A 142293-nucleotide genomic window follows, 5' to 3' on the forward strand; every position below is an offset into this window, starting at 1 on the left:
AAAGCAAGCTCTGCCTTCTCCCTTCCTGCCCAAGGGAGGAGCCTCAGCCAATGGAGAAAATAGAGGTTTTGCTCTGTAGCTCTTGTGTGATTGAGCAAGCCTGGCAAAGCAATCTGTGATGCAGAAGGGAGCAAGAGAGAAGGAAAACGAAGCAGACAACAGCCAGTTGCTCAGGGGCCTGATAGGAGCCCTCTGGGGGCCTGATTTGGCCCCCAGGCCACATGTTTGACACCTTTGCTTCCCTAAATGAATTAACTAACTAAATAATACTTTGTTGTTTTTACTTGTAATCTGTTTTGAGTTGAGGATAAAAGTGGACCATAAATTAAACAAGTAACGAAGTAAACACATACAATTCCCTTCCCCTCTCCAATAATGTGTTGGGAATTCAAACCTGTCAAAACAGTCCGGCTGCTGGGGCTGCTGCTTGAAATGAAGCTTAATTTAACACATACAATAAATACACAACAGGTGCATGGGTTTAACAAGAGGATTGTGCAGTTAATCAGATCCATCTAATGTAGGATAGCGAGAGAGCATTCCTCCCCCCACCAGCCAGCATTCAAGAGCTTGGCTGCCTTCTTGTCTTCTTTCACATGTTCAGAATGATTTGCCATCTCTGCAATTTCCTGGCAGCCATTAAGCGATCTCGATGTTGTGAGTGTTGAAGTCCTGCATCATTTACTTGCTGTTTTGGTAGCTGTTAAATCCCGAGCCAATCCAAATTGGGCCTTATCCAAGACATTGCTTAGGTGGCCCTTGTGATGTATGATGGAAGTTAAAAAGAGATGCATTTTCAAAGCAGCTGCAGGATTTCAGAGAGGCTTTTTCTCTAAAGGGACTTTCAAGCAGATCCCCACCAATCTGTCTGTCTGTCTGTGTCAAGCACAGGTAGTTCAATAATAGACTCCTTTGTTTTCAATCAAGGTTAGGTCTTTATTAAAACTTCATGTTGCTGATGGGACTTTATCTTTGAGAAGACTACAGAAGATACGATTGCATTCAACTATCTTTGAGAAGACTACAGAAGATACGATTGCATTCAACTATGTAGATACAAACAGACACGTTTGGAATTCAAAGGGCAAAGCAGTAATTTCCCTCTACCTAGCCAAAGCCTTCTAATGTCAGCTTGTAACCAAGATAAGGCCAAAAGAAGCCTGGGATTCTTAGGGGGAGTGTTAGTACTAAAACAAAGGGAGACACATCAAGAAAACATCCCTTGCCAGATGGCTCCAAGAACGTGAGAAGAGGGGGGGTTGTAAATGAAAGATACTTAGGGCCATTACTTGACCAAACGGCAACCATTTCCCCCTAATTAAATCAGAGTGCTTGACAAACTGCCCCCCTTAGGCCCTCCCTTGGGGTTTTTTGGGAAACAGCATAGAATTGCTTGATTAAGGCTGGGGCCTATACATTATAGTGAGAAACCATTCATTATGGGACTTTGGGAAATGTTTCCAGCGGATCAGAAAATGCAACACCCACCTCGTGATGATTCTGGTTCCCTACTAGGATCAGATCCGCGGCTGGTTGTTGAGGGTGCCAACATGTCGACCCAGGGTCTTTCTTGAGTAAACTGCAATGGAAAATAGGGTGAACGTTACTAAACATTTTAGGTAATTCCAACTCTACAGACACTTTATTTATAATCCATTTGATCTTGAAGGGGCCAATGAATTTATATGCCAGTTTCTTTGAAGTTTGGGTGATCGGTAAGTTTTTTGTTGATAAGTTTTTTGCTGATAAAAACACAATGTCCCCCAATTTGAAGTCCCAGGCAGGGGAATGGGATTTGTTGTAATGTTTTTTGTAAGTCTCTTTAGCTGCATCCAGGTTTTCCTGTATGCTTCCTCACGCTTTCCCCAAGTCCCCCCCACCATTGTTCAAATGAAGAGGGGCTGCTCATTACTTTCCCTCCTGGCAGGGTAGGGAAAGGTTTCCCCTCATATCCGTTTACCACCAAGAAGGGGGTGGTTTTGGTGGAGCTGTGCACACTGTTATTGTATCCATACTCCGCAAAAGGGAGTAACTCTACCCAGTCGGACTGCTGGTGATTAATGAAACATCTCAAGAACTGTTCTAGCATCACGTTGGTACATTCCGTCTGTCCATCCGTCTGCGGGTGATAAGCGGAGCTTAGTCCCTGTTCAGTCCCCGCTAGTTTGCAAAACTCCCACCAGAAGTTGGCAATGAAGTACACCCCCATATCACTAATTACCTTCTCTGGGAACGAGTGCAGTCGAACCATGTGTTGAAAGAACAAATGCGCTAGCGGTAGGGAGTTTGGAGCACGGAATGAAATGCGCTTGTTTCGAGAAAATGTCCACTACCACAAAGAATTATGGTTTTCCCCTGTGAGGGAGGTAATTCTACTATAAAGTCCAATGACACCATCGACCAAGGCCTTGCGGGGGATTCTAAAGGTTGGAGCAGTCCCGGTGGTCCCCCCCTCCTTTTGGCCATCAAACAGACCAGGCACGAGGCCACATACTTTGAAATGTCTTGTTTCATGAAGGGCCACCAGAACTGTCTGTTGACTAGATGTAATGTCTTCACGTAACCAAAGTGCCCTGCTGTCTTGCTATCATGGCAGGCCTGTAATACTTATTTATTTATTATTTATTTATTTATATTAAGATTTATACCCCGCCCTTCTCACCTAGGTGTCTCAGGGCGGCTTACAACACAATAATTAAAACAATTTCAGTTTAAACAATTAAAATACCATTAAACCATAATTTAGTAAAAACAAGATAGAGTAAAAACCGGCGGCCTATAGATACATCTTGGCACATGCTCTCTGGGATGTACAGTTCGTCATCTTTATACCATAGACCCCCTTCCCCTTGTTCAAGCCCCGAGGGCTTATTTTCTCCTTCTCGGCCTGCTTCCATTTGATTCCCCATTGACTCTCCATCTCTTGCTGGAGCTTTTGTGATTGGGTAGTGACTGCCCCCCCCCCAAGTATGAGGGGGAGATTAGAGAATCTACGACCGCTTCCTTCTGACTGTTATGTTGGGGTAGACGGGACAGCATGTCCGCCAAAAAGTTTTTAGTTCTCGGAATATGTTTTAACATGAAGTCAAATTTAGAAAAGAAGCCCGGATCTGTTTTTCAGTTAATTTTCTTCGACCCGTCAGGGCTTCTAGATTTTTATGATCTGTCCAAATCTTGAAAGAGACCCTTACCCCTTCTAACCATGACCTCCACGACTCTAAGGCGAATTTCACCGCAAATGCTTCTTTGTCCCACACTGACCAGTTCCTTTGGTCCAGGGAGAATTTCCGAGATATATAAGCACAAGGTCTCAGAGCCCCTTCGTAGTCCAATTGCATGAGAATTCCCCCCACAGCGACATCGCTGGTGTTGCATTGCACCACGAAACCCTTTTGTTTATCGGGGTGAATTAGTATCGGTTCAGTGGTGAACAGTCTTTTTAAGCGATTGAATGCATCCTGGCATTTGCTTGTCCATGAGAGCTTTGCTCCGGGACGTTTTGCCTCTGGGCCCCTCCCCTTCGTTTTCAGGAGATCAGTTAGCAGCAGCATGATATTGGCGGACCCCTGGATGAACCCCCTATAAAAGTTCACAAATCTGATGAAGGATTGGAGTTGCCTACGTGCTTTGTGGGGCTCCCAATCCAGCACTGTCTGTATTTTCGCAGGTCCATTGCTAAACCTTTCTTGGAGACTCTGTATCCCAAGTAATTGAGTTCCATATTGTGGAACTCACACTTAGATAGCTTGGCAAACAGTTTGTGTTCATATAGTGTTTCCAGGTGTGTCATCACACATGGGATCTTTAAAGTCAATTATTTGATCCCCCCTCTGGATGTCGGGTTCATGCTTTGCCAGCCAACCCACTCCAAATACTATATCAAAGGAAGAAGAGGGAGTGATTATGAAAATCTCAGTACCCCAATGGTCCACTATCCCCACTGGCAGCCCTTGGGTTTGGTGAGTGCACGGTTCTCCTTTCATGATGGTCCCATCCATCTCCTCGAATTGGATGGGATGCTGCAACGGGCTGCTTTGAAGGCCTAATGCCTTTATAGGCTTTAGGGTGATAATGTCTCTCGTGCACCCGGAATCAAGTAACGCTCAGGCGTGTATAAATCTTTTAAACCCAGGGTTCATTAAAGTCAATGGTATAAAGAATAAAGTTCCCATTATTCTCACCCTTAGTGGCGCCGTTAAATCCAGGACCTGCAGCTCGGCACCGCTCAGTGCAGGTAGCCCCCGTTTCCCGCCGGCTCTTCCTCCCAACTTTCCTCTCCTGACTCGGTGATGAGAATTATCCCTTCATCACCCAGGCTTGGGAGGGCGATGTTCCCTTTGGCTGGTTCCCATGAGTGTCCCTCCGGCTTCTTCGCTTTGGGAGTGCTGGGCTTTGGAGTAAGGGCGGGGGGGCCTCAAGGTCTCTCTGGGCAATTTATGGCCAGGTGATTTGGATCCCTGCACCAAAAGCACTTCCGGGGCCCAGGGGTTTGCAGTCCTCCTGTCCCCGCGGCGGGTTTCCTTGTTTCCGGTTTAGCCCCAGACCGAGACTCACGTCCCCCCTTTCTCCCCTTCTGCTGCTGTCGCTGGAGAGCCACTCTCTTCATTATGGTTTCTACCTCACCGGCCAGTTGTATCCACCCCAGTAGGGTGGTTGGTTGGGCCTGTTGGAGAGCTCGATCCAGTATGCTTGCGTTTAGGCCCCTCTGGAACTGTTCAATCTTCATCTGCTCGTGTCATCCTCTCACTTTTGCAGTGTTGGCGCAAAAATCGGCGGTGTACTCCCTCACTGACCGGGACCCTTGCTCCATGTCCCGTAGGGCAGTGAGCGCTCGGGTTTCTTGGAGTGGGTCTTCATACTGTATCAGTATGGCCCTCAGGAATGCCGCCACTGTATCAAGCTCGGGGCTGCGGGTCTCGTAGAGATTTACGTACCATCTCTTGGCCGCCCCTTCAGGTTTCAACCCCAGGTAATCCACTCTGCTAAACTCATCTGGGAAGGTGTGACCCCAATAATGCATGAAGCTATTAGCTTGTATGGAAAAGTATTCCAGTTCTTCGGGGTCCCCATCGAAGATGGCTGCCAACTCCTGACCCCTCCCGAAGTCCACTGGTCTGGCCAAGGGTTGTTGCAGCGGCGGCAATTGCGGCAGCTGAACAGGGGGGCAGCGGCTGTTGAGGCAGCTGAGGTGGCAGCTGCGGTTGTTGCGGCACTGGTTGCCCGCCGGGAGGGGCTGGGCTGTGTAGTGCCTGATTGATCCTGGTCCTCATTTCCCGGATCATGAAATCATTGTTCGCCCGCATCTTATCTCTCATCTTGGGCGATTTCCATCATCTGGAACCTTATGAGTTGGAAAAAGTCCCTCGAGTCGGGCTCTTGATCTTCTCCTCAGGGATTGGGTCCGTGCCTCAATCCTCTTGGCCATCACCTCCACCCTCCTTTGGTCGTACTCTTAGGGGGGGGGAGTTCCAGAATCGCTTCCTGGCACTCCGGCCTCTTGTCCATAAGTGTGGTGGACCAGTATGGACCCCAATCTTTTGGCGTGATAAATAGCCGTTGCACATGTAGCGGGGAACCTCTCCTGACTTGCCTCCGGGTGTCTAGGATGTGTCACAGAGGGGGCCTGGGCCTTGCTCCTGGATCTGGATCTCCGCCCACCGGAGTGCCAGGGTCTGTGGGCTCTTCTCCATTGTCTGGACCTCCGTCAGCCATGGCATACAGAGTTTCCAAATTCGGTTGCAATCCCACAAAAAGGGAGTCTTCTCAAAATGTCAAGCACAGGTAATTCAATAATAGACTCCTTTGTTTTCAATCAAAGTTAGTTCTTTATTAAAACTTCATGTTGCTGATAGGACTTTGTCTTTGAGAGGACTACAGAAGATACGATTGCATTCAACTATGTAGATATAAACAGACACGTTTGGAATTCAGAGTTCAAAGGGCAAAGCAGTAATTTTCCTCTACCTAGCCATAGCCTTCTAATGCCAACCTGTAACCAAGGTAAGGCCAAAAGAAGTCTGGGATTTTTAGGGGGAGTGTTAGTACTAAAATAAAGCGAGACACATCAAGTAAACATCCTTCGCCAGATGGCTCCAAGAACGTGAGAAGAGGGGGGGTTGTAAATGAAAGATACCCAGGGCCATTACTTGACCAAACGGCAACTATTTCCCCCTAATTAAATCAGAGTGCTTGACAGTCTGTCTGTCTATCTATCCATCGTTAAAACATCGTGCTTCCCAACAAGTTCTATAAATGTCTCTGATCTTCTGTGACTTCAGATACTGACAACTAGGCCTCAGTTTGGGCAGGAGCTCAGAGAAGCAGAGCTCCAGAACCTCTAAATTTTGTTGTTTTCTTTCTTACCTTCCAACATCCCCCCCCCCCCCCCAATACTTGATTTTGGGCTCCATTGTTCAAACACCCTGTGAGAAGTTTCCCGAATTCTAAGATTTGACAAACTTTCTAAAAAATGGGAAAATAACCAAAATGTATAAAGTAGACAGATGGAAATCTTCCTCACGCCACTGTGGCTGCATAGGAGAAAGTAATTTAAAAAGTACAATGGGAGCAAAGTTTTATGATGACAATTATAATTCAAGAACATTTTAAGGTAGATGCTGAGCTGATACAATTTAGTACACTTTCCATTGATTTCAGCAGTGTATGGCATATGCATACGAGTTGTACTAATGAGCTCTAGCACCTCTTTTTTCTACAAAATGACCCTGGCTGACAACATAATACCATGCCATGCTTTCTGGCTAGAGGGAAAGGCAGAGAATACAAACTCACTGGAAGGAAGGTTACCTGTCAGTTGGACTGAGCTAGAGTCCCTTGAGAGGATCCACAAAATAGAACCCCCGGGGGCTGAACAGAGACTTCAGCTTCCTTAGTCATGACAAGAGTTAATGATTTAAATAAAAGTTGGTCTCTGCGGAATCGTAGATATTCCTGGCCTACCATAAGGAAGGCTGAGCGCAGAAGAATAGATGCTTTTGAGATGTGGTGCTGGAGAAGACTCTTGAGAGTCCCTTGGAATGCAAGAAGATCAAATCAGTCAGTCCTAAGGGAAATCAACCCAGACTGTTCCCTGGAAGGTCAGAAGCTGAAGCTCAAATACTTTGGCCACCAAATGAGAAGGGAGCACTCCCTGGAGAAGATCCTGATGATAGGAAAGACAGAAGGCAAAAGAAGAAGGGGACGGCAAAAGATGAAGGGGACGGCAAAAGATGAAATGGCTGGACAGTGTTATTGATGTAACAAACACGAATTTGAGCAGACTTCGGAGGATGGTGGAAGACAGGAGGGCCTGGCATGACTTTGTCCATGGGGTCGCAAAGAGTCAGAATTGACTGCCTGACTGAACAACAAAAGATATTCCTGGTGCTACCAGCTTAGCACAACTAGAGGAACAGCCATGGACTGCAATCAGGAATGGTGTCTCTGCGCTTTTCTTGATTATACTTCAGTTCTATATTATGAGCTCTTGCCCCATGTAGATGCACCAGATGGTCTTCGGACCCCTGCTTCCCTCCCCGCAATAACTGCATATATAAATGACCACCTGCTGAAGATCCACAACATGCATGTGCCTGACAAAGTGGGGGCTCAGCCAGGAAAGCCCACGCTGGAAGCAAATATGAAGTCCTTAGGGTGTGATTAGACTCCCGTTCATGACTGCCAGCTAAAGAATCCTAGCAATTTTACTCCAGGCAAACTTAAAGCAATTTTGAGACATGTTTCATTTTAGCATGAAGAAATATATTTTGGAGCCTTTCTGTATTTGCCATGTTTACCATTAATAGCAGGAAAGCGGTTAACGTACATTGTTCTTTAACTCTTGTTGTGGAAATAAACCTTCCTTAGAGATGAATGTAGATAGCCCTGATGTAGATAGCACAGACTGGCCTGATCTCATTGGTTCTAGGAGGCTAAGCAGGATTGGCCCTGGTTAGTATTTGGATAGGAGACCACCAGTGTTCCCTCCAAGCTGAGTTAGTGTGAGCCAGCTAATGTTTTTTTAGCCTCCAGCTCACCCATTTTTGTCTTAGCTCAGGAAAAATGGCCCCAGAGCAAACTAATTCATGCAGTTGCTCACAGATTTAATGCCAGTAGCTCACAAAGGAGAATTTTGCTCACAAGACTCCACAGCTTAGAGGGAACATTGGAGACCACCAAGGAAGTCCAGGGTTGGTACAATGAGGAAGTCAATGAATGGCAAACCACCCTCTGCGCATTTCTTGCTTTGAAAAGCCGATGGCAACTCTGTAAGTCAGCTGCGACTTGGTGGCAAAAAAGAGAAGTTGATATATGTTTCATCTAAATGACTATTATATGAATCTGTGCGTGGGTGCGGGTGTGTTGTTCCTTGTTTTCACTTCCTTTTGATTCCATGACACGTACCCTTCTGCTCCTCCCACTATATCACAACATTCCGACTGTCACATTTGAATCTAAATTTATGTTCCACTATCAAGAGAAAGATTGTCATTTATATACAGCAAGAAGTTTGTAATGAAATAGGCCTTAGGTTGCCTTTTAATAAACCACTGAAGTTGTAGACGTATCTGGGTTCTGCAAAGTTTCATTAAGTTTGTCTCCGTTTTCAAGTCAGAGCAGGGTTTTTTTGTTGTTGTTTTTAGCAGGAACGCACAAGAACGCAGTTCCGACTGGCATGGCATCTGGGGTGTGGCCTGATATGCAAATGAGTCCCTGCTGGGCCTTTCCTTCAAAAAGCCGTGTGAAACAATGGTGATGTTAGGGGTGCGTGGCCTAATATGCAAATAGTTTTCTGATAGGCTTTTTCCACAAAAAACCCTGTGTGAAACAATGGTGATGTCGGGGTGTGTGTGTGGCCTAATATGCAAATGAGTTCCTGATGGATGTTTTCTACAAAAAAAAAAAAACCCTGTGCGAAGCAGCAAATGAGTTCCTGCTAGGGTTTTTCTACAAGAAAAAAAAGCCCTGTGTCAGTATTCTGGAGTTTTCAAGTCAGAGTATTCTGCAATATGTGATGGAAAGTGGCACCAGTCTGCAGCCAGCTTGACCCTGAGGAATTTCAAGGCAAGAGACATTCAGAGGTGGTTTGCTGTTGCCTGCCTCTGCGTAACAACCCTGGACTTCCTTGGTGGTCTCCCATCCAAGTACTAACCTTGGCTGACCCTGCTTAACTTCTGATGAGATCGGCTCTTCCAGATCAGGGTATCTGGCAATATACCTTTGTTTTTATCATTTACAAAAAAAACATTAGCCTCAAGACATCTGGCTGGCTAATAGTTCAAATTTACATTTGCAAAAGCTAAACCTTCCCCTTTCACTTATGATTTCTGTACAGTCACTCTGCCATCCCTGGGTTTTTCCTTCTGCTATGAATTTTCCTAACGTTTTCCTTCAATTCCCCATTAAGAATCTTGGGAGTATCCGCTCCTACTACAGAATCCATGCCCAAAAAACAGTCTTGACAAAATGCTAATTTGTCCCCCCTGCAGTTATTCTTCATCCAAGATCTCAATAATTAACATTTTTAAGGTCATCCTTCATTTGTTATTTATGGAAGCTAGGTGTCAGGATTTAAGTTTGCAGAGAAATAAATATTTGATCGGGTTCTGGAGTAGATGCCGGAATGGCTGCTCACGTTTCCTCTGTTACTTACAAACCAGATCGCTTGGTCACTGAGGTCCAGATTTTTATAGGCAGAGATTATATTTTGCAGCGCGTATCGACAAAGCTAGCAAATGGATGTGTCAACTGCACTGTGTTTAATGACAGAAGGGTCTGGCCCCAAGGGAACTTGTATGTGGGATTTGGTGAGTGCTTTCTTATTGCTTTTATTCTGCAAAATGCCGGAGTGAGGCTGTGGCTCGGTGGCAGAGCGTCAGCTTGGCTTGCAGAAGACCCCAGCTTCGACCCCTGGCATCTCCAATGAAAAAGATCTGGTAGGAGGTGATACAAAAGACTGTCGCTTGCCTGAGAGGACTGCCGATTGCCATCAGAGGAGACAATTCCAGTAGTCTGACTCTGGCTACAGCATCTGATCTGTGGTTCAGTGGGAAAGCATCCTGCTTGGCGTGCAGAAGGTCCCAGGTTCAGTTCCCGGCACCTCCAGTTTAACAAGGATAAGATAGTCGGGGTGATGTGAAAGACCTCTCAGCTTGAGACCCTGGAGAGCCGCTGCCTGTCACAGGAGACAAGATTGACCTCGATAGACAAATAATAAGGCAGTCATGTGCAATGGCTCCGTCTGGTGAGTGAAAATTCTCCTTTGTGAGCTACTGGCATTAAAGTTGTGAGCTACTGCATCCATTAGTTTGCTCTGGGGCCATTTCCCCTGAGCTAAGACAAAAATGTGTGAGCCAGAGCTAAAAAACTGTGAGCTAGCTTACACTCACTCAGCTTAGAGGAGGCAGTGGTCTGTGCCTGCCCCCTTGGGCAATCCTCAGTGCAGGGGGAGGGAATGATCTGCCAGACAAAAGTGAGCAAATGCCACTCCGGGATTATCTTGTGTTGTCCACCGCCTGATCCTCGGCACAAACAAATCCTTCAGCGCCTCCCTCCCCATCTCTGCTGGGCAAGCCATTCCCTGTCTGCGAGAGCGCCTGAACTCTTTTCACGTTGGGGTTCATCTCCTTTAAAAGATCCTTCAAAGTCCTCCCCTGGAGCGGACGTCCCGGTGGTGGCGTTTACTTCGAAGTAAGCACGCAGGTCTCTCACCTTCCGGAAGCTCCGCTCTTGCGCATCCTTTCCAGAGTAGTTTGCGGAAATTCGCAAGTCTGGGAGAGGATACAGACGTGAAGGAAGCCCCCACTGAACACGATCCGGCTTCCCTTCGAGTAAGCACGCCTTAGGGCTGCGATCACACACACAATAATGCACTTTCAGGCCACTTTCAATGCACTTTCCAACTGTGAAGTGCATTGTAAACAGCTGTACAGTGCATTGAAAAGGGATTGAAAGTGCATTATTTTAGTGGGCGCGTTTGCAACTCTTCGCCCGGCTGCAATCCTATGCACACACAATAATGCACTTCCAAACCACTTTCAATGCACTTTCCAGCTGGATTTTGCCAGTTCACACGGTAAAATCCAGTTGTAAAGTGCATTGAAAATGGATTGAAAGTGCATTATTTTACGAGGTGCGATCGCAGCCTAGGAGTCGGCATTTGCAAGGCTGCAATCCTAGGCACACAGACACCTCGCCCCCCACCATTGCGCTTGGTGGTGGAGTAAGCTTGCCTCGACCCCGGCTGCAGGGACTTCCCGGCAACACAAGGGGGCGCCTCCGGGAGCAAGCGAGGGCCAGTGCAAGAAGGCGACGGCAGTGGCAGGGCGGCTCACGGGGGCGAGGCGCGCTCGGCCTCGGCTGCTGCTGCCCACGGAGACTTCCCTGCAAGCGGCCGCGCGCGCCTCCGGTCCCGGGGCGGGGAGGCCGGGCAGGCGCCCCCGCCCCCTTCGCTGCAACGTGCGCGGCGCTCCAGACAAGAGCCGGGCGCCACCGCTGCGCCACGGGCTGCCCGCCGGAGAGGAGCCCACGACCCCGGGGAAGATGGAGAACCGCGCCGGCCGGCCACGGTGAGGGGCTTTGCCGGGGGAGGGGCTGCGGACACGCGTGATCGCGGGGAGGGGGGAGTCGGAGAGTCGAAGCAGCCCACCCTCGACTTGCACAGCAGACGTCGAGTCTCCCTGGAGCCCCGGAGGACCCGATCTCCGGCCCTGGCTCCCGAGGAAGCGTGTCTCTCGCGTGTCTCGTGTAAACGGACGCCTTGCGGGCGGGGAGCGCTTCTTCTCCGGGCTGGGGCTTGCAGGGGTGGAGACGAAGCCGAGGGGAGCCCGGAGGTGAACCTTGGCTACACCGCCTCACCTGCCTGGCTCCCGATCCCTTCGCCGGTTTCTGGACTTGAAATCTGGGGAGTTCAGAGGACGAAGGCGGCAGCCCGGAGAGCTTGTGCGTTCTCACGGAGCGGGGGATCCGGAGTTGCAGAGCGTGAGGCGGAGGGAGACCCGAGGCTGGCCCCAGGCTAGAGTGCGATGGACAGCTGCCTTAGGATGCAGCTCCCTCGCCTCTGAGTGCCACCATTCCGTTTCCTTTCAGTGCCATCCGATGCAATATTATTCCAGAGTAATGCTATTACAATGGGTCGCTGTGGACTGGAGTAGCATTGCATGAGATTGCACGCTTTGAGAAACAACTGAAAAACGGCTCCTTGCTTTCAGGCATCTGAAGAGTTGGGAGCAAGCTGCTGTGCTTGAGATCCCAACGGTGTCTGTGGGACATGATCCCCATAGTAAAGTTGGCTTTCTGTAGACCAGTGGTCCATGTAGGATCGCTCTCTCTGACTGGCCGTGGCTGTCATTTTCCAGCCCCTGAGGTTCTGTTCGTTGGAGATGCCCTGGATTCAACCTGGAACATTCTGCTTGCGAAATAGGTGCCTTACCATGGCCTCTGCCCTCCCAGATCACCTGAGCATGCTCTCCTTGCATGTAACTACAATAAAAAAGCCTTGCATGAAACACCTCTTGCAGGCTTCCAAAAGGGATCTCCACAGTCTCAGGACCGACTGTTGGGGGCCCAGATTCAGAAGGTCCCGTTCTGTAGGTGAGGGAATAGTATTTTAAGTTTCCTAAGAGTTATGCTTGTGAAAACACGAAGTATGGGATGTAGGTCTCCAGCCGCTGGGAAACATTACAGTGTTCTTCTCTCCAGGTTCTGACTGGACATTGTTGGAAACGGGATGCTGGGGCTGATGCTCCAGCTGGTCTTAATTCTGTGTTAAGTCCCCTCTGAAACCAGAGAAACCGTCTCTCTCTGAAATACTTTGTACCTGTTAGAGAATGCAGATGAAAGGGGTTGGAACCTGCAAAACTAGGCTGTGTAACTGCTTTGCTCTTCCCCTCTGGGTAAAATTAAACCTGACTCCGGTCAAATATGCAGTCCCCCCAGTAATTGGATTCCAGTTTAAAATACGTAACCTGAATATGGAGGGGCTGCTGTCTGTTCCATTACATCTCATTTAGTTTGACCTTTCCTGATTTTTAGATGGATTCTGAGGCTGCCTTCCTAAGGAAAGCCTTTTGAGGTGTGCTGGAGTCTGAGGAACAGGTTTGCAGTCTGAGTAATACAGCTGGAGTGTGTGTGTGTGTGTGCGCTGGTTTGTCTTTCTACCTGCAGTCTTTGTCTCCACACGGACTGAATTAGGAAACCGGGAGCAGAAATCTGTGCTGTAGTTGTGTGTGCGTGTGTGCATGCAAGAGAAGAAATATGGATTTTTGTTTGCTGCTTTGTGTGTGTGTGTGTGTGCATGCCAAGAAGAAATGTGGATTTTCTTCCGCTGCACTTGAAGGTGTTAGGATGATGGATGCCAAGTGCAAACCTTGTGGGAATGCTGTGGTGAGGAATGGCAAGGCAAGCTCATTGGGGGACGCTGCCCTACTGATTAGCTGTCCGAAGCCATCAGAAAGCAGAAGGGTGTGAAGTCATTCCCACACTTGCCTTCTGCCCTGCGTTGGGTGCAAAGCCACCCGAAGAGGAAGGGAGAAGGATGTTTTACAGCCTTCCATCCTCATGGTGGAAAGCAGGATCAGGTTACAGCCAATGTTCCCTCTAAGCTGTGGAGTCTTGTGAGCAACAATTCTGCTTTGTGAGCTACTGGCATGAAAGTTGTGAGCAAGCGATTCGGCTACTGCATAAATTAGTTTGCTGGGGGGCCATTTTTCCTGAGCGAAGACAAAAAATGTTTGAGCTGGAGGCTAAAGAAACCCTGTGAGCTAGCTCACACTGACTCAGAGGGAACACTGGTCACAGCTGACTTATGGAAGCCCAGTAAGGGTTTTATGGTCACTTGCCATTGCCTGTCTCTGTGTCATCCAGGGCTTCCTTTGTGGTCTCCCATCCAAATACTAATCAGGGCTGACTGACCCTGCTTAGTTTCTGAGATCTGACAAGATCAGGCCAGCCTGGGCCATCTGGGTCACCCCAGCGTACACATCTGAATAGATACATCCTTGGTTTGGTGCTCTGAGCTCTGCCTTAAACATGGCAAGGGTCTTATTTCCTGTAAGAGATCTGGCCTTTCTATCCAAAGCCCCCATTTGGGGCCTGCTGGGGGTGCATGGGTGCATTCCCCCCTCCCCCCCCTTCCGTGCCATTTTGACAAGCCCAAAGTCTGGGTCTGTCTGCTTTCACAGATGACTGTTCAATACATTACACTGTGGTCCAGTGAACATGGTATGAGGGGAGGATAGAGAAGAGGCAGATCTCTTGGGTTCTGTTTGTGAATCATCCTCTGTTAGTCTTTTTCTGCAAAAATCAAGAGGAGTATCTCTGTTTTGATGGCCCTCCATTCCAGAAGAGGCTGTCTGCAGTGAAAACAGCCCAAAAATGTCTTCTGGATCTTAAAAAGGAACAGATTTATTGTAATAGAAAACTGGAGTGGAGCCGGATTTGTCAGATGAATATAGTGCATCCTCCGTAAATAACACACACAAGTACACAAATGCAAGCTCCACCAGAGTATAAACAGTCAGGTCAAAGCGGCCTTGACATGCTGGAATTGCTGGCAGTGGGAGATTTTTTTAGAACGTTCTACCTTATGCATTGTGTTCTTTTGACCCTGCTATTTATTATGTTATTTACTGTTTTTGACCCTGCTGTTATTTTTTTTATGTCTGGGTATGTATCAGTAAATGGTGCCTGCCAATGGAGGACACACCGTTTGTTAGATGAAGTGAGCTCTAGTCCCTGAAAACATCTGCCCCGATACCTCTGTTCATCCTTCAGACTTGGGCAGCAGATGGCAACAGACGTAGGCAGTACCTGCTGTTGACATTGCAGCAGGCCGAGTCCAAGCTGAATGGTTCCATGGCACTGCCAGCCCTACCTGTGGCTCTTGACTATGTTTGCCCCAGGGCTGTTTTGATGTCTGACTGCAGCCCTGTCGGTGGCACAAGATTCTTTCTTTCTTTCTTTCTTTCTTTCTTTCTTTCTTTCTTTCTTTCTTTCTTTCTTTCTTTCTTTCTTTCTTTCTTTCTTTCTTTCTTTCTTTCTTTCTTTCTTTCTTTCTTTCTTTCTTTCTTTCTTTCTTCCCTCCCTCCCTCCCTCCCTCCCTCCCTCCCTCCCTTCCTTCCTTCCTTCCTTCCTTCCTTCCTTCCTTCCTTCCTTCCTTCCTTCCTTCCTTCCTTCCTTCCTTCCTTCCTTCCTTCCTTCCTTCCTTCCATTTTCTGATTTCAACTGTGTCTTTGTTGAATGTCATGACTGATGGGTTCCTGATTGGTTAGATTTCACTGCTCCTGCTTTACATCTGCAGAAACTCTTGACTGTTAGGTACCCTGCAGCTCCTGCCCCCCTTGGTTTTTGGATCCTCTCAAAAGAGGGTACAGCGTCTGCAGTTTGGATCGCAGATTTAAAAGTCAAAGGATGTGTCTTCTTTGGGTACAGCGTGCTGGTATTGGCTGGGGTAGGTTCAGATCTCTCCTCATCTGCAACGCTTTCTGGGTGGATTGTTTGGGGGAGATTGCTCTCCTCTTCCCAAGGGCGAAATGGCAAAGCACTCCGCTACAAACAGGCCCCCAAAGGCCCGTGAAAGAAAACTGGTACTAAAGAACCATGGGAGATCTGTTTGCTGAAATTGCTTGCCACACGCGGATGGAGTTCAGTAAATTGGAGCAGACACATGTGTCTCTTTCTCTCTTTCTCTTCCCTCGCAAATTTCCATTTTAAGAAACCGTCATGTTGGACACCTCATATAATCGATTGTGGTTGTTTATGTATGTAGTTATTTATTCCCCCAAAATTCTTCTTTACTAGATCTCGTGGCAGACGGGAACAAATGTTCCCTCTGTGAACCTGAACTGTCTGCGCTTTCTGAGCACTTTGTGGCTCTCATCCAGGTTGTACCACTTTACTTGCTCAGCTTTCTCCCTTCTGATTTTGCTGCCTGCCGACCCAACGGCATTTTGATTTATTTCTGGAACATGGTTGCCTTGATCTGATATCCTCTCCAAATTATATTTGGGTCCATCTCGTTTGGGCTGCTTATCCCTCTCCCCGAGTTGTTTTGGCAGCTTTTCATTTTGCTGGCCTGCCTTTCGAAAGGAGCAAACTCTGGTTCCCTATGAGGCCAGTTAAACCTGATAATCTCTGCTGTGAGGTCCACGGTTGGTAACCTGGGAGCTTTTTTGTGGCTTGACAGAATGTCGCCGTCATGCAGCCGATGCCTGGGAACCTCTTGCAGTGCTCGGTGGAGTTCTGTGGAATAGAAATGGATCTAGTGAAAGAAACCCCTGTGCTCTGAACCCTGTGCCACTTTGGTCCCATCAAGTCCCTTTCTGGGTTAGTTCTGTGGTCTTTGCATATAGAGTACCGTCAGCATTCTGGCTCTGTGTTGCTAATCAGCAGTGTCTTTTGGAAAATCTGCTCTGAACTTGGCTAACACATCATGCGCTCCTCGGCCCTGCTCCGTTGCTCAGCTGCGTTGACAGCTTGCTCTCTGGGACTCTCCTGAGTCACGAGTTTAATTTGTAAGCTACTTATGCAGAGAGACAAGCCTGCCTGTATGAACTTGTGCCCAATGTTTAACAGACTCGAAAACTGGGCCTGCTGGGATTGGCGTGACGTCTGGCCTTTTCATCTCTCATTTGTATCCCTTGGAGCCTGGCTGGCTCGCTTCTGCCTCACAGAAAGATCCTCAGATCTGGAGAAATGAGGTGCTGATGGTAGGGTTGCCACCTTACAGGTGCCACCTGGAGATCTTCCAAGATTACAATTGATGTCCAGACAACCAAGATGTTCCTCTGGAGAAAATGGCTGCTTTGGAAGGTGGATTCTATGATTGAAGTCCCTTACCTGCCTGAACCCTGTCCTCCCCAGCCTCCAACCCATAAATTTCTAGGTGTTTCCCAACCCAGAACTGCTAAGTCTACATCTCTAGTTTGAAGTGTCAGACGGCTTGGACCTACTTCACAATAAGAGCCTACAGTAGCTGTGAATGGCTGAAGACACTGAGAGGCTTTCGGCCTAGTCCTTGGCGTCCTTTGCAAGGTCTTGTCTCTGTGGCTTATTTTTTGTCTCTGGGGTGCATTTTGTGAGTATGTTTCTTGCCCTCTGGATTGGACTTGTTTTTCCAGCTCTGTTTGGGAAATTCCTGAATATTTGGAGGTGGAGCTTAGGGAGAGCAAGGTTTGGGGAGGGAAGAAGGGCCCTAAGCAGGGTATTGCTGATTGGGGAACTGTCGTCTGGAGATTAGTTGTAATTCTGGGAGGTCTCCAGGCCCCAACAGGAGGTTGACAACTCAGTTTCCATCCCATCTCTGCTTTAAGCTATTTCCCATCATTCTCTGGGGTTGTGCTGGGAGAGTTGGCAAGACTTGGGCCTTAGGGACAAATTGGCTAAGGGCAGCACCTGGTGTTGAGAGATGCCAGGACTGTGTCTCCAAACATGCTGTCTCAAATACACATGTGCTCATCTGATTGAGGGAAAGGGTTCGGAATGGGGAAGAACTGGGGTTCAAATTCAAATCCAGTTTAGGGACTTTCTAAGTAAACTTGGCCTGCAAGAGCTCCTTCATTCCTGGCTGGCCTCAACTATCTCGCTAATAAAATGGGAATTCAAGTGACTGGTTTCCACAGATCTTCTGTGAGGGGTTATGAGATAAGAACTGTGGATTAATCATAGTTTGATGCTTTTTAGTTTGGAAACAAAAAAATGGAATCAGGAGGCTGGTTTTATAAAACATTGGTGAATAGAGACCTGTCTTCTACCACAGAAGCTGAGAAACTGATGCGTATAGGAAAGGAAGATTGTCCTGGGGACATTGGACTAAGGGAAAGGGGAACAGAGCTGGTCATGTGCTGAGAAATGAGGGTCTGAGAAGGAAGATGTGGAGAAGACAGACACTGAAATGGAGGAACAGCCTGGTTGGATCACCGCACCCAGTTGAGAGCATTCACCATGGCTAACTAGCTATTCCTGGGACGTTTACAAGTGGGGCATGATGATAGTTGTCTCAGTAGGAATTGGAGGCAGACTGCCCCAAACATGGAGGCGCCATTTAGAACTCATGGCCCTGTTAAAGGGTCCCTTTCCTATATTACCTTTTACTGCCACAAGAGATGGTGGCAGGTACAAGCACAGATGGCTTCAATGGGGGATTGGATAAACTTATGGAGCAGAGGCCCATCAGCAGCTATTAGCCACAGGGTATTGTTGGAGCTCTCTGTTTAGGGCAAGTGATGTTCTGTATTCTTGGTGCTTGGAGGAGGGCAACAGTGGGAGGGCTTCTAGTGTCCTGGCCCCACTGGTGGACTTCCTAATGGCATCTGGTTTTTTTGGCCACTGTGTGACCGAGTGTTGGACTGGATGGGTCATTGGCCTGCTTCAGCATGGCTTCTCATGTTCTTATGGTCTTATGATGCTAAATTAAAGGAAGGGGGGGCCCTGTTGTGTCAGAAAAAAGAAACAAATGCAAAACATGTGGACCTCTTGACCCAGGGCTGCCAACTCTGGGTTGGGAAATACCTGGAGATTTTGGGGGTGGAGCCTGAGGAGGGCAGGGTTTGGAGAGGGGAGGAACTTCAGTGGGTATAAAGCCATAAAGTCCGCCATCCAAAGCAGCCATTTTCTCCAGGTGAATTGATCTCTGTTGCCTGGTGATCAGTTGTAATCCCAGGAGATCTCCACCCACAAGGCAATTCTGTCATGGGAAAATCCTCACAGCTCTTTGGAGGAGCGCCCTTACTTGGCATGGTCTGTTGTCTGCTTGCAAGGATAGCTTTTGGCCTTCACGGGAACAAAGCTCTCAACAGGCTTGATGTGATAGGTGGGTAAGAGGTGGCTGGGACTGACTTGTTCCATCATACCATGAGTCCATCGTGTTTGGCTCAGCCAAGGCTGGCTGGTACCTCTCGAGAGCGAGTTTGGTGTAGTGGCTAACTGTGTGGACTTTTATCTGGGAGAACCGGGTTTGATTTCCCATTCCTCCGCTTGCAGCTGCTGCGATGGCCTTGGGTCAGCCATAGCTCTTGTAGGAGTTGTCCTTGAAAGGGCAGCTGCTGTAAGAGCTCCCTCAGCCCCACCTACCACACAGGGCATCTGTTGTGGGGGGAGGAAGGTAAAGGAGACTGACTGCTCGTAGATTCAGAGTATAGGGCGGGATATAAATCCAGTATCATCATCATCATCTTTTTCTTCTTATTATTCCTGATGTGGGTGGAGATGCTGATAGTTATCTGCTGTAGCTTATTCACCACAACTTGCAGCAGGAGGTGCACTGCTTCCGGATGTGGAGGCTCCACTGAATGGGATGTGGAGTTTCCTCTGCGATGAGCACAAGAGTCATAGTAGATAGGTCCAGGTGAGCAGCCATGCTGGTCTGAAGCAATAGAACAAAGCAGGAGTCCAGTAGCACTTTTAAGACCAACAAAGTTTTATTCAGAATGTAAGCTTTCATATGCATGCACACTGCATCAGACAATGGGATGGGGCACAGTGAGCAGAGCTTCATATAGCTGGTGGGCAGTGGTTAAAAATGTAAAGCGGTATAAAGTTAGAATTCAGTGGCAAAATAGTGAAATTAACAAACTGAAAGAACATTTGGTCTGGATAGCATTTGCATGGGGAACCAAAAAATAGTAACATGTCAGAATGGGAGAATGATGGTGAGAGTGTCATGAGACTGATGGTGAGAGTGTCATAAAGCAATAAATGGAGTCTGTTCATGGCTCTGTTGCTTGCAAGTCCGGGTTAAACTGAGAACATGTCTGTCCCAGAGTTGTTCCTGTCCACCTAATTTACTTTTGAACATGTAACATACATTATAAACATCATTCTGGTTTGCCATTAGAATAAAAGAATACTGTACATTAAAATATAGCAGAAGATTAAAATATAGTGGAAGAATCATAGTGTTGGAAGGGGCTTCGAGGGTCACCTAGTTCAGCCCCCTGTACAATGCAGGAAATTCACAAATTCTTCACACACACACACATATACATTCCCAGTGACCCCGGCTGCATGACCAGAAAATGGCAAAAAACTCCAGGATCCTTGGCCTAACTGGCTTGGAGAAAAATTGCTGCCTGACCTCAAAGTGACAATCCACATTTCCCTGGGTGTGTAAGAAAGGGTCACAAGAACGAAGCACTGATGCAATCCCTTCCTGCCCTCCTTCTCATGATCTTTCTAAATTCACAGGATCAGCATTGCTGTCAGATGGCCATCTTGCCCCTGCTTAAAAACCTCCAAAGGAGGAGAGCCCGCTCACCACCTCCTGAGGAAGCCTATTCCACTGAGGAACCGTTCTTAACTGTATCAGCGAAACCTGTCTTGCACGAATTGGCCTAACGTTTTCTAATACCGTCTCCGCTTTAAGCCTAATACCGTAAATGTATCTTGTAATGAATTTTAATTAACTTCATTATGCATTGAGGAAAGAGCCCAGGGGAAGAGACTCGCAAGGAGGTCAGTGTCATTTGTGGGAAAGGAGAAGTTTTGGAGGCGGTGGGATGCTGCAAAGCCAAGTCGGCTGAAATTCGTATTGATCCGAGGTAACCAGCCACATCTTTGCGTATCTCAATTTAGACCTGCAGCCAAGAAAGCCAACGTGAGGTGCCAAAAGCATCCAGGGATGGATGGGTTTGCTAAGAACATCCATTTGACTTCTGGGCATGACTGTCGGAGCTTTTAGGAGAAGGGTGTTTGTTTTTGTATCCGCACTTTATCTCTTTTGGCAAAACAAATGCTTCTCTGAGGCAAATTTTGGCAGGCTTCACAGGAAGGGAAAGGGTACAGGACACTATCCTCTCTCCCCTCTCCCAATATGTTGGAGAACTGGTGCGGTTGAGTGGTTGGAGAGCACTGTTTGAATTCTAAGAAGAGTAGGTGGGGCTGTGAGAGAAAGGTTTGAATTCTAAGAGTAAGTGGGGCTGTGAGAGAAAGGCAGCTTCGCCACCTTCGCCTCCTTCCAAATTTTGTCCCTTTGGACCAGTGGGCCTGAAGAAACCAGGTGTGTGTGTGTATTGGTGGGGGAAGTTTTCAGTGGGAGGGGGAAATCAGTAAAACTGGCTCTCCACTCCTCCATTTGCAGGAAAGCTGTTTTGCTGGAGGGGCTTGTGGCTCTGCTGGTGGAACAGAATGCCACCATAAAGCCCAAGCTGGGGACATTCTCTTTCTGCCTCAGTTTATGACATGAGCATCTTTTGGCCTACTTCGCTGGGTTGTTGTGAAGGCCCAGAGCAAATCTCACAAGCTTCCTGCAGCTTTCTCCAGCAAACACACATGAAGCTGCTTTATACTGAATTGAGACCCTTGGTCCATCAAAGTCAGTTCTGTCTATTCAGACTGGCAGTGGCTTTCCTGGGTCTCAGGGAGAGGTCTTTCACATTACCCACTACCTGGTCCTTATTAACTGGAGATGCCAGGAATTGAACCTGAAACCTGCATGCAAAGCAGAGGCTCTTCCACAGATTTACAGCCACAGCCTTTCAGCGACTTTGCAAAATATTTGTTTTTTAAAATGCTAGGGGAGTGCATGAGAGAATCATTGCTAAAAGCTCCTCTCCCCACAATGCAAGGTGGCACTGCCTTTTAAAAAATAAACCAGTGAAGTTTTCTGATGGGGGAAAAAAAATAAGACTGGAATTTTTTTTTTGCTGAATACTCTGTGTTTTGTGCCAAGATTCAAGCCTGATTAAGTTTCTGAAAGTCCCAGGCATAGATCACCCAAGGCAGGGCTTCTGGAACACTGAGGTTGTTTCCAGCTCTCAGCAGTGCAGGAGTTGACCTCCAGAATGACCTTCTGGGTTGGTTGGCAGCCTAGGCGCCTGCAAGGTTAAAGAATCTGGGGAGATTTAGTTTAAAGAGGAAAAAGAAGGAAGAAGTGATAGTGGGGGGAGTGCTGTCAAGTCGCAGCTGACTTGCAGTGACCCTGTAGGGCAGGGGTGTGAAACATGCGGTTCAAGGGCTGAATCAGGCCCCCAGAGGGCTGCTATCAGGCCCCTGAGCAACTGGCTGTCATCTGCTTCTTTCTCCCTCTCTCTTGCTTCCTTCTGCATAACAGTTTGCTTTGTGAGGCTTGCTCAATTGCACCGGAGCTACAGAGCAAAACCTCTATTTTCTCCATTGGCTGAAGCTCCTCCATTGGCTAAGGCAGTGCTTGTTTTCCAGGCTCTCTCAAGCATACAGCAGAGCTACTGATCCAAGCCTCTCTTCCTTCTATTGGCTAAGGCTTCTCCCCCCACCAGTCCCTAGAGAAAGCAGGAAAGAACCACAGCTTCCTTTGCCAAGTTCCCTAGATCCCATGGGAGAAATACAAAGAAAGCACCTTTAAGATCAAGGGCGAATGTTTTAATTGTGTTTGTGTCCTTTATAAAGTTTATATCTCTGCTACCTAATCTTAAATAGGTACACACATGGCCCGGTCCGACCCAACCCAACATGACACAGCCCAACAAGGTCTCATTTATTTCAGATCCGGCCCTTATAACAAATGAGTTCGACACCCCTGGTAGGGTTTTCAAGGCAAGAGATGTTCAGAGCTGGTTTGCCATTGCCTGCCTCTGCTTAGAGCCCCTGGTATTCCTTGGTGTCTTCCCATCCAAATACTAGCCAGGGCTGACCCTGCTTAGCTTCCAGGATCTGATAAGATTGGGTAAGCTTGGGCCATGCAGGTCATGGTAGGGACACGTCAGAAGCTTATAAAATGATGCATGGAGTGGAGAACATGGACAGAGGGGACATTTCCCTCTCCCACGACTCTGTGACCCAACAAGGTTAGGGAAAATGCTTCTTAACTCAGTGGGTAACTGAAAGGTGGAATGCGCTGCACTGTGATTGTCCTGTAAGCATGGATGGCTTTTGGGTTAGACAGATTCAGGGAGGACAGGTCCATCAATGTCTACTAATCCTGGCGAGTTAAGAGAACTTCCTCGTACAGAGGCAGTCGGCCTCTGACTACCAGTGCTAGGAGGTAACATCAGGGGAAAGGAGGCTGAATACTCTGTGTTTTGTGCCAAGATTTGTGTCCTATTTTGGGGCACAACTAGTCAACCACTGTGGGAAACGGGATGCTGGAGTGGATGGACCACTTGGCTAAAACAGCAGGATTCTTCTTAAATTTTGGAGCAGAGGTGTCCAAACTGCGGCTCGGGAGCCACATGTGGCTCTTTCACACATATTGTGAGGCTCTCGAAGCCCCTGCCGCCCCATTAGCTGGCTTGGAGAAGGCATTTCTCTTTTCAAATCCCTTCTCCAAACCAAGCCAGCCAGTGGCTTGGAGAAGGCATTTAAAGTTAAAGTTGCTTTCTTTCCACCTCTCCTGCCCCTCCCCATTTTCCTTCCTTCCTTCCTTCCTTCCTTCCTTCCTTCCTTCCTTCCTTCCTTCCTTCCTTCCTTCCTTCCTTCCTTCCTTCCTTCCTTCCTTCCTTCCTTCCTTCCTTCCTTCCTTCCTTCCTTCCTCTGATGTTCATGTCATGCAGCTGTCAAACATCTGACATTTATTCTATGCGGCTCTTGTATTATGCAAGTGTGGCCACCCCTGTTCTGGAGGAGCGCCAGGGATTAGCCCCAGCTGGGATCTTCAGTGTGCTCTTGGCTTGCCTGCTCCTGCTTGGACCTCAGAGGGCCTGGAGGCCTTCCCTCTCTCCCTGTGCCCATCAGCCAGTCTTCTGCACCGCAAAACTGTTGCCCTGTTTCTCTTGGCCCTTTCCTTTCTGATAACACCCGTGTCTTTTGAGAGTGGCTTCTGCTGGGGCCAAGGGAGAGCTCCCAGCTGTGCCGTGCCAGACCCAAGAAGTGCAGGGATCCCGGACCGGATTGCTTGTCAAGTCGTATTTTTTTCAGGTCCTAAGAGGCCGAACGGGGAAGCAACGCCTGCTGTTCTTCATAAGCCCTCCGGCACTCAGCTGCTCAGGCATCCGTTCGCGTAGGCTGCCCGTTACGAAAGAGCTCCTCTCCTCTCCGGAGGCCAGAGCGCTTTTTTCCAAAGAACTGTAATCCTTAAAAATCAAATTTGCAGAGGTAGGAAGGGGAGAGAGACTGAGGAGCCAGCCACAGTAAGCCCACCCGCACTCCATCTTCTGCGGCGCTCCTCGTCCGACTGACAGCCGCTTGGATGCTGGCACGGAAATGGGAAGCTGGTCTCAAGATTCTCATCCAGTTAAATGAGGGGTAAGAACGATAACACAGTTCAGATTTCTCCTTTGCTGTCCAGATTGTTCTCATGGGTCAGAATTCAGGTCAGGCCTGAGCAGTGGAATGGCCTGTCCTCCAAGAACGCTGCTGGGAGGAACTGGGCGGCCGGCCCGTGGCAAGCGGCCAGTGCTTGTAATTGGCTGGTTGGCTTTTGCCAGAAGTGGAGGCAACGAGCTGCCTTTGCCAAGCCAGGCCAACGATCTGTTCTTGCAACCTGAAATGCTTGGGAGTATTTATTCATTCATTTGTTTAATTTAGACTGAGGATTGCCAGTGCTCTGAGTTGGGAATAAACTGGAGATCTTGGGGGTGGAGCCTGGGGAGACCTGGCTTTGGCGAGGGGAGGGGCCTCAGCCAGATACAATGCCATAGACTCCACCCTCCAAACCAGCCATTATTTTCCAGGGGAACTCACCTTGGTCATCTGGAGATCAATTGGAATAGCAGTGCCACCTGGAAGTTGGCCACCTTATTTATATCACGCCTTTCTCCCCAACAAGGACCAACCTCTACCTTATCTCCTCTAGTTTGTCCCCACAACAACCCTGCAGGGTAGTTTATGCTGGGAGGGTGTGACTAGTCCCAGGTCCCTCAGTCAGTGTCCGTGGGAGAGTAGGGATTCGAATCTGAGTCTCCAAGATCCCGGTTTGACACTCTAACCAATACAGCACACGCTGCCTCTCTAAAGAAAATGAGAGGCTTCCTGTGCTAAGGCAAAAATGTGTCAGCCAGAGGTGGAAAAACTGTGAGCTAGCTCACACTATCTCAGCTTAGAGAGAACAGTGGTTGTGAGGCCCTTTCAGATTTTTCAGTTCATCTTAATTCTGTGTTTGGATTGTCCTTGCAGAGGTGTGTTGTGCGTGTGCACACAGGTGTGCATGCCTGGAAATCATGGTGACTTCTGGTGATCCCTACTGAGTTACGGAGGATGTCCAGAGAGGTGGCTTTTTATTGCCTGCCTCTGCCTCCCGACTGCTGGTATTCCAAGGAGGTCTCCCATCCAACTACTTGCCAAGGCAGCCCTGCTTAACCTCCAGGATCTGAGGAGATCTGAGAAGCTTGCCTCGGCTATCCAGGTTAGGGCTAGGATTGTTAACAGCAACTGGTTCCAGGTTTGGCAGTTTTGTGGAGGATCTTAAATCCTTAAAATGCATGCAAGATATTGGTCTTTTGTTCTGTTGTCTCAGACTTTGCTGTGTGACAGTGTAGCCAAACTGGAAGCTGGTGGTTCAAATCTCACCTTTGCTGCAAATTTACCAGCTGGTCTCATTCACAAAAACACACACACTGGCCTCCAAATATAGGGATAGTCGTACTCATCTACTTTGTTAGGGTTGTTGTACAGACTGCAACATGATGATGATGTGTGTAGCATCCGAGTGCTTCTGTGCAAATGCTGATGCTGCAGACTTGGGGCAGGTTGTCACAGGATGGAATCATACTAGTTCAGAACCAAACCAAGACCACAGTTAACAACAGGTCTCTTCTCAGCTAGGCAATAGACGGCTTCTGACCAGCCAGCAGCTTCTCAAGCTTTTGGTTAGTGCGGAATGTCAGAAGGGAAGCTCCCTGTGCTAAAACATCTTCCGTTGGTTCCCCAGCCTTGGAGCCACAGCAAAAAAGGCCCTGCTTGTCTTCCCCATTTCAGCAGTGGGTTTTCTGAACAGCTTTTCCTACCAGCTTGAAGGAAGGGGCACATGCCAAGATCCAATCATGGGTTGTAAAGGTACTCAAGTGTGGCCCCTGGAATAGATCCTGGGCCAGTGCAGATGATGTAAACCGCATTTTACCACTGTCATCCAGCCAGTAGGTGACAGCAGTGTTCTACACCAGCCACCCTTTCAGGGCTGTTTTCAAGGGCACCCCTGGATTTTATAGTGTCTTGTGGTAGTAGTCAAGCCTAGAATTGAAGAGCGCACGACTAAATCTGAGCCATGTGTACATGCTCTGTTTGGCATCTCAGATGTAAAATTGTTAGGACTGTGGCTTAATTTAAGCGCTCTCACTGGATTAATCATAGGGATTTTAAAAGTTAATGAAAGAAATTTGCATGTGTTTGCGCATGAATACATAATAGTCCTGAAGAGGGAAAACACATTCTTTTTAAAACCGTGCAAATGATTTGCAAACACCAGGCTGTGGGGAAGAGGCATTTCTCTGCTGTATGAAAGGAAGGGGAGAACGCCTGTATGAAAAATCAAGATTTTTACTCAAGCAATTCAATCAAATTATTTCACAAAACCTTGCAACCCTAAATCAATTTCTTTCTTTCTTTCTTTCTTTCTTTCTTTCTTTCTTTCTTTCTTTCTTTCTTTCTTTCTTTCTTTCTTTCTTTCTTTCTTTCTTTCTTTCTTTCTTTCTTTCTTTCTTTCTTTCTTTCTTTCTTTCTTTCTTTCTTTCTTTCTTTCTTTCTTTCTTTCTTTCTTTCTTTCTTTCTTTCTTTCTTTCTCACCTATGAAGCTTTCTGGAATCCCCAGAACAAAATGCCGGTCCCTGTCTCAAAGAACATACTATACAAATTCAGAGCAAAGATGGAGGGAGATGCCGGGGGTGGGGGGGACGGAGTCACGGAATTCAGCTGGGGATTGGGACCCAGGGATTAAAGGGATGCCTGGAAATCAGTGATTTTCGCTCCGAGCACCGACTTGGTTGTGGAAAGAGAACCACAAGACCGTGAGCGGCAGATGTTCTGTTTTTTGTTTTCCTTTGGATGTAGGCTGGAAGGAAAAGCCACAATCTCGACTCCTTCCCAACCCCCTCGTTAAATTTAGCGCAGGAAAAGCCAGAAGCCTTTGAGATGCTGGTGACTTTGAAAATCGGCAATCCGAGCTGCTGCTGTGCCTTGACTGATAGCACAAATTACTCAGTCTGTCTATCGAAGTACCTGAAGGCTGCCTTTCCCTCTGGCTCTGGGTGCTCCAAGCACAGGGGTACTGTTGCCAACCTCCAGGTGGGGCCCTGGAGAGAACCGTGTAATAAATAATTGTACAAGCAAATGCTTAAGCACCTTGGATTCCGTATAAGTATAGAGCTTGTCTCTTTAAATGTGGACTCTCTGCATCGTTACTTAGCACGGAGTGTATACTGCTTATTTGTCATAGTGAATATTAAATTGCATTACTACATATTGGGATACGATATACATGTATAAAAATTGAATTGAGCTTAAGCATTTGCTTGTATAATTATTTATTGTACAATTTTCTCCAGGACTCAACCTTACCATGTTTTCCCATTGGTTGCCAAACCTCCAGGTGGGACCTGATCCCCAGACTACAGTGGCCAGTTTCCCCGGAGGAACAGGCTCTCCTTCTTTGGAAGTTTTTAAGTAGAGGCTAGATTGCGCAGAGTGGTAAAGCTGCAGTACTGCAGTCGGAGCCCTCTGCTCACAACCTGAGTTCGATCCCGGTGGAAGCTGGGTTCAGGTAGCCAGCTCTAAATTGACTCAGCCTTCCATCCTTCCGAGGTCAGTAAAATGAGTACCCAGTTTCCGGGGGGGGGGGGGAGAGTGTAAAAGACTGGGGAAGGCAATGGCAAACCACCCCGTAAAAAGTCTGCTGTGAAAGCAACGTCACCCCAGAGTCGAAAATGACTGGTGCTTGCACAGGGGACTACCTTTACCTTTTTAGATGGCCATCTGACAGCAATGCTGATTCTGTGAACTTAGGCAGGTCATAGGAAGGGGGGAAGGAAGCGCTTGCATCAGTGCTTCGTTCTCGTGGCCCTTTCTTACATACCCAGAGAAATATTAGTCAGGGAGATTGGGGTTAGGCAGCATTTTTCCTCCAGGCCTGTTTTTCAATGGATCCTGGAGGTGGTTTTTAAAAGTTCCCCCCCCCCCTCCCATCTTCTGGGCACAAAGCAGGGGTCACTAAGGGTGTGGGGGGGACAGGTATTTGTGAATTTCCTGCATTGTGCAGGGGGTTGGACTAGATGATCCAGAAGATCCCTTCCAACTCTGTGCTTCTAGGCTGCATTGGAGGGCGGACTAGATTGTATTATATCCCACTGAGGTCCCTCTCCAAAACCTGCCCTCCCTAGGAAGCCCCCATCTTCCTAACCCAGAGTTGGCACTCCTGCTATTGGAAAAACATCTCACCTGTGGCCCTGCTCCCTGTTCCCAGGGCTGTTCCTCCTCCTAAGTCCGGCCGGCTCCTGCTCTCCATCTGTTTGCTAGACCTTTGCTCTGCCAGTGCACCTGTCCCATCTTGGCTCACTGCAGAACTTGGCTACCATTCCCAGCCGGAGGGTTCTGTAGCATGCACTGTTGTTGCCCCCCCCCACTCCGCCAAGCTCCCTCTCCTCAATCCGGAGGGATTGTCTAAATCACAAGGGGGCTTGCAGAAAAGCTTTGATATATCTGTTCCTTTTCCCAAGGCTCCCCTCCCTTCCAGCTTCCTCTGTATTTTTATGCCCATTCATGCATATGGATTTCAGGTACCTCCAGCTGCAAAAGGATCCCATGTGCCTCTCTTCCTCCTCCTCCCCCCCCTCCCGCCAGCATCTGCCAACACTTTTGCTTTGAACAGGAGACACCTGATTCAAAGATTGCTCCCCCCCCCCTTTGAAATCTGCTCTCTGGAGGGCTTTGGCCTAAAAAAATAAATCTGCAGTTGGCAATTAAAGGCAACTTTCTGCAAACCAAATAAGCTCCCTGAGTAGAAAGTAGGCAGCTCAGCCGATTGAGGGCCAGTGCAAACTTTTGGGATGAAAATAGGGTTGTCATCCTCTAGGTGGGGCCTGGAGATCTCTCACTATTATGTGGTCTGCAGACAACAGAGATCAGGTCCCCTGGAGAAACTGGCTGCTTTGGAGGGTGAACCTCTATGTCTGTTCACTTTCCCCATACCCTCCCCAAGCATTTCTCAGCTCAGAACTATTAACCCTAAAAGTATGGGGGGGGGCACTGACAGGGCTTTTTTTGTAGCAGGAACTCCTTTGCATATTAGGCCACACACCCCTGATGTAGCTGATCCTCCAAGAGCTTACAGGGCTCTTAGCACAGGGCCTACTGTAAGCTCCAGGATGATTGGCTACCTCAGGGATGTTTGGCCTGATATGCAAAGTTCCTGCAACAAAAAAAGCCCTGTCTGAAATATCAGAACAGCTAGATTCAAATCCAGTAGCAGCGTAGAGACCAACAAGATTTTTTTGGGGGGGAGGGTTTCCCCTAGAGTCCCTGCATCTTGCTGGTCCGTCAGGCGCTACTGGATTCAAATCTGGCAGGCCGACACAGCTACCCTCTGAAACGAATTTGAAGCGAGGTTTGGAGCAGTCCGGATTAGCCTGAGCTCATCAGAGCATGGGAGCGAAGCAGGGTTAGTTATGGTCAGTGGTTGGAAGGGAGATCACCGAGGAAGTCCAGGGTTGGTATGCAGAGGAAGGCAATGGCAAACCACCCCTGCTCGCAGTGTTCCCTCTAGCTGAGTTAATGTGAACTAGCTCACAGCTTTTTAGCATCCTGCTCACACATTTTTGTCTTAGCTCAGGAAAAACGGCCCCAAAGCAAACTGATTTATGCAGTCGCTCACGACTTCAACGCCAGTAGCTCATGAAGGAGAATTTTTGCACACAAGACTCCACAGCTTAGAGCAGGGGGGGGGGGCGGAAACGTCCATCCCGAGGGTGTGGCCCTTAGGGATTGCTGGGCCTGGAAAAATCACTGTCACAGTTCAGATAAGTTTGCCCCTCATTTCTTTATTTCCCTTTCTTTCCATTTCTTCCCCCCATTTCTTTATTTCTCTTTATTCCTCTTTCTTCCCCCATTTCTTTATTTGTTTATTTCCCTTTCTTCCCTCATTTCTTTATTTTCCATTATTAGCCTTTCTTCCCTCCATTTCATTTCCCTTTCTTCCCCTCTTTTCTTTTCTTTTCTTTCCTTCCTCTTTCTCTCTCATTGTGAAGGACTGCTGCTGGGGTATGTGGGTGACTTTAAAGGTCTGCTGGGAGTAGCTGCAGTTTCTGCATGAAGGGAGGGAGGGGTGGCAGCCAGCTACCAGCAGTTCAGTTTGCACTTGATTATCCCAGATGGTGTGGCCTAATGTGCTAATGAGTGTGTGACCTAATATGCTAATATTATGAGATGTGGTCTGATATGCTAATGAGTTCCTGTTGGACTTTTTCTTTTAAAAAAGCCCTGGACCTAGGCATTTGCCTAGGGTGGTGGTCGAGGTTGGGCCAAATTAGGCTCTCCTCACATGACTTCAAATAGAAAAACAATTATTTGCATTAATTTTGCCGGCCTGAATCGTTCTCCCTCGGCGAGCACTGTTTTTTAAGTTGATTGTTTTGTATGGCTGCAAATGATGTTATAAATATCCAAATAGGCCTTGGCAGAAAAAAAGGTTCCCAACCCCTGGCTTAGAGGGAGTGAAGTGGCTGCTCATCTCTTGCTTTGAATGCCCTGTAGCTGGCGTTGCCACGAGTTGGTTGAGGCTCGATGGCCCATTCTTCTTCTTTGAGATCTGAAGCAAGAAACATCTGGCCGCGTCAGCCTTGGAGGTCCAGCTCTCGCAAACCAGCCTGTAAATTAATTGGTAGCTTCACAGTAGTTTGATTGTGCTCTCCTGTGCAGAGCAATTCTGATCTAAACAGGGCTGAAATTAGCATACCCTGATGTGAGGCAGCTGTCAAGACCTGGCGTTTGGGGCAGGGGCCCTCAACACTGACTACACCTCCCCTGCTGCCTACCCACCCTTCCTGCACCCTTTTTCTTGCAAGCACTCTGGCAGCAACGCGTACTGCTCAGCAACATCAGGGAACAGGCATTGGGCTGCTGTGGGCAACTGTGAGTGTGGGTGGGGAGAGGGTTTGTGGGACAGTGGCAGAAGGATGTGCAGGCATTTGGCTCAGCGTGTGGGAAGGAAGGCATGGGGGGCTGGTGGTAGGCAGAGGAGAAGAGGAGGGCCTGGTCTGTCTATTCCCAGGGCCCCCCAAAATCTGGAACTGGCCGTAGACTGTCTGAAACCTTAGGGAATCTGCTTAGGATCTCTCTGTTTATCTTTCTGCTTCAGTTGCCTCTCATAGACAGCTTTCCGAAATTATCTTCCCCTACCCCCAAATGAGAGAGCCCTATGGCGCAGAGTGGTAAAGCTGCAGTTCTGCAGTCTGAGCTCTCTGCTCATGACCTGAGTTCGAGACCAGCAGAAGTTGGGTTCAGGCAGCTGGCTTGAGGTTGACTCAGCCTTCCATCCTTCTGAGGTCGGTAAAATGAGTATCCAGCTTGCTGGGGGGAAAGTGCAATGGGAAGACTGGGGAAGGCAATGGCAAACCACCCCATTAAAAAGTCTGCTGTGAAAACGTCATGATGCGGCGTCACCCCAGAGTTGTAAACGACTGGTGCTTGCACAGGGGACTACCTTTACCTTTTTACCCCCAAATGACGGGACAATGTTCAAATGTTGCGTTTCCCCTCCCCCTCAGCCGAGTCACAGAGGAGGAGCGAGTCTCTGATTCTTGTTGTACAGAGAAAGTTGCAGCCATTGTAGCAAAGGCACAGCCAGGTCCTTTGGGAGACGAAACAGTTCCCTAAGGGGTTAACTCTTAACATCAGGGGTTGCAAACCTGTTCTTTAATCCTTCTGCTGAATGTCCCAAACTACTTCTCCCCCCCCCCCCACACACACACACACACATGCAAGTGACCAAGAGCACTGGAGGTGAAGCTGTCAGCGAAACAGCACAGAGAAAAATCCCATTAAATGAAAGCTTAAATATATATATCCTTAAGTGAATATTTCCGTGATCTTTTCCTGGGCCTCCTACATCTATAATCTCCTCTGCAGCAGCTGGCAAGCCACCGGTAGTTCAGGATCGGCTTGTTGGAGACCCTGGTCTTAAAGGTTGCTTTCCCCGCCCCCCCATGTTTATCTCTACTCAGCTTCCAAACTGTAGCACTGTTTTGGGAAGCATTTATGTGTTGTCATCCTCAGTGTGTTCACTTTCCAAGTTTTGTCCTAGGGCTGCCAGTTGCTGGGAGCTTTTGGGGGGCAGTGCCAGGTGTCCTATTATGCGGGAATGTCATTTTCAGGCATGTAACCATAAGTGTCATCACAGCATGGGGATTGCTAGAGGGTTGAGGCGATGTGTGATGTCACTTCCGCTTATGCGGCTGGAAGTAACACTGTGACAACATCGTGACATCACTTCTCCGCCGTTTCTCCTGTTGTTGCACTGGGAGCAGAAGGGATTGGAAGTAGGAGACCTGGTCCCTCTAGGTTTTTCTCCCATCCTCGGCACACTCTTTCTCAAACCTGGTTTACTCCAGTCTTTTGGGGCAGGAACGCAGTTCCGGCTACCTTGGCATCAGGGGGTGTGGCCTAATATGCAATTGAGTTCCTGCCGAGTTTTTTTCTACACAAAAAGCCCTGAGTGCAGTATTCCATTTTTAAAAAAAAAATTAACAACTTGAGATTGTTACAGCAGTATCACTGGAAAGAAAATATACATAGTAAAGTGAAGCCTGTATGTTAAACTATTAGTTACCAAACACAGATATGGGAGTAAATGTCGTTATCGAAGCATTCTCACATAATAGAAGAAGATTGTAGATTTACACCCTGCCCTTCTCTCTGAATCGGAGTCTCAGAGCGGCTCACAATCTCCTTTATCGTCTTCCCCCACAAAAGACACCCTATGAGGTGGGTGGGGCTGAGAGAGCTCTCACAGAAACTGCCTTTTCAAGGACAGAGTCTCAAAGCAGCCTACAATCTCTTTTACCTTCCTCCCCCACAACAGACACCCTGTGAGGTAAGTGGGGCTGAGAGAGTTCTCCCGGAAGCTTCCCTTTCAAGGACAGCTGTGGTTAACCCAAGGCCATTCCAGCAGGTGCAAGTGGAGGAGTGGGGAATCAAACCCAGTTCTCCCAGGTAAGAGTCCACACACTTAAACACTACACCAAACGGGCAACAAATAAATATCTTTAGGTGAAGAACCATGGGTAGTCTTAGAGATGCAGTATACAACCCAAAAATATGGAAGAGGGAAGAGGACAGGAGGGAGAAGAAAGTTGAAAGAGAGGGATAGAATCAGATAAGAAGGATAGTTTTTGCAATGGTAGACAGCCATGGAGTGCCAGATAAGTGCAGTATTCCCTTTTCTACAGTGGCTGGTCAGATGTTCTGAGAGACCAGCAAGCATCCTACAGCTGTCCCTAGTATGAATCCCAACCAAGTGGCATTCTGACATGCACAGCCTTTGACCACCCTGCTGAACCATCTAATCCCCACCTAACGTTCCAAGAAACTCCCTCTAGTAACCATCAAAACCTTGAATCTAACCCAGTACTCAACCAGCAGCCAGTGTAGTTGGCGCAGCACAGGTAGAATATGTGCCGTCTGTGGTTTTCTTGTCAGGACTCACGCTGCTGCATTCTGGACCCATTGGAGCTTCTGGATCAGACTCAAGGGTAGGCCAGCATAGAGGGAGTTACAGTAGTCTAGTCGAGATGACCGTCGCATGGATTACAGTGGCTAGGTCTGAGTGAAATAGGAGGGGAGCTAGCTGCCAGGTTTGACGAAGATGAAAAAATTCCACCTTAGCAATATGCGTTACCTGGGCCTCCATTGAAAGCAAGGTATCCAGTGTCACTCCTAAGCTCTTAATGGTAAGCGCTGGTGTTAGTAGCGCCCCATCAAGAGTCGGCAGTCTACGCTCCAACCCCGCTCCTCCCAACCATAGAACCTCTGTCTTTGATGAGTTCAACTTCAACCTGCTCTTCCTTAGCCAGCCCACCACGGCCTCCAAACCCTCAGCCAGAGTTGGTGGAACTGTAGCCAACCGGTTGCCCAACAGCAAATATAGCTGGGTGTCATCTGCGTATTGATGACATCCCAGGCCAAAGCTCTGTACCAGCTGGGCAAGGGGGCACATATAGACATTGAATAACATTGGGGAAAGAGCCACATGTGGCTCCCAAGCTGCAGTTTGGCCAACGGTGCTTCAGACCAACACAGTTATGCACCTGACTCTATCAAAATGCAAAAGAGAGCAATGGAAAGGGCAGCAGGTAGGGAGAGCTGGCCTGCTGCGACCCACTTTCAGAGGCTTGGCAACACACTTCTGGGGTCCCAACCCACAGGTTGGGAAACACTGCCTTAGTACGTCTGGATGGAAAGGTGTATGTTTTCAAAGGTCCCAACTGGGGCTGTTTTCCTTCAGTCAGACTCCCATGGCTGTCTTTTCCTCCTCTCACCACTAGAGGGCCTCTGCAAACACAAGTCAGTCATTGCTGTAGCGCTATAGCAATTATTGATTTTTATTTAAGCCTCCAGTAAGCCCTCTGGCGATGCAGTGGGAGGAAAGTACAGAGAGATGCTCTCTGGCCAATGTGGATGCCTCTGTGTTTGCAGCAGCAATGAATGCAAAATGAAGACTCCTCATTGTGCCAAAGTGGGTACAGTCAACATAATTGCATATGCTTTTCAGAAACCAGGGCAGTGAATGCGGTGTGTAGGAGGAGGGGAGGGGCAGGCAGTTCCTTTTGGTATGAAAACAGGGATGGGAGCAGAACCCCAAAGGCAAACTCCGTTCCCACCCATGACCTGTCTCCTGGTCTCTTGTTTGTACATTAACCCTTTGTCCAAAGTCATTTTGAGGGGGCAGCAGGGTTTTTTTGGTAGCAGGTTCCACCCTGAAGATCTCCAGGTGTTTCCCAATCCCAACCCAGAGCTGGCAACCCTGATTATTCTATTCGGCGGCGGCATGAATAGCTCAGCTTCATCAGAGCTCAAGGTAGGAGCTAAGCAGGGTCAACAACAATTAGCGCTTGGATGGGAGACCACCAAGGAAGACCGAGGCCACTCTGCGGAGGAAGGGTATGGTCAAACCACCTCTATTCTCTTTACAAATTTTTATTGCAGTATGGTACAGGAACAGCAGAAGTTAAGGCATGCATGGTGAAAAGGTCACAAAATTTAGGGAAGGAGACCCCATTTCAGCAATGGGAAAACCTATGGAAGAAAGACATAAAATTCATAGTAAGCCAAACACTTAAAAAGAAAATTGGTACAAAATATTTTTATCTCTGGTTGTTGTTGTTAACCATTCAGTCGTGTCTGACTCTTGGCGATTCTATCGGCCAGCTCTTTCCACGTTTTCTGATCTTGTACTGTTTCTTTGAGTTGTTCCATTCGCAGGTTGGTGTTGGCTTTTATGGTGTCCAGCCACCGTTTTCTTTGGCGGCCTGGTTTTCTTTTACTGCTGACCCATCCAAGCATCACGGCTTTCTCTAGTGAATTCTTCCGCATGACATGGCCAAAATAAGTCAGTAGCAGCTTTGTGGTTTTTCCTTCCGGTGGCATGTCTGGTTTTATGCATTCCAATACTTGCTTGTTTGTCATCTTTGCTGTCCAAGGATGAAGACTATAAAGAAGAAGAGAGAAGAGATTAGATTTATACCCTGCCCTTCACTCGGAGTCTCAGAGTGGCTTACAATCTCTTTTCCCTTCCTCTCCCTGCAACCTTGTGAGGTAGGTGGGGCTGAAAGAGCTCTGGCTGAAACTGCTCTTGAGAGACTATTGGAAAGGATTGTGTTGGAAATGTAGAAGAAGAATTGCAGATTTATACCCCACCCTTCTCTCTGAATCAGACTCAGAGCGGCTCACAATCTCCTTTATCTTCCTCCTCCACAACAGACACCATGTAAGGTGGGTTGGGCTGAGAGGGCTCTCACAGCAGCTGCCCTTTCAAGAACAACCTCTGCCAGAGCTATGGCTGACCCAAGGCCATTCCAGCAGGTGCAAGTGGAGGAGTGGGGAATCAAACCTGGTTCTCCCAGAGAAGAGTTCACGCACTTAACCACTACACCAAACTGGCTGTAAAGAGATGGATGGTACCTTTTACCACATGTAGTGGTCTTGTAACAAAACAAAACAAAACCCTAACAAATATTGAAAAGAGATACATTCTTAAAGTCAGAAAAATTTGAATATAATTTTTTTGTTACCAGAGACTGTTATTAGGAATTGTACCAGCAAACCACTTCTGCTCTTTCTTTAAGTTCCTTGAACACTTCGTGGCAGGGGTCGTAATTAGTCAGCTGTGTTGTGACATGACTTCTTCTCCTCTCTTTCTGTGTTAGGATCTTAAAAGACTGTGTCTAAAACTTGGAGGGACCAAAAAAAGGTAGCTGGAAAGATTTAGGGGGCAGTGCCTGCTGTTCCTTGAGACTCATCCCTGACTGAAAAGAGCTTTTAATGCAGGGGCAGGTGTGAATTCAGCCCAAATTTTCAACCAGGTACAAAAGGGAAGGAAGCATGTGTGTGTGTGTGTGGGGGGGGGAATACATCATTCCAGGGGTGGGGAAAATACTGTATTTAGACATATCTTTTTAGACAATGTGGTCAAAGGCTTAAAGCGGGGGTGTAGAACATGTGGCCTGGGGGTCCAATCAGGCCCCCAGAGGGCTCCTATCAGGCCCCTGAGCAACTGGCTGTCATCTGCTTCCTTCTCCCTCTCTCTTGCTTTCTTCCGCATCACAGCTTGCTTTGCCAGGCTTGCTCAATTGCACAGAAGCTACAGAGCAAAACCTCTATTTTCTTCATTGGCTGAGGCTCCTCCATTGGCTAAGGCAGTGCTTGTTTTCCAGGCTCTCTCAATCGCATAGCAGAGCTACTGAGCCAAGCCTCTCCCCTCTTCTTGTACCCTGAGGAAGGAAGAAAGGAAACAGCCAGTGCTTCCTTTGCCCGGTTCCCTGGATCGCACAGGAAAGATACAAAGATAGCACCTTTCATGCCAACAAGTGTTATCATTTTAAGCATCTTTTAAGGGTTTTTTTTTTAAAAAAAAATTAATTGTGCTTGTCTGTATCCTTTATAAAGTTTATATCTCTGCTACCTAATCTTAAATATATACACATTGCCTGATCCGACATGGCCCAGCCCAACCCAACATGGCCTGGCCAAACAAGGTCTCATTTGTATCAAATCTGTCCCTCATAACTTAAAGTGTGGAAATTTGACTCTATTGGTGCCAGGCATCCTGCAGACAACTCATTTGTCTTAGGTTTTGTGCAGCAGTCGCAGAGAGGCTGGGGCGAGCAGGAGAGAAAGGCAGAGAAGCTTGAAGCGGAAGTCACGACTCAGGGCTCACATTGTGCCACTATCTAATCGGGCTCCGATCAGAGGCTGAGTATTAAGTGCCACCTCCAGACGATTGTTCCCTTCAGAAAGCCGCGGAGTGAGGCTTGAGAGACAGTTTTCAGGTGGGAGCGGAGATGTGAAAGGCAGGCAGGGAGCCTGGTGCTTTGAAGTGTTGAACTCAGAGACTGGAAAATGCCGCCTAGCGGGGCAGCCTGATCCTGGGGCCTGTGGGGGCGGCCTCTAATTGCATGCTCCATGCACCCTCCCATCAGCTCTGGTTCTTTTATGGCTTCTTTAGACTGCAACATGTTTGAGATCCCTGGAGGGATGTGCGGAATTCATGTCGATTCTTAAGGGTGGGGAGGGAACCCCACGAGCGATGTATATTGTTCAGTTTTTCTTTTCTTTTAACTTTTCAACATTTTACATTATAATTAACTATATCTACAAAAGAGAAAACAGGTCTTATGTGAGCATGAAAGGCTGGGTGCCACCTGGAATAACCCTTGTAAAAAATTAACTATTTTGTCACTTTGGATTATGAAAAGTGCTGTCAAGTCACAGCTGACTTATGGCAACTGTGTCAGGGGTGTCGAGCTCATTCGTTATGGGGGCTGGATCTGACATAAATGAGACCTTGTCAGGCCGGGTCATGTGTGTCATAAAACATAATGCCAGGTAGCAGAGATAGAAACTTTATAAAGGACACACAAAAACACAAAGATTTTTTTTAAAAGCATAAAATAAAACATGCTTAAAAGATTAGCACTCTTGCAATATTTTGTTTATTTAACAGTTTCTGATAACTGGCACCTTTTGCTCTGAATTATTGCATCAAAATCTGGAGACTTATGTCTGTGCTGTAGCAATCTTGAGTAGGCTGTTCAGGTGTTGTTCAGATGCGTGTCTGTGCAAACCTACTTTTGATTTATTGACATTCATTACAGAAATCTCATGGTCAGTGCTTTGAGCCTAAGACCCAGGGGAAAACATGAAATGGCTGGACATTGTGAGCTTTTGTACAAAAGTTGCTTCATATGCTGGTCAGCCAATGGAGAAAATAGAGGCTTTGCACTGTAGCTCCTGTGCACTTGAGCAAGCCTGGCAAAGCAAGCTGTGATGCAGAAGGAAGCGAGAGAGAGAGGGAAGCTGATGACAGTTTGATGCTTGGGGGCTTGATAGGAGCCCTCTGGGGGCCTGATCTGGGCCTCGGGTCTCATGTTTGACACCCTTTGTGTAGGGTTTTCAAGACAAGAGATGTCTAGAGGTGGTTTGCCGTTGCTTGCCTCTGCATATCAAACCTGTTATTCCTTAAAGGTCTCCCATCCAAGCACTAACCGAGACTGACGCTGCTTAGCTTCCACAAGATCTGATGAGATCAGGCTAGCCTGAGTCATCCAGTGTATGGGACTGAATGTAACTTTTGCTAACAAGAAAAGATGACTTAGGAGTTCTGTTATCACTGTCATTAGCAACAATTTTCAGACCAGGCCAGAAAGTTAGGGTTGCCAACCTCAAGGAGAGGCCTGGAGATCTCCCAGAATTACAGTTGATCTCCAGAGGACAGAAATCAGTTTCCCTGGCTGCTTTGGAGGGTAGACTCTCTGGCATTATAACCTCACTGAGGTCTCTCCCCTTTGCAAACCCTGCCCTCCCCGGGCTCTTCCCCCCAAATCTCCAGGCATTTCTCAACCTGGAGATGGCAAGCCAACATGCAAGAAATGGTGTTCTTGACCATGTGTTCCATCGTACTGACTTCTAAAGAGAGAGCCAGATTGACGTAATGGTTAAGAGCAGTGGACTCTAATCTGGAGAACTGGCAGCCAGCTGGGTGACCTTGGGTCAGTCACAGTTTTTTCAGAGCTCTTTCAGGCTCCCCCCCCCACCCACCTCAGAGGGTATCTGTTGGAGGGAGAGGAAGGGAAGGAGATTGTAAACTGCTCTGAGACTCCGAGTGAAGGGCAGGGTATAAATTCAATTCTTCTCTTAATTTTTTTTTAAAAAGCATTTACCTTTGAAGCTCAGAAGCTTTATGCAGTATCCTTGACCCTCCACATTTCATGCTTAAGAGAAAATGGAGTTCAAACAAATTACAAAGATGATCTGACTCCAATTGTAACAAGAGAAAGAAACTTTACTTACAAAAACAGAAGCACATCTTACATGGCACACATGCAGATGCATCTAACTTAACATGAACTTCAAAAAGGTTAACTTGCTACAGCTCCAAGTCCAGGTAAGAGAGAGAAGAAGAGAGGTCCTATATAGCAGGGTTGGCCAACGGTAGCTCTCCAGATGTTTTTTCCTACAACTCCCATCAGTCCCAGCCAACATGGCCAATGGCTGGGGCTGATGGGAGTTGTAGGCAAAAACATCTGGAGAGCTACCGTTGGCCACCCCTGCTATATAGGATGAAAACAGAAGGCAAGCAAGGGCCAGAGAGGCTCAATATCTAACCAGTAAAAGGATGGTGGGGCCGGTTGCCCAGTGTAACTGAGTGAGAGATTCCTCTTGACCATTTCCCTTACCAATCCTTTTGCACGCAGAGTTACAATATCCAACACTTCCCAATATGCTCTTTGTATGTGTGGATGGACTAGCTGACCTGAAGCGCCAACATTAATTTCAGTCACGATCCTACTTCTTCTCCTCACACATACCTTTTTTTTTTCTTTCCTTGCCTTCTCCACTGAGATGACAAAGCATTAAGAAAACCAAAGAGCGTCTTCAGCCAGTTATGAATGATCCGTTGTCTCTTTTTCTGTCAGTGCCCATTATCACAACGGGTGTAGCAAGTAGCCCACTGATTCAGCAGCTGCTGGCAGGCCGTTAAAAATGCAGCCACTCCTCAGCTGATAGTAACAGGAGCCAAAGAGTGCTGAGGATTGATTGACCATTTGCTCCCGTATCATAGCCTTTCTAGCACATTTCTTCGGAGGCTGTGGGTCACTGGCAGTGGAGATGCCTGCCTGCCCCCCCAGTCCAGGGTATGGTTGGTAAAGAATGAAGGTAAAGAATGCCATTTCTTAGGAAGTGGCAAGGACTGAAGCCCACTGCTGTTGCTAGGCAATTTGAGGAAGGCTTTCCTAGGCCCTCAGGTTGACAAGGCCTGGAAGTGTCTGACAGACACTCTTCACTGCTGAAAAGCTTGGAAAGAGGGGCTTCTCTTGTTTTGAAATCTCAATGGTTTAGTTACTTGGTTTGAAGATGCAGGAATATGGTGCATCAGAAGGCTGCATACTTCTTAGAGAGAATGATGGGACGAGTCTGGGGCTGGTTCTAAAGTCAGAAAGTCACGTTTGCATGCCTTTTGAGATGAATGCGCAACCTTCGAGAACACTATGAGATTTTTTAAAGGAAGTGGCTGTGTAGCACTTAATTCCCACCCACCCCCCAGTTAGAATAAGAGTAGGTTTTTATATCCTGCTTTTCTCTACCTTGAGGAGTCTCAAAGCAGCTTAGAATCTCCTTCCCTTCCTCTCCCCACAACAGGCACCTTGTGAGGCAGGAGAGACTGAGAGAGTTCTGAGACAACTGTGACTGGCCCAAGATCACCCTGCAGGCTTTATGGGTAGGTGGAGTGGGGAATCAAACCCAGTACCCCAGATTAGAGTCTTACACTCTTGACCACTACAACACACTGGTAAAAAGGTATTTCAACAAAACAGTTGGCAGAAATTCTGGCCTTTGAGCTGGAAATGCTCTAGCCTTTGGTTTTGCAGTGCTGAGGGAAACGTAGACAGTCTGTGCATATCCAAAATGTCCCAGGGTAGGGTCTGGAAGCACATGATGTGGTAACCAGGCTGAAGCAAAGCACATCTGGGGTTCCAGCATGGATGGGGAAGATGCCTTGGGAACCTTCTGAATTCCTTGATTGTGGGGGAGGGAGGTTTACTGACTAAAAAGTGATAATTCTCTCCAGAACATAGTTAGCTTTTTGACACCAGATTGTGGGGCTGAACCTGGCCCAAACCAAGACCTTTGGCTGCTCTGGCACACTGCTGATGAAAAATAATCTTTCACACAGCAGCCTCAGAGTTTTAATATACATGAAGCATTTTTTAGATTTTGTCAAGCCAAGTGAACAAAGATACCCCTCTCTCCTGAGTTTAAGGCATAATTGGATAAGTATCTGTTGTGGGGGGGGGGGGGTCTGGGTGTGGAGCCAATAACATGTCTTCAGGCTTCTTCTGTGTTTGGGAAGGGCAAGGGTGGTCAGAGCTGGCATGGATTGTTGACAGCCTAGCCTTGAGCCACGTGGCTGGGCTCACATACGCAAGTGATTCAGAGGCATTTATGGTGTGAGGCACTTGGTTGTTGCTGTATTGGAGAGGTCAAGAGTCTGAGCAGCAGAACAGGAAAACCCAGACTGAAATACTGTCACAGTTGAGTTCCTTAGATGACCTGAGGCAAGATAATATGGGCCTATTTTACAGGGCAGTTGTAAAGTTCTGAAATATGGGCTTGGTTAAGTGCTGTTTTTTAATAACTGCTGCTTCTGTGTCATGCTTGTGATCTATAGCGTGGGATGGATTGCGTGAGGTTTTCTGTGAGGAAGCTGATCCATACATATGGTAGAGCTCTGGGGGTGAAAGAAGAAGAGATTGGATTTATACCCCACACTTCACTACTCAAAGGTATCTCAGAGCAGCTTGCAACCTCCTTTCCCTTTCCCTTCCCCTCTCCATAGTAGACACCCTGTGAGGTAGGTGGTGCTGAGAGAGCTCTGACAGAAACTGCTCTTGAGAGAACAGCTCTGTGAGAACTTGTGACTGACCCAAGGTCACATCAGCAGGTGCATGTGGAGGAGTGGGGAATCAAACCTGGTTCTCCCAGATAAGAGTCCATGCACTTAACCACTACACCAAACTGGCTAGATTAGACAAATTACTGAACAGTGAAGTCTGTCCATGTTTATTAGCCATGATGCTGCAAAGGAATCTCCATGTTCACAGGCAGTCTACCTCCAAATACAACATGCAGCAGAAACAGATGGTTGTCTCTTTAAATCACTTCGCCAAGCCAGTCAGTGGACTGGAAAATGCATTTAGTTAAAGTTGCTTTCTTTCTACCTCTCTCTCCCCCCACCTTCCCTCCCTCCTTTCTCCCTCCCTCTCTTCCTCACATTTCTGATGTTCATCTTTTGCAGCTCTCAAATGCCTGATGTTAATTCTGTGTGGCTCTTACATTAAGCAAGTTTGGCCACTCCGATCTATAGGCAACTTCCTCACCAGCCATTTGGTCCCCGCCCTATTCAAACTACCCCTTTTTTTGTCCCTCCCAGCGCATTTGTAGTCCCCATCTTGAGCCTCTGGCTAGATTTTTCATCCAGGGAGACAATGCCTGACTTCTGGCTCTCACTGAGCAAAGGCCAGCCAAGTCTGCCTCTCTTTCTTCAAAAGGCTATGCTGAACATTCTGAGGCAGTAACTTTTTAATTATTTGTTTAGCTGTTTTGGTGACAAGCAAATGAACTTTCTGCCTCATTCAAGGCACTCAGGGTGGCTAACGATCCCAGCCGTCGAAAACCCAATTAAAAATAATACCAGGAAAGCCAATTGCCAGGCTCGTAATGTTTTTCAGTGATTCAGCACGCTTCATGCGGCCAAAGTGCTTTTTATTGATTTCTTCCCTCCTACGTACAATATCTTAGCCCCCTGTTGCTGAGTGAGAGCTTTAGCCCCTTTCTCCCAGGATGAGAGCTGTAGTCTGTCCTAAGAGCCAGGAAATGCTGCGCAACTGATGCTGAAACCGTTCCATGATCTAAAATAGCTCAGTGGGTGCTATATACACATAAGCCTTCCCAATGGACCTGTTGTAAGTTAGGGAAATGGCACAGGGTGGTGGAAAGATTAACTCCCCTCTCCCTGTGCTCAGCAGCCCCAAGCCAAATCAGCCCCACGTGCCCCGGAATTGAGTCCTCAAGTGAGGAATTCAAAGTACATGTCCAGTTGGAAGTTCTCAAGGCAAATTGGGGTTATGCACATGCAACATGTTGGTTAGGTTCTCAGTTCATGGTGGAGGTGAGATTTGAACCAAGATTTAAACCAAAATCCCAAAACTGAATAAAAATCACTTTAAAAATTAGGACAAAGTTTCACGACCGTGGGAATTCATCATGTGGTGTCACAAGCACTGTTCAGTAGGTGTTGCTAATAATCACACAACCGTCTGTCTCATTTTTATTCTGCCTTTCCTTTGAAGAGTTCAGAGCATCATGTGCGATGCTCTCGTCCTCATTTTATCCTCATAACAACCCTGTGAGGCAGGTTAGGCTGAGAGAGAGACTGATCCAAGTCTGTGGCAGAATGGGGAGCGGAGTCCACCCCTCTTGATTCCTAATCCAACACTCTAGCAGAGGGGTGTCAAACGTGCAGTCTGGGGGATGGATCAGGTCCCCGGGGGGATTCTGCTTTCTTCTACCTCTCTCTTGCTTCCTTCTTTGTCACAGCATGCTTTGCCAGGCTTGCTCAATTGCACAGAAGCTACAGAACAAAACCTCTATTTTCTTCATTGGCTGAGGCTCCTCCCTTGTAGAGGAAGGGGGGCAGGGGAGCTTGCTTTGCTAGGCTCTCTCAGTTGCACAGCAGAGCTACTAAGCCAAGCCTCTTTTCCTTCCACTGGCTGAGGCTCCGCTCCCTCCTCATCCCTTGAGAAGGGAGGAAAAGAGCCAAATCTTCCTTTGCCCAGTTCCCTTGATCATATGGGAGAGATACAAAATCTTTAATTGTGTTTGCCTATGTCCTTTATAAAGTTTATATCTTCGCTACTTGGCATTACATTTTATGACACACATGGCCTGGCCCGTCAAGGTTTCATTTATGTCAAATCTGGCCCTCATAACAAGGGGGAGATTCCAATGTGCAGAAGACCTCCCCGCCTTGGTAGTGTGAGTGCTGGGTTTTCAGCAACAATATGGGATCCTGGAGGGAGTGCAGATAAAGTATTAGGAGCATATTAACATGTCTTCTTGAGTTCTCAGGATGGGGGTAATTAATAAGATGGTGACCGCCAAGTCTCCTCCCCCCCCCCCCGAGTGATCTTTGCTAACAAATTTGGCTGACAGACGCCTTGATGGCTCTACTCTGTTACTGCGAGGATCTCTTATCATAGCAGGGGTTGACATGTGCATTTTGGAGGGGTGGGGGGAGAAGTCCAGGTTGTCATCTCTTTCCAAAACGCTTTGCTTAATTGAAGTCAGAATCCATCCCTTGACACTCTTTCCAAAACACAAACCTCCAGCTCCACGTCAAGCTAGTTGCTGCAAACACACTCAGGTCCTTTTTTGCCTTTTTCCTCCCTGGATGTCAAAAGACATTAGCTGCCTCAGAAGTGCAATACAGAAACATGGATTTGGGTTTTTTTATTTATTTAAAAGCAGCTGACTGAGATTTGGATTCAGAAAAGCAGGAGGGTGATGCCTCTAACGTAGATTTGAGTCCAGAGCACCATAGAGGCCAACAAAAGTTTGGTGGTATAAGCTTTCCATAGCTCCCTTCAGGGCTTTTTTTTTTTTGCAGCAGGAACTCTTTTGCATATTAAGCTACATCAGGGGGGTGTAGCCTAATATGCAAAGGAGTTTCTGCTACAAAAAAAGCCCTGGCTCTCTTCATCAGATATGAGTAGGGATGGAGATCCCTGTGTCCCTGTCTTTGAGCCTAAAGGTGTTGCAAAGAAAGGAGTCAGGATGTAGATTAGAGCTGGGGAGAAATGCTTAGAGGCAGAAAAAATAGCATCTGTAATGAGATAAGAATGCTGTGTTCCTATTCAGCCCTGGGGAGGTATGCTCTGAACTTGTGAATGAACTCAAATTCAGCAGTCTCTTTAGGGTACGGCCTAGAGGCATTGTAAAGACTATAAACTGTAGCAGAAGTTTTCATGGACAGAGCCTGCTCAGTCAGATACATGAGGCAGTCTGTAGTCCACAAAAGCTTGTGCCAGAATAGTGTTATGGCCACTGGAATTTTGTGGCATAGCTGGGCAGGTTCCACATAGCCCTGGCTGCATGAGAGAATTGCACCTGCTCTGCCCTCCATTCTTTCCCGGCTTAATAAAAGCGGTGCCCCCCCTCCCCCAAACTTGTAAACCTTCTGATCATAACTTTGCTTTTAAACCTCCCACCCCAGTAACCCAACAGCAGCCAGCTCTTTGACCAGTGAGCACAACGAATGGATGTACACCAGTGTGCATCTTGGAGAAGTTGACTGTGGCCCTAGGTAGAGCATCTTCTTGGTGTGGCACGCAGACATTACCAGGTTCAGTCCCTGGCGTCTCCAGTCGGAGATGATGTGCTAGACCTCTACGTGAGACCCTGGAGAGCTGCTGCCAGTCAGAGTAGACAAGACTGACTTTCATAGACCAAAAGTCTGACTCTGGACAAAATCAGCTTCATGTGGTAAACCAGGGGTGTCAAACTCATTTGGTAGGAGGGCCGGGTCTGACACAAATGGGACTTTGTGCGGCTGGGCTGTGTGTGTCATAGAATGTAATGTGAGGTAGCGGAGATATAAACTTTAGAAAGGACACAGACAAACACAGTTAAAGATATGTTTTAACTTAAAATATGAACAGGTTTGGCAGGGAAAATTGTTATAGCCAGTTGTTGGAAACGAGTTAAATTGTTGGTTTAACAATGTTGGTTTAACAAAGTTTGGGATATCTTGATCCAAGATAAATTAGCTACCAGCATTACACTGCAAGATAACGCCAAAGCAGGTGACTGGTTTATTGAAAAATTGTTCATTTTTCTTGAATATGTAAACAATAAGGAAACTAATTTTGGCAAAATTCCTCTAAAGTATATGAATATTGTGATTTATTAATTCTATGTCTCAGCTTTGTATAATATTCTGCTTCAGGGCTTGCTGATGTATTGGATTACTGTATTGTATTCACTGCTTCTTTCTTTATGTCATGAGGAAACTGTAATATGTATCTTGCTTGGTTTCTGTTTTTTTTTATTTGAGTTGGTTTTTGTATTAAAAAGTTTCAATAAAATTTAAATTGTAAAAAAAAATGAACAGGCTTAAAACTCTTGAAAGGTTTTGTTTAAAATAGAAAAGTAGGGGAATAGTGAGATTTGGCAATGCAGTTTTTTAAATAAAACATCAAGAAAAAGCACAAGGATTGCAGTGGAAACTGAAACTATAAAATGCTCTGAGCCTGGGAAAACATTGAAATGGCATTGCAAATTTCTCCCCCTGCTCCCCTGATCTACTCGGATTGGCAGTGGCTTTCCAGTGTAATATCCCCCTTTGGCTGTGGGTTCCCTGGTTAGAGCACTCACTAGGCACCAGTTCTCAGGTCCATTCAGCAAAGACAAACTGGCTCAAACCATCAACCCTTTGTTTGCAAGGACACAACTCCAGGAAGCTTGAGCTTCAGCTGGCTATAAGAACACTGAAAATTGAAACTGATCTCCACTCCATTGAAACACATTGCAGCACAAAGTTGCAAGGAAAACATGGAATGAGTTTTCCATTAAGGTCTCTGGGACCAGAGGACCCTTAATGGAAAACCCACTCCACATTTTCTTTGCAGCTTTGCTTCCTGCTGCAGCCAGCAAAGACAAAGCAGAAAGGGCAGGGAACTTTGGTAGCCTTGGAGCTTCGAAGGGTGAGGACAGGAGGGGGAGAGGGGGAAGAAAAGAGCTCTTTGGAAGTGATTATAGTTCTGGGTGTGCCACTTCTGGCCCACAGGCCAGACATTTGACACCCCTGTGTTAAACCCTCTCCTATCAGAAAAGGGGTGCTTCTTGCTCCAGACCCGCTGGGTAGGTGCATAAATTGAGAATCCCTAGGCTACTGGCAAATCTCTCATGGGAACTGGCCCCACAAATGGCATGTGCTTGTGTGACATGAGGTGTCAAACAATGGAATGACTTTGTGGACTGCATAGCTGCCACAGAGTTGCCTATAGGTAGGGTGAGAGCCTGTGTGGCATGGGGAGCAGAGCTCAGACTAGGGTTTGGGGAGACCCAAGTTTGAATCCCCACTCTGCCCTGGAAACTCAATGGTGATCAACCTAACCTGCCTCTCAGGGTTGTTGGGAAGGTATAATGTCAGCAAGGCGAACGATGCAGACCACTTTGGATCCCTGTTGGGAAGAAAGGGAAGGGGGCTAAATGAATGAAATAAGGAGACACTGGAACAGCTTTGTGGTCTGCGGAGGAGGAGGAGGAGAAAGATTATGCCCTGCCCTTCACTCAGAGTTTCAGAGTACATAAGAACATAAGAGAAGCCATGTTGGATCAGGCCAACGGCCCATCAAGTCCAACACTCTGTGTCACACAGTGGCAAAAAATGTTATATACACACATACACTGTGGCTAATAGCCACTGATGGACCTGTGCTCCATACACTGTGGCTAATAGCCACTGATGGACCTGTGCTCCATACACTGTGGCTAATAGCCACTGATGGACCTGTGCTCCATATTTTTATCTAAACCCCTCTTGAAGGTGGCTATACTTGTGGCCGCCACCACCTCCTGTGGCAGTGAATTCCACATGTTAATCACCCTTTGGGTGAAGAAGTACTTCCTTTTATCCGTAGCTTACAATCTCCTTCCCCTCCTCTTCCCACAACAGACACCCTGTGAGGCTGGTGGCACTGAGAGAGCCCTTTTGAGAACTACTCTTGAGAGAACAGTGACTGGCCCAAGGTCACCCAGCAGGTGCATGTGGAGGAGTGGGGAATCAATCCTGGTTCTCCGGATTAGAGCCTGCCACTCTTAACCACTACACCAAACTGGCTCTCTTAGGTGCCCCAATGTTGACTTACTGCTAGGGCAGGAGCAAGTCTGCGCGTTTAAACAAGTGATTTATGGAGGATACATTTGTATGAATGAAGGAAAAAATTAAGTCACAATCTAGCCAAACAAAGCCAATGTGGCACAGATGCTCAACAAGGCTGTACACAACAGACAGCTGCTCTCCCTGATTGTCTGGCTCAGTGTCTTCATTAACCCAGAGTGTGTGTTTTCTTTATCCCTTCGTGACTGCCCCCCCCGCCCCGTTTACAATTAACAGCCCTGTCCGTCGGCTGCCTGATCCCATTCACTTCACAGAGCTCTGCATGTTCTGCCAACCTGGCAATCCATTCACATTTTGATATTAATATCAGGCACGCAATAAAGCTCCCGTTTGAAACATCTGTTCTCCCAGGCCCCCGCCCACAGCTTAGGGGGGGTCATTCGAGGGCTTTGCTGTTTGTCTTTCAGAAGAAATAATACCATCTTCAAGTGCAGGGCATTCTGTAGAGATGAATGTGTTATGTCTGCAGTGATTTCTGATTGAGGCAAGGTTTTCAGGGCGGCTCTCTGAGTCCCCCCCCCCGCCCCCCAATCAGCTATTGGAGTAATCCCTGTCTGACTGGACCTCCCCTATTGCATGTGAAACACCGTCCCCAAACCTGACCTATTCTGAAGTAAGCAGAATATGCTGGTTATGTGTTGCTCTGCGCTCCTGGGCCAAACCCGCCCCTTCCTTCTGTCATATGGTGCAAGCAGAGCAGAAAGGGCTGATGAACATAAGACAGTGGCAAGGGTGAGAGATCAGCTTTCTGGGAGGGGAGGAAGACGGTCTTCCGGATTTGGCTTCCCTGCTGAAAGTTGCCAGATGCAAAATTTGCAGAGCATGGAAGATAAAGCTGGTTTCAGGCTTACATGCCAGGGAAGGCTGGCAATTTAATTTGCAGGGATGATTTCCTACCCGCCTAGAAGTAGATTTGCCAATTCCCAGTTAGATCTTTCCTGGAGATTTGGGAGTGGAGCCTTGAGAGGGCAGGGTTTGGGCCTCAGCAGAGCAAATTGCCATAGAGTTCATCAGGGCTTTTTTTTGTAGCAGGAACTTATTTGCGTATTAGGCTACACCCCCTTTATGTAGCCTGTCTTCCAAGAGCTTACAGTAGGCCCTGTAAGAAAAGCCCTGTAAGCTCTTGGAGGATTGGCTGCATCAGGGGTGTGGGGCCTAATTTGTCTGCAGAGATTTCTGATTGAGGCAAGGTTTTCAGGGCAGCTCTTGGAGTTTGGTGTAGTGGTTAAGGGTGTGCGGACTCTTATCTGGGAGAACCGGGTTTGATTCCCCACTCCTCTACTTGCAACTGCTGGAATGGCCTTGGGTCAGCCATAGCTCTGGCAGAGGTTGTCCTTGAAAGGGCAGCTGCTGTGAGAGCCCTCTCAGCCCCACCCACCTCACAGGGTGTCTGTTGTGGGGGGAGAAGATTAAGGAGATTGTAAGCTGCTCTGAGTCTCTGATTCAGAGAGAAGGGTGAGGTATAAATCTGCAATTCTTCTTCTAATATGCAAAGGAGTTCCTGCTGCAAAAAAGGGCACATTTTCTGCTGGAGGAACTGACCTCTGGGGATCAGCTGTAATTCTGGGAGACTCCACTTGGAGGCTGGCAACCCTACCTGGAAGGCCACTGGTGGCCTGCAGTGAGCTGAACAAAATGACTCTACTGGCACTCGCAGGCAATCATTGGCTTTTCCATATTGGGGTTTTGCATCAACTGGCCTGAAAAAATGACGTCAGCAGGGGAAAGCTTGAAGAAAAATCGGGAGATAGCCACCTGCAAAACAACACTGTGTACAAGGGAGGGCGGAAAACGATGCTGTTAAGAAGCAAAGCTGGAGCAAAAACCTGGTGCTGAAACACCCAGTACAAAAAGTTGTAAGCTCATTCGGGTCCAAGCCAAGTTGCCCCTCCAGTGTTGCATTTGGAGCTGCTGTCTTAACATCCCAGTCCATTCCTGTCTGCAGGACTGGCTCCTTTGATTCTACTAGCATTCCCCGTTGTGTTTCAAATGCAAAGAGTGTCTGATCTGGGTTAAGGGATGGGCACCCTTGTTCAAGAACATTGCCTGTGTCTCACTGGATCAAACATGGGTCCTCCTACTGTGGCGGTGGCAGCAGGAGGAGGAGGAGGAAAGGAAGAAAATAAGAAGAAGAAGAGGAGGAGGAGGAGACAATGAGGAGGAGGAAAAGAAGAAAAGGAAGAGGAAAAGAAGAGAAGAAGCAAAAGAAAAGGAGGAGGAAAAGAAGAAGAAAAGGAGGGGGAGGAGGAAAAGGAGAGAAGAAGAAAAGGAGGAGGAGGAAAAGAAGGAAACGAGGAGGAAAAGAAGAGAAAAAGAAGAAAAGGAGGAGGAAGAAAAGAAGAAAAAAGGAGAAGAAGAAAAGAGGAAGAGAAGGAAAAGAAGAAGGAAAAAAGGGGAGGAGGAGAACTGAATTTATACCCTGCCCATCACTAGGAGTCTTAGAGCGGCCTACAATCACCTTGCCTTTGTCTCCCCACAACAGACAGCCTGTGCAGTAGGTGGGGTTGGGAGAGTTCTGAGAGAACTGACTGACCCAAGGTCACCCAGCTGGCTTCATGTGGAGGAGTGGGGAATCAAACCCAGTTCTCCAGATTAGAGTCCGCTGCTCTTAACCACTACACCACAGCTGGCTCTCCAAAGAGCCCCCACAATCAGTGGCAGTGTTTGACCTGTCCACTCTTGCCTGGAGCAAGGATGGCCTCTGTTCTCTTCTTCTGCCTGGACTCTCTCTGCAACCCTCCATCACTGGGGATTGTTGTTATCCACTAAATGCCACTATAGATCCAGGGTTAATAAGTTGGCAGGTGTTGACAATGTTAAAGAGGTTTTCTTTTGCGCCTTTCTCTCCCAGGCATGGCTCCTGCCCTATTTTCTCCCCCCATCCCAACTCCTGCTGTCCTTACTTGTAGGAAAAGGGTGCTGGCAATCGGCACGCTAAGCCAAGCATCCCGGGTTGGCTGTCTTTGATTGCTAGGCAACTGTGACAGCTTCCTCCTTAGCTGTGGGTCTCTTGCTGCCAAAGTAATTTAATTCCTATTTTGTTTCTCTAAATGGGAAAATGAGGGCTCTGCGTTGAAATAAGGACACGGTCCCTTTGATCGGGTGCTATTTCCAGGGAAAGGATAGGCAGCGATATAGAAAGACTGCCTTTGCGCATATTTGTAGGGGGAGGGGGGGAGGAGGCTGCCGCAGCCACCACTAGTCTAAGCACATCGGGGGATTTGGAGAGGACTCAGATCCAGCACCTCCCCATTCTCAAAGCTGTCCAGGTTGGTGCAGAAAAAAACTGCAACACCTGTAGAAGCCTCTCTGCGCATGTGCCGTCTGCCCACCTGCAGAGAACGTTGAGCACAGCAAAAAGGGCTGATGCACCTTTCCCCAGTTTGGTGTCGTGGTTAAGTGCGCAGACTCTTCTCTGGGAGAACCAGGTTTGATTCTCCACTCCTCCACTTGCAACTGCTGGAATGGCCTTGGGCCAGCCACAAGTTCTCTCAAGGCTGTTCTGCTCAAGAGCAGTTCTGGGAGAGCTCCTCCTTTTCCTCCTCCTTCCTCTGTTGTGGAGAGGGGAAGGGAAAGGATATTGTAAGCTGCTCTGAGACTCTTTTGGGTAGTGAAGGGCGAGGTATAAATCCAATCTTATCTGCCACCCTAGGATGTCTTAAAGCCCAGATAAGGCAGGGTGGTTACTGAGGCTGGCTAGGGAGTGTTGAGATCCCTCCTGCTCAAAACTCTCAGGGGGCTTTGGGAAGATCTCAGCTGTCTTTTCTCCCAAAGTTTCTAGTCCTCATGATTGTAGAAGGAAGCATAGGAACCTCAATGAAGCATGCTTATGTTATTTATTTATTTGGATTTCTAGTCCGCCCTCCCTTGCACAGCAGGGCTCAGGGCGAATTACAACGATAATTATCAACAAATGCTGTACAATAATTCTGACAGTTAAACACATAAGACATTAAAATTCTACATCAGCCAGATGGTGATCAACACGATTTATAAATCCCTGATATAACTATCTGTATGAGTGTTCAGTTTAATTCAAAATCCGATAGTGTTGGTACCAGGGACAGCTCTAGACATGCAGCTTGGCTTATTTACGTAAGTTACCAACATACACTATTTTTCACTTATTTCCACCCACCCCCCCTCTGTCCATTTATATCCCATCATCCCACTGTGGAGTGGAAGGCAGTTTATGCAGTTCCTCTTTCCTCCAGTTTACCCTCACATCTGCAATCCTGTGAGGTAGAAAAAAGGTGAGAGAAGGTGCCTGGCTGGAGGTCATCTAGTGACCTCGTAGCCAAGTGGGGATTTTTACTGGTGCCCTCCTTGGCCCCATGCTGGCTTTCCCCTGCTGTCTGCTTCCGGCACGTTCTGCTTACACCAAGATGCAGGATCCGTGCATCTCCACACTTGGTGTGGATTCCAAGGGTCCCTCTTCCTCATCCTTCTTTAAACACTGTGGGAATGTTTGCTTTAATAATTAACTGAAAGGGAAGAAAGGCTACACGCGGCTTCAAGCAGATAAGCAGAGTCGTATTGGTCTCCTGAAGAAAGCCGAGCCTGGGAGAAAGGCCTTAATAGCAGGGTAATGAGGTTATAAGAAACCTCGGCGGAGCAGATGTGCCAAAACAGCTCACTCGCAATCCGGAGCAAATAGCCCCTAGGGTGCTTCCCTCATTACAGCAAAGGGGGCCTGAAATCTATTTTGGAAGAGATGCCTAGAGGGGGAGAGAGACCCGTTTTAATTTGTCAGCTGCTGGATCTTCCTGTCTGGATGTGCCATCTGATGCTGTAAATCAAAGGCACCGATATGAAATGCTTCAGGAGGGAAATGATGTCTCTGTTATCGGGGCCACGGAGCTGCTTCGCACGTGCACCCTGTAGAGGTTTTAACCGAGCAGATGGGCTCCTTGCAAAAGTGAGTGGCTGTGGGTGGATTCATTAAAAGGCAGCCGCTGAAATCTGCACTTTGGTATGTTGCTAGAGACCAGGGGTGGCCAAACTGTGGTTCGGCAGCCACAAGCAACTCTTTTACATACATACTGTGTGGCTCTTGAAGCCCCCACCACCCCATCTGCCAGCTTGGAAAAGGCATTTCTCTCTTTAAATCACTTCGCCAAGCCAGCCAGCGGATTGGATAATTAATTTAAAGTTGCTTTCTTTCCACCTCTCTCTCCTCCCACCCTTTGTCTATTTGCTTGCCTGCCTGTTTTCCTTCCTTGCGGCTCTCAAACATTTGATGTTCATGTCTTGTGGCTCTCAAACATCTGATATTTATTCTATGTTGCTCTTATGTTTTAAGCAAGCCTGGCCGCTCTGCTAGAGACTGTTGAGGATTTGGCCCTTGCAGTGATCACCCATCCTTCATATCCAAGACCCTTTGTGCGGGGTCTTGTTGGGGGGTCCATTATGCTGAGTCAGCTCTGGACTTTTGCCGCATACTTTGGGTAAAGTGCACAAAGGAGACTCTGACATTCTGGCCTTGATTCCTTTCCATTGTCAGCTGGTGTACAAGGCCGCTGTTTCTAGTGATCAGTTTTCTCCCTCCAAAGAGCAACATGTGACTGATTGATGGTGCCTTCAGCTGAGAATGACAGATCTTACACTTGTGGTTCGAATGGCCAAGGCCTGGGTCACGACTGCCCCCCTGTGCATACCGTGTTTCCACAGCTCAAAGTGCATGAATCTCTCCTCTGGCAATGGTGAGCATCCTGAGATGTAGGAACACTGTTGTTTTGCTAAAAGTTCTGCTGGTGTGGAGAAGCTTTTCCATGCAGTGAAATCCTCCTTGTGGTAGCTTCATGCAAGCAACCCCTTCCCCGGGTTTCCTGGCAGCCATGAGCAGGGCCTTTTTTCTGGAAAAAGAGGTGCTGGAACTCTCAAGAGGGGAATGAAGGAGAAATACATGGGTGCCTCTCATGAACACTAAACCTTTTCTGAGAATTTTATTTTTACAAAGAGGTCCCGGAACCCTGTTCTGCGACATTCCCCCAGAAAAAGAAAACCCTGGCCATGAGGGATAGAAACTTGGTGGAAGCTTCTTTAAAAACTATTTTATAAAAACAAATGCTAAAATGTTAGCTGAAGGGTTTCCGCATCAGTAACAGCGTGTGACATACTGGAGTCATAATAAATTCCAGAAGACAAACCTGATGTGGCTATGACTGAATGGATTCCCCCTCCCTCTAGCATGTGCACACACAGGCCAGAATCCAACTTGTGTGCATGTGTGTATGCTTTTGCGCTCTTTCGCTCTGTTTCTCCCAAACACCCACACAGAGTGCCCGCTTCTTTTCCTGGACAGTTTCCAATTGTCTCTGTTACAAAGGAAAAATAATTAGGGATCTCTGCCTTCTGTTCTCCCACGGGATCTGTTCAGTCCCTGTTGCTTACATAATGAATGAGCTGCTGTAACTCGACTCTGGGTTTTCGGCTGCCACATTATCCAGGCATTCATTGGCATGGGGCAGGAAAGAGGACTGGATCCTGGGTGCATGGCGGGGGGGGGGGGCTGTCCCTGCCTCACACGTTTTGTGGACTTTTACACCTTGGCCTTTTAGCGCTTGACCCCAACACTCTGTACATCTCAGATGTAAAGCATCGTGGCCTATAAATGTCGCTTCATTCTGTCTGCCTAATTTCCTGTACTGCTCTTCTCTTCAGACAGTTTGTTTTCTAATATATCTCTCAAGGGGGCTGAGGCGGTGGGGAGGGCTGTATCCTGCTCCCCGAGTCAGCTTTGCAAGGTCACTCTGGTTTCCCAGTGTGTTCAAAGGAACAGCTCATCATAGCCATACAGTGCCAGAACAGATAGGTCTGCCTGGCTTTCACGTCATGGTAGGGATGCCCAGGGCTTTTTTTGTAGCAGGAACTCCTTTGCATATTAGGCCACACACCCTGATATAGCCAATCCTGTAAGAGCTTACAGGGCTCTTAGTACAGGGCCTACTGTAAGCTCCAGAAGGACTGGCTACATCAGGGAGGTGTGGCCTAATATGCAAAGGAGTTCCTGCTACAAAAAGCCCTGGGATGCCAACTCCAGTTTGAGAAATTTCTGGAGATTTGGGGGCAGGGCCTGGAGTGAGTGAGTTTTGGAAAGGGAGAACTTAGCAGGGACGTGATGTTGTGTCCTCTGATCCCATCACCTGTGATATAACATTCAGGTAAAAATGAGCTCCTTCAATTCTTCCTGTTCCTGTGAGGTCACTTCATCTTACCAAGTTCAAATTTTACATTTTCCACCTCACATCACTTCCCCCTGCCTTTTCCTACCACCGTATATCACTTGTTGGCTTCTGTATGCGTGTTTTGTATATCATAATGATTATAATGATATGTGCTAGTATAACAGACTGCTATCTAGTTACATTCCATACAACCTACGGAACCTCTTCAGGTTTTTCCTGGTATCAAGGAGAAAAATCCTCTCTGAAGACCCACATGAGGGGTTGGGTTTTGGACTAGATGATCCTGGAGGTCCCTTCCAACTCTATGATTCTATTTACGCCAGCCAACAGAAGGCCTGTCCATCTCTTAATCCCCAACTAGCCTCTGGCCTTTAGTATCTTTACAGGTAACAGGCAGTTAGTTACTCCTCATCTCTGTGGTATACCATAAGAATAACTGAAGCCCTCTGTAGCCTAGACTTTACTGTATACCATAGAGTCCACCTTTCAAAGCTGCCATTTCCTACTTTGGAAGGGTAGAAGATGATACTGGATTTCTACTCTGCCCTTCAATCTGAATCTCAGAGTGGCTCACAGTCTCCTTTACCTTCCTCCCCAAAACAGACTCCCTGTGAGGTAGGTGGAGCTGAGAGAGCTCTCACAGAAGCTGCCCTTTCAAGGATAACCTCTGCAATAGCTATGGCTGACCTAAGGTCATTCCCAGCAGCTGCAAGTGGAGGAGTGGGGAATCAAACCTGGTTCTCCCAGATAAGAGTCCATGCACTTAACCACTACACCAAACTGACTCCGTCCCTATCCTTATCCATCCGTCCTGTCCCCTTGGACTGAAAAGGACTGTCAGCTGGTCACTTGGCTGAGCCACTTTTCTTTATGGTCTCCATAAGTGCCTTGATTCTTGACCAATTTGGCATCAGAATTAACGCTGCAGATTTGTCATGGTCTCAGTAACAAGTTGTTATTATGACCAGCGGCATGTCAGACATTTAGAACATGGAGGCTCTGCCAGGCCATGTCAGAGTGCAGTGCTGTCAGACTCTCTTTCCAGTCCTAGTCCCTTGTTCCTGACCTTTTAAAAAAAAAATCCTGATCAACATTAAAATAACTGTCCAGGGGGCAAAATGAGAAGTGATGTTTTCTGCACTGATAATCTCTCCATTGTTGAACCGAGGCTCTGGCCCATGTAGACTTTGGATTGAACCAAAAGAAATTTTGCTGCCAGAGATCACATGATAATGGAATAGTGATTTGTAGAGGTGGTCATAAAGAATTATGGGTTGGCTTTTCTGCTCCTGTCCAATCAGAGCAGCTGTTGCTTTCTGGCAGGGCTGGCCCTAGAGCCAGTTTAACGTAGGGGTTAAGTGCACGGATTCTTATCTGGGAGAACTCGGTTTGATTCCCCACCCCTCCACTTGCAGCTGCTGGAATGGCCTTGGGTCAGCCATAGCTCTTGTAGGAGTTGTCCTTGAAAGGGCAGCTGCTTTAAAAGCTCTCTCAGTCCCACCTACCTCACTGGGTGTCTTGTTGTGTGTGTGTGTGTGGGGGGGGAAGGTAAAGGAGATTGTGACCGTTGTGAGACGCTGAGATTCAGAGTATAGGGCAGGATATAAATCCCAAATTTTCTTCTTCTAGATATCCTTGACATCTTCTGGTATCCTGGGCAAGTCCAACTTCTGGTGTCCCTCCTCCCACACACCAATAACGTCACCGGGTCACAAGGGATGCCCAATTCGTTGCCTTCAGAAGGCCAGCACCCTAGGAAATCAGCATCTTGGACCCCAGGTGCTCCTCTGATCCCTTACCCCCATCCTGCCATGCTCTGATGAGGAAGGTCCCTTGGCCCTTCCCTGTTCCCTTTCGAGATGGCTTGTTTGGAACCGCTTGCTGGAGGAAACAATGGCATCCACTCATCTGTAACAGGTAGCTGTGGTACGCATGCACGGTGGGTAGTGTTGCGGCACAAGCCTGTCTACCAACAGAATCAGCTCAGCTGAAAACACATCTGTGTCTTCTGCTTCTAGCAACCAGCTACAAGGTTAGCATTCTGACCAGTTTGGCATCCCAAAGCATGCGGTCAAGGTTTCCCTTCTCTCCTTGCCCCCCCCCCCAACACACCCAAGCAGAATCCAGGGTGGGCCCAAGGGGTCTCTAGACTGGAAGGGTACCTAAAGAAGAGCAAGGCTAGGAGGGAAATGGACATGGAGTTTCAGTCTCAGAAACAGGGAGAAGCACAGAAGCCCCTTCTGGATTTGAGGCCCTGCCAGAATTCTCTGAGAGGCACTTCTAAGCTGTTAGTTGTTCTGCTGTGTTCTGCTTTTGTGTGTATGTGTGTGATGGATTTGTAGCCTTATTTGGAATTGGGGTTTTTTGTTGTTGTATCTTACTGTTTCGGAAGGGCCTCTTGAGCATGAGAGAGGCAGGGTGAAAAAATAGGTCAGCCGTGCCAGCAGGGGCCAGCCAGCTGCCAAGACAGCAAGAATGAAGAGGGTAGAGGATGCCCTGAAGGGCCCAGCAAATAGTCCGGGAGCCTCTTATTCAGCAGCTTTGTTGAAGCTAAGCCGGGCTGTACCTGGACGGAAAGCCGTGGGTGGTAAGCAGAAGAGATGAATTAGTTTTTAAAGAAAAGACAGAAATAATCTATTGGGGTGTGAAAAGCCAGGCAGAAAGAGTGCACCGTCCTAGTATGTTGTCCAGGTTACTACAGTGGTTAGGGCAAGTTCTGTATGACACACTAGGTGATGTACAGAACTGGAGGGGACAATCCGAAATGGCATCATTTCAGCGGTTTTCAGAAGATGAGACTGTGTTTGGAGCAAAATCTCTTCTGCAGGAGAACACCTGGAAGGTAATTTAAGAGCTGCCAAGCACTGAAGAGGAGTGAGTTGTGGGGGTGGAGATGGGATGTGCATTTGAGCACGAAGGGAGTCTCTTGAGCGAGGCTGGAGAAGGCCTGTGGAGCAGTAGGGGGGTGCGCGGACCCCTTGGCTTAGGGGAACATCCTGGAGCAAGCTGGCTGGCTGATCCGTTCTGACAAACATCTCTCTGTACGTCTGCCCCCTGGGAGAATCTACCCTAAACCTTCCCCCTAGGCCAGAGCTCTCTTGGAGGCTTGTCTGTTCTTATCACTTGGCCGTGTTCTTTTCTTTCCTGTGAAGCATGTTGTCCAATCACCGTTCTCCTTTCTTCTTACCCTTTGGGTGTTTGGATCGTGTTTTGTTTTCTCCCTCCCAAGAATGCGCAATTTGTACACAGATAAGCCGTAGGCTCGTACGGGCATCATTCATTCCCTTGTTCAAGCAAACATCTTGCTAAGGTGCCATTTGCAGCATGCAATCATTAAGGGGGGGGCGCCCACAGATGTGGTTTGGATGGCACAGGCGAGGGAGAGACAAAGCCAAAACTGGTGTTCTTGGAGTGGTGCGCTGATCCTGCCAGTGCTTTCAAATATAGATGCCCCTTCCCTCTGAGTCCCCTTTATCATCCAGCTGTGGTGCAACAGACCCACTTTGCCCTCACACTCTGTGCATACGTTTCTTTCCCCCCCCCCACTGCCCCACCCCTTCTTGCTGCCAATTTTAATCTGGCAGAGCGAGTAAGAATGCGGCGCTGACAGCAGCCGTCTCGGGCTGTCTCGTATTAGAGAGAACAAAGAAGAGCCGGGTTGCAATTTGTGCAGGCGGTGTGGGACCCGCATACCTAATGATGAGCCACCGAGTTTGGGGGCTGTGGGGCTGATAGGTGCAGGCAGATGTCCTGCCTCGGTTGCCCGGCACCGTGCGGCGAGTGAAGGAGTCCCCCCAGGCAGTGCGGCGAGATCCCCGTGTGCAAAAGGAGCTCTGTTTGCTTGTGAAGATACGATAGAAGAGACGAAGACCTGGAGAGATTGCTGGGAATCGTACGCCTTTAGTGTTGGGACGGCGAGAGAATGTGGGGCACAAAAAAACGCTTTGACCTCTCATGCGTGCTGCCCCCAGGCCTGGAAAGTTTTGGGCAAACCCGACTGGCTGTTGGTTGCATGGAAATGAGAGCAGCGTGCGATGCCCCTCGGGAGCGTGCCACGCTCCAGGGAATAAGGTGAGGAACCTGCAGGTAGGGTTACCTGCAATGTTTGTGTCAGTGTTTAATTTCTCAAATGCGATGTTGGGGTTCCAAGACAGCCTCAGCACTCTGCCTTCTAGCTTGGAACCCTTGTCCTAGATATGTGGAGGCAGGGTCCTAGCGGCAAGGCGTTCTCACTGGAATAGCATTCTATCTCTCATTATTGTTCCTTCTCCTGGTTGAGGTAGAGCACTGGCAAGGAACGCAGGTGCTGCTCTGATGAACTGCTTGTTGCATGCCGGGGAAACGGAGGTGCATCCACGTGCCGGAGACCGCTTGCCTTGCATCCCTGCCGCTTGTAGGATGCAGCGAAGGGGAGGATCTGTGTGAGCCAAGGGTAGCGCTGCATTAGTATGTGAACGCCGCTGTAATTTTTTGTTCCTGCACTGTCAGCCTTCAGGGGCCAAACCCCAGAATACAAGAAAAGGCAGTTGGCATCTCTCGCAAGGAATTCTTGGATGAACAATGTAGGCTCATGAAAAATGGGTAGCAAACACATCTTCTGAAGGGTTCTCAGCACAGTGCTTGTTTCAAGAGGGGATTGGATAAACATATGGAGCAGAGGTCCATCAGTGGCTATTAGCCACAGCGTATTGTTGGAACTCTGTCTGGGACAGTGGTGTTCTGTATTCTTGGTGCTTGTGGGGGGGGCACAGTGGGAGGGCTTCTAGCGTCCTGGCCCCACTGATGGACCTCCTGTTGGTGCCTGGGTTTTTTTGCTACTGTGTGACACAGAGTGTTGGACTGGATGGGCCATTGGCCTGATTCAACATGGCTTCTCTTATGTTTGCTCAAAGCTCATCCCACTTCCAGTTAGCATTCCTTCCCTTCTCCAGGGAGTTGTGAAGTCCAGGCTTGAGCATTTCAGAAATATACAGAGAAGCACTTTTGTTTGAGGTGACTATTCAGAAAGTGAAGAAACAGTCATTTGTTTCACGGGGTCAGTGATTTGTATTTTAATGTCAGGCTTTAAAAAAAAATACAGTTCATTTTCCTGGATATGGCTTTAAAACAATACCCTTGTGATGAGTTTCCAGAGGGCTGACATAAGGGTATTCATGGCCCGTGTCTGCCGCTGACCTGTTTCTGTCGTTCTCTTACAACTGTGACATAGAGGGAAGGAGGGGGCAACCCTGTGGCAGCTGAAGCAACTCTCACAGAGGGCAAATTGGAGGCTCAAGGGAGAGGAGGCGATAGCCTGACCCCCTTATCCAGTCTGTGGATTTCAAATTTATGTTCTCGGGAACCTGTTTATGGTTTCCTGTGCACATGCCAGAAATGGCAGAGAGGCTTCCCTCAGCTGCGTTTCACAAGAGATATTCTCATGTGGTGTGCAGCTATGAGAGCGTGTGTGGGTCTTTCACATGAAGGTTTTGTTGTGGTATCAGGGCTGAACTACAGCATTATCCCCTTTTCACAAACTTCCTCACAAAACTGTTGTTTTTCCACACTTTCCTCATTTCTCTGTACCTTCCTAAACAACCCATTTAGAGAACGCATGGTGAGGAAACCATGGAGAGACAGCAAAGGGACAGTGTTGCAGGGAAAATGGCTGCAATTTGGTGCCAGAAACATGAGAAAATCTCCATGTGAAAGACTCCTGGGATGCGTTTCAAGGCCCTGAGCTTGGAGTGGGTCAACAATGAAGCCCAGCTTGCACCATGTATGAATGGACTGTGTGCCTCACATTATGTCCCAGAATCCTTTGCAATCTGATACGGCTCTGTGATGAATGAGTCAAATTGGGAAGAGTTCTGGGGAGGCAGAGAGTTCAACCCCTTTTCCCATCTGATAGGGTAGAATGTACTAATGAGAGCTATGTGTATGGAGGGGTATGTGTACCTGAACCTTCTGCATCTTGAAAGTGAATTGAAAGGTTGCAATCTGGAGTTTTTTCAGTCCTCAGTTAAGGCAGGAGTCTTCTTCCTGGCTTGACCAAGATGTAGGGTTGTCAGGTCCAACTGGAGACTTCGAGGGTGGAGCCAGGAGCAAGGTTCTGACAAGCATGATTGAGCTCTGAAGGGAGTTCTGGCCATCACGTTTAAAAGGACTGCACTCCTTTTTAAATGTGTTTGCTCCATTGGATATAATGGAGGATGGGGGCACCTTCTTTGGGGGCACATAGAATTGACTTCCTTGGTCCAATCTTTTTGAAACTTTGGGGGGAGGGTTGAGGAGAGGCAGCAGATGCTATACTGAAAATTTGGTGCCTCTATCTCAAAAAAACAGCCTGTCCAGAGCCCCATATACCCATGGATCAATTCTCCATTATACCCTATGGGGACCTGTCTCCATAGGGTATAATGGAGTGCCCAGCAAACATTCCCCCCTCTCACTTTCTGATAACCCTGGAGAGCTTCCAAACCAGGGATCCCCTGTTCTCAGCTGGAGATTGACAACCCTACTGAGATGTGAGGGGCAAGCTGGAAAATTCTTGGGCTTTCTCTTGTGAACATTGTGTGGGTGAGCAACAGGGAGAATTGTGTCGGGGGGGACAGTTGCAGGCCTCAGTTCTGTCTGCTTAAACCTTCATTTTGAAGCAGGGTGGTGGCGGCGATGGTGGAATAAGCAGCTAAATCTATTTCTATGTGTTTGATGTACTGTTAATGATTTTATCATTGTGTTTTATGGATTATATGTTGGAGAACTGTCTCAAGTGTAGTTAGAAGCTGAGTACAGACTTTTTACAAAATTAATGGGGGAGGGCAACAAAAGCGGTTTAGGCATAGGAAAGCATGTTATCAAGAGAGACTGCAAGCCCTTCTGAATGCCTCCTGGTGTCTGGGGGCATCATCTAGCCCAGGGGTGTCAAACTTATTTGTTATGAGAGCCGGATCTGACATGAATGAGACCTTGTCGGGCTGGGCCACGTGTGTACCTATTTAAGATTAGGTAGCAGAGATAAAAACTTTATAATGGACACAAACACAATTAAAGATTTTTTTAAAAAAAAAACACTTAAAACATGTTTAAAACATTAGCACTTGTTGGTCTTAAAGGTGTTTTCTTTGTATTTCTCCCATGGGAATCAGGGAACTAGGCAAAGGAAGCTCTAGTTCTTTCTTTGCTTTTCCAGGGGACCAGGAGAGGGAGGAGCCTCAGCCAACAGAAGGAAGAGAAGCTTGACTCAGTAGCTCTGCTGTGTGATTGAGAGGGGCTGGCAAAGCAAACTATCCTTCCCCCTCTTCTTCACCATGGGAGGAGCCTCAGCCAATGGAGAAAATAGAAGCTGTGCTCTGTAGCTTTTATACAATTGAGCAAGCCTTGCAAAGCAAGCTGCTAAGCAGAAGGGAGCAAGAGAGAGGAAGAAGGAAGCAGATGACAGCTAGTTGCTTGGGTGCCTGATAGGCCCCCGGGTCGCATGTTTGACACCCCTGATCTAGTCTATTGGGCTGGTGCCTGAATTTAGGATTTTCAGGTCCCCCAGCCCACTGGCAGGGGGTGGGTAGATAGGGTTGCCAGATCTGGATTGGGAAACTCTTGGAGATTTGGGGATGGAGCTTGGAGAGGACAAGGGCCTCAGTGGGGTAAAGGTAGACCCCTGTGCAAGCACCAGTTGTTTTCAACTCTGGGGTGACGTTGCTTTCACAACATTTTCACGGCAGACTTTTTACAGGGTGGTTTGCCATTGCCTTCCCCAATCATCTACACTTTCCCCTCAGCAAGCTGGGGACTCATTTTACTGACCTCGGAAGGATGGAAGGCTGAGTCAACCTGGAGCCGGCTACCTGAACTAGCTTTCGCTGGGATCGAACTCAGGTCGTGAGCAGAGGGCTCCGACTGCAGTACTGCAGCTTTACCACTCTGTGCCACGGGGCTCAATGGGATACAATGCTATAAAGTCTACCCTTCAAAACATCCATTTTCTCTAGGGAAATTGATCTCTGTAGTCCAAAAATGAGTTGTAATTCTGGGGGATCTCCAGGCCCCACTTAGAGGCTGGCATCTCTGCCTGAACCTGAGGGAGAGTGTCGTACAAGTCCCCTTTGAGGCTGAAGCTTCTGACTCCCTGAGCCTGACAGGGCAGAAGAGGTATTGTCCCCATAGAACTGTCCTTGGGTTCCGAGACTGTGATGACAAGATGAAAGTCCCAGTTTTAAAGCAAAGTAAGTGCTGTAGAGGGAAGCTTGCACCAATTGTCCCTCCCCCAGCTGCCAACTCTAGTTTGGGAAATTCCTGGAGGTTTGAGGGTATGGAAACTGGGAAGGGTATGGTTTGGAGATTGCAGCAGGGTAGAATGCCCTCCAGAGCAACCATTTTCTCCAGAGGAACTTACCTTTGTTGTCAGGAAATCTCCAGCCATCACCTGGAGGTTGGCTCCTTAGCAAGCACATCACGGCCCATAAGGTAGATGAGTGGGCTTTGAGGCAAACAGTTGTTGTCCATTTAGCTGTCTTGTTAAGGAAGCTGGTCTTCCCTTCAAGGCCTTTCTTCAAGCATTTTGAAGTTGAGGGTGAAGGAGACCTCTCTACAATCCTAGAGTTTCTTCCAGCACTTGGCTCATGCCAACCAAACACTCAGCAGTAGGGCTGTTTTTTGAGCTGGAACGCAGTTCTGGCTGGCTTGGTGTCAGGAGTGTGTGGCCTAATATGCAAATGAATTCCCACAGGGCTTTTTCTACAAAAAAAAGCCCTGCTCAGCAGGAATACCCACTCTTGTTCTTCTGGAGCAGGGAGGCAAAGGAAGCTGTCCTTGATGAGGCCATCTTGCCCAAGCAAAACAAAAAAGATGGTTGCTCCAGAACTGTTCCCTACCCTTTTTTATCGTCACTGTAAACCCTGGTGAGGTAGATAAGACTGAGCAGACAGAGGTTGACCCAAGCTCACCCAAATTTATGGTGTATTTATTTATTTGGGTTTTTTAAAAAGTCTACTCTTTCCTCAAGGTTCTCAGGATGGCTTACATCCCTCTCCTTTCCTCTGTTTCATCCTCACAACAACTCTGTGAGGTACTTTAGGCTGAGAGAGTGACTGGTCAAGGTCACCCAGCGAGCTTCATGTTAGAGTGCGGGCTTTGAATTTTAGTTTTTCCAGACCCTACCCCAGGTTCCCAACATGGTAACTGTGGGTGTCATGGCACTCACTGTCATTTCCTGTGTCGGTCAAGTGTTTTTAGAAAGTGGGTGGAGCTATTGGTTGTGCAGATTTTTAAAAACATTGCTTTGACAGCTGCCACCACAGCAGAAGGATCTTCATGTTAAGATAGAAGGTACACTGTGGCAGCCATTTTTTGACTGGCTCCACCTCCTCTGGCAGCCATTTTGTGGCTGTGCCCACCATACTATGTCAGAGTTCCAAAGGTGGACATATGTTCAAAAAGATTAGATACCCCTGGCCTACATCTGGTGGGGATTTGAACAACAGTTTCCCTAGTCAAAGGTCTTCCCTCCAGCCAGCACAACATACCAGTTTATCTCTCTGAAGACCTTTTCTCAGAATTAAACTGTGTGGTTTTCAGTTGGTCCCCACAGTGATGGCATGGACAAAGAGTGACACAGCCATCTATTTTAGCCTTTAATTAATTGAGGCTAGACGCAGCCTTTACAAAGAATTTCCACCTCCTCACTCATTGGGGCTTCCAAATCCCTTCTCTGATGGGGTGGGGGGAATGAGGCAGTGCCCTAATGAAATTCCCCAGCCTTGTTTAGCCACTTGGTAACATGAGCCATGGAATGTTCCATCCCAAAGAAAAGGGAATGGCATTGCCTTTTCCGTTAAATATGACCCAGGGCTGTATTTATGGAGTGGCCTTCGCAAAAAAGAATGAGGGGAAGGCTGGTGGGTCAGCAGCCAGGATTGAGGGAGCTGTTAATATGGGGAGGAAGTTTGCTGAGGGGTGACAAGGGAGTAGAGGCTGGGGAATGTTCAGTTTTTGGATTTAAAAACTAAATAGGGTTGGGACTGAAGAGGAATTCTCACTCCAGTTCTGAAACTGTGAATTTGTATGCCTTTGTTTTTTACTGAAGGCATTTTGGAGTTCAATCATTGGATGTTTTTCTTTTCCTCTCTGGAACATCCGAAAGTGTCTGCTGTGGTTACCTTCTGCAGGCCCAAGCGTACCTCACGAAGGGAGGTGGGTTGGGTGGTTTATAAAAGCTGCAAAGAAGATAGAGTTATTTTTAAATAGGTCCCTGTGGTAATACCAGACCCTGAGCTGGATTTTTTAAAAATTCTGTGTGTGAGTGTAAGAGGGGGAGTAAGAAGGACGTAAAGGAATAAAATTGCTAATGATATTTTAGAAAATGAATAATAAGCATTTCTTTAAATACACCAGAAGCAGCCCTGACTGTTAGATGACAGGAGGGGAAAAGTGAAGAAGGAGAATGGAAGGGGGGGGGGGGACTTCAGAGAGTGTTGGAGAAGTGCCTGCCCAGGATAACTATGGTTGAAGAAGAATGTCAAAGGATAGTGCTTGAGAGCTTATTTACAAGTGAAGAAAAAGCAAGGAGTCATCTTGGCTGGCTGTGATTCACCGGAGAGCTCTTGGCAAACTTTACCTGGCATTTTAAGCTAAAAGTTATGCACCTTAACAGAGAACTGGGAGGTAGCCAATTTAAAGGCAAGATGGAGAATCCAGGGGATTAATATTATTCAGATTAATTCATCTCCCAGGTAGATAGGCTGAAGAACAGCCATCCTTGATCGGTGTAGTTTCTGCTTAGGTTTGGTCGCCTACACATGACAACGATTCCCCAATAGCATGCTCACTGCCATCACAAATGCAGAGGCATCCCCCGCAGCAATTCACTATCTGTTATAAGGGTATGCTCCACGCTTTCCTCAGTACCTCCTTGTGCACAGCATTTTCCTTTCCCTGTGCTGCACAAGAGCTCCCCACTCCCAAAATGATGGTATGATGCCTTAAACCAGGGGTGTCAAACTCATTCGTTACAAAGGAGGAATCTGACATAAATATCACTTTGTTGGGCCAGGCCATGTGTGCTGTAAAATGTAATGCCAAGTACAGGAGATATAAACTTTATAAAGATGATTTCAGAAGCTGAATGGCAGCTTGCAGAGGGGTAGAAGGCAGAGGGGCTTGCAGAGGGGTAGAATAGCAGGCTTGCAGAGGGGTAGAAGGCATGAAGATCCGTAATAAGACAGGAAACCTAGGTCTCAAATTGGTACAGGAGGATTCAGGCCTGGAAGATGCAAAGAATAAATGGAAATAAGTCTGAATAAGTGAGGAGTGACTCATAAAAGCTCATATCAGTTTTATCAGTTTTTAAGGTGCTGTTAAGAGTCTTGCTCTTTTCTAATGCTGTTAGAAACCACAACACTGAAAAACCAGTGAGGGAACATTTTAACCTTCCAAGACATTCAGTTGCTGCTCCAGGAGTAGCAGTTCTCTTATAAAGGAATTCGAAAGGGAGATTATAGAGACTGCTGAGTTGCAACTGATAATCAAGCTGAAGGAAATGCATCCTCCTGGACTGAACTGAAACCTAGGTTTCTTCTCTCATTACCAAGCCTGCTATTGCCAGTTGGTTTCTGAAATCAGTTTACTCTCCGAGATATAAGGACAGATGGACTCACATTCTTGTTGTATCTGAAGAAGTGAGCTGTGACTCATGAAAGATTATGCCCTGTCACAAATTTGGTAGTTGTTAAGGGGCTACTGGACTCTTGCTCTCTTCCACTTATAACAAATGCAAGCTGTGCTATTAGGGTTCTCCCCCATCTGTAAGAAATGGAAATGGGGGGGGGGGTGTCTCTGGCTTGCTCTCTCTGGCTCTTTCCTTCCCTTCCCCCCCTCTGGTTGTGGTCACACACACACAAAATCAATACACTTTCCAACTAGAATTTACTGTGTGAATGGGCAAAATTCAGTTGGAAGGTGCACTGAAAGTGGATTATTTTATGTGTGACAGCAGGCACTCTCTCTTTGAAGAAATGAAAGCTTATAACTGGAATAATGTTGTCTGTCTGTCTCTCTCTGAAGAAGTGTGCAGGCACACAAAGCTTATACCAGGAATAAAACGTTGTTGGTCTTAAACACCGGACTCCATTCTCTCTCTCTCTCTCTGACTTTCTCTCCCCTCTCTCTCTTTCTCTCTGAAGAAGTGTGCAGCCACACAAAACCTATCCGGAATAAAACATTGTTTGTCTTAAACACCTGTCTTAAACCATTTTTTTCTCTTGCTCTCTCTCTGGCTTGCTGTTTCTGGCTCTCCCTCCCCCCCATTCCTCCCCCAGCTCTCTTTCTCTCCTCCTCCTCCCCATTTCTCTCTCTCTCTCTGAAGAAGTGTACTTGTACCTGCAATAAAACTTTGTTGGTCTGCTGCCAGAGGATGCCATCCCCCCCCCTCCTCTGACTCTTTTCCTCTCCTTCCCTCCCCAGAAAAGGAGGAAAAGGTGGAGGAGCCCGCAGCCAATCGAGGGAAGGCTTTCTCTGGCTTTTTCCCTCCCTTGGCCAATCGAGGGAAGACTTTTTCTCTGCCCTCTGCAATGCAGGAAATAGACAAGACTGGGCAAAAAGAGCTGTGATGCAAGAAACAGGAAGGAGGAAGCAGCAGAAGGCCAGTTGCTCAACAGGCCAACTTAGGGCCCTGCGAGGGAGGGGCAAATATGGCCCAGGGGCATATAATTGACACCCCTGCCTTAAGCAATAATAGCAATTGCCCATGTTTTTAAAAAGGAGACAGAAACTCCATTGGTGGTACTGCAGGGAGTTGGTGGTGGAGGACACAAGTGAATGGTTCCAGTTAAAAAATCTGCACAGTGACCAATCACACTTTGGAAAAATTGTAACAAAGCTAGTTTGGGATGGATTGCAGGGAAACAGAGGAAGCCCTGAAGAATCACATGATGGTATAGATGGTCTGAAGAACAAACAAACAAGTTTGGGAGGTACTCCAGTTTGGGAAGAAAGCTAGAGCTAAAGTAGATTTGCCAGCCTCCGGGGTAAGGGCTGGAGATTCCCCTGCCAGCCTCCAGGTGAGGGCTGGAGACAAATGGTCTCCAGACAACAGAGATCGGTTCCCCCGGAACAAATGGCTGCTTTGGAAGGAGGACTATATGACATTATATCCTGCTGAGGTCACTCCCCAAACCCCACCCCCTCCCGAGGCTCCACCCCCAAAATCTCCATGTATTCTCCAACCCATAGCTGGCAACCCAGATTTTATGTCTGTCTGGAAGAGACATCGGAGAAATTCTGCTTCCAGAAACCTTTAGACTGCCTTGAGAATAAGGTAGTTCTCAGTACCAAGCAAACCTCCTTGTGCCGTGCTCCATCCAAGAGCTGCCCTCCCCTCTCCAGCTGGAACAGCCCTAAAGCTTGCATGTGTTTATTATGTTTTATGCATCCCTCTCTTTTCCTCTCCCCACCCCAGGCATAAATTTAGGTTTTAAGCTGTTAATTGGGGTTGTTACTTAACTAAAGAAGATATTTCCAGACCAGTAGTAGTAGCTTGTAGGCAGCAAAATACGGCTCCAGTTGCCCTTTAAAGACAAGAAGACCATAGATTTATACCCTGCCTTCTCTCTAAATCAGTGACTCAGAACAGTTTACAATATCCTTTATCTTCTTCCCCCACAACAGACACCCTGTGAGGTGGGTGGGGCTGAGAGCTCTCACAGAAGCTGCCCATTCAAGGACAACTCTGCGAGAGCTATGGCTAACCCAAGGCCATTCCAGCTGCTGCACGTGGAGGAGTGAGGAATCAAACCTGGTTTTCCCAGATAAGAGTCCAGTCAACCACTATGCCAAACAGCATGTGTCTCAGCATAAGCTTTCCTGAGTCAGAGCTCACATCATCCGATGCATAAACTGCTCCTCTTGGGCAGATGCATTTATATTCTGCTTTTCTGTTGTTTGTAGCTTTTAGTATAAATGTGTTTGTCTAATGGATGCACACTGCATGCATCTTACAGTAGTTTATGACAGAATAAATTTTGTTAAAGTGCCACTGGACTCTTGTTGTGCTCTGTTGAAAGAAATTTCAGAAGATTGGTCTCGATTTTATTGATAAATTAATCACTGAAATTAACCTGAATATGCACAAGAATAATACACTATGAAAGTCAAAGCATTCCCTGTTTTGAGATGATGCATGAAACCACCGTTTCTATCTCAGAAGAGGCATTCCCTCCTGGGTGAGAGGAATGCCTCTTCTACAAAAGTCCTTATGAGCAGTGTTCCCTCTAGGCTGAATCAGCATGAGCTAGCTCACAGATTTTCAGCCTTCAGCTCACATATTTTTGTCTTAGCTCAGGAAGGATGACGCCAGAGCACAATAATTTATGCAGTAGCTCATAACTTTAATGCCAGTAGCTCACAAAGTAGAATTTTTGCTCACAAGACTCTGCAGCTTAGAGGGGAACATTGCTTATGAGCATTGACGTTTAAATAATTTTAAAAACACTGCTCAGTTCGTTGAGATTCCCATTTAATCAATCAAAACGTTTGGAAATGATCTGTAGACTGAGCACTACAGTCTTGCTGTCATCCCATTTTACGGATGAGGAAAATAGAGGCAGAGAGACAGAGCGCACATTTCCAAAAAGCCTTGTAGAGAGTTGGGCTGAGCTAGGAACCCACCCAGCTCTTTCTTGCCAATGCCAGAATGTGCAATGTGTTATATAACAGAGAGCGAGGATAGCAAAAGAGAGAGGAAAATTAAATTGGGGGGGGGGGAGAATTCCTGCATTTCCCCCCTTTCCTCTGTAAAAATGGAGAAAATGAGTCCAATGTTATTTTTAGCCATCTAAAGACGAGCCTTTGCATTTTTGCTCAAGGGTGAGCCGCTGCTGCTAATCCATAATCTACAAAGGATGGATTCCACAATCTGCAGTTTTCCAAAGATAAAAAGCTGGCAAAGATATATATATATAACTGCAAGGAAAAGGAAATCCTCTTGGCTGCATGCTGCCCAGAGCGTGCTCTGGTTGCCAAGGAGGGCACTAGACCCACGTGTGCAGCCCCTGGCCCTGCTCACAAGGCATCCCAATTAAAATCTCTTCCTCTCTCACATCTGTATGCGCTTCTCTCAGCCTGATTTTTAATATTGCGCAGGAAGCATTGGCCACTTTGCATAGGCCAGGTGCAAGAATTTTGTCAGCTTCTTCATTGAGGTTTTTCTCCCCTTTGGCTTCTGGAGGGCTTGGGGGAGGCGGGGGAGAAGTTGGCTGTCCACATCACATCATGCTCTGATTGTCCCATATTCCTAGTCGACAGATGTGGTCTTGGGACTTCCCATGTGCCATTTCCCCAACCATAACTGACCCCAGGGAGCTACTAACTGCTTCACTGGGGACTCTGACATGTGGCCCATCAGTTCCTGGGCAGCTCCAATCAGGCAAATAGCAATTCTAGGGTGCTGTTCCAGCTCAAGAAAATGGCACAGAAGGGGCTTGATCCCTTTTTCCCCTATGTGGCACAGGTCTGATCTGAGTAAAGACCACACATCTGGGAACTTTTGAGTCCCAGGTGTAGAATTCCTCGCTGTGTCTGAGCAATGACTCTTGGTGGCCACATGAGGGCCACAAGGACACGGTGATGTGCGAATCGAGCCTTAGTCACACACCTGTTGGGGGCCTTGGGGTTGAGAATTGCTGTCAAGTCACAGCTGACTTAAAGGTAAACAGGTAAAGGTCGTCCCCTGTGCAAGCACTGAGTCATTACTGAGTCATGGGATGATCTCACATCATAACGTCTTCTTGGCAGACTTTTGTTCCAGCGTGGTTTGCCCCAGTCACCTACACTTTCCCCCCACAGCAAGCTGGATACTCATTTTATCGACCTTGGAAGGATGGAAGGTTGAGTCAAACTTGAGCCAGTTCAGTCAGTCAGTCAGTCAGTCAGTCAGTTTAATACGGCTCTAGGCCAATCAACAACAACAACACAACACATCGATAACAATACAACAACAACACAACACCAAGCTAAAATATCACAAAACAATATAATAACTATGTACAACCATCAAAGTAGTAATAAAATTATCTGATATAGGCAATACTTAACTAAGGGCAACTTTCTTTCAAATACAAGCAGTGTTAAATTTCTTCCTGTCAAGGTCGGAAACATATAGGAACTTAGCAAGATCCAGGGAAAGTTGATCACACCCGTCCCCTAGGAGGAAGTGCAAGACTTGGGCCTGATTTAAAGATTCAGCTAACATTAAGTGGTTCCGCAGAAGTTTGTACCTTACCTCTGTATGGAAAAGTTACCTGAACCCAGCTTCTGCTGGGATCACAGCTGTCTTTACTTCACCCCATAGGGCTTTCCAGGTGAGAGAAGGTGGTTTGGCATTGCCTGCCTCTGTTTAACAGCCCTGGACTTCCCATCTAAGTACGAACCAGGGCTTAGTATGAACCTGCTTAGCTTCTGAGATTTGACAAGATCGTGCTAACTTGGGCCACGCAGTTCTGGATGTTGGGGGCCTTAGGCAAACCTTAAGCTCTCTGGGGCATTTTGAGGATGACTGAGATCATATCCACGAAGGGCTCTCTAGGCACATGAAACACCCTTCGTCTTCTAACATATTTATAGAAGAAGAAGATGATGATATTGGATTTATATCCCAGCCTCCACTCCGAATCTCAGAGTCTCAGAGCGGTTTACAATCTCCTTTACCTTCCTCCCCCACAACAGACACCCTGTGAGGTGGGTGGGTCTGAGAGAGCTCTCCCAGAAGCTGTCCTTTCTAGGACAACCTCTGCGAGAGCTATGGCCATTCCAGCAGCTGCAAGTGGGTCAGCAGGTGAAGTCAGCAAGTGGGTAGCAAGTGCTTAAGATGGGTTGCAAGCTGCAGCAGGGCCATGGCGACCATATTCTTTCCTTTTGTACGGCGTAAAGAGACTGAGCAGAGATGAAAGAGATCTGGCCTTTGTTCCTTTGCATCATTGCAGTACAACTGCAGCTTTTGTCACCTCTGCCCAAGAAGTGACATCTTATCAAAAACACCCCTTTACAGACAACTGTAAATAGTGCCGGAGTCTTGTTGGTTCTCCCTTACTGCTGGAGACCAAAGCAGGAAGATGTGAAAATGAAAAGTGGGAATGGATCCTGGATAGCGCTGCCAATTCTAGGCTGGGAAATACATGGCGATTTGGCGGGGTGGAGCCTGGGGAAGTCATGGCCTGTGCAGGGACCTCCTTGGTTTATTATGCCACAGAGTCTACCCTCCAAAGCAGCCATTTTCTCCACAGAATCTGATCTCTGTCATATGGGGATCAGTTGTAATAGTGGGAGATCTCTGTGCTGCATCTGGACGTTTGGAAGCTCTAATCCTGGATCTAAAAGATTGGGGAGAAGGCTGCAACCAGCTATTAGAAGATGGACTCCAAGAGAGGCTGAAAAAAAGGAGAGAAAGGTGGGAAGGTGCTCCAGGCATAGGCAGGAACTCCAAAGTTCCGTCCTCCTTCTGTTTGCTCTCACCCCTTCTTAGTAGCCAACCATTTCCTTCTCCCACTTTGGCATCTCCCAGGCTCGTCTTGGAACGGTTTTTCCTGCCAAGCCACAATATTAATGCTAATTACACACACACAATTAATTGTTATTGGGAAACAATGCTAGTATCCTACCATTCCATTGGCAGAAGAAGCTGCTGAAGTTGGGAGAAGGCTTCTTAGGCTACAGCAGGCGTGACCAAACTTGCTGAATAAAAGAGCCACGTAGAATATATGCCAGATGTTTGAGAACTGCAAGACATGAGCATCAGATGCTGGAAGGAAGGAAGATAGGGAGGGAGGGAGAGAGAGATGGAAAGCAACTTTAGCTTTGAATGCATTCTCCAGCTGCCTTGGCTTGGAGAACTGATTTAAAGAGAGCAATGCCTTCTCCAAACCAGCCAATGGGGTGGGGTGGCCTTCGAGAGCCACACAATATGTGTGAAAGAGCTACATGTGGCTCCCGAGCCACAGTTTAGCCACCCCTGAGCTAGAGGAAGGATTGGAAAAACTATGCTGAGCAGAGTGACAGGCAGCAGACTGTTACTAAAAATGTAATGGATTATTTTGACTTTTAATCATGTTAGGGTTTCTGTAACTGTGAATGATTCACTGCCCAGTTTCTCCCCCTTCTCCCATTGATTTTTCCTGACATGCTGTAGAATCAGTATATATTTAGAAACTTCAGTTTTTAAAAGTGTAAGAAAAAGCAAAAATAATGGTGGTAGTGAAAAGTGCTGTCAGCTCACAGCTGACTTATAGTGACCCCATAAAGTTTTCAAGGCAGAAATGTTCTGAGGTGGTTTGCCATTGCCAGCCTCTGCCTCTAATCTGGAGAACCGAGTTTGATTCCCTGCTCCTCCACATGAAGCCTGCTGGGTGACCATGGGCCAATCACTGTTCTCTCAAAACCGTCTCAACCCCACCTACTGCACAAGTGCCTGTTGTGGGAAAAGGATGGGAAGGTGATTGACTGTAAGCCACTTTGAAACTTCTTAGCGTAGAACAAAGAAGGGTATAAAAAGCTTCGCATCCAGATACTAGCCAGGACTGACCCTGCTTAGCTTCCAAAATCGTGCTAAGTTGAGCTATGTCAGGGTGGCAAAGAAATAGCAACTGGCAAAAACAAATGTCTCTTGGAATAGGCTGGCTGTTCTAGGTGGGAGGGTGGCTTTCTATGGGGCTTGGTCTGCCCTTGCCTGCTGCAGGTCTCGTGGGAGACGCACCATTCTTGCCAACAAATAATGCTTGAATGAAATTGAAAGGTACAGCTGCCACCTCCACAGCGGCTTTCTCGGCTTCAAGTCGATAATATTCATCTAGAGTCAAATGACATTTCTTTGGTCAAGCGGCCAACCTATAAACTTTAGCAGAATTGTGATAGTAGGTAATAGGTAAGACCTCCGCTTGAAACTTGGGAGCAGTGTTGCCGCTCAGAATTGACAATATGGACCTTGATCGACTAAGGGGTCTGACTGTGTCTAAAGGCAGATTCAAGTGTATTGTGGTTAGGGTAGCCAGCTTCCAGGTGGAGTGTGGAGTTCTCCCAGAATTACAACTGATCTCTAGACTACAGAGATCAGTACCTATGGAGAGAGTGATGAGAGGGCAACCTCCAGGGGTGGAATTCCAGCAGGAGTTTCTTTATATATTAGGCCACACACCCCTGATGTAGCCAGTCCTCCAGGAGCTTACAAGGCTCTTTTTTGTAAACTCCTGGAGGATTGGCTACATCAAGGGTGTGTGGCTTAATACGCAAATGAGATCCTGCTAGAATTCCACCCCTGGCGACCTCTATGGTATCACATCCCCACAGAGTTCTCCCCGAACCCTGCTCTCCCCAGATTCTGCCCCCAAATCTCTTAACAATTTCCCAGCCCAGATTTGGCAACCCTAAAGTGTATTTTTAAGTGTTATGAATATTGAAATCATTTTAAATTCCATCTTTCTGGCTGTTCCCATTGACCTTGTGAGCCTGATTAGTTGTTTCACACTTGTTAGGGTTAGTCTAGAACATTCCTGAAGATTTGGGGGACAGTGCCTGGTGAGGTTGGGGGCCCAATGAAGATATGATGCCCTCTGATGCTGTCCTCCGTGGGGGAAACTGATCTCTGTAGTCTGGAGGTCAGTTGTAATTCCAGGAGAACTCCAGCCTCCCCCTGGAAGTGTTCAGTTTTGAGGAGCTGGTTGGAATATTGACTAGGCTGCACCAAGGGAAATAACAGGAGTTCCTCTGTGGACTGGAGTTGGGAATGGAAATGAAGTACTGATGTTTGTCTAGCATCAATTTCCTCAATTCTTTCCAGTTGCAGTTCTACAATGTAGGTGGGTTAGGTGCTGGTTGGACTGGAGTGAAGCATTCATATGCATTCTACTTTATTCAGTCTCATCTTTGTGCTCCAGGCTTTACTGTAGAATTACGGCCTGACGAAGGGTCGAAATGGAGATTTACCTGGGGCATCCATTGCCGTGGTTATTGCTGCACGTTTAAATCTAAATTTTGTTCAACATTGCATATGCATGTACTGCATCCTTTAAGAATAATAAATAATAGCAAGGGTTTTTGTGATTATTAGTGGATTTTTTTGTGTACATTCCATTACGGAATTGACACACTATTTAACACTGTATAGCCATTTATTTGTTACGCACCTGGAAGATGGCAGCCCTAACATCAGCTGTGAATCCTTTTGGGAAGGGGGGACACAATCCTCTTTTGCTACATGTTTTCAGAGAGCCACTGGAGACGAGGCGGGGCAAGATTCCACAGTTGTGTTGCCTGGGTCTTGCGTTGAATTGAGCACAAACGGCATGTAGTCTTTTATGATAATGTTCTCCATTCATTTGGGAGGGTTTCAAGACTCCTGGTGGAATGTCAGCTACTGAGAGACTGATATCTACAGCACCGTCCTGCCAAACCTGTGATTCCCTGGGTATGCTTTGCAAGAAGCTCTTATATGTTTTGGCTATGATGCCCTAATGTTATCATGCCTTGTCCTGGATAGCCAAGGATAACCTGATCATGAAAGCTAAGCTGGGTCAGCCCTGGTTAATATTTGGATGAGAGACCACCAAGGAATATCAGGCTTGCTAAGCAGAGACAAACAATAGCCAACCATCTCTGAATGTCTCTTGCCTTGAAAACCCTACAGAAGTCATCATAAGTTGGTTGTGACAATGGCAAAAAAAAAGGTTTTAAGTGGCTATCTTTCTCTCTTTTGTGTCTTTCAGGTGTGTGAGAAAATGGTAGTGCAACCGTGAGACAATGCACTACACAATGACATGTTGTCTTCTGGTCCTGGTCCTCCATTGTGTTCTGCTCAGCACTGCCCCGGTTGCCGCTTGCCCAGCTCGTTGTGAGTGCGTCCCTCAGATCAAGTCAGTCATCTGTCATCGCAAACGCTTCACCTCTATACCTGAGGGGATCCCAACTGAAACGAAGATCCTGGAGCTCAACAAAAACCGCATACGCTGCCTGAATTCAGGGGACTTGTCCCCATACCCTCTGCTGGAAGAGCTAGACTTCAGTGAGAACATCATCACGAATGTGGAACCGGGGGCTTTCAGTAACCTCCTGAACCTGCAGACCTTGCGGTTGCGTGGCAACCAGCTCAAGCTGATCCCGATGGGTGTCTTCAACAGACTAGCCAATCTCACAGTTTTGGACATCAGTGAGAACAAATTGGTCATCCTTTTGGACTACATGTTTCAAGACCTGAGGAATCTGAAGAACCTGGAGGTGGGAGACAATGACTTGGTGTATATTTCCCGAAAGGCTTTCTCTGGACTAGTCAGCCTTCAGCAGCTGACCATAGAGAAATGTAACCTGACTGGCATCTCAGCCGAATCTCTCTCACGCCTCCAAAACCTGGAGGTCCTCCGCCTCCGACACCTCAGCATTGCCTCAGTGGATGATCAAAACTTTAAGAAGCTTTATAACCTTTGGCAGCTGGAAATTGAAAACTTGCCGCTCCTAGAGGACATTTCACCAAATGGCTTCCAAGGATTAAACCTCACATTCCTTTCCATAACTTACACCAATATCACAGTGGTGCCCACAGCTGCCTTGAGGAACCTGGTGTATCTCATGTACCTTAACTTATCCTACAACCCCATCAGCACTGTGCCCAAGGGGGCCTTCAAGGATCTCATACGGCTTAGAGAGCTCCACATGGTGGGTGCCCTTTTGGTCTTGGTCGAACCTCAGGCGCTGTTTGGCTTGAGGCAGATCCGCCTCGTCAACCTGTCCAACAACTTCTTGTCCACTTTGGAAGAAAGCACCTTCCACTCTGTGAACACGCTGGAAACACTCAGAGTAGACCGGAACCCTTTAGTGTGCGATTGTCGTCTCCTCTGGATCCTTCAGCGCCGCAAGACACTGAACTTCGATGGACAGCCGCCAATGTGTTCCTCCCCATCTGAGATACAGGGCAACGCCCTGCAAGATTTCCCAGACTCTGTCCTCTTCGAATACTTCACCTGCCAAAAGCCCCAAATAAGGGACCGAAAGCTCCAGCATATTACAGCATATGAGGGGCAGTCGGTGTCTTTTCTTTGTCGGGCTGATGGGGAGCCCATCCCATCAATTATCTGGGTGTCCCCTCAGCACAGAATGATCACCACCAAGAGTGCTGGGCGAGTCACTGTCCTGCCTAGTGGGACGTTAGAAATCCGCTACGCTCAGGTCCAAGACAGTGGCACCTACATTTGCATTGCCAGTAACGCGGGGGGCAACGACACATACTTTGCCACATTGACAGTCAAAGGGCATTCTGTCGATGGCTCCCTCTATGCAAACAGGACCTTGTACCTCAGTGAGTTCAACGACACTTTCCACAACGACACCCATGTTTTCTTAAAGTTTACGTTGGACCTCAAAACCATCTTGGTGTCCACAGCCATGGGCTGTATCACCTTCCTGGGCGTGGTCCTCTTTTGTTTCCTCCTCCTCTTCGTCTGGAGCCGAGGGCGTGGACAGCATAAAAACAACTTCTCTGTAGAATACTCCTTCCGCAAGGTTGATGGCCCTACCACAACAGCAGGCCAGGGGGGTGCCAGGAAGTTCAATATGAAGATGATTTAAAGATCTGGGGACAAGTGGGAGTAGGATAGTCTCTAAATGTGCCATCTGCTGCTAACAAAACAGGTTGGGGGGTTTGGGAGGGAGGGTGGAGGGGGAATTTTAGTAGCCACCTAGGGCTACTGGGGAATCTTATCTGTGAAGGCCTAAGTTGGTAATGCTGTAGGAATGAGTGACCACAGGGGATGCTGTCCCTCCATCAATACAGTTCAACTTCAAGGGCTCAGAGGTGAGCAGTGAACTTGCGGGTTCACCTCCCTAATCTTGCCGGAGAAATTAACGTAGCAGAAGCGTTCCCCCGGGGATAGCCTTTGCTGTCTTCCTGGGTGTTTCTCTCCTATTACGGATACATCTCTTGTGCTGTCTGAACTACACAATAACCGTGCTTCCATGGCCCCGAATTCCTATAGTACCAATGAGGCATGCGCACACACTACTTGTGGTTTTGAAGTCCTCACACTGCAGCTTTTCTTCTTTTTGGTATCAACTATGCATTTCTCGAATAAGGAGAGCATCCATTATGGTTGGGCTTTGAAGAACCTCATGTTGTTGTCTTTTTTTAAGTGACTGTTTTGAAAATCTTGATCTAGTTGAGTGGGTTCCTTTTTAAATGGTTTTATAAGCACTCCCGATGGACGTCTTCCTGTATAGCCGAGGATTCCAGTGCGGCAGGGTCATGTGACTGCTTCATCCCAGCTCTGCTGCTTGTCCCTTTGAATGTGATCCAGTGATGTGAAAGCTTGCTGGGGAGACGTAGTGCCTTTGAGTCCTTTCTAGTCTTTTTAATAAGGGGTTCCAGCAAATGTTTGTCCTACCTGCCCAAAGCAATAACCTGCTTATTCCACTCAGATATGTTGAGCTGAACACAAGGGTCCTGGAAATGGGAATTCACAGGGATGGGTGAACCTTTCGAATTACCAGTAACCCAAATGGAATTAAGTAGAGTTTACTTCTTCCCTCTGCTGTGGGTGTGCATGCACAACGCAGGTTCACACACCATGTACGCTTGGCTAGGAAGTAAATCCTATTGATACTGGTGGACCTTTGGCAAGGCTGAAAGGATGTACTTCTGGTGGAAAGGAAAGGAACGGGAATTATATGTTCTGATGTTCAGATTTGTTTTTAAGGAGAGCTTTTTAATAAGCACAGAGCCCTGTGGCGCAGAGTGCGAAAGCTGCAGCACTGCAGTCCGAGCTCTCTGCTCATGACCTGAGTTCAATCCTGGTGGAAGCTGGGTTCAGGTAGCTGGCTCCAGGTTGACTCAGCCTTCCATCCTTCCGAGGTCGGTAAAATGAGTACCCAGCTTGCTGGGGGGAAAGTCTAGATGACTGGGGAAAGCAGTGGCAAACCACACAGTAAAAAGTCTGCCGTGAAAACGTGAAAGCAACGTCACCCCAGAGTCAGAAATGACTAGTGCTTGCACAGGGGACTACTTTTACCTTTTTTTTTTTTAAATAAGCAGAGAGGGTACTATCCCCTGGGATTGCAGGAGCCCCTCTGAGCTGAATGGGAGTGTCACAAGGCCTTCTTGGTGGACCATGCCCTTTGTCTTGTTATTACAGCAAGCTGTATGATGAAGGGAAGGGAGCCACACGCAACCAAGACACCTCCTTTCTTGTGCTCAGGGTAGGTTCCAGATTCAAGGCTGCTTCCCTTGAGATGCTTCCAATTCCCAGAGTTCTTTAAGTGCTGAATATGCCCCCCCGTGCCAATGGGAAGCTTTTGCTTGTTTCTTCAGATTGTCAAGTCTGGCTACAAATTTTAGGGGGGAAGCAAGTCTGCATGAGGGGTTCAATGTTTGGCTTTACTAAGCAGAGCTATCATTTATAAGATGTATAAACTGCCAGTATCTGCCATCTTCACTGTCCTGTGACACGTGAAGTGTAGTGTGTGACTTGCTCAGTCTCCTAGCTAGGGGTAGTGGCTGGCTGCCCTGCCTTTGACCAGCCCTCAACACAAATGTTGCTTCCCCAGCCATCACCTTTCCACAATCCTTATCAAGGGATAAATCTCCTAGTTCCAAAAATACCAAGTACGGCTATCGAGAACCTGGGAGCCACCAAGTGAAATTCAGAAATGTGCCGCACACGGAATGATAGCAGAATATTGGCACCACTAAGCAATACTCTGAAATTTGCAGCAAATGAAACGATCGCAGAATATCGGCAGCATTAAGTGATACTTGGGAAAGTGCAACACATGAAACAATAGCAGAATTTCAGTCACAACTAAGTGATGCTTGGAAATATGCAGCACATGAAATGATAGTGTAGTATCAGCACCACTGAGTGATACTCAGAAATGTGCCACCCATGAAATGGTAGCAAAATATTGGCACTTTCTCTCCCATCCGATCCTTTTTCCCTTATAGAAAGGAAATCTAAGCACAGCCACCTCCTGAGCCACCCACCATGGGTCTCTGTAAAAATGTTGTGGGCGGGACACACATCCATGCATTTGCTAGAAGATTATTCTCGTGGATAATGTCTGTTGGCGCTACCCGAGGTTTCAGTTGCCATATTTTCAGGCATCTGTTTCAGTTTCAAACGAAAACACCAACTGCCACGCAAGACAGGCATCTTCCCGACAACAGGAAATTATTATTTTAATGAGATGTGAGGTCAACGGGGGTGGGAGAGAACTGAGCATTCGGTGTAGATCTGATTAGATTTGATGTTTACCCTCAAGAAAGGAGGTGTGGGCGTTCTAACAGCTTTTCGCTCAGCAAAGCGCCTGGATAGATAGTAATAAAATGAATCTGAGACGCACCTGCTGTGCTTGTCGCTCCTCACCAGAGCTCAGCCCTGGAAGGGGGTGGCGACAGCGCGTGTCGGTGGACAGATGGACGCACAGAGGGGTCATCGCTGCAAAGCCACATGACAGGAACCACGTAACGATGGCATTAATGGCAGGAGAATTCGAGCTCTTTTGCTGGTCCCCTCCGTCCCTGTTAGCAGCCTGTTTTCCCCCAGCTGATCCTTCCTCATCTCTGCCCCCTTCTCATTCTGCTGGAAGCCTGACAGAACTTGCCTTGAAGTGGCACCGAGGCATGTCCCCAGCTGGTTTACTTCCTCAACTCGCCCTCTTCTAATGTTGCCAACTCTAGGTTGGTAAATTCCTGGAAACTGAAGTGGTGGAACCTGGGGAGGGGGGAGATTTCAGCTGGGAATAACGCCACAGAGTCCATCCTTCAAAGCAGCCATTTTCACAAGGGGAACTGATCTCTGCGGTCTGGAGGTCAGTTGTAATTCCAGAAGATATCCAGGCCCCACCTGGAAATTGGCGATCCTACCCATCACCCAGCGCTTCCTGCCTTCCATTTAATTCCCTGCTCTGTGTTCCTTCGGGGGTGGGACAACTTCTAGACCCCCTTCTGAGCCCCATTCTGCTCCACCACCACCCCCAAGCATTTCCAGGTTCTGATTAAGGGAGCAGTTCAGTGTTGAGACTTCCAGGGGTGTCATTTTGTGTGTGCTTGGCTGGTTAGAGCAGCTAGTTTGGAGGAAGATAATTCCAGATGGTTGCAGCATTAGTTGATTGCAGTGGAAAATAAACAGGAGCCTTGCAGTGACTGAAAGGTTAATGACATTTTATTCCAGTATAAATTCTTGTGGCCTAGAGCTGGGGTGTCAAACATGCGGCCCAGGGGCTAAATCGGCCCCCAAAGAGCTCCTCTTAGGACCCCAGCAACTGACTGTCATCTTCTTCTTTCTCGCTCTCTCTTGCTTCCTTCTGCATCACAGCTTACTTTGCCAGGCTTGCTCAATTGCACAGGAGCTACGGAGCAAAGCCTCTATTTTCTCCATTGGCTGAGACTCCTCTCTTGGGGAGGTAGGGGGGAAGGGAGAGCTTCCTTTACCAGGCTCTCTCAATTGCACAGCAGAGCTACTGAGTCAAGCTCCTCTTCCTTCTGTTGGCTGAGGCTGCTTCCCATCCTGGTCCCCTGGGAAAGGAAGGGAAGAGCCAGAGCTTCCTTTGCCAAGTTCCCTGGATCACACGGGAGATAAACAAAAGAAAGCACCTTTAAGAGCGCTGATGTTTTAAACATATTTTAAGTTTTTAAAAATCTTTACAGAAGGCCCTGTACTAAGAGCCCTGTAAACTCTTGGAGGATTGGCTACATCAGGGGTGTATGGCCTAAAATGCAAAGGAGTTCCTGCTACAAAAAAGCCCTGTAGACTCCACCTATGGCTTGGCCCTAGCGGCACATGTTGGGTGGCCAGGGCTAAGTAGAGATAGACAAGAGAGTAACATATCCAGCCTCAGGTCTTGCATGATCTGTTCAGCCATTGTACTGAGCTGCTGCTCTTGTCATGAAATGCCCTCATAGGCTAAAGAGAGGAATGTGTTGGTGTTGGAGGGTGATCGTGCAGTCCAGGTTCTGTGAGGGAGGAGGAAAGTCAGTATGGCTGGGATTAAACCTAGTCCAATAGGGATGTGTGTGGGACATCTTGGGCTGCCCTCCCATTGTGTCACCTTGTGAATTGGTCCATCTGTACAATGGAAACCTGAATGAACTCTCATGGAAGGACAATCCTGCCCCCAAGATTATAACATGCTCTGCAAATGAACTACAAATGATCTGTCATTTAGCCACATTATCTTGGATCTCTAGGAAGCGATTGCAAAGAAGGGAGCTCATTTAACATTTGTGGGCTGCTGCTCATAATTCTCATTTTGCAGTGCAATAGCTGGAAAGGGGGGAGAAAAATCACAGAGAACAGACACCACAGATATGGAACAACCAAGTCCCTTGCACCCAGAACTTGAAATACAAACCCAATTATGTTTATAATCAGCCATGGGCTTTTTTTTCTTTTTCTTTTTTTGGGGGTGGGGAGACACAGTGTGTTCTGCATGCTGACTTTTGTTACAGTACTTGGATGAGGGAATGGGGAAATTTTAACTGCCAGAATCTGGGAAATCTCTATGGGAGGTCTTGTTTCTAAAGATCCTGCACATTTTTATATGTACCAATGCATGAACAATATAGTGAGATATATCTATCTATAAAACTGTGATTCCTGTGTGGTGTTTGTCACTTTCCTACCTATAGAAACAGGATTCTGTTAGGGTCATGCTAAATTCGCCTCTTGGCTAGCAGCTCCTGCAAATGGCAGCTGGCCTCTCTTGTAAGCAAGGTAACAACGTGCAGTTGAATTCGTGATCTTTGCTTGAAAGTGACCGGCTTGACAAGTGAATGGTATTGGCTGCGATGGAGGTCACTTAACTTTCCTCTGAGAGAGCTCGCTTCTACCTAATGAAGAATATCTGAATGACTTCTTCCTCCCCCCTACCCCCATGTTATTTATTTATTTAATTATATATGCTATTTATAGCCTGCCTTTCCTAATAAGGACTGAAGGCAGATTACACATAATGAGATAGTACGGTCAACAAAATGGGACATTCAATAACTGATGCGTTAGGATTTTAGAAACCTGGAATCACCAGAAAGAACTGACGGATAGTGTAAGTATTCACATGATGTTAAATGGTAGAGAAATTATATCAGTAGACTCCTACTTACAATAAGCTCTACACAGCAGTATAGGCCACAGTCCCTAATCCAGGGGGGCTAAACTGTGGCTCTTTCACATATACTGCATGGCCCTTGAAGTCCCCATTGGCTGACTTGTAAAAGGCATTTCTCTTTTTAAATTCCTTCCCCAAGCCAGCCAGTGGCTTGGAGAGTGCATTTAAAGTTAAAGGTTTTCTTTCCACCCCTCTCTCCCTCCATCTTCCTTCCTTGTAGCTCTCAAACACCTGACATTTATTCTATGTAGCTCTTATGTTAACCAAGTTTGACCACTCCTGCCCTTTCATTTCTCAAATTTCATTCTGTTCTGGAAACAGAACCTGAATTAGAAAGGGAACTGGAAAAAGCTATCAGCAGAGAGAGGGGGAGAAAAAAACCTATGAGATAAAAGCTTTTATTAAAAAGAAAAGGCTAAAGAAGATTTCCACGCAACTGTTTTCTGAATCGCCTAAGGGATGCATAAGCTATTCAACAGCAATTGTATGGAGACTCCTGGGCTTGACCGTTTTAGATGCTATTGTATGCTTCCCATGCTGTTCCAGTCTCTTTCCTAGACAGCCAGTCTTTGCAGGTTTCCCAGCAATACAAGGATGCCCTCCTGTGGGGACCATTCACCATAAAGAAGTGTCTGGCAAGGACCAGAACAAAGAGAGATGCAAATTATAACCCAAGAGGGCCTTTCTCCCAAGTGTGGGCCCCTGACACACTGCCAACAGTCAGACAACTTGAAGGAAAATACTTTATAAAGCTAAGCCTCGTGCTGCACCAGTGGATTCTTTTGGGGGTGGGGGAGAAGAAGCTGTAAAAATAAAATTTCCACTTTTAAAACTTGGAGCACATCGCTCCTTCCTGGTAATTTGATCAGCATCATTTATTGATTGTGAATATCTGTTCATCAGTTGTCTGGGGGGGGGGGGGAGAGGCAAACCTGAATCCAGAGTTTTAAAACTGGCAGAGGGGGAAAAGTGTCCCCTGGTGGACGGCTTCCATCATGTATGAAGATCACGTGTGTGTGTCTCTCGAGGAGGGTATGAGAACTCCTAATTTACTTGATCTTTGCCAAGAATGTCAGGTGAGTAGAGAACCACTGTGACCTTTCCAACTCACTCTAATGTCTGAAATAGCTGGACTAGAATAAATCAGCTTATTAAAATGAGGTCAGAGTTTGGGGTTTGTTTGCAGATTGTTTTTTTGGGGGGGGGGGCGGGATTAAATCCGGTGTGCTCCAGTTTTCTAATATCTCGCTCTCAAAAGCCAAAACTATTTCAGAATTCATTAGATGCTGACAAATGTAACTAAAAGGCAGCCTTGAGATAAGCCAGGTGGCAGGCATGATTTTAGTATACAGTGAGGAGTGGAAAAGAGAACGAGGAAATAGGTTTATTGTGTATTCAGCTGGAGCAACTTTGCATTCTGTGTTTGGGGTTGTCAGGTCTGTGTTGGAAAATACCTGTAGATTTTAGGGATGGAGCTGAGAGAAGGCGGGGTTTGGGGAGGGGAGGGCCCTCAGCATGATACAATGCCATAAAGTCAACCCTTCAAAGCAGCCATTTTCTCTAGGGGAGCTGATCTCTGCCAGCTGGAGATCAGTTGTAAAAGCAGGAGATCTCCATGCCCCACCTGGAGGCTGGCAACCCTATCTGTGTTTCATAATCAACCCTCACTCCTAGAAGAGAACTAATGGGTTAAATACAGTCGACTTAAGCAAGCTACCCTGTTCTTAAAAGATTCCAAGACACGCCTTTCCATCTTCAGAGGCTCAAAAAAACAAGTCTTGTATCTTTAACAGTAAACACATTCATATTGTGGCATAAGCTTTTGTGGACTTCATCAGATGTGTGTTGTGGATCTTCAGCTGGCTGACATACAAGGTGATTGAAAACAAAATATCAGGGTCAAAGACTTATGAATTGCAAGGACCACACAGTATGACATTCTACTGATAATTCTGATATAATCCGATTAGGCACTGTGATCACTAACACAGGAGTAAATTATAAACAACATGGTTTCCCTAGTTTTGCTAGGTTGATTAAAATCTATGACTGAGAGAATCAAATTACACAAATTCTAATCCAGCAGTATCACATTGGAGTCTCCCTTTTAAGCCTCACAGTTTTTAGCACAGCAGCAGAGCATCGTGAGACTGAAATATTTTCCCGTTTCATTTCTGAATGTTGTCATTTTGATGCCAAATTTTGCACAGAGCCATTTGTTCCATGTAGATGGGAGAGGGCTGTAGATCACATGATGGTGTATATCACATCAGAAGACGAGCGATACAAATTTCTGATGGCACGGCTGACCTTGGTTAACTGTGTTACCTATGTGGATATAGAGACAGAGCTAGGTTTGGGTCCCTGGCCTTGTTTTTCCATTGGGTAGCCCACTGTTGCTGTTGGGTAATTATTTTAAACTCAAGGGAAGAACTGTCTGTGAACAAGTGAGATCATCACCTGAAACTTGTGTGAGAATAACTATCTAGGATAGGGGTTCCCAACGTGCCTAGTTAATTTAGAAAGTGGGCAGGGCTAGGTGGGGCTTTTGCCCAGTAGGGCTTCTGATTGGCCACTGGAGGTTTGATTGTCTGTGCAGATTTTAAAATGCTGCTTTGGCAGCGGCTGCCCCCTCAACACAAGGATTGGCACAGTGTGATTGAAGGTAAATTGCGGCAGCCATTTTGAGACTGGCTCTGCCTCCTGCAACAGCCATTTTGTTGCTGTGCCCGCCACGCTATGACAAAATTCAAAAGGTGTTCAAAAAGGGTTGGGAACCCCTGATCTAGAATGAGCTACAGATCTCTGATGAGATGCTGGACTAGTCTGAACGGAGCAATACGGATGGTGTTATCTTTGGGATTCAGTCCTTTAGTGGGCTGTCTCATGACACCAGTCTGGCATTGTTAAGTCAATCCCTTTGCTACTTTGGGTGGGGTTAATAATCCTAAAGGTGTGATTCCCTTCCTGAGGAATTGAAGCACATACAGTTGCAACACAGTGCTTGGCTGCAGACAGTGGATTGTGTGGTATGCATCTGGTGGCATGTAGAGCTAGATGTGCAAAGTTCAGTGGGTTTCCATTACAAAGTGTGCATGTGATGTAGTAGTTAGAGTGCATATATTGTAGAAGTTACAGTGCTGAACTAGAACAGTGGAGATCTAGGTTTGAATTCCTGCTTTCTGTCAAATTTACTAGACGACCTTGGGCCGCTCATGCCTTCTTAGTCTAATCTACCTCAGAAGTTTGGCTTGTTATGAGGGGAGAACAGTGCATACCACTGAGTAATTTAGAGCAAGGGTAGGATTTAAAATGCCCAATAATTCAGTTACATGGTGTTTGCATGGGGGGAATGCTGTGGCTCAATGGCAGAGCATCTGCATTGTATGCAGAAGGTCCCAGGTTCAATCCCTGGAATCTCCATTTAAAAGATCAGGTGGGGGCAGTGCGAGAGACTCGTGGCTGTGACCCTGGGAGCCGCTGCCAGTCTGAGTAGGCAATAAACCAAGGGTCTGACATGTTTGCGGTGGTTAAGCAAAGCAAGCAGAGTTGTTACAAGGCAAGCAAAGCTAATCGGGAGCTTCTTGCATATTTGGGGGGCAAAGAACAGGATGTCTTGACTAGGAAGGGTGGCAATCTGACCACACCTCAGTTATGAGTTCAGGGTACCCTTTCCCCAGAAACAAAGAGATTTTTGCATAGTGTTGAAAAAGATTCTGCATGGACAAGTGCAAATGTGCTCTGTGTGAAGTTCTGTGCAAGTTCCTGCCCATCCTTGCAGTTGTTCAAAAGAAAAACGGGGGTAGTTGGGGAGAGAGAGAGGAAAAAAACCCTCCTGTACCTCTAACAGGTGCTGGACTATAGCAGCTGTTTTTCCCCCCACTTGCTAGAAGCAACAAATGTCAAATGTGCAAGAATGAGATTCTTGATTCCACTTGGGATTTTGGGGATGATGCCAGGGTTTGCAGCCTTGCCCAGAGAAACACAAGCAGCTCATACAACTGCAGAGCCCACTTGCTGCTGTGTTGTGTCCAGAGAATTCCTACCCAGAAGAGCTGGGTTTATACTCTGCCCTTCACTTGGAGACCCAGAGTGCCTTACAGTCTCCTTCTCTTCCTCTCCCCACAACAGGCATCCTGTTAGGTAGGTGGGGCTGAGAGAGGTCTGAGAGAACTTGTGACTGACCCAAGGCCACCCAGCTGGCTGCACGTGGAAAAGTGAGGAATCAAAGTTGGATCACCAGATTCGAGTCCACCGCTTAACCACTACACCAAACGGCTCCCATTGGACCCTTTTGAGACTTTCTCCTGCACATTGAGAGTGGACTCTCTGACATTATACCCCACTGAGGTCCCTGTCCTCCCCAGGCTCCACCCACAAATCTCCAGGAGTTTCCCTACCTGGATCTGGCAACCCTACTACAAACACGAAACTTTAGATTGTGCTGACATTTCAAGAACAGATATCGCTTTTACGTGCAATCAGGCCTCATTTTGGGCAGGAGCTCACAGGAGCAGAGCTCCGAAACCTCTAAATTTTATTGTGTTCTTTCTTACCCCACCCCCCTCCAAAAAAAAACATTATTTCTCGGCTCCATTGTTCAAGCCTTCTGTGAGAATTTTGCTGAACTCTTTAAGATTCAATTGAAAAAGTGTGACTGGAGTAAGGTTTTATTATGACAATTCTAATTCCAGAAGCATTTTAAGGTAGATGCCGAGCTGATATAATTTAGTACACCTTCTGGTGATGTCAAGGGTGTGTGGCAAATGCAAAAGAGTTGTGCTAATGAGCTCTAGCACCGCTTTTTCTACAAAATGACCTCTTCATGCTGTTCTCCCCCACTCTCTCACCTCGCCCCCAATCTATTTTGTTTGGACAGAAAACCAGCATCTGCATGCATGTTCCACGTTGGTAGCTTGGGAGTTGATTCCCATCTGCATCCGACAATGGTGATATTTTCCTGTTTCAAAACTCGGGAAAGTCACGTGGGGTTTCTCGATAGAAGATCCCGGGCTCTGGTGTCTGGCTTTATTAGTGCATTGCTTTGTGTTGGCTTCTTACCAAGTTCTCAGCTAGTCGGTTAGCGTGCTAAGAGGAGGAGGGAAAGATCAACGCCCGGGTCTTCGGGGTGGGAGGGCCGGAGCACCAGGCTGGATCCAAGCCAGCAGTGGTTGTTTCCGCAGCTTGCCGCAGGCGCCAAAATTCAAAAGTCGCCCTGAGTTTGAATCGTTCTGAGAAAAGTTGCGTGGGCGGGGACCCCGCAGCGGGCGGTCCTGGAGCATTCTGGGTGTTGTAGTTCACGCCCTTCCCAATCTTCCCCGGAGAATGGGCGGGGAGGAGAGTTTCCTAGCCAAAACTCGTCTGTCTTTCGGAGTCTTGTTGAGTCGGGTCGATACTGGCAATCCCTTTACAGGTGCGGTCAGCCAGAGTGAGCTGCTGTGAAGATCACAAGCAGAGCTATAAGCAGTTGCCCTTTAGAAACTATTAGGAGGTAGACTGTCCCTGGACTTGGAAGATCCTTTTGGCTAGGCTTCCATGGCTGATGATTGCCTATTGCTCTTCCGCTCATTTCCTGTCAAAGCCATCACTACATCTTACACAGCTGTAAAAGAAAGCCTCTGAGCCTTTTGCACATGCTCAAAGGCACGTTTTTCTCAATGAATCTCAAGATATACAGGTACTTTAATCTGTTGGTCAGCGGAATCTTTGGGGGAGAGGTTATACAGTGCAATCCTAAAGAGAGTTACTTCAGTCTAAACCTATTCCATGGGTTTAGGATTGTACTGATGGCAATTCTGTATGCTTACTTAAGGAGACTATGCAAACATATGCAGAACCAGTGAAATCCATCATCCACAAACCAGTCACTTTGATGAATGGGAGTAGACACATGGGTCAATTCCAGATTAAGGTCTCCAGATTAAAGGGGCTACAGTGTTTTTTAAGTATAAAAATGGGCAAAAGTACATACATGGAAATAATGTAACAATAAAAATGGTAAATTAAAAGGTGTCTTCTCTGGAATGCCTTAGATCTAATCATTCCAGATTGGAAACAGGGTCATCCACGGCCAGTAGAAGGGCTTCTGTTTACTCGGTGTGCAGAGATGAGGACTTCCCAGTAGTTCAGAAAAATAACTTGGAAAAACAGGAGTTATCCCCCACCCAAACATCTCAAGAAACGGGATGTGAACTAAAAGCTTGGCCAGGGAAGAAAGGAAGGGTGGTGCAGAGCTGGCATTTGGTGATAGATTAAGCCTTAAAAAGTCCACTGAAGGAAATGTTTGAAGAAAATGAGAGTGCATGTTAGGAGAGCAGCAACAGTTTACATTCAACAACCGTAGGAACATAAAGGAATAGATGGGTATTGATTAAAGTACAGAAATTCTGTGAAAGCAGGAAAAAGTGCTGCCAGCAGTGGCTCTGGTTTAGAAAATAAACATCTATGAATTTAGAGAATTCCTAGGATAAACTCAATGAAAGTAGAACATGTAACAAAAAAGATATTCATATTACTATTATTTACAAAATTAATACCCTGCCTTTCTGCACTCAGAAGGGCTATCAGGGTGGCTAACAAATTATACACATACATAATAAAATTACATCTTAATAATAATTGCACCAACAAAAAGCACATTATTAAAACAATCAGAACCAGAGCTAAAATAACATACAAAAACAACAATTAGGAAGGAGGGATCCTTGAGACAATACCAAATTTTTTTAAAGCACCCGCTGAGAGGAGATAGCAACAGAGGAGTCTCCCTAACGAGAGAGTTCCACAGTTTTGGTGCCACTACCAAAAAGGCCCTTTCTCAGGATGCCATCTGCCTAATTTCAGAAAGCAGACTCAAAGCAGGGTCTCTGAAGATGATCACAATGGCTGGGTAGGTTCATAAGGGTGGAGGCAGTCCTCTCCCATAGAGGCAGCAACTTATAAAGCAAGCAGACTAAGTGGGGAAGAGCAGGGAAGACCTAACATCTATTTCATATTCAATTTCCAGGAACTACATTTAGTCCAATAAAGAGTAGCATCACATTGTGTGAAAATAAATTTGTGCATGAAACCTCAAGAATGTTTTTAAAATAGACTTAAAAGAGATTTGAAAGTATGTTTTTGAAAAGACACAAAAAAACCCATTCAGTACAGGGGAAGAAAAGCACTGCTAACACGTCCTAGGCCTGAAGGTCTAAATTTACAAGAACCCTCTTGGCTGTGGAAAGTACTTTTATGCCCAAGTCAATGGATCCCATTCAGTTGTTTTTCAGCTGTCCTCTTCTCAGCAGGTGCAAATGAAAAGGTTGCAAGTACCAAGAGAGGGATTTTTTTCCTCCTCTTGTGGTTCTGTCCACTAGTTCCTAGGCAGGACAGTCAAAGCAATTAAAAGGTGAAAAGAAACAAAAAGCAACCACGATGCAGGCAAAATTGGACAGCAGTTCTAAGAGAGTTCCCACAGAGGCAAGAGGGCAGTACAGAGGCAAAGGCTCAAGCTTCAGCAGGCTGAGGATGCCAAAGTGAACTACAAGGGGGCTATAGGCAGAAGGGGGGTAGGTTCAGCCCGGTCAAGGCAGATAAGGTGACCAAGGCAGCCTGTGCTCAGTAGGGAGGTTGGGGCTCTTTTTCAAAGGGCTTCCTCTGAAACTTTTGAGTTCATTTTTTTATCACATTGACAGATTCCACTCCCCCGCCCCCTAGCTTTTTGTAAACATTTGAGTGCTGGGTTGTTACTCAGGGGACTGCTTGTTGCCCTAGACAAAGTTGGCATTATAGTGAGCTGTATTTCTAGAGAGCCAGTTTGGTGCAGTGTTTTATCCGGGAGAACTAGATTTGATTCCCCACTTCTCCACATGCACCTGCTGATGTGACCTTGAGTCATTCACGAGTTCTCACAGAGCTGTTCCTCTTAAGAGCAGTTTCTGTCAGGGCTCTCTCAGCTCCAGCTGTCTGTTGTGGAGAGGCTCTTTTAAGTATTGAAGGGCTGGATATAAATCAAATCTCCTCCTCTTCTAGTTACATGACAGAAATAATGTGTAGGTTAAGTCTGCATCTCGTGGATGTAAATTACCATGTGCAAATGTTGTCCTCTTTTCTCTGAGGGCTCTCATCCTCTTTGCTTGGTCATCTAAAGATGGCTACCCTAGCGGTAAGAGGGATCCTCAGCTCCAGGAAAGGAACTGCAAAAGGCAAGGTTAAAGAAGAGGTACTGCTCCATGGGAAACCGAGAGGTGTGTACTGCATTGTGTTCAGTGGGGACAGGGGAATTGCCCCAATCGCTGTCTGTTCCCTGAAGAATAAGGAGTGATGAACAAAGGGACAGTTGTTTGAGATCAGTTTTCTGAGATTCCCCCCCCCCCACCGCCCACACATACACCTTTTAGTTCCTTAAAAAAATCTTTTTGTATTTTCCAGTAAAGCGAGTCCCTTACTTTGCCATAAGGCCAGGTGTCCACAAAGAGGTGTTCTCCATCAGTTCTGCAGCCTGCAGGCTGTTGGTATTTGTCATCTTTAATAGTCCAACAGGGTGTAGAGGCCCTGATGTTTTCTTCTGACGCTGGGACTCAGAGGCTGGCTGCCTCTGAACTGGAGGTTCCTTTTAGTTACCATGGCTAGTGGTCACTGTTGTCCATGGAACTGTCTAATCCCCTTAAAAGCTGCCAGTCTGTGGTTTAATTCCATTTAGGATTGCACTGCAAAAGCCTCAAAGCATGACTCCCCTGCTCTTTTATTCAACCAGATGAAGAATGCTGGAGAATGTGAATGGTTGCACATTTTTAATAGTGTGTTTTAACTGGTCCTATCAAAAGGCTTCTCACTACTTTCATTCTTGGGATTTATGTCCCACTATGGTCCCTGCATTTTTATTATTTTATTGTCCTCAGAAGGAACCTAGTCCTCTGTCTCCAGGATGGCTTCTTCAGACATAGTGCTGTAGATCTGCCATACTAACATTTGTGAGGCTGAGAATCTGCCCCCCCCCGTCCCCACAAAATGGCGGATGCACCAAAAGAACTACATTTCCCAGTGCATTAGAGGGTGAGGGTTTACAGCCCTCGCGCTCTGCCTTCTCCGATTGGTCCGCAGGCGAGCGGGGCAGGACGGACTCCATTTCCCATGGCGCTTCGCGCAAGGCGTCGGCGCCGCTTGCGCCCAACGGTCGCCGCCATTTTGTGCCTGCTTCCTTCCCGCCCGCCCACTTGCCCGAGTGCCGGGCGGATTGAATGAGCGGCCCTTCGTCGCCACTGCTGCTTCAGCCGTCATCATGTCGAGCACTCCTCGCAGCTCTGGCTTGCCGCCCGGCTCCTCGACACCGCTCTCCCCGACCCGCATCTCGCGGCTGCAGGAGAAAGAGGAGCTGAGGCAGCTCAACGACCGCCTAGCCCACTACATCGAGCGCGTGCGCGCCCTCGAGTTCGAGAACGACCGCTTGCTCTTGCGCGTCTCCGAGAAGGAGGAGGTGGTCACGCGCGAGGTGGGTGGGCGCGTGCGGGCCTGTGTGCCTACCTGGCAGGGCTGCTGGTGGTGGGACGGGCGCTTTGCCATGCAGTCAAGGCGCTAGTCTTCAAGAGCGCTAGTGGGGAAGGGTCTCGGAGAGAGCTGCTTGGAAATGTCCTCCCTGAGTCTCCAGGCGCACAGTTTATCCGCTGAGAGAAGGACTGCTATTGTGTGTTCCTGTTCTGTTAGCTGGTTAACTGCCTCTGCACGTGGAGGCTCGTATTTGGGTGGGGTTTGAATTTCATAGTGGCTCCCATTAGGAACTAGTTGCTTGCTCCTTCCAAATCGGCGGGATGATTGCCAGGATTTAATGTTTGGTGGGGCCCACGGCAGGATTTGTTGTTTTTTGGGGGGTGGGGACCCAGTTTGGTGGCCTTGGGCTCTCAGCACTGTAAGCTGCCTTGAGTTCCACAAGCTAACCTCCCCCCCCCCCACTTCGCCTGGACAGTCACAGCAGCTCTGCTCCCCACCACCACCCCTTTCTTAGGAGCCCCTCAGAGAGACAAGAGACCTCTTGACTCCCCACCCCCCTTTGGTGTGCATGCTAGGGAAGGAGAGAGGAAAAAAACAAAAACACCAGCGGCAATGCTACTACTTGTTTATAGTGGCGGTGAGCAAAAGGGACAGATTGGGGGCCCTCCAATGGAGGGGCCATACAGTTGGAGGGGGGGTGTTAAAAGGATTGGCCTGGGCCCCACTGTAGCTACGGGCCACTGTACATGGAGGCTTGTGTGGGGTTGGGTTTCGCTCGAGCCGGGATTCTCCAGGAGTTTTCCTTGCGAGTTGCGCTCTCTAAGGTGGTTCTACTCTGCAAGGATCTCCTCTGGGGCTCTTGCTAAATGGATAGATATTCTTGGCTTGATCTAGCAGTGGCTGCTCTTGCCTGTTTTTATGGGGGGGGGGGAGTGCGCGCACTACAGCAATTTTTTTGGAGGAGGAGAAATTGGGAAACCACCAGTCCAGCTGTTAGGCCAATGAGAGATGTCCACTTGAATGAGTATGGGTTGTAAGAGCCCAAAATGGTTGCGTTTGGTTTTGTGAATGAAGTTGAGAGGAGGGTGAAAGTGCAGAAACATGCGAATGTTCACTAAACTGTGAATGACTTTTCACTTGCAGAACAAAGTTTGAGTCCAGAGGCATCTTTAAGACCAACAAAGTTCAGTTCTGGGTATCAGTTCTTGTGTGCATGCACAGGAGGGCTTGTACCCAGAATTAAATTTTGCTGATCTTAAAGGGGCCACTGCACTCAAACTATGTTCTATGAGTGAACAGTCATTCATAGTTTAGTGAGCATTTGCAGTTAAGACAAAAGGTCTTTCTACTTTCCTGAAGAAAAGGGGATTAGGGTGGGGCTCCTTTGTTCTAAAAACCACAAACATCCCTGCCCTGCTGCCCACAAACACGTTGTGTAAGAGGCTAATATTCCTGAATGTGCTTACCTGTACTCTTTCTGTGCTTCTCCACCACACCTGGGACAACTGCCAGGTGTAATAGGCTAGGTCCAGGATACTGTCATTGCACTATAGAAATCATCCACTCACACGCAAACAAGATTTTGGAGGTTTTTTGCTGAAGGATGCATGTGCATGAATGAGGCAGAAGCATGGCAGTGCATGCCTTTCTTTCCTTGGGCCTGCCTACTGAAGGCTCTTATTTCTGGACAGTAAATGCAAGCTGATCAAGTTGCGTTTCTCCCTTATAGCCCGTAATGACTTCTCTAAAACTCTGTGGCATTGGCCTGACTCTTCAGTCGTATGCCATTTCCTGGGGCAGTGCTACAGGATCTGTGGAGAGTCCCGAGATGGGCTTTAGAAGAAGCTGATGAATCATTTGGGGAGAAAGAGAGGAGGACACATCAGTGGGGAAGTCCCCCCGCCTCTGAAAATAATGTAAAACTGCTGAGCTTCTCAGACTATGTGAGCACACTGACCTTAATTTTAGCTTCATTTTGAAATAAACTGTTGGAGAATTTCCCCTTTTGGTAGTGTCCCTCTTCAGACAGACAGTGCCTGGTCCTGCATTTTAAGACCCAGTATCTCAGGCCTGCTTTTTGTACCTGTACTTTCCCGTTTTAAAATTGCTATCTGGGGCCAGAGGAGCTTGCAGTTCCTGGGAAAAGAGGCGATCCCATTTCAGTTTCATGCTTTGGGGTCAATACCGTAGCAGCTCCTCTTCTGTTTGGAAACAGTGGCATTGTGAACTGGAGCTTGCTTGGGGTGGGGGGCAGCATCTTGACATTCAGCCTCTGCCCTCATACTTCAGTTAAGTACCACTGATTTCAGTGAAATGTATTCCCTAGGCTTCGTGTGATACGATAACTAAAATGCTTTTCTAGAATGTCTAGTAACAGTTGTTGCAATAGCTATGACCTGGGTGGAGCACTGCAAAGCACCCAAGGGTGTGTCTGTATTGGAACTATGGCTGCCAAACTCACAAGCTTAGTGCCAGAAAGGCATTTTATCTGTCATGCAAATCGCTGGAGATGCATAAGTTGTAACTGGCAGGAAGCACGTCTCAGATCCATGCTTTACTAACTCGGCCCTGATTTGTCTGTAGTTGTCTGCGGTAGGAGAGTGAATGGAGCTTGGCCCTTAGCCAGCATGTGTGGGGCGCTCCCTGGTGTCAAGTCTAAGCGGGTTGTTTGAAAATATGAAATGACCGTTATCTCTGTAGACTGGTTATTAGGAAGGGCGTGGGACAGAATTTTTTGCTCTAGGGTAGAGGCGTGGAGCTGGTAATTCAGAGGGTCTCCCAGCCAGAGTGCCAGTTCTCAGGAGGTTGCCCTAACCATCAAGGAGACAGCAAACAGTAGGAGGTATCTGCACCAAAAGGAGAATGAAAGTGGCACCTTGGAGTGGTAATCGTGCTGGTGCTGAGAAGTTGTGGGGAACTGGGACGGCAAGGTTTTGTCCATTTGAAGCAAGTGTTTTTGAGAAGGTTCCAAGAGGTCCTGTGCCTAGAAGTGAGGCAGAGGGGGTGCTTCCTTGTAGTCTTTGCAGTGCAGAAAGAAACACACGGCTGGTGTGCTAGTGTGGGAGTGATAGCAGGGAGGGAGCAAAGATGGCTGATAAAGAATTCATGAGGTGTAATTAAGAGTTCTTACTTTACAGTTCCTGCGAGTCTAACTCTTACGGTGAGCATGGGCAATTCAGGGTTTATTTTTAGTTGTAGGGACTGGCTAACAAGGTCATAAAAAAGACACATATTGCCTTACATGGGATCATATGATTCCAGCATTCTGTTTCCGCACGCTGTCTGGCCAGCTTCTTCTGGCAAATGGTCTCTCTTGCAGGAATTTAACTAATCTCCTCAAAAAAGAAAAAAAATAGCCTAAGAAGTAACTCGCACCTCATGCTGTGATAATTAATTCCATAATTTAATTATGCATTGTGTGAAGAATATCCTTTTTTCCCTTCTCTCGTTCTCACATAAAGCTTCATCGTGAGTAAAATATGTTTTCTATTAACTCTACACTATTAATGACCTTGTATATGCATGATGCTGCCGTATACTGAGTCAGGTCCTCTCAGTTTATCCATGCAGGCAATAGATCTCTCAGGAAGAGGTCTTTCACATCGCCTACAGCTGATAAAGGAAGCCATGGTCTTCAGTTTACAAGACCCAAGCAAGGCTGTAAACAATAGGCTGTTTTGGAGGTCATTAATTTATATGGTCCCCATAAGTCAGAAGCACCTTGGGAGCACATAACAGACACAACTTGATCCTTTTCACTGGAGATGCCAGGGACTGAACCTGGAACCTTCTGCCTGCTAGGCGGATGTGTCGCTGAGCCATAGACCTGCGATATCTCTTACTCCCTTGGTTGCCTTTTCCTGCTAAACTCTCCAGCCTTTCCTTGAACAGAAGATGCTCCTGTCCCTGGATTATTTAAGTGGCATTTTCTGTGTTTTTTCCCTTTTCGAGATGGGTTGCTCAGCACTATAGAAGCTACACAGTGCAATCCTAAGGAGAGTTACTCCAGTCTAATTCCATTCATTTCAGTGGGCTTAGACTGGAGTAACTCTCCTTAGGATTGCACTGTAAATATGGGATTGTGTCCGGACTAAATATCCTACTCACAAAAGGTGCTTTTATCAGTGGAACAAGAGCCCCTACAGCCCACTCACCTGTGTGAAACTTATTTATTTACAGAATATATAACCTGCTTTTCTGCCTTCATCAAGGCCACCAGTGCTACCCCTGGGGGATGGGGACCCTCAAGAACATTATGAGAGGCAGCTTCAGGGTCTGTAGCAGGAAGAATTGGTAGAACTTACCCCACCCCTTTTGTTAGTGGAAAACGGTTTGGAGCCAACCCATAGTCACCTAGCAATAATTATTATAAGTAACTCTTATTTTTTTTAATTCCCGCTTTAATTAAATTCCAGTAATTTTTTTTTCTATTCTGCTGCCCTGTTATGAATGCGTGATAGTGCTGAGTAGCTTAGAACTCTGGTGGCCAAGTTCATAACTGCAGCCAAAAATCATAGAGAAATATAGAGGCTTCGAAGGTGTTTGAAGGGCTTCGTGTCATTTCCTAAGAGCATGGCTACTTTCAGAAAGAGTTCTTGTAGCCAATTTCATAAAAAGTATGTGTAAGATCATAAAGAGGGCCAACCCAAAATAAATTCCGCCACACATATATGCTTATTTGTGATCCTTTTTGAGGAGCACAACTTGAAGAGGTTTTTTCTGAGCAGTTAAATTTATTTATTTGCTAAAATTTGTGCGGCTGCATTTCAATGCCAATTTTCAAAGCAGCCTGCAATTTGAAACAATAGAGATTGGGATCTCTTCAAATTTAAAACGAATAAAACAAACCAAAACAGCAAGTAAACCAAAAAAACAGAGACTGCTTTCTTAAAAACCTGGTGGGACAAGTAGAAATATTGAGCTGGAAGGGACCCCAAGGGTAATCTAATCCAACCCCCCGCACAGTGTGGAAAATGAATAGCCACACACTCCCCCAGGGACCCCTGTTCTGTGCCTAGAGGAGGGCAAAAAGCAGAATCCCTGTCCAAGCTGGTCTGGAGGTAAATTCCTTCCTGACCTCCAAAGTGGCAATTGGCATTACCTGGGCATGTAGAAGATGGTCATGAGATCTGAGCACAGGCTTATTCCTTCCCTTTCACAACCTGCCTAAATTCACAGTGGAAGTATTGTAATGCAGCAGGAATGGGCAGCAGTGTTTTGAACTAAGTTTTCAGTGACTCTTGAACAACCGTTCAGATGGGTGGGCATGTTCATCAGTTTGACATGTTGGCCACTGCAGCTTTCTAGGAGTCTAGAAGCAAAGTTGTTGGCCTATATGTGAAGCAAGGAGTTTTTTTGCCCTGATGTGCTTCCCTCTGCTCTTTCTTACATTGAATCTCGTTTTCCTTTTTGTCACTTATTCATTCCCCCAGTCTGGAGCTCTTTGCAGTCTGCTTGGGATTTCACCATCTTGAATAATTTGGTGATTTTCTACAAATTGTTGTACTTTACCTTACCTTACCCCTTCTGACTCAGGTTCATTGATGGTTAGATAGCATCTGCTCCAGTACAGCTCATTGCTCACTTCCCATTGTTGCACACAGTGCCCTCTTACTCCTTCCCCACTGCTGCTTATCATTTAACTGGTTACTGACACATAAAGGAATCCTCTTATCCACGGTTGCTAAGTTTAAGATTTACCCAAAGATTTTGATATTTTTGTTTAGACAATTTGTATGGTGCCTCTCTGGACAACTACTCATAGCAGCCCACAAGTAAAAACAATACCCTGAGCCCAGATGAGAAGGCAGACTATAAATTTCATAAATAAAATAACATAGTATTATGGACACAAAAAAAATCACATGAATTACAAGTTTTAAAAACATACCAGGATGTTTTTAGTGTAATCCTAAACAGAATTACATCCTTCTAAACCCATTAATTTCCATGGAATTAGACAGCTGTAACACTCTTTGGGATTGCAAGGCATGTTTGCTAGATTAGCCCTTCTACAATGTCTGCTACTAATGCTGTTTATATGCAGAAGGATTTGAGCTGGTCTGTGAGATCAGCTTCTCTTGTAGGTTCATCAAAGCTTGTTCTTCAGTTTAATTATTCTTGCCCACAAGGCTTTCCATCCATTTGCCTGAAACCGGCTGGTCTATACTTGGCCTTCTTTTCTGGTAACACCTTTTTAAAAAAAACAATAGCTCCATAGATTTCCTTCTGGTAAGGAGGTTGATGTTTAGCAAGGACTTTCACATTTAGATCAAAGCTCAGCCATTTCCAACTTTAGCTTGCTATGGATGCTCAGGCGTGTGCCATCATGACCTGTGACCCAACTGGAAATTCTGGAATAGATTTGAGCAGATATGCATGCTCTCGTATGGGAGATGGGGACCCAAGAGAACTGGTGTTGCTTAGAGAGAGATTCCCATCACTTCTCCAGCCCTAGGTGAGGATGAAGAGGATAATCCTGGCTTCTCTGGAGGTGTTGCAACATTTTCTGAGATAATTCATGTGAAGTGCCTTAGGAAAAGCTAAGCAAGGAAGCAATACTGATAAGAGTGTTTATTCAAGGATTCTCAGTGACTTTTTTCCTGATAGGGGTCAGTAAAGTGACTTAGCTGTGCAGGTTCATTCAGAAGATGCATGGAACCCTTCAGAGCATCTGTGATTGTTGATTAATTATACACAAACCCATTATTTATTTACTTCATTTATAATCCCCTTTCCTCCCCAGTAGGGTTCCAAAGCAGCTTAACGACATTCTTTCCTCCATTTTATACTGACAACAGCCCAGTAAAGTAGGTGAATGGCCTGAGGTCACCCAGCTAGCTTCTGTGGCAGAGTGGGGTCTTTCACACTTGGGTTTCTCAAATCCTAGTCTAGCCCACTAACCACCATATAATGCTAGCCACTGATTTGGTGATTTTGGTTTAGCCTCTCCCCATGTCTACAGCAAGGAGTAAGGGCAACCTCTCACATTTTGCATAAAAGCCAACAGTGAGAGGCAATTGGGAGCATATGATGCAAATTATTGCATCTCTAAAGAACAGTCAAAAGAAAAGATATGAAGTCCCCTTCCCCCATTAGTCAGGCAGGCTTGAGCTCTTCTGCCGTATCCTCATCTGTGTTGGCCTGGTAAACAGTTGTGCCATTTAGATGGGCCCTGAAAACCCCCCACCCCAGTGCTGCTCTTTGGAATCAGAAAATTATCTGACAGTCTCCCACCCGTCGCTTTGCATCCAAGTAGTATCTTGTTGTAGAACTCAGGCTGGTTCTTAAGTTGCTGGTTCTGACAGTTGATTCTTGCTTTTATGAACGCAGGTGACTGGGATCAAGGCCCTCTATGAGTCAGAGTTGGCAGATGCTCGTCGAGTTCTGGATGAGACGGCAAGGGAGAGGGCAAAGCTCCAGATTGAAATAGGAAAACTGAGATCAGAGCTTGATGAACTCAATAAGAGGTAAGGGGGAATAGTCAGTGCAGTTTTGTTTTAGAATACACCAGTAACTTGCTGAAGACCTGTGTAAACCAACTGTACAAAGGGATTTGGGTTCTGTGGTCTGGGGGTCCGTAAGGGTACTCTAGGATGTCTGCAAGTCGTTTGTGTGAACGCCTCTCACCAGGACCGGATCTACATGTTTTTTGAGGGGGGGGGGAATTAAAAAATGGCACCCCCTTATGGGCCCATTCTACCTTATGGGCTCATAGAATGGACTCCATACCCAATTTGGTGCCCCCCACTCTGGTGGCGCCCGTGGCAAGCACCCCCCTCTGTCCCCCCCTAGATCCGGCCCTGCCTCTCACATCCATCCACCTCATGGGAAAATGGAGCCCTCTTAGTTTTTTGAGAATGTGGGCATGGACTGACCACAGGAAGGGGGTGGAATCTGCTTGTTAAATGAATTCCTTTTTTCGATCCTGTATTTATTGCCCATCAACTTCATCAGGTGTCCCTCACATTCTAATATTATGAAAGAGGAAGATTTCTCTCTATCTGCTTCCTATATCGTATGCATAATTTTATCAACCTTTAGTCATGTTATCTCCCTCGCCATGTCTGTCTTAGTCCCTTCCCCTCTCCTAACTTGAAATACCTTTCCTCAGAGGAAGGATGCCCTAGCTTCTGAATCACCTTGCTTGCCCTCTTCTGAACTTTCTTGAGTTCTACAATATCCTTTTTGATACAGCAACCAGCATCCAGGGGTGTCAAACATGCAGCCCAGGGACTGAATCAGGCCCCCAGAGGGCTCCTATCAGGCTCCCTGAGCAATTGGCTGTCATCTGCTCCCTTCTCCCTCTCTCTTGCTTCCTTCTGCATCACAGCTTGCTTTGCCAGTCTTGCTCAATTGCACAGGTGTTTGTGTCCTTTATAGTTTATCTCTGCTACCTAATCTTAAATAGGTACACATATGGCCGGCCTGACATGGCCCTGCTCAACAAGTTCTCATTTATGTCAGATCCGGCTCTCATGAGTTCGACACCCCTGCTTTACACAGTATTCCAAATGAGACTACATCATAAATATATACAAAGATTATTTCAGTACTGTCAATTTTATCTTCACCCCTTTTCTAATAATCCCCAGCATGGAATTTGTATTTTTCACCACTGACAGTACACTGAGTCAGCATCTTCACTGAGCTATCCCTTCACCCTCTAGACCTTCTTGGCCTGTTAAATTGACCCCATGACCCTATTACCATATATTTAAAGTCAATTTTTTTTTGTCAAAGGGGCATTGCATTACTCTTACCTGCACAGAACTGCATTTGCCCCCACTCAAGCAATTGAAAGAGATCCTCCTGCAGTTCTTCAGGCTGCTTCGGTTTTCCACGTTCTGAATAATTTGGCATCATTCACAAACTTTGCCCGTATACTGCTTGCTTCTAAATCTGTATCATTTATGACCCTTGTCGTCTTTAATGTATTCATTAGTATTGCTTGCCGGTGGCATCTTGTTGATAGAGCTTTATATTGAGGGCTGTTTTATATGAGTAGTGTGAAACTGAAAGCTAGTCTGAGGGTTGATTTATATGAGTAATCTGAAGCTGAAAGCTAGTATGAAGTTAAGGTGTCTGGCTCTAGGAGCACCCTGTCTCCTCGTCTGTTAGTGTTTTTGTTCCACACATTTGCGTGTAAAAATTTCTTCAGCTTCCTTATTCATAAGCAGTGTACTGACTCCCCGTTATTATCTTTACATATGTGTGTTTTGCTGTCAAGTCACCACAGGGTTTTAAAACAAGAAATGTTCAGCGGTGGCTTCACATTACCTGTCTCCACCTCATGACCCTGGTATTCCCTGAAGGTCTCTCATCCAAATACCTTTTCGTTCATGTGAAAATAGTCTTAGCACTGATTCTCACTTCAGTTATCCGTGTACAGATATGTGTTACAAAGCCGGCATCACTAAATCTCTTTAGTTTGCCTCCTCGACTCACTTGGAAACTAGAGCATGCAGTGGCTTCACATGATAAGTGGGGACACCCCCTCCAAGCAGTGATGCCAAGTACCAAATGACTCTATCCGTTTAGACTGCTTCAGTCCTACCTTCCTGTTCTTTTCCAAGAGCATTCATGTTAACCGTTAAAATCTTGTCCAAATAAGTGGCTCTTGACAGCCTGCTTGGCCTGCAGGCACTGTGTGACATCTTGTTTCTTTAAAAGCTGTTATGTCCTGTTTAATACATTCGCTGCTGGTGGCTTGCTGCTGCGTCTGAATGTGCAGTACTTTTTTTACTGCCTGCCAGATAGTTTTTCCCCCCTTTTGGCTGACAAGTCACACCGCTGCCTTAATGGTGACCCTAGGGTTTTCAAGGCAAGGGATGTTCTGAGGCGGTTTGCCGCTGTCTGCCTCTACCTGTGTAAAGTGCTGTCGGGTTGCTTTTGACTTACGATGACCTTAGAGATAATGTCCTCCCAAGTATCCTGTCGTTTTAACAGCCTTGCTCAGAGCTTGCAAACTGAAGGATGCGGCTTCCTTTATACAGTCAGTACATCTCACGTTGGGTCTTTTTTCTTGCTGCCTTCGCTAGCCTCTGTCTAGCAACCCTGGAATTCCTTGGTGGTCTCCCATCCAAATGTTAATCAGGGCTGACCCTGCTTAGCTTCTGAGATCTGACAAGATGAATCTAGTCTGAGCTATCCAGGTCAGGACATAGTTAGCATACCAAAGGTTTAGTTTTGCAGATAGATGTGAAGTATGCCAAATATTCTACCCTCTGCCTTGCACCATCTGGACCTGTGTGGTGCTTATGCCAGAGGAGCTGTGTTTCCAAAAAGCTTTTTAAAAAAAATCTGCTTTTAGCGCATGCTCCCTTTCATGTTTTATCCTTGAACGTTGTCCCTGAAGACTTGAGTTCCAAAATTCTCTCACCTTTGAAGGAATTTGCAACCAAAGATCCCGGACGATTGTGATCATTTAAGACTGTGGCTTTCTAAGCTATTGCAAAGTTGACTGGTGTTTTCCCTAAACTGAAAATCAGGGAACTCTTTCAGTCACAAAGTTAGTTTCAGATGCTGTTAAATGTGGCTTGCAAATCATATGGGGGCCAGCTTGAGTAGGGTTTTCACTGACAACTGGCACTATCTCCCCCCCCCCCCCCCAGTGCCATGGCCCCCCGCCAGTGCCAGTTCTGCACTGTTGCTGCTGTTTCTTTTTTTTCCTTGTCCTCTCGAGCACAAATTTAAACTTAGCTTAGAAAAAATCCACCACTGTCAGTGGCCGCTAAAATGTCACAGTCAGTGGTGGTGGCAGGCTCAGGTCGGTGGCCTTCCAGCAGTTTACTTAGGCCATTTAGTTACTGTTCCAGGTGCTCTGAAATACTATAGTCTCATACCACAGTCTGCCCGCCTTGTCTAGTGTGATGAATACCATACATGATAGCACAGAAGAGATGCTGGAAAAGAGCCAGAGAGGACTCCTTGCCTTGGTTTTGCATTTCTACCCAGCAGAGGCCCAGTTCACGCTGAGGTGGGGGGGGGGAGTTGGCCGTTATGCATGGGCACGGATCAGTCAGCCACTAAGAGGCAGAGCTATGGGGCCCCCTGGAACAATTTTAGCTTTGCAGAGCAGCAGTCCTTCCTCTGCAGCAGGGGTACACAGCTCAGCTACATGGCCCAGAATTGACCTTGATTGGATTAAGCAGGCAGCACTGTGAAATGTACGATAATACCAGGCCCCACCCCATATTTTTCATCAGGGATTTGGCAAGAGTTACCGCTCCAACAGAGAAGATGAAGATCAGTAGAGAAATTAACAATTGCAGGCTCCTGCAGCCTCAGTTTGCCTTGTGGAGGGACAGGTTTAACCCTTCTACTTCCAATGGGTTTCACTGTTTGAAATCTGACTCCCTGGTGCCTGTTTGGTGAGAGCCAGTTTGGTATAGTGGTTAAGTGTGCGGACTCTTATCTGGGAGAACCGGGTTTGATTTCCCACTCCTCCACTTGCAGCTGCTGGAATGGCCTTGGTCAGCCATAGCTCTGGCAGAGGTTGGCCTTGAAAGGGCAGCTGCTGTGAGAGCCCTCTCAGCCCCACCCACCTCACAGGGTGTCTGTTGTGGGGGAGGAAGGTAAAGGAGATTGTGAGCCGCTCTGAGACTCTTCGGAGTGGAGGGCGGGATATAAATCCAATATCATCACCTTCTGTATTCCTTGATAGCTACATCATCCTTTGTACCATTGCCAGGTCTGAGGATCTTCATTTCTGGACAGTTCTGGTGCCTTTGTTAGCTGTTCTGGTGCCCTTGTTAACTCCCCCAGCGCACAGGGCTGGGCCTAGACTGTCTGGCATCCTAGGCAAGATGAACTTCTGCAGCCCTGCCCCCCTGAACTGATAACATCACCATTCAGATGGGGGGTGCCCAGTACCCCCAGAATGCTGGCACCCTAGGCAATTGTCTAGTTTGCCTGGTGGCAAGGCTGGCCCTGCTCTTCATGCTCCATTTGTAGAGATGGGGCAGCTCTCAACTAGAGTCAAGGCTTTTTTGATGGTGGCCTCTTGCTTTTGGAATGCCCTCTCCCTCTTGGCACCCACTTTACTGCCTTTCAGCCACCTAATCAAAACCTTTTTTTTAACCCAGAGCAGAAAGGTTCTGTCTTGTCTGTAAGCCATTTCCATGGTCTACTTCTAACCCAAAGACTGCTCTGAGTATCACTTTATGCTGCTTTTGTGCTCATTGCTTTTTGTAATAGCTCACTTTAAACATTCCTCCAACAAATCTCTAGAAAGGCAGCATGTAATTCTTCTCTATTCCTCCTCCTCCAGGAGGTCAGAAGAAGTCTCTGCTTGGTGAAGCACCCCTTTTGGTAACTCCTTTGGGGTGCCCTTTACAACCTGGGTAACCTCTAGCTTCCACTTATGGCTCTTAGGAGTATGTCCTGCCAGATGGAGTCGTACATTTATTGCTTTGCACCTGTATTGCCATTTTGGGGGCTCACTTAGTTCCCACTACCCTTCTAGTACAAGTGTGAGGGCCATCCATCTCAACTTCACACTTCAGAGCTACCTTGCTTCAGCTCTGTTGCTCCACTGCAGTACTGCGCTTGAGACTGCAAGATTAAATGGGGGGTAGTGTTCTTTCAGAGGTCTGATTTAGGGCATTTAAAATAAAAAGAAGTTTAATAAATGAATAAGCAAGCACGCATTTTCAGTTCAGGGTATTCTGACTTACTAAAGGAACAATGAAAAGGTGAAATGAAGAGCCTGAGTGCTCTGTGCCAGGAGCAGGAGGGCTAATATCGCCAACCTTCTATTTATAAGTTGCTTTTAAAATGGTCTACGGAAGATGAAGTAGTGAAATCACAAATGATTAAGTGGGCAATTAATGTAAATAAAGAAATACAGATGGACACATGGGAATATTTGTGGAAGAATTCTATGAAACTCTCAGCATGTCAGTATCAAAGAGAACTGTTTTAAGATGATGTACAGATGGTATATGACTCCTAAAAAGATGAACAATAAGATGCCAGATAGATGTTGGAAATGTAAAAAACATGAAGGTTCTTTCTTGCATATGTGGTGAACTTGTGAAAGAGCGAAAAAGTACTGGCAGATGATTCAACAAGAGATTTCTAAGATCTTGGGATACGAATTTAACAAAGTTGCAGAGACTTTTCTGTTGGGATTACAAATGGAAAAATTTCCAAAAGAAGATAGAACTTTAATCTGGTACTTGCTCTCAGCTGCTAGAACATTGTATGCACAGTTGTGGAAGCAAGAAAAAATACCAGAGAAATGGGATTGGATTGTAAAAGTTATGACATGGAGTGAAATGGACAAGTTAACAAGAACCTTAAGAGACTATGATTTGGAAGTATTTAAGATGGAGTGGAAAAAGTTCAGAAGTTACGTGGAAAAAGAGTGGAAAATAAAAGGACATTGCACAATTTTTTATAATGATTAAGTATAAGAGGGAGGAGGATTTTAATTGTGCTTCTTAATAATTAAGGGTACATTTAATATTAATATTTTAAGTTTAGTACACCGGCAGGGGTCAAGTAACGGGGGGAGGGGTGGGTAGAAAGTAGTATATGGGATAGAGGGGAAAAGTAGTTATTAATGATGTAAGAAATTGACTATACTACCATATGTTACTAATAAATTGTTTGAAACTGTAAAAAAAAATATCTCCAACCTTCTGCCAGTTATTCTGCTTGGAGAACAAGCTGTGCAGCTCCATGTCAAAAAACCAAGCCTCTTGAAGCTGTTAAAAAAAAAAAAGGTGAAGGTAGTTCCCTGTGCAAGCGCCAGTCATTTCCGACTCTGTTGCATCACGATGTTTTCACAGCAGACTTTTTAATGGGGTAGTTTGCCATTGCCTTCCCCAGCAACCTGGGTACCTGTTTTACCGACCTTGGGAGGATGGAAGGCTAAGTCAACCTTGAGCCGGCTACCTGAACCCAGCTTCCACCAGATCGAATTCAGGTCTTGAGCAGAGAGCTTGGACTTCAGTACTGCAGCTTTACCACTCTGCACCATGTGGCTCCTTCTTTGAAGCTGTTAAACAAGTGCAAAATTATTTATAATAGAAGTTTCAGTGCGTATAACAAAATATTGTTGGCTTCTTTGTAAGCAAACCCAATTGCTCACGGATACGTAAGCACAGGAACCCAGCAGTCCTTACGTAGAACACAGCACACTATTTGCATACAATTTACCTAGGTCCCGTACAGAGGATTTCACATCCAAAATCCTGGGGATTTGTAGTATTTTACTTGTTCTTTCTCTTTGCCGCCTATTGACCATTTAGTTGGTTTCCAAGATTTGGAAAATACAACAATTTTAGATTTGTCATAGTTCAATAGGAGCTTATTGTTGTTAAGGAAGGTGATACAGCGAACAAGCAAACGTTTTAATCCAATTCTGGAACAAGATAGTAAGACTGTATCGTCCACATATAACAGTAAGGGAACGTGTCTGGCACCAAGTTTTGGACTATGATGGTCCGTATCTGACAAAAAGGGAGCAAGATCATTAATGAGATGTAATGCATTACCATCTGCTATCTTATTTGGTAGATTTAACAGGATTGAGTACTCTAATAGACATTGTCTTTGTAATCCCAAGTGTATTGAAACTATTTCCCATGTATTATTGAACTGTCCCCTTTATGATGATATTCGTTGTATATACCTGAAAGATATTTTAGCAGATATGTTGGGCTGTGCTGATTCAGGCAAAGTCCACAAACTTTTAAATGACACTTGCTCTGAGGTAACTTTAACAGTTGCTAGATTTCTTCAACAGGCCATGGAAATCCGACAGAATGGTTCTGGAATGACCACATTTTATTTGTTTTAATTATTTAATTTGGCTAAACTTGACTCATATATATTTTACTTATTTTATTTATATTAGCTTCCCTACCTACTCTGTTATCTAGGATTTTATATTATTTATATTGCTATTTTACTGCTAAATCTGTTTTATGCCAATAAAGGCTTGCTGTTGTTGTTGCCAAAATCCTGGGTAAGGGGACCTAGGTAAATTGTATGCAAATAGTGTGAAATGTATTCTACGTAAGGACTGCTGGGTCCCTGTGCTTACATATCTGTGAGCAATTGGATTTGCTTATAAAGAAGCCAACAATATTTTGTGATTTGCACTGAAACTTTGTTATAAAGATTTGCACTTGTTTAACAGCTTCAAGAGGCTTGGTTTCTTGACATGGAGCTTCACAGCTTGTTCTCCGAACTCCCGTCCGTATGGCTCTTTTGAAATTGCCTGTCATTCTGCAGCAGGCGTCCTGACCCTGTGGACAGAAACATTGGGATGAATTCTTGGGTGGAGGGTGTTTCTCCACAGAAACAACAAAAAAAATGTATTTAAGAACAGTCAAATGTGGTAAGGTGGCCTGGTTGATTCACAACTAAATGAGGCCTTTGCCTGCAAAATGTGGGCTATATAACCTGATCCGCTGCTGCGAGAGAAACTCTTCATTGCAATGGGTGAGAACAGGAATCTGCAGTAAGTCCTCCTTTCTTGAGTGTTTGTATGGGCCAATGCCTCCATGTGACAGCTGGTGGCTTGAAGCTGCATCCACCATGACCCCGATGGCGTTTGTTACCAGGCCTAAGATAGAGATGCTTAATGTTGATTTCCCCCTTGTTGGTTTCTCTAGCTATAAAAAGAAAGATGGCGAGTGGTCCACATCTCAGGGTCGCATCAAAGAGCTCGAAGTCCTCTTCCACAGAAGCGAAGTGGAGCTCACGGCCACCCTGACTGAGAAACGCAACCTAGAGGCGGAGGTGGCAGATTTGCGTTCCCAGCTGGCCAAGGTAAAACTGCAATGGTGCTGGCACAGGTTTTGATAGTGGTGGGTGGTGTGACTCAGTGAAATGCTGGGGCTCTGGTTAGGTTTGGAAATAGCAATTTTAACAGGCTAGACACAGTGCTTGTAGGAACAGTTATGTTTACTGCTCTAGGTGCTGGATTCTACGGCGTTGCATTTCTCCCATCAGTAACTGAGTTGCCTTGTTCCTTAATCTAATTATGTTTAGCATAGAAACCTGCATTGGAGGCGTAACATGTGGCTATGCTGAAATGCATCTCATTTTCCCCTCTTCCAGTTCCAGAAGTATTGCAGTTGTCTCATTTAGGTTGTTCAGAAAACAAAAATGGGCGTTCTCTTGCAGACTAGCTTGTTGGATTTACAATACCGAATTCAGGGGAGGTTTTCAGACAATATTGCAATCAGTTTATTACTGTTACGTTTAAAGTTGAGTAATTTAAGCACACACACCTCTTCTGGGAAGGGCAGAAACCTCAGCGCAGCATATGGCCTGACCTTGGCTGAGATTCACGAGAGTGTATGTGGACTAGCTCTTTCTATGGCTTGGCAGTCTCATTCGGGAGAATGGGGTATAGTTATGCTGTGTTGAAGTCAAATATACTTTTCACATGATGTCTTTTTGGGTCCTGATTGTACAGTCTTGGAACCATTTGCTGCTGTAGGATTGCTTATCTTACTGCTGTACTGTTCTTGATTGTAGTTTTCCCCCCATTTGGAAAATATTGGCAGGCAGCCTGTACATTTTTGTGAATAAAATATTCACGCTGAAAGGCATTCTGATGCTTCCACTGATGGCCAGTAGATGGTGATAGTGTACTGTGGATTCCTCATTTATTTAGTGGGATTCCTCATTTATTTAGTGGGAATATTTTTTTTCTGACACATGTGCTCCTTGTTTTTCATTCATATATTGTATGTCCATGCATGTGTGTGTTGCAGACCTCTCCCCCCCCCCCCCACAGCAGCAATTTGTAACTTCACACACTTAATGCATGCAAAGTAGTCTTAGAGGGTGATCTTTAGCACTGAAAATTGCTGTAATGCAGGGGTAGCCAACAGTAGTTCTCCAGGTGTTTTTTGCCTACAATTCCCATCAGCCCCAGCCAGCATGGCCAATGGCTGCTGGGAGTTGTAGGCAAAAAACATCTGGAGAGCTACCGTTGGCCACCCCTAGTCCGAGGGCTGCTTGCAAGTCTTATGTGTGGGCACAAGTTTGTGGAGTAATTTCAAGCAACAGTACAGAATGTTAAAGTGCTGTATGGATCTGCAATCCCCAGTGGTGCCTGGAGAAAGACTGCCCCACCATCGCTACACAGTTTCTGGCTATAATGCTGTGGAATTACCCAATTTGGGTCCGCATGTGCTGGGCATCCTTATTCTCTAGCTGGTTGAAACTGGCTTTTTATATTTATGAATGCAAAAAATCAAATGTCTCCTGGGCTCCAGTACATCTTCTATGTAAATTCAAGGTGCCATATGTAATGCACACTTTCAGGTGGGCTTGGATTTTTCCCCGTTTTTCAAGCCCATCTTGGTTTCTACTGTGGGGGGGGGAATGAAATTCAAGCTGCTTGTCATAAGAAAGGGTGGTTGGGAATAGTTTCTGGAGTGAGATTTTGGGAGACTTCCAATAAATGAAAGGTGAGAAGCCTAGGATTAGCTAAGTTTTGCTGAGCTTTGTTAGTGGATTGGGAAGACTGAGATGGGGACAGAGTCTGGAGTGGGAAGGAGCTATAGAGACTATTGTCCATTTGTCGCATCAGAATTGCCAGGCACAAAGTTTCATGTGACACCCTCAAATTGTAGGTGCCTGGTGTGTTTTCTCTGAGTGATTTTGCTATGTGAGTGTGCCTGTTCTGACAAAGATAATGGATGGAATCTCAGCTCTTGGACAAAGATGCAGCTCGAGTCAGGATAAAAACAGTTGGCTTGCTGATGAAATTCCTGGCATTTCTGTGTGTGACCGTATCTTCCTTCCCATGTCACTCAAATGGAATCCTCCCTGACTCTGACTCTTCCCACCCAGTCTGAAGATGCCCATGCAGTGGCCAAGAAGCAGCTGGAGAAGGAGACGCTGATGAGGGTGGACCTGGAGAATCGCTGCCAGAGCCTGCAGGAGGAGCTGGACTTCAGGAAGAGCATTTTTGAGGAGGTGGGCTGATCAGCCTGGAAGGTTCCCATGGTGGAGGGGGGGGGTTCTTCCATGGCACCTTGGCAGGTGGGGTTTCCAAAGTCACAAGCAGGGTGCAGAGGGTCCTAGTTGTGGGGCCTACATTGACATGAGGTGGAGGGGGGGTACGCAGCTACTGAGAGACTGAAGTCCCTTTGGTTGCCACCCAGCCTGCCATGTTGAATGAAATGGAGGGGGTAGGGAGAGGAGTGGATGCTCCATAGTTCCTCAGGTTTGGGTTTCCAATTGGGGCTGAGCTTCTTAAATTGAATTTTCAGGGCAGACTATTCAGTCCTAATACGCAAGGAAACATGCCCTGGCATTCCAGCTTTTGAGGGAGTGCCCTCCGTGTCCTCTTGGAATGCCTTGATGGGTGGGGTCAGCAGTCCCTGGCTTGGCTCTCTCAGCCCGCTTTGGAGTCCAGACACTCTTCCATGTTTGCATTTTTTTTTATCCCCATTAACCTGGGACTGTATCTGAATTGGTTTCGCGCAGGAAGTGAGGGAGACCCGGAAGCGGCACGAGCGCCAGCTGGTGGAAGTGGACAGTGGCCACCAGCAGGAGTACCAGTCCAAGATGGCCCAGGCCCTGGAGGATTTGCGCAGCCAGCATGACGAGCAGGTCCGGCTCTACAAGCTGGAGTTGGAACAGACCTACCAGGCCAAGGTGAGTCCTCCCAGTGAGCTGCAGACAAAGATCTCCCCTCCCGAGAGTCCAGCTTTCATCCCATTCTATTCCAATCCTTGGAGAGGTCAGTCTTTCAGCTGTAAAATGTGGTTTCTTGAGAGGCTGTTTGTGCCATAGATGAGAAGAGTGCAGGCCAGTGCAGTCTTGGATGCATCTTGGCCCATTTGAACTGACAACAACAACAACAAATTTTATTTATATCCCGCCCTCCCCGCCGGAGCAGGCTCAGGGCGGCTAACAACATGGTTCAGAGTTAAATTATACAAGTAAATAAAACTACATTAAACATTATCAGCATTTAGTTAAAATCTGGTTAAGCTTTAAAATTAAATTAGTTAATTTTTAAAAGTGCTAGTGCTATGTTACTTTTTCTGATGGCGGTTTCCTTCGCAATTTCCATTTTCATCAGGGAAGGCCAGTCTGAAGAGGAAGGTCTTGCAGGCCCTGCGGAACTGTTCTAGGGCCCGCATTTCCTCTGGAAGTTGGTTCCATAGGCTCAGGGCTATAGAGGAGAAGGCCCGGTTACGGGTGCTTTGCAGCTTCACCTCTCTCGGTCCGGGGATAGTCAGCAGGTTTTTCCCGGCTGACCTCAGTGCTCTCTGGGGTTCATATGAGGAGAGACGGTCCCTAAGGTAGACAGGTCCTCGACCATATAGGGCTGCCAAGTTTGGTATTTCCGCCATTTTCTTCATGGTTCAGAAATCGTCTTGCTTGTTCCCCCCAGGAGCAAAGAGATTTGGGGAAGATTCAGCACTAGTTCTGAGATGTTAGCCTTGCCACCTTCCTTCCCACTGGCTTCTGTCCCTGGCCCCTGTGATGTCTTTGTGCCATGATGAAGCTGCCCCTCCTGGACACACAGCCCAGGAAAAATAGCCAAGGTGGCTTTCCTCAGGAGAAACACCACAGCCATTAAGTCCTGGCCGAATGCTGATGACAAGGGAAGCATGGACCATGTCTGACCACAAGTGGGCAGCAGCTCCAGGCCTGGCCCCAGTCTGCTTTCTGTTGGGTTGCTGGAAGAGCAGGCCTAGAGCATCTTGGATCTCCAGAGAGTAGCAAGTGCCTGTGGAAGTCCGTTTGCTGGGAGCAGAACAGTTGCTTAGAACTCTGGTCACAGCGAACATGCTCTGGCCTGCAAGCAGGCAGCTCCTGCTTGCAGTCGCTCAAGCTGCACACGGGAGAGAATGTGGTTCATTGTTACAGCATCTCCTCGGTATGCAGAAGGTTCTGTCCTCTTATCAGTATGTCCGGTGGAAAGGACCAGGCAGTAGGTGATGTAAGAGATCTGAAGCTGAGACCCTGGAGAGGCACTGCCAGTCTGAACAGACAATAATGACCTTGTTAGGCCAACCAAGGATCTGATTCAGAGTAAGGCAGCTTCATGTGTGTTCGTGTACGTACTCTGAGCCCACCCCACACTTGGGAGCTCTCCCCTTTTAGGTACCCATTTAGATTTATTCTGCCCTGCTTCAGAGGCTCTGGGCAGGTAGTAACTTTGTGTTTTTAAAAAATGCTATTAAAATCTGACCTGAGAAATGACACGGTTGTCTTTGTTGCAGCTGGAGAATGCCAAGCTGTGTTCTGATCAAAATGACAAGGCTGCCAGTGCCGCACGGGAGGAGCTGAAGGAGGCTCGCGTGAGAATAGATTCTCTCAGTTACCAGCTTTCTGGGCTGCAAAAGCAGGTGAGGGGGGATACAAATGGACTTTTCTTTCTGCTCAGCAGCTTCTGTAACAGCCTGTGTATCTTGCCCCACTTTACCCCCTTTAGTGTGACTCCACTGAAGGTGTCTCTTCCATGTCCCACGGTGAGTCCAGAAGAATGGAGGGTTAGTTTAGGTTGCAAGTCCACAACTTCTGCATAACCAGGGCTCTTTTTTTGTAGAAAAAGCCCAGCAGGAACTCATTTGCATATTAGGTCACACACCTTGCCACCAAGATAGCCGGAACTTGCATTTCCATGCATTCCTGCTTTTAAAAAAGAGCCTTGTGCATAATGGACCATAATAACATTTTGGCTATAACTGGATCATCAGGATGCAAGCACTCCCTCACATTTGCGGGAAGATCTCAGATCATGCTGCTTAGCTTTTATCCAGAAGTTTTGCCACTATTGTTGCTGGAGTGTTCAAAGCAAACTTCGTACATTCTTTTTCTGTCTTATCACTAGATAATTCTGCAAAAGATACGCACACCAATGCTCTAATTAGGCCGCTGAGTCAATTGAATTTTTCCTTCCCTATATATGGAGCTCTGAACTCCAAGCCTCCTGCTGTAAAAATTAAGGCCAGCTCTGCCTGTACCCTCCAGGACTCATATTTTCTGGGCCCCAGTCTGAAGCTCCTCCACTGAGTACTCTCTTCTTTTTTTCCCCGGGGCAGGCTAACGCTGCGGAAGAACGGATCCGGGAGCTGGAAGAGTTGATGGCTAACGAGCGTGAGAAGTTCAGGAAGATGCTGGATGCCAAGGAAAGGGAGATGACGGAGATGCGAGACCAGATGCAGCAGCAGCTCTTGGAATACCAGGAGCTCTTGGATGTCAAGCTGGCCCTGGACATGGAGATCAGTGCTTACCGGAAGCTCCTGGAAGGAGAAGAGGAGAGGTAGGGAGGAGCCCCACAGAAGGATATTAAGTCAGGGAGGGGATTGCGTGTTAGTGCGGGTTGTGGCTAGGGCTTGCCTTTGTGGCTTCTTGGGGAGGGGGCAGCCTTCCCTCCTTCCCTGAGGATGGATGCTCAGACAGCTGGATGCTCTTGCTCTCCCATGGGTGAAGAGAGATCTATTTTTCCTGAATGAGACAATGCTCATGGGCGTGGACATGCAGCATGCTATAGGGAGGAACATACAGTCCTCTTTTGTTAAGCTAAGAAGGCGCAGTCAGATGGGTAGCTGTGTTAGTCTGTAGCAGCAAAATTAAACAAGTCCAATGGCAAACTAGCAAAATTTACTTTGCAAAAAGCTTTCTTGAGTCAAGGCTCCACTTCATCAGGTGCGTGAACTGTTCATTCATCAGACCAACACACTTGTATTACAATCTAAAGACTAAGGGGAGTATTACAAAGAGAAGCCAGCTTCAAACAAATGCCAGTCAAGAGTAAGCAGTCGATTCAGTGAGGATTGCTCCCAACTCTTGATAGGCGAAGCAGGATTAACGTAACATCCCATATGAGCAGATTTGGTTAGAGTTAGATTTGCTTACTTTTTTGATTTGATATTTCTTTGAAATTGCCTTCTGTAACATTTGCCCCTCTACTCAGATCTATTTGTTTTCTGTTTCGTTTATTAACAGGCCTGTCTATATAGCAGGTGGGCTTTTAGACAAGACAAAATTTTGTAAACAAAAAAAATGTTTAGAACAGTTAACCATCAGCAGAGTCATGTGATTTTAAAAAAAAATGAAGCTCAGATCAATTATGTTAGAATCAATCACATTTGAATTCTTAGAAAAGGCTCTGATAGGCTGTGTGTTGTAGAGTTGGGTCTTTTATTTATTTATTTTATAACCTGCACCCTTTCCTTAATAGTGGACAGTTCACAGTATATGTGGCATGGTGTTAAAACTTACAGTAGATGATAAAACTGACAAATGCAAATCGGTTCTATAAAACAGATTCTAATTAAAATTCTACTGGTCGTCAGCTTTGGAACAAAACTGGCCTGCCTGCCAGCTCACCCATTCTCTTAGTTTATTAAATGCTGCACAAAACAAGGCAGCCTTGTATGCCCTAATATATCCTACATGGCACGAACCTCCTTGGAGAGCTCGTTCCAGAGGGCAGGGGCAGCCACCAAGAAGGCCCTTGCCCTAGTGGTTGACAAATGAACCAATCATGGACCAGGCACCAGCAGAAGGCCCCATGATGAAGATGGAAGGGGTGATGGGAGGGGAATGGAATTGGATGTGGTATCTGGGACGAAGGTGTGATGAATCTCTTGTCCTAGCCCAGCCCAAACCCTCTTTGCTCCTGGAGCTAAAATCATGTTAAGTGTGACCTAAAGTTCTCTAATAAATGCATTTCTTAATTGCATCAGAAACCAAACATATCTGTGGCACGACTGTCCCAGCAGCGCCTGAAAGACAATTGTATGTAACTCACGGGAATGATCCCATGCTGTTGTGTCTGGTCTATGCGTGCAATTTGGTCTCTACCTTTCCACCCTAGGTTGAAGCTGTCTCCTAGCCCTCCGTCCCACATCACTGTCTCCCGGGCCACCTCCAGCAGCAGCAGCACCACTCCCACTGCTCGCTCCTCCCGAGGGAAGCGCAAGCGGATCGAGACAGAGGAGCTCTCCCGCAGCAGCTCCAGTGGGATTGGGACCGGGAGCAGCAGCAGCACCACCAGCAGTGCCTTCCAAGTGTCCCAGCAGGGCTCAGCCAAAGGGAGCATCAGCATTGAAGACGTAGACCCGGAAGGGAAGTATGTCCAGCTGAAGAACCGCTCAGACAAGGTACGCTTGCTCTGGTGAGAGAGAGTAGAAAAACTTGGGAATGCGTCACTTGCTGTTGCCTGAGCGTGCATTGGTGCATCGGGCCAGCCAAAGCACTAGTGAGGTGGAATCCTGGTGTTTGGTCAAGCATGGTCCATCATGAAGTACTGAACTGTACTAGATAATTTACTGCTGCTGAGAGATTCCTTTTTGTCTTGTTTTTCTGCATCAGGACCAGTCTCTTGGTAACTGGAGACTGAAGAGGAGGATTGGAGATGGGGAAGAGATTGCTTACAAGTTTACTCCGAAGTACGTCCTCAGGGCCGGACAGACTGTCACGGTAAGTCACAGCTCTGTGAGACTCGCGTTTTGGTGTCTGTCGATTTGGACTTGAAGGAATCTGACCAGTGAAAGCTGCTATGTTAAGCCAGTGGGGGCAGGGTTTGCAAGCACATGGATGCCCCGTGTTTTATGAACCTCTTTGTGTGGTGCCAGGTCTTTTGTTATTGTTCTGGAAAACTGCAGTGTGTTGAGCACTCACAGGGGATGTCTGTCTTTCACCCTTTCTAGATCTGGGCTGCTGATGCTGGAGTGGCCCACAGTCCGCCATCGGCTCTTGTGTGGAAAAACCAGGGGAGCTGGGGGACCGGAGCGAACATCCGCACTTACCTGGTGAACTCTGATGGAGAGGTAGGTTGATACCTAGAACAAAGGGGACCAAACAGAGTTCCTGGTGAACTGTTGGTGTTTGTAGTGTCTGTGAATAGAAACAGAATGGAGTGGATCTCTATCCTTAAAGCAACTTCATAACCGTTCCCATGTCTAATTTTGTCTTTTTTTCCTGTGCTGTAAAAGTGGGAATTCCCAACAACAGATGATGCAGTTTGTCCAGATTTTTCTTGGGTTCCTTTGTCTTAACTGCAGAAATTAGTATGTGTATGGTTTTGGGAGACTTGAGGCAAAAGCCAGCTTGGAGATGGTAAAGTAGGATGTAGGTTTGGGAGTTGGTGTTGGAATGAGACAGAGAAAGAGGAGAAGGGAAGGTAAAACGCTAAAAGGAAAGGTAAAAGTTTGGGCGGGGCCAGAGGAAGTCCTGCCAGTCTGAAATATGGTCGATAATTTCTGATCCCTGCCCAGGTCACTAATTTAAGGTGGGTATCTTCCCTGTTCTGAAAACCATTGGCTCAAATCTTGTGTAAGATCTAGCTTTGCAATATTACTGTGCATTTGTTGAGCATGCTTGTCACGTGGCACTGTTAAGTTGTGCCTCTCTCATTCTTAGGAAGTGGCTGTGAGGAGCCTGACACAGTCCAGTGTTCTTCGGGAGAATGAGGAAGAAGATGAAGCGGAGTTCGGAGAGGAAGATCTCTTTCACCAGCAGGTAGCAGCAAAGGACATTTTGCATCTCCACAAGGGCTTTTGCCTGTTGTGAACTTTGTTAAGCTGAGCACTCCCAGGTCCAGTACTCTGTACTGAGGTTCTGGCAGAAACAGAAATGTTGGCATTTCTAGTGCAGAGCGAATCAGTGGGCTGTATGTAGCAAAGGCCCTTAAGCCCTGGCTTGCAGATCAGGTTTTTGCTCGTCCCATCCAATGTGTGGGAGTATATTCACTTGGGGGCTCCATTCCCCACCCCTACCCCACAAGAGAGGTAGAACTACAAAAATCAGTCACATTTGAATTCTTAGAAAAGGCTCTGATAGGCTGTGTGTTGTAGAATTGGGTCTTTTATTTACTTATTTTATAACCTGCACCCTTTCCTTAATAGTGGACTCAGGACAGTTCACAGTATGTGTGGCATGGCATTAAAGTAGATGATAAAACTGATAAATGCAAAGCAGTTGAGCAGCTCTCAGGTCCAGTGACAGCCTTATCCTAGTAGAAGTGCCTTGAGCCCTTCCCCCTAAGCCAGGGGAGCAGCTGACGCTTAGCATCCACTCCCACGCTTGATTGCTTTTCCTTTTTGTTTCAGGGGGATCCCAGGACGACCTCCAGAGGATGCACAGTCATGTGAAAGGAAACATCTTTGCTAACCGTTTTTTCTTCTTTCTTCTTTTATTTGCTCTTATGGGTTTTTTTGTTTTTGTCCAGAGCCACTGAAAACTATTTTTATATATCTCATAGGGGTGTTTTTTTAAAAGCAGAATTTGATTCTGTGGTCTTAATTTTTAAAGGAAATGTTAATTGGCCAGAACTGCCATGGTTCCCGGAGTTTTTTCTTCCTTTGTCTGTTCCCTGTTTTAAAGACCTTCACATTTTACCTAAAAGCCAGAAAATCCCGTAAACGCACATTCATGCTTTTTCCGTTTAACCCCAGCGATGAAGTGGATGCTTCAGCATCCCTCACTTCCATTTGAAGGTCTCTCTGCCTGCAGCTCTTTTGCTGTGTTAGGCTGCGCATACCCAAAAACATGTAACATAATCAGGAATTTGTGCTGGATCGAGCCCAGGGCCTGTCTGTTCCAACATTCCATCTCTCTAGCCGTGGCCAGCCAGGCACTTCAGAGAAAGAGGCTGATAGCAGCTCTGCGCAAACCAACATTGGCAGAAATGGAGCGTGTAAGATAAGCAGGTGGGTCTCCCTCCCTGAAGCTGTTGCTCTCATCCTGCAAGATGCAGTACTGATTGAAGATGCCATAGTTCTTCAGCAGATAAACCCTGATGCTCTTGTCTCACCAGAAGGACATATCTACTACATGTGTATGTGTGTCTAGCTCAGGCCTGCATAGATTTTCTGGATGAAAATCAGCGATACATATCGATTGGTATTGTTGAAGAACTGTTGCACCTTACCAGTGTTGCGTCATTCTGGATGTCTTCTCCCTCCACCCCCATTCCATTTCTGACCACCACATTCCTCCAGCGCTGCCTGTGCCATGGGTGGGTGAAGCATTAGAGGGATGCTTGGGGTAGGGGGAAGCGCTGTGCCGCCCCGCCCCGCCTTTGCATACCACAGAAGACATGCACTTTGGCAGATTTACCTGGCTGCGAAGGCTTCTTTTCATTTTTAGTGGATTTTTGTCTAGAAGCACTACAGAGTGACCTTCTGACAGATGCTACAATGCGCTTTGAGCAGGTGCTCTCTGACTGGGCACAGATCGAATGTCTTAAAAATCGTGCACCGGAGCAGATGTTGAAACACATTTGACAGCTAACTACACGTGGAGTTTTTAAGACACTTTTTTTTTCTGTAAACTGGATTATGGGATCTTCCCTCTGGGCAGGTCCTCACCCTGGCGCTGCAGGCTTTTAGACCGGCTTTTAAAATTTGTGCATCATCTTAGCACAGCCAGTGAACACTGCCCTGCTTACAAGAAAGGAAGGAAAAGCAAAGCGGGTTTTTGAAACCAAATTAGTGACTTGCAAAAAAAGATAAGAGAAAGACTTGGAAAAAAAAAAATCTGGTGTTGAAATTCAGTCTCCTGGCCATTTTTTAAATCTGAAAACCCAAGTCCATCAACTCATTGAAGCTGAAGTCGCCCCCTCCAGATCTGATTCTTGCAGATTCTGCTAGAGAAAACGTTGCAGTTCTCATTCCTGCTTGCAAGTGTGAAATCTGAATTGTTATGTACTCTCCGGTTAAAACAACCAATCACTCTCTGTTGCCATGGGAGATAGATGATTGGATTTATTTCTTCCGTTGGCAAGAAGATCTTAAGTTTTGTGCCTGGTATCGTCCCTCTTCTTTTTGGATGATGGCATGGAAGCTCGCTCAGGGCTGCTTCTGGTCACTACTGCTTCAAAAAAAAAAAAAAAACCAACCCCAAAACCTTTGTGGAAACGTCATTGCATACCGTGCTTCAAGCATGTGTATGTCACTGCCCGACACCATATCCGTTGGCTCTTGACTGCCTCTGCAGAACAGTATGGTGGCAGTATGTCACATCTGCCGTGGCTGTTTTCAAACACTACGAGTCATCCTGTGATTTTGCAGCCGGGGATAAGTGCGCCATTTGAATGGGCCCTAAAAGAAACATGTAGGATTATTTCCGGAGAGCTGGTCATTTGGGCAAGTCCACCCGTTTACAAGTGCTGCAGCAGACCGGAGGCAATGGCTCGTGTTTTGTCGCCATGCAAATGGGGACATGTTCTGCCCTATTCATTTGACTTCCATGTGATGCACACTGCTTCTGTGACACATGGATGGCTTTGGGTTTAGTGTACAGTGCGGCTGGGGGCAGGGTGGGTGGTGGGTGGATATTATGATCACAGAATATTTAGACTTGCTGAGAATGATCCAAGTACTTCTAACGGCTTTGCTGCAACACGAGCTGGGTGGGGACAATTGTGGTTTGGAAACGTAACGTCAACTCTATTTTGAAAAGTTATATGGAAGGTGCTTATTCCCACAAATGTTTCAATGCTGCCTGGTGGGTTGATGATTACCAATGCTGAATTAGTGTAAAAGTGTTTAGCTTTAGAGACCCTGATACATTTTTCTCTCGCGCTGTCTTTTTGCTGGTTGAGCCATTTGTGTGAAAGACCTGGAGCAGAAGTCAGTAACTTTTGCCTCTCCCTTATATAATCTTCCCACTCAGCTGGAATAATTGGCTGAATATGTAGTTGATCATGCTTATCTCTTAAAATTGTGTTTCTCGGGCATAACCAAAAACCGTTTCAGCTACCTCTTTAACAACCCACCAACAGCAGGGGGGAGGCTGTACTTCCTGTGTCGTTCCTGGCAGTTAGTTGGGTGGCTGCCTCAGTCTGGAAGCCCATGTCTCCTATAAGATTTGTGGAGGCCTGGATTCCTTGATTCTAGCCAGTAGTTCCCCTACTCCTGTGATTTTTAAAAAAAATTATCATTGTCCTGAAGATGTGAATGTGCAAACATACTACTTAAAATAGGCCGAATTAAGCAGGCAACTGAGTGAATGCATTCTGAGCCGTTCCCCATCTCTCTAACAGGAAGTCTTTTCTACGGACCCTCCTCCCCTTCCCTGAACCAGAGTTCTGGCCATGCCCACTTCTGTCACTGAGTGTGCAGATCTCTGCATGTTCAAGTTCAGGGGTGAGGCCCTCAGGAGACGACAACGACATTGGATTTATATTCTGCCCTCCACAACAGAGCTATGTATATATGAATTTTAAAATTTGCTGCCGTTTAGTTGCAGAGCAGTTCAGTTTTACTTTTCATTGGCCCTGGAAAAGTCACTGGGAAAAAAAGAAAACCACCACATGCAGTTCTGAGAATACTGAGACCTACTGTGGTCCCCCATCCAGTAGAGGCCCAGATCCAGTCCAACTCTATAGCGTTCGACATGCCTGGCTGCGTGGGCCCGCTGTCCCTGCAGCGTCATCCCTCCTTTTCATGAGTTCTGTCTCCACACCTTAGAAGGGGCAAGTCTCAAACTGGAATCAAGCCTTGCTCAGTTACCATAAATGCACGTACAGTCTGCGTACAGCATATACTTTTATACCTGCATTGAGCAGTTGTGTTTAGCGCATGTACAGCCACAAGCTTATGCAGGCCCTGGTCCTCAGTTTCATTTGAAAAGTGAACAAGCATTGCTTCTTTATTACAAACGGGCATGCGTGTATGTCCAGGGCATACTTGTGGGTTCTGTAACTTGTGAACCATGCTGTCGTCCAGTGCTTTGCGTTCTTAAGCCTTTCCTATTCAGAAATCTTATGAGTAGTTTCAACTGTGAGATGTCTCCCAAGTGTTTACAGGATCCCGTTACATCCTCAGTTTAATTAGAGGTATGCTGGTGTTCTCAGTGTTGGGATCATGCAGCCAAGCTCACGTTCCTGTTTTCTGAGCTTGAAGTCCCAAATTAATACAGCATCAAGTCCCACTTCTTCAGTCCTGGCAGTGTTTTGTCCCCCCCCCCCCCCCACCCTCTGCTTTCTATCTCACAGGTCATCTGCCCCATTCTTCTATCATGAACAGGGCAAGTCTTCAACTGCTAGTTTAAATAAAGCTAAGTGCTGCTGTTTGCCCTCATCCCCCCCCCCAAAATTGTAAATTTGTACAGGCAACCCTGGGTCCAGCTCAAACATGCAAAGGGCTGGAACTGCCATGAAATTCACTGCATTATATAAAGCTGGGAGAGAAAGTCTCTTTGTTGCAGTCTGTGGAGTGTTCTATCCAAGTTTCCTTTAAGCAACCCCCCAGCCAGTAGATAACCTCTTCACCTGTCTCAAGTGTCATCAGAATGGCAGTGAGAGCCAGTAGCCAAATAGGAAGCCAGTCTTCTCCCTGTCTGGTTTTTCTGTTTAGTTTTTAATCTTGAATTTAACCAGGGCTACTTTTCTTGCCAGTACAAGAGCATTGGTTTAAAGTAGATTCCGGGAGGAGGGGGAGGGAAGCAGAAGTGTTTTTGAGTGTGATCTGAGAAACAGAATTTTCTTTGCCCTTTGAAATATGCCTAGCTTTACATCTTTTTTCCCCTTAATGTACATTTTTTTCTTATATATGATTTACATGTAAAGGTCAAAACACCTTGCTGAAACACTAAAAGTCTAGAGAACAAGCTGTTGATAGCTGCACAAAAGCACTGGTCTCCCGTTGACGCTACACTTCCACACAGCTCTGCCCTGCATTTATCTTCCTGTTGATGCCTAAGATGGAAGGTCTGTTCGCTTCTGCCATGTCCAGATTCCTGGGTGTGAGATCCACTAAGAGCAACCCCTAATCTCTGTAAATCAGTGAATCTCACAGACTGGCTAAAGGGAAATCGGTAGCAGAGCCGTGCTTCTTAGCCCCTTGTTTTGCAAGAGAAACACTGAAAAAGAGCTACTCTGTTGAATTACACTAAATTTAAAAAGAGATTGGATGGCTACCCCTGCCCTTCACTAGGAGTCTCAGAGTGGCTTTCAATCTTATTTCCCCACCCCAATGCACGACACCCTTTGAGGTGGGTCTGAGAAAGCTTCCCAATCACTTTTTGAGCAGAACAGCTGAGAGTTATGACTGACCCAAGATTACTCCAACAGGTGCTTGTAGAGGAGTGGGGAATCAAATCCAGTTCCCCCAGTTAAGAGTCTGTGCGCTTAGCCATTACACCAAACTGGCTCATTTTGTTAGATGTGGCACTGAACTCTTCCTCACACTATCTGCTCAGGTGACCCAGGAGAGCCTGCAGCCCCTCCTCTTTTTCTCTAGCATGTTTTAATTTCTCATAAGTGATTTTGTCTTCTGTGCAACTCCATAGTTTAAATCCGTTTTCCTCCCTTCTATAATTTAGTTGCTTGTCCTCTTGGTCTAATATTTCATTTTTTGGTGGCTGAATCTCCCTGACGTGTGGGTTCATGTCTCCGGTTTTCGTTCTGGATGCTGACCTGAACGCTCAGGACTGATTTCTGTTTCAAACTTTCTGTTGCCATTCTTCTGACATCTGGGTAACCACCGTATAGCTCACTCGATGCTTGCTTACCATCACAAGATTCAACCTTTTCAACCGCTTGTTTATATTATAAGCAATAAGCGGGACAGCGGGGGGGATTGTGATGAACACTTCCTAAAAATCTGATTTCCTGTTGCAGGTATACTTCTATGTATACGATGAAATTTTTTTTGCTAATTTTAACAAAGAGGCAGTTGTGTTTAGAAAACTGGTGGGTGGCTGCCAGCTACCTTAATTCACCATCTATATATATGTGTGGGAAAAGGGCCCAGAGAAAACTGGCAACTGCATAGCTCCAGTTCGGTGTATCAGTTAAGTACGTAGACTCTTACGTGGGAGAACAAGGGTTTGATTCCCCACTCCCTTCCACTGCACCTTGAGTCAGTCACAGTTCTTGAAAGAACTTCTTAAGAGCAGTTCCTGAAAGCTCTCTCAGCCCCACCTACCTCACAGGGTGTCTGTTGTGGGGAGAGGAAGGGAAAGGAGATCGTAAGCTGCTCTGAAACTCCTGAATGAAGGGCAGGGTATAAATCCAATCTCTTTCTCCGTGAGGACTGCAACCTAGACTTTTTCTGTTTCAGCAGGGTGGGGTTTTTTTTAATGTTAACAGATATGCATGCCAAATGTCTTGTATTTTTTTAAAAAATTATTTGTATTTTACATTTTATGACTGGAAGCCTTTTTGTACAACACACACCAATAAATGTTTTGCATTTTATCTGGCCCTTACGTGTCATGTCTGGAAGACATCTCCCAGAAATCCCCATTAAGGCAGATGGAGGAGCAGATTGTCTAAGTGACCTGTACCCCATAGTTACTGTGATTTAAAATGGGCTGCATTTGGGGCGGGGCCTTGGTTGAGGTAGGCTGCCTGAGGAGGGTAGTCACGGTGGTTCAAATAAAAGTAATAAGTGGTGACTTGCTTAGCAAGATGTCCCCACAGGACCCTGCATATCCACTGGACCACTAGCAACCATTTGCTCCTTACATTTAGGGGAAGGGATGGGACTCAGTGATAGAGGATCTCCTTAGAAGGCAGGAGGTCCCAAGTTCGCTTCTTGGCACCTCCAATGAAAAGGACCAGGCAGTAGATTATGTAAAGGACCTTAGCTTAAGATCATGGAGAACCACTGATGGTCTGAGGAAACAATACAGACCTTGGTGGACCAGGCCAAGAGTTTGAGTCAGTATAAGGCAGCTTTGTGTGTTTAATCACAAAGACTGTGTAGCCATTAAGGTTGGGAGCAGGAAGGAGACAGACTATCTGTTTCAGGAGAAGCAGAGAGGAAGGGAGAAAAGCTGCCACATTGGGAATGGCGTGTATGCAGTTTCTTCCATCATAAGCATGAAGTGACTAGTGGTTGTGAAATATTTGGAGTTGCTGTCCTCCCGGTCTGTTGGAAGGGCTGAATGGTTTACATGAAAAACAATCTGCATTTTTGACACATTCTATCTAGACTGAGTCCCCATCCTTTTTGAGCCTGTGTGCAACTTTGCAATTCTGACACGGTATGGTTGGCACTGCCACAGAATGATTGCCACTGTTTAACTTCAGCCACACAGTGAAGATCTTTCTGCTGTGGAGGCAACTGCCACCAAAGTAACATTTAAAAAAAAAAAGTCCACACAGCCAATCAGAAATTTTGCTGGCCCTGTCCATTTTCTTAAAATGCTTGGCAGGCACCAGGGAAGGTGCTGGTGGGTGCCCTCTGTTCTAGTATTTGATTAGGGGTTGGACCAATAATTGCTGTCCCTGTATTTTGGAAAACAGGTGGATGCTATAAGAAAAGCTTTATACTGCTTTGTTACGTGGACTAAAATCCTAGTAAGAGAGTTAACTTTAGAAAAAAAAAGTCTCCTGTGCTATATTTCAAAGGTAACTGGTCAAGTAACTAAAATATTAATTCCAAACAGTTGGAGGCTTATTTCCACCAAGCCCCCAGAGATCAACTGAGTCAAACACAACAGTAAATGGCTACGAACTGTGGGTCCAGATCTGAAAATGCAAAGTTCTCTCGTAAATTAACACAACCGGTGGCAGCCCAGAATGCCCAAAGCCATCTTCTAAGGCCAAGCGTTAGAAAAACAATCTAACAAGCTTTGTGGGAAAAAGTGTGGCAGGGTTGTTGCTGCCTTTCTCTGCCCACTAAGTAATCTTTATTAATCTCTGATCAGCAGGAGGAGACAGACCAAAGCCTGGGGATATTTACAAAGAAAATATATTAAGGAACTTGTGAATGGTTGGCCCCTATAGACTTAGCCTAAAGTGGCATGCCTTAGGGAACTCTGGGACCAGAACATGACATGGTAATGCTTCTGACTGCTGCAAAAGCCTTGAGTGTCCAAGAGCTTGGAAAAATAGCAAAGAGCCCAATAGCACCTTTAAGACCAACACATTTTTATTGTAGCATAGGCTTTTGAGAAAAACAGCTCTCTTTGACATAAGCCTTAGAGAAACACTGACAAAGAGAGCTGTGTTTCTCTAAAGCCTATGCTACAATTAAATGTGTTGGTCTTAAAGGTGCTATTGGGCTCTGCTATTTTTGCAGCAAGGCTAACATGGCTAGCTCCTCTGAATCTATGACCAAGAGCCTGGCAGAAGTGACATCCCCCACTCAACTGAAGGGAGAAGGCAGGGGTGTCTATAAATAACAGAAGCAGAAAGACCCTTCTGTAAGTTGGCAGAAACACAGGAACTTTCTGGGGATCTGGTGCCTCCACCTACATATTTGTAAACAAAGCAGCGCCTCCTGTACTCTCTTCTCCAAAGGAAATTAGTACAGGTTAAGCCATAACCTCTGGAACTTCTTGCCACTTGACGAAATGTAACTGAGCACACGAAACTGTCTTCTGTGGTGTTGGACTAATAGTATATCAGCCGTTATGAAACTTTGGCCATTCTGCACGCCAAGTAGATGTTCTACCATTGGGCCACAGCCCCTTCCCTGAACTCCTGGAAACACAATCTATATGTGGCCTTTCCCTATTGGCAGGGCTTTTTTTGGGTAGCAGGAACTCCTTTGCATATTAGGCCACACACCCCTGTTGTAGCCAATCCTGCTGGAGCATACAGTAGGCCCCGTACTAAGAGCCCTGTAAGCTCTTTGAGGATTGGCTACATCAGGGGATGTGGCCTAATATGCAAAGGAGTTCCTGCTACAAAGAAAGCCCTGCAAATTGGCATGGAGATATCATATTTAGCAATTTGCACAAATGTTTATGTTTAATTTGATTTATACCCTGTCCTCCCCGCCAAGGCGGGCTCAGGTTGGCTTACATCAGATCATAGAACAATGATCGCAATTATAAAATCAATAAAATCATTAAACAATATAAATTAAAAACACTATACAGTTGGTGCTAAATTAGATGTTACTCATTCTCAAGACAACAGTTGTTCTAGGATTCTTCCAGGATTCTCCTACAGTCAATTGAAGGCTTGCCAGAAGAAAACGTTCTTACAGGCCTTGCAGAACTGAGCAATGTCCCGCAAGGCCCTTACCTCTTCTGGCAATTGGTTCCACCAGGAGGGGGCTGCCACTGAAAAGGCCCGATTCCTGGTGGTCGACAGTCTCGCCTCCTTCAGCCTGGGGATCACTAGGAGATGTTGGGATCCGTATGTGGGGAAAAGCTGGTCTTAGCCTGTCTTCAGGCATGTTAAGTCTGCTTGTAATTTTTCAGGGCTTGCTCTGCTTTCCCTGCCGAAGCAGCTTTCAGCAACTCAAGCTTTCTCTCTAATTCAAGGGGCTGGGCTTAGACCGTACGTTGATGCTGCCATCCCTGCTCATGTGAGCTCCCTCTGCTGGGCTGCCTTGTGAGGCACAGTGAATGCCCACCAGGGAACTTGGCACGCTAGTCCACATTAATCAGACAACGTGGGCCCAGCAAAGAGGAACATGCGCCATGCATCTGAAAGATGCCATTGTCTCTTGCACAAAGGCAACTGCTGTTTGGAAATGGGTTAGGTGCAATTTTGACACACACACACACCCCTAGTCATGCAACCACCACGGGACGATTTCCAGGGGGACTCCGTTGCTGAGATTCTCTCACCAAGGAAGAATGTGCTGCTTTGTCTGTTCCTGCCAGGGACTTCTTAATGAAGACTGCTTAGGGGAGCAAGTTAACACAGTGATGCATTAACTGTGAAAAGGCCTCCCTGTGTTTTTCCCCTTGAAAGCCAGAGTGGTTGCTGTGGCACTGGAATGCAGGGGCCATTTCTGTTACCTTCTCCTCCTATGGCTTATTTTTTCACACAAATCCTCCAGATAATTCTCTCTTTATTCCTAAACACGCTCAGCCTTCGAGCAAAGGAAGTTTTGCGCTGTCAACACGTGAGAGTTTTAAACAAGCTATCCGAAGCAACGGAAACTCTCTGCTCATGCTCTGGAACTCTCTTGTCACAGCTTGGGTCCACTTCCAGCTTTGGAATGCGACATACACTCTGCGTGCTCTGAGGCACTCTCATCTTGATTGTTCCTTAAGGTATTAGAAGCAGGCATGCTGAGAAAGTCAAGAGAGACAGTCGCCTGGACATTGTCAAGCTTGGGTCGGGGACAAAGGGTAGCGATTGGGGGTGAGCGGTCCCAGAGGCGCACACTAGATTGTGGGGTGCCTCAGGGAGCAGTTCTTTCCCCGATGTTATTTAACATCTATATGCGCCCCCTTGCCCAGATTGCCCGGAGGTTTGGGCTGGGTTGCCATCAATATACAGATGACACCCAGCTCTATCTGCTAATGGACGGCCGGCCCGCCTCCGTCCCAGGGAATCTGGACCAGGCTTTACAGGCTGTTGCAACGTGGCTTAGGCTGAGTGGGCTGAAGCTGAACCCGGCGAAGACAGAGGTTCTCTGTGTGGGTCGTGGCGCTCTGGGGAAGGAAATATCTCTCCTGGCCTTGGACGGGGCGCCGCTGAAGGCGGCGCAACAGGTAAAGAGCTTGGGTGTTTTACTGGAGCCTTCACTATCAATGGAGGCCCAGATAACAGCCACTGCCAAGTCAGCATTTTTCCATCTGAGGCGGGCGAGGCAGTTGGCCCCTTTCCTAGAGCGTCAGGACCTAGCAACAGTGATCCATGCGATGGTCACCTCAAGACTGGACTACTGTAACGCCCTCTACATGGGGCTGCCTTTGTACCGGGCCCGGAGGTTGCAGCTAGTGCAGAATGCGGCGGCCAGGCTGCTGCTAGGTCTCCCAAGGTGGGAGCATATACGGCCGGGGCTACGCGGACTGCACTGGCTGCCGATTGTATACCGGGTCCAGTACAAAGTGCTGGTCATTACCTTTAAAGCCCTATATGGCCGAGGACCGACCTACCTGAGGGACCGTCTCTCCCCGTACGAACCCCAGAGAGCACTGAGGTCAATAGGAAAAAACAAACTGACCATCCCTGGGCCAAAAGAAGTTAAACTTCAGAATACCCGCGCACGGGCCTTTTCCACCGCGGCCCATACCTTTGGAATCAGCTCCCAGAGGAGGTGCGGGCCCTGCGGAACCTTGATCAGTTCCGAAGGGCCTGCAAGACCACCCTCTTCAAGCTGGCGTTCATGAACTGCTGAATTATAGTTGTAACAAAGGAAAACGCCAAAACGGTTCGGTTTAGGGACCTTTGTCATTATTGTCAACTGACAGGGATAGGGTCAAAAACAACAATGTTACTGTCAGATTTAGTAATGTTTTAATTAAGTATTGACTGGTTTTAAAATAATGTTAAACTAATGTTTTTATCCACTGTATTGTTTGCTTATGGATGTCGTTAGCCGCCCTGAGCCTGCTTCGGCGGGGGAGGGCGGGATATAAATAAAATTTTATTATTATTATTATTATAGAGTTTGGTTCGAGGACTGGCCTAGAATTCCAGAGTTCCTACTTGGTGAGGAACTCATTGAATTATGTGTTTTAACCAATTTATTGATAGCATATGGTTACAGAACTTAATTTCCCTTCGTTGCTTCAATACTAACCCATATGACTTTTCAATCCCCCCTCCCTCCAATATAGACTTCCCCGAGGTTATAGATTCTAATTCAATACTAAAGATACATCTGACTAATCAAAATTCGTTATATAAATATTTCCCCCCCCTTCTTGCTTCTTCGTTTCCCCCCCCCCATTATTACTAAAAAATTGTCCAATGTCTTCTTACATTCGACTCTTTCTCTATGTATTCTTTAAACTTCCTCCACTCTTTTTTAAATATCTCCAAATCATAGTCTCTTAATGTTCTAGTTAATTTATCCATTTCACTCCACGATAGAACTTTCATAGTCCAATCCCATTTATCCAGTATTTTTTCTTGCTTCCAAAGCTGCGCATACAATGTCCTAGCAGCTGATAGCAGGTACCAAATTAGAGTCCTATCTTCCTTTGGATATTTTTCTAATTGTAATCCAAGCAAAAATGTCTCTGCAATTTTCTTAAAGTCGTAACCCAATATTTTGGAGATTTCTTCTTGTATCATCTTCCAATACTCTTTCGCTTTTTCACATGTCCACCACATATGGAAGAAAGAACCTTCATGTTTTTTACACTTCCAACATCTATCCGACATTTTCTTCCTCATCTTAGCCATTTTTTTCGAGGAACTCATTGAATTATCTGGAGCCAATCACATGGTTTCAGCCTGTGTGAACTCACAGGAGAATAGAGGAAGAGAATCTGAAGGAGTGAGCAGTAACACACAAAAGCTCCTAGTGTGACACAAATATTAGTCGTTAAGGTGCTACTGGACTCTTGCTGGTTTCTACAGCTACAGATGGACTAATGTGGCTACCCATTTTTACCTGACCTCACACGGTTGTTGAGAATGAAATGAGAGAACACTATATGTTGCCCTTAGCTCCATGGGGGAAAGGTGGGGTAAAACAGGATATATAGCTGGGTGCTTTCTCCACAATTATCAATAAAGCTGCCAATTTCCAGGTGAGGCCTGGAGATCTCCCGGTTTTACAATTGATCTCCAGATGACAGAGATCAGTTCCTCTGGAGAAAATGGCTGCTTCCAAGTGTGAATTTTGTGGCACTGAATCCTGCTGAGGTCCTTCCTCTCCCCTCCCCAAACTCCACCCCCAAAATTTCTGTAACCTTTCTGTAACCAAAATTTCTGTAAAATTTCTGTAACCAACCCAGAGCTGGCAGGCAGATAAAAGGCCATGTAGTAACTTTTTATTAGGATCTACCAAAAATTACATAAGAACATGTGCAAACTTTCAGGTATTGCAGAACTCTTAAAAGGAGAAGGGGGAAATCATGTTTCCAATGTCTAAAGTTTTTCTTTGATTATCATGAGTTCTAGAAGATGATGCTGATATTGGATTTAAACCTGCCCTCCACTCTGAATTTCACAGTGGCTCACAATCTCCTTTATCCACACACACCCCCACACACCCTGTGAGGTGAGTGGGGCTGAGAGGACTCTCACAGCAGCTGCCCTTCCAAGGACAACCTCTGCCAAAGCTATGGCTGACCCAAGGCCATTCCAGCAGGTGCAAGTGGAGGAGTGAGGAATCAAAACCGGTCTCCCAGATAAGAGTCTGCACACTTAACCACTACACCAAACTGGCTCCGTAGAGAAAGCTTTTCTAGAGAAAGCGAAAGAGTTCTAGAGAACTCAGAAATCACGCCACGCCTTGTGCAGACTTCCAGCTTTTCCTGAATTCTTTATCAGACTGGATGCTTAAAAAAATAATAATAAAGGACAGGGGGGCACCATAACCCCCATTCCCCGCCCAGGATTTTCCAGGAGCATAATGTTTCTCCCTCCCCCTTAAGAACTCTAAACAGCTGCAGGCAGTTTTGCGTTATTGTGGTTAGTTCTAAAGAAAAGGTTTTGTTTTGGATTTTGCTTTGGACCACAAACACAGACAGGAAAGCACCAGCTGCCGCTAGCATTTTCTTTTTTTTTAAAAAGTAACTCCTGGAACAAATAACCACAAACGAGCATGCTAAAATTAAATGAGAGCGGCCAGCTCTGGCGGAATGCGCGCGCAAGCCATTACCTTTCTGCAGGGGAACCCGAAGATGCAGGCAGACTCCGGCTTGTGGTGTGTGCAGCCCCGCTCGGTTCGAGGCTCAGCCCTTTCTCCCCAGCTGATGCCGGGTGGGAATTCAACCCTCCGGGACGGCAGAGCATTGCCTACACTGTCTGCAGAGAGACTGAAATGTTGCATGCCTCTCCTTGCGTCCAAATCCCCCAGAAGCAGGGCTTTTTTTTTGTAGAAAAAGCCCAGCAGGATCTAATTTGCATATTAGGCCACACCCCTAATATCACCATTGTTTCACACTCGGCCTTTTTGCAGAAAAGGGCAGCAGGATCAAATTTGCATATTAGGCCACACCCTGACACAAAACCAGCCGGAAACTGCGTTCCTGTGCAAAAAAGCCCTGCCTAGGAGCAAAGGTTTTACCAATTCAGGACGGATAGCCCCCGGGGACAATTCGTGCTGCAAGAAATCTTCGCCTTTCAATGCCCACAAGGTTTGTCCCCAACCCGGAAGCTCTCATTTCCCGTCCTTCATGTCATTAGAAGAGCCCGAAGGGGTCAAGAGAGCGTGGCGTCCTTTCTGGCTGGATTCCTCCCAAAAGCAGAGCAGCGGGGAAGGAATGCCGTGTTGATCCTGACAACTAGAATGCATGGTTGCCAGATCTGTGTTGGAAAATACTTGGAGACTTTGAGGATGGATCTGGGTGCGGTTTGAGGAGGGGCCTCAATGCCCTAGACTCCACCCTTCAAAGCAGCCATTTTCTCCAAGGGAGCTGATCTCTGCCAGCTGGAGATCAGCTGTGAAAGCGGGAGATATCCAGGCCCCACCTGGAGGCTGGCAACCCTAGCAGACTGTTCTGGACCATGGTGGATCTAGCCTTCATTTTCACCATTCGTTACTACTGCTAAGGAAAAGGAAGGAAAGGTTCCCTGTGCAAGCACCAGTCGTTTCCGACTCTGGGGTGACGTTGCTTTCACAACGTTTTCACGGCAGACTTTTTATGGGATGGTTTGCCATTGCCTTCCCCAGTCTTTTACACTTTCCCCCCAGCAAGCTGGGCACTCATTTGACCGACCTCGGAAGGATGGAAGGCTGAGTCAACCTTGGGCCAGCTACTTGAACCCAGCTTCCGCCGGAATCGAACTCAGGTCGTGAGCAGAGAGTTCAGACCGCAGTACTGCAGTGCTGCTGCTTTACCATTCTGCGCCAAGTACTGCTAAAGACTGCGTAAAATAACCCTTTAGGGGAGGCTAAGAAGAGCTCTGCTGGGTTCAGATCAAGATGGATCGACCGAATCCGCGGCACCTGTTTCCAAAGGGGCCAGTCCGATGCTTCAAGGCAGCCCAGCCGGGTAGCCTCGCCCTCTGCTTCTTAGAAAAGGCGGAGGGGGGGGGGGAGGACTGCTGACCTCTCGAGCATCTTTCTCATGGTCCTTCTCGCTGGGGTTGGGGGCTGTGGACGATCGAACATGCTTAGGGATGGGTGGAGTTTGGCTCGCAAGCTGCCGCAGGGGATGGTGGACTACTAGCCGGGAACGTAATGATTTTTTTGTGCCCATAGCCTTGGACAGCAGCCTGATCCCTGGGAATCCAACAGGGGAAGCTTTCCCTGGAATGGCAAAGGGGGGGGGGGGGGAGGAGCCCGACTGCTGCTTGCGGTTTTTTTCTTTTATTTCTTTTATTTAGGGAGGGTGGAGAGAGATTTTTTATCCTAAGGCGAGCTTGCCTTCATTTTGCTTTTCTGCCAGTTGGATCTCCGTCTCAATTAGTTTCTCATACGGCAAGGGTGGCCCACGGTAGCTCGCCAGATGTTTTTTGCCTACAACTCCCATCAGCCCCAGCCAGCATGCCATACGGGATAGGTTGTAATGAACGGCTTTATTTAAAAAAGCTTTCTCGAGAGTTTCAGGCGGGCGGGCGTGTTGGTCTGAAGCAACAGAAGAAAACTGACCATCTTTCAGACCAACAACGTCTTATTCAAGGCATAAGCTTTCATGCACATGTATCTGGAGAAATGCGCTTGCACACGAAAACTTATACCAAGGGTGGCCAAACTGTGGCTCGGGAGCCACATGTGGCTCTTTCACGCATATTGCGTGGCTGTCGAATCTCCCACTGCCTCGTCAGTGGGCATTTAAAGTTACTTTCTTCCCACCTCTCCCACCCTCTATTTTCCTCCCTTCCTCTCTCAGACATCTGACATTTATTCTGCGTGGCTCTTACGTTAAGCCAATTTGGCCATCCCTGGCTTATACCATGAGTAAGACTTTGTTGATCTTAAAGGTGCCACTGGACTCGAATTTTGTTCCGTTTCTAGAAAGTGTCCGTCTTTAAAAAAAAAAAAGTTTTAAAAGATTTTTTTTTTGTTAGAGTTTGAAGCTGTGGTGCTCCTTGACGCTTTAGAGCGGCAGGCGCTGTACATTTTACACCTCGCCTCTCTGCCCAATAGAGGCCCAAAGCGGCTTACAGCCTTCTCAATTTTATCATCGCTACAAACCCATCCACCCCCCCCACCCCCATTGAGGTACATTAGGCGGAGAGAGTGGGACCGACTCAGGTCACCTAGCAAGCTTCCAGGGCACGAGACCGGGATTCGAACCTGGATCTCCCAGATACCAGTCTCTTCTCTTGTCCAGAATGTGCGGAATGCAGATGCGCTCCAGCCCTCCGTTGGGCAGAAGCAACTGCGCCCCCGCCCCAATCCAGTCCTCCCCTGTCAGTGCGCAGGGCTTCGTGGGGTGGGGGGGGACCCTGCACCCACCTTTGCCAAGCCTCTTGCCAACAGCGCCCCCAGCTCCTTGGGGGCACGCCCTGCCGCCGGACTGTAGTGGCTGGCTGCCCGGGCGGGTTCCCGGGGCGAGGGCGTGGCCAAGGGCGGCGGGGTGGGGCAGCAGCCCTGGGCGCGGCGAGGGAGCAACGGTCCGCCGGCTGGGCGCAATCACTTCTTCCTTCCTTCCTCGCCTCCTGCCCAGACTGCGCGCTCCTCGCTGCCGCCGCCATGCCCAAGTGCCCCCGCTGCGAGAAGGAGGTCTACTTCGGTAAGGCACCGCCGGGGCCAAGGCGCAGCAGATCCTGCCGGCGGGATCGCTCTGGAGGCTCGCGTCTGGGGGACCAGATCTGGGAGCGCTTCTGCCCCGGGAAGGCTACGGGGGTGGGGGGTGCTTCGAACCGGGGCGAGGGGGCATGTTCTGCTCCCCAGCAACCGGTTCACCCTTTCCACTGGAGCGCGCAGGGCGCCTTTGCGAGCAGCCTGGTGGCCAGTGTTCCCCCTGAGTTGGGTTGCTGTGAGCTAGCTCGCAGGTTTTTAGCCACCAGCTCACATTTTTGTCTTAGCTCAGGAAGGATTGACTCCGTCTCCAGAACACACTCGTTTTTGCAGCAGCTCACAAGTTTCATGCCAGGAGCTCACAAAGTAGAATTTTTGATCAGAAGACTCTGCGGCTTAGAGGGAACACTGCTGGTGGCACGTGCTTCTACCTCCTCGAGAGCTTCTCCTCTTCCTGGCCGAGCGTGGGGACACCACGCCGGACCGGTATAGCCCGCTGCACCAGTGTTCCCTCTAAACTGTGGAGTCTTGCGAGCCCAAATTCAACTTGGTGAGCTACTGGCATTGGAGTTGTGAGCCGCTGCATACATTAACTTGCTCTGGGGCCATTTTTCCCGCGCTTAGACAGAAATGCGTGAACTGGAGGTTGAAAAAGTGTGAGCTAGCTCACACTCACTCGGCTTAGAGGAAACACTGCGCTGCACCACTAAATTCGGCATCAGTTTGAACCCGGGGGTCAACTGCGCTACGCCACCAGATGCCCCTCGAGGTGGGACCCAATCAGCAAAGCGCCCCCTCTCCCCGTGAGCCTCTTTCTGCCTTTTCTAGATCATCAACCCTTTGCAGGAAGCGGTTAACCCCGAGCGCCTTCCTCTCCTCCGCGGGGAACTCCAGGGGCACATGGCATGGGGCCAGCCTGCCTTTTTATTTAGGATCTCAGGGGCAGGACCGGATCTACATGTTTTTTGAGGGGGGCAAAATTAAAAAATGACACCCCCTTATGGGCCATTCTATCTTATGGTCCCATAGAATACCACGGACTCCATGCCCAATTTGGCGCCCCCCCCTCCGTCGGCACGTAGGGCAAGCACCCCCCCCCTCTGCCCCCCCTAGATCCGGCCCTGCTGGGGGGGACCTAACCAGGCAGCGTCACCATCCCCCACTCGTCCTTTGCCTTGTAGTGGTGTGGTTTGTGTCAGCCTAGCATCTGGGAAACCAAGGATCGACACCCCCCTCCCTCCACATATATTTCATTGAGCTGTTTATTCTCATCCTAACTTGCCTGCAGGGTTGTTGTTCACATACAATGGAGGTGGCGACTGGGCTGGATTAACAATTAGGCAAAGTAGGCACTGGTTTATGGACCCCACACCTTTAAGGGCCCCAGGCTGATCCCCCCCCCCCTGTTTCCCCGCTGCTTGCAGCCCTCCCAGCCTGTAAGCACAGCCAGCAACTGAGCTGCTCTTTGCTCGACTTGCCTGGTGTGGCTGCTGCTGGCGTCGTCGCCACGTTTGCCTCTTTCTACTTCTCCCCCGCAGCTTTGTTAAAGGGGCTTTTGAGAAGGGGCCTGCAGGCTGCAGTGGGGGCTGCAGGTGGTGGGGTGGGCACTCCAACTCCCAGATAATTTGCAAGGGGGCCCCCAAGATTTTGACTGCCTAGGGACTTCCACAGGGTTTAATCCAGCACTGGGTAGAGAGAACCATGTTTGCCCTGCTAGGCTCTGTAGGGGAGAGGAGGGTGGTGAATAGATTTGCATCCTTTGGCTGTTTTGCAATGAAGATGACGCTTCTGAAAACAGGGGTGGGCGGGCTGGAGAACCCAACCTAAAGTGAGTCTTCTGCCAAGAAAAAGCTTCAGAGAGCAGTAGAATGGTGTGGGGTGGGACCGAGGAGGCAGCTCCATCCATCTATATTTCCTAGACCTTTGAGGACACAGCCTGTGTGCTCATCACCATTCTTTAGAATACCAGAACTATTTAAAAGACCTAGCAATCTGTCATTTTAGAAGAGCATTAATGCTCGCTCAGTTAGATTCTTTTCCCTTAGCCACACTGGAAAGCCAATCTGCAGGCATAGCATATCCGGACAAAGGTTGTAAATGCAGATCTGGACCTCTTGAGTCCTTGCAACATATGTTACTGGAATGGGAAACCTGGGCTGATCTGAGGGGAAGCTATTTGTCCTCCCTCTTAGGTTGTGTGAATCTCAAAAAAAAAATCGGCCAGTTTTCCCTTGCAGATGAGAATTGGGAAACCACCTTAGCTGTTGTTAAATATTTAGCTGCAAGGATTGCCTGTAAGAGGGTGGGATTTCGATCTGTTTAAGACCTGTGAGTCAGAAAGACAGTAAAATAAGCAAATGAAGAAGATATTCTCTAGACCCATGCTTGACACCTGGGCATCTGAAGATTTGAATGTGGTGGTGGGCAGTGCTGTCAAATCGGAGCTGACAGACAGCAATCTTGTAGCGTTTTCAAGGCAAGAGACATTTGCTATTGTCTGCCTTTGCATCACGACCCTGGTATTCCTTGGAAGTTTCCCATCCAAATACTAGCCAGGGCTGACCCTGCTTAGCTTCTGAGATCTGATGAGATCGGGCTAGCCCAGGCTATCCAAGTTAGGGCAAATATTGTAATAGTTATCAAAGATTTCAGGTTTTCACGGCTGGCATCATCATTAGGATTTGTAGAATCTTTCGGGCTCAAGTGCCGTGTTCTACTGGAGAAAGTTTTTCTTCCAGACGTTTCGTTTTCAGCTGCGGAGAACATCCTCAGTGGCGTTGCAGCCAGAGTAGGCGTTCTGACCTTCTTGGCTGCTGTGCATTGAGCAGCCAAGAAGGTCAGAGCGCCTGCTCCGGCTGCAACGCCACTGAGGATGTTCTCCGCAGCTGAGAACGAAACGTCTGGAAGAAAAACTTTCTCCAGTAGAACATGGCACTTGAGCCCGAAAGATTCTACAAACCCTAATTGTAATAGTTAATTTTAATTTATGTATCTGTAACCCATAATAGTTTAATTTGCTTAGATATTTTGTATCCAGTGGTGTGCCTTACTTGATTTCTGGCAGGTGAAGCTAGATTCCTCCAGGGTAGCTCTTGCTTTAAGGGAGGGACAGTGGCTCAGTGATAGAGCATCTGCATCGTGGTAAGCAGAAGGTCCCAGATTCAATCCTCGGCATTTCCAACTAAAAAGGTTCCAGGCAAATAGACGTGAAAAACCTCAGTTTGAGATCCTGGAGAGCCACTGCCAGTCTCAGTAGACAATACTGACTTTGACGGACCCAGGGTCTGATTCAGTATAAGGCAGCTTCATATGTTCATATGCTTATTGTTATAGTGTTCATAAGGTAGCTCTCATTTATTGTTAAAGAGCCAGCATGGTGCAGTGGTGGACTAATATGGAGAACCAGGTTTGATTTCCCACTCCTCCTTCACATGAAGCCTTTGGGTGACCGTGGGCCAGTCACAGTTGTCTCAGAGGTATCTCAGCCCCACCTACCTCACAATTGTAAGCTGCTTTAAGACTCCTTAAAGTAGAGAAAAGCAGGATATAAAAAACCTACTCTTTTTATGAGGCAAATAAAATTAGACATGGGAAAATCAAACAGACACACACACCTCTTCCCTGTTGACAGTGTTGTGAGTGGCATGGCTGCCATTTCAGTCATGTGCAGCGCTGGGACAAAGCAGGAATTGATGTGGATGGGTGTCCTTAAAACTGGGTGAGGCTTGACCCAGCTCCCGCTCGTTTGGAGTTCAAGCTAGGAGTTGGGGCACAGTCCTGTCTATGTCATGATGTGGCCGGACTTTGCTCGACACTCCCTGAGGCTGCCCTCAGGGAGTGCTTCCTGCCCTGAGAGGATTTGCTCGCCAGCAAACTGTTGCCAGAGTTCAGCCTCAGCTGATGAAACGGCTGGCAGAAACACCTCAGGAATCTCTCTCCGCCCTGTTTGTTGACTCTCCAGGGCAACGGGGTGGGCCACTGTGGGAAACAGGATGCTGGACAGGGCGGACCACTGGTCTGATCCGGCAGGCTATCTCTGTTGTGCTTCAGACTGCCTTGCCCTGGACAATGGGAGAAAATTGTGGCGCTCAGCCTGAGGAATGTTGAAATAAAGCAGGGATCCAGCGGAACCTTGAAAATGCAACAAAATTTAATTCTGTGTGCATTTTTGTGAGTCCGTTGAGCTTGCTTTATCAGAAGAGTGTCAGGTACATCCATAGACATACCTTTATGCATTTGATGAATGGAGATCTGGCTCGCAAAAAATGTGCAATGGGATCAATTAAATTTGTCTTTATGGTGCCTCTGGGATTCCTGTTTTTATTACGCTGCTCCAGTGTAACAAAGCTACTCATTTGGAATAGTGCTTTGTCCAACTTTCTGTGCTCCAGACTCAAGACTGCACTATTATATTGCATACTAGCTCATCTGGAGTCCCTGCTAACTATGAAGAGCTATGAAATGGAGAGAGGGTGAACCTCCTTCCAGCAGCCTGCCCACTTGGCCCTTCTGCCCTTTTCAGACTCAGTCGCTGGCCAATGATTCTGCAATGCCGTCTGCCTAGTTTCTGCCTCTGTTGGTGAGCTAGCATAGCACAGAGGTTAGAGTGCTGGGCTAGGATCTGGGGACCCACATTCAAATCCCCACTTCTGCCGTGGAAGCTTACTGGGTGACCTTAGGCCAGTCACACACTCTCAGTCTAACCTATCTCACAGGGTTGTTGGGAGGATAAAGCAGAGGAGAAGCGAAAGATGGGGAGTAAATAAAATACATATTAGCTGCAAGGCCCATCCCTTCAACCTGCTTTTGTACGGTTGTCTGTTATATTTTTCCATTTGAAAAAGAAAGGCAAGGCTGTAAATATAAGCCATGAATAGCTATCGTCCTCTCCTGATAACTCCTCCTTGATTAGAATTCCAGCTTTGTTGTGTGTGGAAACCGTGAGGAAAAAATTCACCAGGATAACTTGGGGCAGGGGGAAGAAACTTTGAAGCTGTGGGGGACCCTTCTGCATTCCCCTCGTTTTGTATTGGAGTGGAGGGAAAACGGAAAGTGGGGGGGGGGGGAGCTTGACAATTTTCTTTGGAAACCCCAATTTTACTGTTTTAAGAAAATAATTTACTGTTATACAGAAAATAATTAAGTTTCAACCGATGTATGGTGAACCTTCTTGGGGTTTTCAAAGGGGAGAGACTGACGCTGCCTCTGTGTAACACCCCTGGATTTCCTTGCAGGAGTACAATTGCACTGCTTGGTATATGTGTGAAATTTTTAAAAAATCTATGAATGCCTTTGTTTGATGAGAAGAATTATTACAACCGTCCCCAGTGCCAGGCATGGCACAGCGGCCCGTCTGAGTTGCTGAACGGGGAAATCCTAAACAGAAATGCTCCAGTCTAAGTATGTGGAAATCACTGGACTTAGCCTGAAATAACACTGCATTATTCATCTGTTTTAGTGCTTTCTGTTTCATGCACTCTCCAGCAAAGATGCTCAGGGCAGCACTTGAGAAAAAGTGCAAAAGTAGCTGGAAATAGGAACCAGAACCTCCAAAGTGCATTTCTTGGTGGGCCTGCCAGCTTTTTCATTCTAGACTTGCTTCTGCATCACTGCAAGCTGGTTAACGGTCAGTTGTTTGGCCAGCACAATTGCACCTCTCATGGGCATGAAGTGATGGGAATGGCTCTGTGTGCGGTCCGTCAGTGCAGCTTGCAAAAAAGGAAGAGCCTTGTTAGAACAAGAGAGTTCGCGGCTCCTCCCATCTGACTTGGGATGGGCTGACACAGCTGTGTCTCCCTTTGATTGGGGCTTTCCAGACAGGGATTGGTTGGTGCCCCCTATTCCTGAGACTTCCTCTGGCTTCAGTATAGGATTCCCCCTGGGCCAGGGTTGGCCAGACTTGCTAAACATAACAGCCGCATAGAATAAACGTCAGATGTTTGAGGGCCACAAGACATGAATTTTGGATGTTGGCAGGAAGGAAGGAAGGAAGGAAGGAAGGAAGGAAGGAAGGAAGGAAGGAAGGAAGGAAGGAAGGAAAATAGATGGGGAAGGAAAGGTAGAAAGAAAGCAACTTTAAGTGCATTATCCAAGTCACCGGCTGGCTTGGCTTGGAGAAGTGATTTAAAGAGAGAAATGCCTTCTCCAAGTGGCTGTTGGGGCATTGGGGCTTCAAGAGCCACACAATGTGTGTGAAAGAGCCACATGAGGCTCCCAAGCTGCAGTTCGGCCACCCCTGCCCTGAACTAAGGGTGTCCTCCGCTCTCTGTACATTTGTGGTATAGTAAGGAGGGAAGCGTGATCGCTTTGATCCCTGCTGGGGTCTTGTAGGCAATGTGGGCTGCATTTTCGATGGCAGGTGGGAAAGGGTAGGGAACAAAGATTGCTGGAATGGGTGGGAGTGGGTGGCGCTAATGACCCCCACCAGAGTGCAGCAGAGGGAAGGCATATGGGAGACTGCCATGTGGAGTGGCTAGTCAGAATGAACAGCCGCATGCATTCCACGTGTCCGTCTTTGATGCTGCAAAACCTCAGCTGTGGCAGGGATCCCTTCCCTGCCTTGGTATCTATATGGTTGGCTGGTGATGGCATCACGGCTGCTGGCAGGTTCCCAGGGCCCAACGCTGCATTAGCAAGTCCAGTAGGGTGTGGTTCCAAAGATCTCTAGGGCAGCTTCTTTCTTGTTTTGTTGCTGGCTCAAAGGGATGCGTTGCCATCTTTCCCCTTAGCAGGATCCATGAATCCTGTTGCAGGATGGCTGCCGTCCCCTGGGAGCTAGTGGGGAGGTGACGGGATTGCATTCTGAGGAACAGCTGAGTCTTCCCCTTTCCTGCTGCTCTTTTACTCAGGTTTTGAGCAAGCAGTCTTGGCTCATTCACCTGTTTATTCCCACTGGTTGCTAGGAGGGGAACCCCAGCCAACTGTTTCTGGCTCTCCATGGTGCTTAATTAGGTGTCTCCTGCCCTGCCCGGACCCAAGTGTGTTCTTAATCGGTTGCTTGGGGGAGGAAGGTGGGGAGAGGAGACTTTAATTACTGCAGTTGTCTCAATTGCAAAGCATGTTCCTTTCTTTAAAAAAAAAAAAAGCACATGACTGTTACTTCCTAATTGTGCAATTACAAACATGGGGGGGGGGGGGGGAGAGAAGATATTAAGGACCAATGTCTTTTGTTGCAAAGGGGAGGAAAAGGAGTAACTGAAACTTCCGTGCCCGGGAAAAGGAATGATTGGGCTTGAGAATGAAAACATAAGCCAGGCCAGGGGTGACCAAACTGTGGCTTGGGAGCCACATGTGGCTCTTTCACACATATTGTGTGGCTCTCAAAGCTCCACCCTCACTCCATTGGCCAGCGTGGAGAAGGCATTTGTCACTTTAAATCAGTTCGCCAAGCCAGTCGGCAGCTTGGAGAAGGCATTTAAAGTTGCTTTCTTTCCACCTTTCTCCCCATCTATTTGATTCCTTCCTTCCTTCCTTCCTTCCTTCCTTCCTTCCTTCCTTCCTTCCTTCCTTCCTTCCTTCCTTCCTTCCTTCCTTCCTTCCTTCCTTCCTTCCTTCCTTCCCTCCCTCCTTCCTTCCTTCCTTCCTTCCTTCCTTCCTTCCTTCCTTCCTTCCTTCCTTCCTTCCTTCCTTCCTTCCTTCCTTCCTTCCTTCCTTCCTTCTTGCGGCTCTTAAACATCTGACATTCATGTCTTGCAGCTTTCAAACATCTGCTTTTTATTCTATGCGGCTCTTACAAGTTTGGCCACCCCTGAGCCAGGCGTGTTTAAAGAGACAAGAACCCCGAGTTGCCAAGAGAGCACATTCAGCGTCCTCATTTGGAGAGTTGCTCTGAACAGGTAGCCCAGGCTAGCCTGATCTCATCAGATCTCAGAAGCTAAGCAGTGTCGGCTCTAGTTAGTATCTGGATGGGAGACACCAAGGAAGTCCAGAGTTGTTCCACAGAGGCAAGCAGTGACCAACCACCTCTGAATGCCTCTTGCCTTGAAACCTCTCTGAGGTCCTCATAAGT

At 47.0% G+C, this 142293-nt stretch overlaps 3 protein-coding genes across 4 annotated transcripts in view; all 3 read left to right on the plus strand.

Moving 5' to 3' along the window:
• The first annotated feature begins 11544 nt into the window (after positions 1–11544).
• LINGO3 (leucine rich repeat and Ig domain containing 3) lies at positions 11545–77898 on the plus strand. 2 transcript variants are annotated; one of them, XM_060232552.1, is made up of 2 exons: positions 11545–11567; positions 75975–77898. In XM_060232552.1, exon 2 carries the CDS (start codon positions 76009–76011, stop codon positions 77824–77826), a length of 1818 nt encoding a protein of 605 aa, XP_060088535.1. In that variant the 5' UTR covers positions 11545–11567; positions 75975–76008; the 3' UTR covers positions 77827–77898. The 2 variants fall into 2 exon arrangements, with proteins under 2 accessions (XP_060088535.1, XP_060088533.1); XM_060232550.1 differs by lacking the exon at positions 11545–11567 and adding an exon at positions 59159–59325.
• A 14594-nt stretch (positions 77899–92492) lies between these two features.
• Positions 92493–118103, plus strand: LMNB2 (lamin B2). Its single transcript, XM_060232534.1, has 12 exons — positions 92493–92830; positions 100159–100295; positions 108456–108612; positions 110653–110778; positions 111292–111462; positions 113043–113168; positions 113865–114085; positions 115646–115931; positions 116143–116250; positions 116481–116600; positions 117193–117291; positions 117882–118103. The coding sequence occupies exons 1-12, from the start codon at positions 92621–92623 to the stop codon at positions 117921–117923; spliced, it is 1803 nt and encodes a 600-aa protein (XP_060088517.1). The 5' UTR covers positions 92493–92620; the 3' UTR covers positions 117924–118103.
• Positions 118104–134098: 15995 nt separating this feature from the next.
• CRIP1 (cysteine rich protein 1) overlaps positions 134099–142293 on the plus strand; it is a 15712-nt gene continuing 7517 nt past the window's right edge. The window contains exon 1 of the mRNA XM_060232535.1: positions 134099–134277. Coding sequence (XP_060088518.1) covers positions 134238–134277 — 40 coding nt within the window. The 5' untranslated portion in view covers positions 134099–134237. The remainder of the gene's footprint in view (positions 134278–142293) is intronic.

The sequence above is a fragment of the Heteronotia binoei genome, chromosome 2, assembly GCF_032191835.1.
Source record: "Heteronotia binoei isolate CCM8104 ecotype False Entrance Well chromosome 2, APGP_CSIRO_Hbin_v1, whole genome shotgun sequence".
Taxonomy (NCBI): domain Eukaryota; kingdom Metazoa; phylum Chordata; class Lepidosauria; order Squamata; family Gekkonidae; genus Heteronotia; species Heteronotia binoei.

Bases quoted from the DNA above. Each gene is read 5' to 3' on its own strand.
- LINGO3 (XM_060232552.1), top strand. From the start codon at position 76,009: ATGCACTACACAATGACATGTTGTCTTCTGGTCCTGGTCCTCCATTGT.
- LMNB2 (XM_060232534.1), top strand. From the start codon at position 92,621: ATGTCGAGCACTCCTCGCAGCTCTGGCTTGCCGCCCGGCTCCTCGACA. The intron at 108,613-110,652 runs GTAAAACTGCAA...CTTCCCACCCAG, and splicing joins TGCGTTCCCAGCTGGCCAAG to TCTGAAGATGCCCATGCAGT. The intron at 114,086-115,645 runs GTAGGGAGGAGC...TTTCCACCCTAG, and splicing joins CTGGAAGGAGAAGAGGAGAG to GTTGAAGCTGTCTCCTAGCC.